This window comes from Ostrea edulis, chromosome 8 (genome assembly GCF_947568905.1).
Source record: "Ostrea edulis chromosome 8, xbOstEdul1.1, whole genome shotgun sequence".
NCBI lineage: Eukaryota > Metazoa > Mollusca > Bivalvia > Ostreida > Ostreidae > Ostrea > Ostrea edulis.
Genome location: NC_079171.1, coordinates 55,965,911 through 56,110,089, shown reverse-complemented (window position 1 = coordinate 56,110,089; position 144,179 = coordinate 55,965,911). Strand labels below are relative to the sequence as shown.

Here is a 144,179-nt window from a genome sequence, read left to right as displayed (position 1 = left end):
AGGTCACACAATAGGATAATCTGGGCTCTGCGGAACGGGTCCATTTCTGATGTCATAAGGAGTTCACTGTTAATTAAAGTAGGGAATTTAGATTAAAGATTTAGATATGTTGAAACACATGACCAGCTAGAATTACAGTATGTTATATGAACTACGACCATTTATATACCAGACATGAATGTATTGAATCCCCCCCCCCCCCTCTTTTCAGAAATGTATAAGATTATTATGAAAATGAGGGGATTTATCTAATTGATCACAAAAATATGGATAGATATTTTGTCTTACCTGAAAATCCAACATGGCCTCCCTGTTATTCGACCTTCCGTCTAGTCCTGTGATTAAATACCTGTGCGGTGCGTCAGCCTGTATACACTATCTGTTTAAATAGAGTTTTAAAGTTTATTTTGAACTAGTTCATACTGGGTAGCGATGTCAACATTTACGTCAGAAGATAGAATTGTTTCAATGTATGTATAAATACCTTCATTATAGTCTGTACAAAAATACTTCGCAATATCAATTGTGCTTGTGTGTGTGTGGGGGGGGGGGGGGGTGTTCATATAGTACATGTAATAACTACTACTGTCTCAGTTTGGACAAAGTTTTATATAGAGACAACACTTGATTTAGGTGAAGCACTTACGGACGTAGCATTGAGGGGTTTCTATCGTGCCAAAGACTAGTTTGCATTGAGGGTTGTTTATCGTGCCAAAGACTATGCTGGCGCGACGTTGTAAATTTCTTCTCGCTATTATCCCGTGTAAAATTCCAAACAAACTTACATGTATGTGAGTGACGTGTGACTTTCACAGAAATAAACAAAGTCCCATTGAGCGCTTAGTGAAGGAACAATCACTACCTATATATTAAGCAGAATTTTACAGAGTTTCCTTTATACTGACAATAAACTGAACACGCTAAGCAGAATTTTACAGACTTTAAGGAGATTCTCACATGTGCAGAGATATAATACATTGGGTTAAATGCTGTCTGACTTGTTTTATACCGGTTGTTAGGCCGTTCTTGGCACACTAATTTTGACTACGGATAAATCAGGGATATGGGGCTCACGGCGGGTGTGACCTGTCGACAGGGGATGCTCACTCCTCCTAGGTACTTGATTCCATCTCTGCCATATCCAGGGGTCCGTGTTTGCACGCCTCTCTATTTTCAATTTTGTGTTGCTTGTATAGTAGTTATGAGATTGATCACCGTTTGTTGTCTTCGCCTTTCACCTAATTTTGTTTTTCTGGGGGGGGGGGGGGGGGGGGGTATATTGTGTAGGCGTCCCTCTCGAGAATTTTTCACTCGTATAGTATAGAGAATTACTATTGCCGACGAAGGGCACCGAAATTTGGGCCTAAGCTCGGAGCTTATGACCTTTGAAAAGGGAGGGATCTTTGCTGTTTATTGTCAGTTTTTGCGTTCTTATCCGAATTACCGCTCCATTTAGTCACCTCTTACGACAAGCAAGGGGTACTAGAGATCTATTCTCTCTAGAATCCCCACGGACTGTGTGTTGAAATGATATGCGACTTTGATTTCGGAAATGTAAACATAGAGCTTATTAAAAATTATCGGAAACCATATATCCGGGATTGAAGTGTTCCTGTCGTTTTAATGGCACTCAAAGTTTGTTTTAAATTTCAACAATTTGAATCCACACGCCAGCTATTTCTTTTTTATCAGTGAGAGGGCTCGTCACTCAAGCTTTCATTTACATATTATTCATTCCCTGTTAATACAAAGCTTACCTGTGTACAGGTAAACAATAGCTAAATTACCTGTGTAGTTTTGAAGTGTGAGTGAAGCTTGCATCATGCGCCCTCTAGTGAGGAAATGACATGAAATACGTTACATGTTTTTGTATTATATACTCTTTTTTTCTGTTGTAGATTGAGTTGAGTGGAACAATGAACCTCCGGATATCTATGTACATTTACACGTGTATGATTAAACTTCTGTTGCACTCACGCATGAGAGCTTATGATCCTGTATTGCGTGTGTGAGTTTTATTTCATAAATAGTTTAGGAATATACTGTCCGCTCAATATCTTGAAAACCCTTTGCTTGACAGATATCAAACCTATTACACTGGTATATCTTCAGGAGAAGATGACCTCTATTGACTTTGAGGTCATGTGGTCAAGGGTCAAACTGGACATAGAAATATACTGTCCGCTCAATATCTTGAGAATGACCCGTATTGATTTTGAGGTCACATGGTCCAAGGTCAAGGGTCAAACTGGACACAGTCATATACTGACCACTTAATATCTTGAGAACCCTTTGCTTGACGGACATCAAACTTAGTACACTGGTACATTTTCAGGAGAAGATGACCCCGATTGATTTTGAGGTCACATGGTCCAAGGTCAGTGATTGAACTGGACATGGTAATATATTGTCTCCTATATTTTAAGAATGATTTGCTTGATTGACACCAAAGTTGGTACAGCGGTACAACATAAGAGGTAGAGGACCCCTATTGAGTTTTAGGTCACATGGTCAATCCACTCTTGACATCTAGGAAGATATTGTCTGCTCAGTATTTTGAATTGATGATACTACTACATGCATCAATTAAATGATGTGTATGTATCACTCTTTTCAATTTTGCACCATGGGGGACATATGTGGTTTACAAACATCTCTTTGTTTAGAATTTTCTTTTCAAATGTAGACGAAAACCATGGTTAATCCCTAGGTAGTGCAGATTTGTTTCTCCAGATTGCCCCCCCCCCCCCCCCTCCATGAAATAGGCTGGGGCCACCATAGGGAATACATGTTTTACTGAGAATTATAAAGATGCAACGTTAAAAACAACAGATGGTCCATGACTAATCGTAGTGTTGTGTGAGTATCTACAGGTAGTTAAAAGTCAGGACCCGGGGTAGTTAAAAGTCAGTACCCGTGGTAGTTAAAAGTCAGGACCCGGGGTAGTTAAAAGTCAGGACCCGCGGTAGTTAAAAGTCAGGACCCGGGGTTGTTAAAAGTCAGGACCCGGGGTAGTTTAACGTCAGGACCCGGGGTAGTTAAAAGTCGGGATACGGGGTAGTTAAAATTCAGGACCCGCGGTAGTTAAAAGTCAGGACGGGGTATTTAAAAGTCAGGACCCGGGGTAGTTAAAAATCAGGACCCGGGGTAGTTAAAAATCAGGACCCGGGGAAGTTAAAAGTCAGGACCCAGGGTAGTTAAAAGTCAGGACCCGGGGAAGTTAAAAGTCAGGATCCGGGGTGTAAGTTGAGGCCCCTCTAGGAAATGAGAGTTTATTTAGGAAAATGCTTCTAACAAATCGCCTATGACGTTATTGTAGCATTACTTTCGCAGCTGAATGGTGAAACTACAGCGGTTTTTGTTGAAAATTTGGAATTTTTAACGCATCGAATCGGGAGTAGAAGCAAGAAAAACATTACCGTGAATATGGGGTAAAATATTTCCAAAATGTTTCTGATCCTAACATTTTTTATTTTCATTTTAAATCTTTATTTAGATTTTGTTTGGAATTGAAATAAATGGTGGGATGTCCTTCAGAAATAGTAGAGGGGAGTTACCTAATGATAGATCTTCATTCAAGAAAAAAAACAGCAAACGATCGTTGTCATAAATTGGGGCATTGTCCCTGATTCTACGTGCCTGCTCCTAAGCAGAGCTGTTCTGATACGACACGAATGGCGACGCTATCTAATTCTATTGCATTCATATTTTTGTTGCATGACGTCGCCATTTGTGCAACACTTTGTAGCAAATTGTGAGATACCGAACGGAGATTGCACCGTCTTATGTATTTGTCTCTTTCGTAAAAATTTATCAGACCCCCTTCTCTCTCTCTCTCTCTCTCTCTCTCTCTCTCTCTCTGTGATCGATAGACTCAACCAGCGATTTTAAATTGGTGAGTGCGGGCAATACGCTGTACTGCTGAGGGTGTATAATAAGCGCATTAGACTTCCTCGCATCAGAAAATGTAAACGGGAGAGAAACTGTTCTCATTGCAAACATACTCCCCCATATACTCTCATGTTGTTGACCTACTAAACACGACACGAGTTTTATACTTCCCACAGTGCACAATCCACGGAGATTCTCCGTGTCCCACGGTGTGTGTTATTTGCCTTTAGACACAGCTTCTAGGAGCTTTGATCTCGTGGGAATCCGAGTTTAGAATAGGTCTAGTACCCCTTTGCCTGTCGTAAGAGACGACTAAGTGGGACGATCCTTCGGATGAGACCGCAAAAACCAAGGTCCCGTGTCACAGCAGGTGTGGCACGATAAAGACCCCTCTCCCTGCTCAATGGCCATAAGCGTCGAACAAAGGCCTAAATTTTGCAGCCCTTCACCGGCAGTGGTGACGTCTCCATCTGAGTGTAATATTTTCGAGAGCGACGTTAAACAATATACAATCAATCAATCTAGGAGTTTTGCTGTGGGCATGGTCACCTTGCAGGGTGTGTGAAAATGTGCTACAGGCTAAATAAGCATGATAAATGTGGAGTTTTTGAAAAAAAGACAAACTATCAATACCCTCTCCCCCTCCCTGATATGTTTTTTTTTTTTTAGCATTTTGAGACAAAAATTCCAACGATTACAAAAACTATATATATTGTGTTTTTGAGAATACCTGGTTTTGAAAATTTTCCTTTTAATTTTCCAACCATCCTTTCGTCATTAAAATATCCCTAAATGTACTGTTTGATAATAATGTGTACTACAGGCAACTCCTGATTTGAATGTGAATTAGTATATTCAGACCCACCCACCCCCCCCCCCCCCTAAAATTTTCAAATTTACAGTAAATCCTGGTGTCTTGTTTAGAAAAATATACTAAACGATAAAAGAAGCAATAATTTCCTCCACTCCCGGAGAAATAAATGACAAAATCTTTTGATTACTTGAATTACTTTATTGGGAGAACTTAATGCTTTCCTAAAACCTTAAACTTTGCATTATTTTACTAATTTCACTTTATTAAAAATGATAGAAAATATTACAAATGACTTAGATGGGAGACATATTTCAAGTCCTATAAAATCTGTAAAATCCAGGAGCCTCTGAGGGCTTCGCCCCTGGCCCCCACTAGGGCTTTGCCTGGACCCACTGGGGGTCTCAGAACAGCCCCCAGACTCCCTGCCTTATAAAGTGGCGTCCCCGTAAGCGCAAGTCCTGGATCCGCCCATTCACACTACATGTAATAGGGGTAATGGTGAAAATACACGGGCATATTCTTAAAAATAACATTTTACAAGAGTTATAATCTGATCACGTTTGAAGAATGGACAATTCACTTCTGTTTTATTTAAACATAAAAATCTAAAAGTATCGGGACAACGTTAGCACCTTGAATTAAACAAACACGAAATCAGAATTCGATGTAGGAATTTTTAACCTTGAATTGAACAAACACTTAAAGTAATGCCACCCTCCTCTGATGTCATCAGATTTTGCAAAATCAATGATTTATTTAGATTTATGCCTGATAGGAACATAAATTTTGTTAGAGTCTTTTCCTATAGTTATTGTAAAAAATCTTGTTAGAAATAAAATATTTCAAAAGTCAAATTTATAGATGAATAATCAATGATACGTTTCAAAATATTGAATCCAAGGGCAATGACACTGTTTCTATTGATTTATTTATCAAGTCTATTATGTGATGATTTCCTTTATTTTTTACAGACATTTTGTATATTTTTGTGAAGATACAGTCTCATGAAATTGTGATGAATGCTACTATATCGTCATAAATAGTTTGTATGGAATTTTAATAACGCTGTTTAAGGAAAATTTGCAATTTTCTGATGGTGATATATGATTCTGTTTATGTACGTCTCTCATCTTAAAAAGTGTGATGACCTATGTATTTCATTTGATAATTTGTTAGTTGTAACTCTAATGAATGGAAATAAATACACATTTTAAACTTGTATCAGATAAAACTGCAAGTACGGAGTTACCTTAATCTGAACCCGATGCAGGAATTCTTAAACATGGTGTTTCAGTATTACAAGAGCCAATTATCCAAAAAACATAAATCTGATGCAAAGCTTCCGTAATAAGAAGAGATTCAGAATTGTTCAAACCACGCCCTCGGAGGGAGTGGGTAAGAGCTGGATCACGCGAATGGATCACATCGATATATCCCTGTGGGCTCGAAATAAAAGACACCACAGAGTTGCCCACTTCTGCTTCATACTTTGATATTTTATTGAAAGATATTAACGGTACATTAACGCTACTCAACTTTATTACAAACGGGATGATATCAGCTTTTCCATCGTCAACATCCCATAATTAATTATACCCCCCGAACGAAGTTCAGGGGGGTATATAGGAATCACTCTGTCTGTCTGTCTGCAAATTCGTGTCCGGGCCATAACTTCTTTGTTTTTTTACTTAGGCATACCATATTAGGCACACAGGTGAATCACCATGAGACGATGTGTCGAGTACCTTCATGACCTCTATATGACCTTGAACCTTGACCTCAAGGTCAAAATTAAAGGTTTTTTTTTTTTACAATGGATTCGTGTCCAGGCCATAACTTCTTTGTTCTTTGACATAGGCATACCATACTTGACACATGCGTGTATCACCATGAGACAATGTATCATGTACCTTCATGACCTCCATATGACCTTGACCTCAAGGTCAAAATTAAAGGTTTTTACAATGGATTCGTGTCAGGGCCATGACTTCTTTGTTCTTTGACATAGGCATACCATATTTCACACACCATGAGACAATGTGTCGGGTACCTTCATGACCTCTATATGACCTTGAACTTTGACCTCAAGGTCAAAATTGATTATAGGGTTTTGTCATACCATAAGACATGGGTGTATCACCATGAGACTATGTGTCATGTACATGCATGACCTCTTTATGACCTTGACCTTTAATCTGAAGGTCAAAATTATAGGTTTATGCCATAGATTTGTGTTCCGACTATATCTTCCATTTTCTTCTACAAGGGCATACCATATTTTTACACTCAGAAAAGAGGTAATTTATACCTATTAACAACACCCTTTGGGATATTGGGGTAAGCGGGGGGTGACCATTGCCCACAGTACCTCTTGTTTTATGTAGAAATTATTCATTGTCACTTGCATATGGTCAGGTGACATATGGTGTTTATATCTCTCATCCGATTTGATACGCAAGAGCTTGTTCTTCTTATGGTCAGTTTTTAAATCGAAGCAGGCTACTAACAAACAATTTGATGCTGCAGGGGTTCCAACAATCTCAATATTAAAGCATCTAGATGTACTGCAGATCGAAGTTTGTTCAAATCATGGCCCCCAAGGAGTAAGGATGGACCACAATAGGCGAAACAAGTATCTTACGGGACAGAAAAGGACCCACTATAAAGAATTTCTCAATAGGAACAGTACTACCGAATTGCAGTTGATATTAGAACATGGACAGAAAGCGCGGATTTAAGTTTGATCAAATTATGACCCGTAGGATATAGTTTACAATTTAATAGGGGCGGATGCAGAATTTTTTTTTTTGTTGTTGTTCAACACATTTATTCAATTCTTTTAGTCAGGATTTTTACAACTGCCCCTACATCCCAACCTGACCAGCGGGTATGGGGACTCGATGCTATTTACACAAACACTCACTTTCATACTAATGATAGGCTTTCATACCAAAGATAGAAGTAAAGAGTAAGAAGATAGAGGGAAAAGTTACTCTGGCTGCTGAACAAATACATAAAATAATGGGAAATAATTGCCAACATAGGTGATGTTGTTTTGTTTACCCTGTGCACAATCTAAAAGTCTGAACATTTTGGTATCAAAATCAGTAGAAATATATATTCATGCACAAATTATGCTGATGTAATGTAGCATCTATGCCTATAATATTCTTATACACAATGTAATATAAAATCATTCATTCAGTTTTTTAAACAATTTCCATTTTCCCTCAAATAGTTCTATACAGCTCTTCTTAAGAGCTATGTGTCTTTCAATATGATATACATTTATCCAGATATTCTTAAATTTTACTAAAAGCAGTGGACTTTTTTTTTTACATCGATAAGAATATATATAATGTTTCAAATGAAAATTTATGATATTAATCAATTCATTCTCTGAACAGCCAAGTAAAAATGCTTTCTTATCTGTGACAATATCAAATGTAAAAGATTCAAAAAACCAATTATAAACAATGCATAAAAAATTTTGCACTTTTTCACACTCATATAGAAAATGTTCTAGTGTTTCTTTTTCTCTAACACAAAAACTGCACATGTCATGATTGATTATTTTGATTTTTTTCAAAAAAGTATTTGTAGTTAATATTCTTTGGTTTATTCTATATTGTAACCACTGTATTTTTCTATCATTTGTAAATTTAAAAACATTTAGATTAATTTTTTTCCATTCCTGGTCTGTAATTGTAAATTTTTTGTTCCATTTCTTTTGACCTGTTGGTGTTTCACCACTGTAATTGAAAATCTTGTATATTTTCTTATTTCCAGCATTAACAAAGGCAAATGGTAAAATATGTAATGGCATAATAGGTTCATCTTCTTTGCTCAAATGATTAAGAGCAACATTTTTACAATGTTTCTTAACTGTTTGTAATACACTAAAAAATTCTAAAAGGTTTGTATGCACCCCAACATAAATATTTGTAAATTGATCATATGATAAAAATGTTCCATTCTCATTTATCAATGAGTTTACCAAAAAAAATTCATTTTCATTTAAAAAAAATAGGTTTATTATCTACTTGTATATTGTCATTATACCATATTACACTTTTACACATTTCTTTAGTAGCATTGTTTTTATCAAAACATATGCAGAGTTTTTTTCCAAGATTTAAAAACATCCATCCAGAAATGATTGTTAAAGGTTTTAATGTTTTTTAATGCAAAGTTTGGTTCTAATTTAATTATTTTGTAGATATCTATGCTTGCTCCTAAAATCGTCTGCCACTTTGGTGTACTTGTAGTTTGTAACAGTTTTTTGATCCATGAAATTTTCATACTTGCATCAAAGTTTTCAATATCTACCATTTTTAAACCCCCATCTATGTATTCTTGAGTAACTACTTTTTTTTTAATCTTAGCCACAGGGCTTTTCCATACAAAATCAAAAAATAATTTATTTAACTTTTCTATGATGTCTTTCGTAGGAGTTGGTAAAGAAATGAATAAATGTACTATTTTGGAAATTGCTAAGGACTTAACAACCGTTATTCGTCCTATTGGTGTTAAATTTCTTCTTTTCCATTGATTTAATAAAAGTTGGATAGACAAGACCTTTTTATTATAATTTGTTTTAACCATTTGTTCCAAATTAATATCATATTCAATTCCCAGGACTTGAAATGTCTTACTTCCCCAAACCAACTCCGTGTTGTTCACTATCTTTTCCCCACAAAACCTTTTGCTACTGATCCATATAACTTGACTCTTTGAATAATTAACTGCAAGACCCGACAGAAGTTTGAAATCCTGAAGCTCTTGTAGTGTTATTTCCAATGACATTTTTGAACCGTCAAGGAAAATAGAAGTGCCATCTGCAAATTGTGTTATAAGAAACATTTCATTATTAATGTGTATACCCTGAATTTGTTTGTTACTTCGTATTTTGATCGCTAGAATTTCTGCACATAGTAAAAATAAATAAGGGGATATTGGGTCTCCTTGTCTACAGCCTCTCCTATTAAAAAACCATCTTGATAAATTCCCACCTTGGTTTATTGTTGTCATAATATTTGTGTAAAATAACTTTACCCATTTTTGTATGCCCTCTCCAAAATTAAAAAAAGCGTAATACTCTAAAAAAAATAATCCCAAGACACTGTGTCAAATGCTGTTTCAAAATCAATAAGCAGGATCATACCTGGAATAGTTTTGACTTGAGTGTAATGCATAATATCATATATCATCCTGGTATTTTCTGATATATGTATCCCTGGTATGAAACCACTTTGATCCCCATTTATCAACTTAGGTAAAACTCTTTTTATTCTATTGGCTATACATCCTGACCCAAGTTTATAGACTGTATTTAATAATGTAATAGGCCTCCAGTTCTTCAAATATTGTTTAGGCTTGTTTGGCTTTGGAAGGCAGACGATAACACCCTGTCTTTGATAATTCACCATTTACAAATGCATAATTCAAAGATCGTAAGACAAATTGACCTAAATCTTTCCAAAAAACTTGAGAAATTCAGTTGTAAAACCATCACTACCAGGGCTAGTGTCATTATTCATTCTTTTCAAAGTGTCAGTGGCTTCACTATACGTGATTTCCCCCTCTAATATTTGGCTTTCTTCAAAAGACAGTTTTCGGACTTCCTTAAACATATTATCATTCTCCCATGCCCTTTTATTCCCCTCAGTATTTTTATTCTTGTATAATTCTTCATAATAATCACATACCACTTCTAATATTTCTTCTTGACTGGTAATAGTATGACCATCATTATTCTCGATTCTATGAATTATTTTATTAACATAATTTCTTTTCTCCAAATTACAGAAATAGGTACTAAGTTTTTCACCTTCTTCAATCCATTTGGCCTTTGATCTAATCATAGCCCCTTTTAATTTCTCTAATCGAATAGTTTCTAGTTCTTTCTTTGCATTTTCAAGATCCTGTGTATCTATAACACCTTCTTGCTCTTCTAACTGTTTTATAGTTTCTGATAATTCCACCTCTCTTTGGGTTTTACTTTTTTTAAGATATGAGGAAAAGGATCTCTTATTTCCATTAAAAGAATTTCCAAGAATAATTGATCATTAATCTTGAAGCAAATTTCTTTGTCAGGTATATTATCAATATTATCAAATGTATACACTGGAATCGCGTACTGCTGTTTCGTGTTACTAATTGTCTTTTTCACTTGTTCAACAAATTCTTTATTATATAAAAGAGAGTTATTAAACTTCCATAAGCCCTTTCCTTTTTTGAATTCTTGTAGTTTAATAGAAAAAGTTACCATAGAATGATCTGACCGGTAACTTGCTTCAACATAACAATCATGAACACTATTACAAGGAAATTGACACTAAAAAATAACCTAACCTCGCTAACTTTGTAGGATTCTTATGTCTCCATGTGTATCGCTGCCTTTCTGGATGCAATTCTCTAAAAATGTCAAAAATATCTAACTCCTCCATGGCTTCTATCATAGTTCTCCTCGCATTAGGATTGTTTATAGTATTTTCTTTGTAATGCTTACAGTCTAACTTTGGATTCATAACAAAATTAAAGTCACCACAAAAAATATAATCGTCATTTTCAAAATCCTTTGCTTTTTCTACAACATTTTTAAAAAAATCCGGTGAATCTCTATTTGGCCCATATAAATTCACCAATGTTAATCTTTTATCTTCAGTTGTCACATCTAATATAATAAAATTACCATTGATATCTTTTTTTCTTTATGTAAAGTAAAATTAAATGAATTATTAAAAAGAATTGCAGTACCTCTTGCATTTGTTGCAAATGAACTGAAAAAACATTTGTCATAACCCCATTCTTGTTTTACAACAAAGTGGGTATCTTGTAAACAATATATATCATACTTTTTTGTTTTTAATAATTTCAAGACATCTCTCCTTTTTTCTTGACTACATAAATTTACTGACACAACTGATGAAAATGACACAAAATTAAGTTGTTGGGTTTTTTTTTGTGTGTTTTTTTTTAATAGAATCTAATTTCTCCCAATAAAAGTAACAATATATAAAAAAAAATTCTCATATATTTCTATAAGTGAATTTTCTTATTGTTTATTTTTTATTTTTATCTAAGAGACTATGATCTACCTTAAATTTCAAAATGTTTTGGAGAGGCTCCTTAAATCCGCCACTGAAAATAGGGGATCGAAGGTTGTTTTTTTGTGATGGCACTGAATGAAAACGCTAATTTCCGGAAAACTAAAAGCCAGGAAACCTGACGTCAATGTTTCATGTATAGTTTCGGTGGTGCGGAAACAATTAAATAATCTCCGTCAAATTTCAATCTGTGAAAACTGTAAACTTAAGGAGACATCAGATCAGAGGAAATAGCTCTACAGAATGCGAAAACTAAACAGAACAGTGGATATATCGCTCACCTGGATTTTCAATGTGTGAAGACTAAACAAAACAGTGGATATATCGTACCCCACCTGGATTTCCAATGTGTGAAGACTAAACAGAGCAGTGGATATATCGCTCACCTGGATTTTCAATGTGTGAAGACTAAACAGAACAGTGGATATATCGTACCCCACCTGGATTTTCAATGTGTGAAGACTAAACAGAACAGTGGATATATCGTACCCCTGCTGGATTTTCAATGTGTGAAGACTAAACAGAACAGTGGATATATCGTACCTCACCTGGATTTTCAATGTGTGATAAAAGATCAAACAGAGCGATCGTGGATATATCGTACCTCACCCGGATTTTCAATGTGTGAAGACTAAACAGAGCGACCGTGGATATATCGTACCTCACCTGGATTTTCAATGTGTGAAGACTAAACAGAACAGTAGATATATCTTACCTCACCTGGATTTTCAATGTGGGAAGACTAAACAGAACAGTGGATATATCGTACCCCACCTGGATTTTCAATGTGAAGACTAAACAGAGCCATCGTGGATATACCGTACCTCACCTGGATTTTCAATGTGTGAAGACTAAACGGAACAGTGGATATATTGTACCTCACCTAGATTGTCAATGTGTGATAAAAAAGATCAAACAGAGCGACCGTGGGTGTATTTTGAACCAGCAAACCGACGTAACCCACCTAGATAAAGAAGACCTTTAAAAGAAGACAAAGACTTGCATGCAGTGATTTAAACTTTAAATCTAACGTTCGTACTATGAATAAAAAGCCCGTATGTATATCAATGCGAGAAATAACCATAAGGTATCAAAAGAGTTATCTTGTATCTCTCGCTTAAAATTATCGACTTGGTATTGTTCATGTTAAACACTATTATAAACTCCAACAGGCAATTTGTATCGAGTGACTTTAGATTTAAAGATTTGTGTCACTGATTTGTTCTAGTCGGTTGCAACAATATCTAACATGGACTGGAAGTTTAAATTTGAGAATTTGTAAGAAAAAAATGTTAGAATGGCAGCTCACTTCTCGCGAAGATCAAGATTTGGGTCACCAGGTGTTGAAACTTTATGAAGGTTATATACGTTACACATTTAGATAATCTGATAACTCGTTTGAACCGCCGGTGTTGCAGCATAGACTTCCCCCGCATAGACTTTACCCCGGAAAAACATGTCCGGGGTAGATTCCCCCATTAGAGGAGGGGGGGGGGGTGCCCCAGCATATAATTTCCCCTTATGTACAAAGTCAGTATAGAATTTTTCCCATGGAGGAAAAACCGCCCTCGTATATAGAATCCCCCTCCCTTCCTGTTTTCGGATTTCATCGATCGGAATCTGTTTCGTCTCATGTAGAAGCTTTTGAATAGATATAGAATGAAGCAAACCCATGCAATTGAAGATAATAATAAATGAAATTTGTTATAATTGCTATAAAGAGGTACATGTTACAGTGTATGAAAAAGGTACCAAAAAATCAAATATGTGCTGTTAAATTGTTATAGTTAAATGAAGTAGAGATGCGCTCATCAATATTACGATATTCATAAAATAAACGAATTGTTTTGAGATGTTGAAGTTGGGTTTACACGCTGAAAACTTTGAATTGCATATTGTAAATACAAGTTGCTTCCAGAAAGACTTTAAAGGTCATATGAAACGATATCCTAAAGAAATTGAGTCATGTATGGAAATTCATTAATCAAGGCTTATTAAACAATAATAAACGGATCCAGAGGCGAGATATTTTGAATTGTATCAGGGGATGCTTACTCCTCCTGGTGTGTACAGGGATCCGTGTTTGCCCAACTATCTATCTTGTATTGCTTGTAGGAGTTATGATATTGATCACTGTTCGTTATCTTCACCTAGCATCAGTACAAAAGACAGAATTCAATATATGTGTATGAAATATTTAGGAATTATGCTAACCACATCTTAAACATTCTGAGAAGCACCCTGCTACGGGGTAACGAACGGTGGTCAATCTCATAACTCCTATAAGCAATACAAAATAGATAGTTGGGCAAACACGGACCCCTGGATATACCAGAGGTGGGGTCAGGTGCCTAGGAGGAGTAAGCATCTCCTGTCGACCGGTCACACCCGCTGTGAGCCCTATATATTGATAAGGTTAACGGAGTTATCCATAGTCTAAATCAGTGTACCAAGAACAGCCTTAACAATTGAAACACGTCAGACAACATTTGAGCAAATGATAGGTTAAATTGGTTGCATTGGCAAGCTAGTTCGTTATAACGACCATCGAATTTGCGACATGCTGATTTTAAACGAGATTGTTGGAACCCCTGCACCATCAAATTGTTTGTCAGTAGCCTGCTTCGATTGAAAAACTGACCCTATGCAGAACAAGCTCTTGTGTATCGAATCAGTTGAAAGATGTAAACACCATATACAGGTGATAATCGAATATTGCTTCTTAAATATGGGAAGTTGACGATGGGGAAGCTGACATAATTCGATTTGTCATAAAGTTGAGTTGTTAGTTTGCCGTTAATATATACATTTAATAAAATATCTAAGTATGAAGAAGAAAAAGACAACTATGTGGCGTCTTTTATTGCGAGTTCACTGGGACATATCGAACCGACATATGATTGGAAATTATTATCGTTGATAGATAATACATCGTCGATATACCTAAATGTCGAATTGAAGATCACAGCAAGGGATGTTTTTCTTTCTCAGTTTTTTGAATAAATCCTGCCTCATAGGAATATAAAAACAGGTCAGCTAGCAAAGAAACACAATTCGTGCACATGGGGTATTTCAACAAATTGTTGGAAGGCCCGATCATCAGAGGCCACGGAGATATAGTCAATGAGGAACTCTAGCAAATTTCCTATTTCAACTTCAGAGTATGTGTGCCTGGAATCAGAGTGGCGTTTAACAAAGTATGTTTTGGATGACTGATCACTAGATCACTAGATAGGAATATTGCCTTTTCAATTTTTGTTAAGGAAACAACAGTTTATGTTGTCAAAAGTCTAGTCTTTAATCTATAGTGAGGAATAGTCGTGTAAAGAGTTGCAAAGTAATGTGTTTTGATGTTATCGATTTGAGAAAAGTTTTGTCCCACTAGGACAGGACTAGTTTAGATTTTGGTGAAGTGATGAAGTCGGTGAAGTGAGACCTGAATTACTGTGGGGGTAACAAGAACGCAGGGTATCAAAATCACTCGTTTAGAATAAACGTTATGGTATTGTTCATGTTAAAAACTATCATAAACTTTATCAGACAATTTGTATCAAGTGATCTTTAAAAGATTTGTGTCAATGTTTTGTTCCGATTGGTTGTAAAAAATATCTAGCATGGAAGTTTAAATTATGAGAATTTGTATGATGTAAAAATAAAAACCCACGAATGCGACAGATTTAATTTCCTTTCATAGGTAGTTTTTATATCCACCCTAAATGCACCTTACGATATGATAATCAGCTTAGATTTCATTTGATCGGCAGTGGACCTATAAATAATTTCCAAAGTCAGGTTTATCGCCCTGTCCACTATTAACACTGGCCCAGCGGGTCTTTAATGTCGTACATTATTCAAATTTACCCTGAAGGGAATGTATGGGTAATTCAGCAATGGATATTATAACGGGCATTTTATCAATCCCATCGTATTGAGGTTGGGTGTGTTAATACCCTGTAATTTGTCTTCTTTCGACTCTATTCTCCCGATTCTCCTTTAAGTTTAAGACCCCCCTCGCGAAGATCAACGCTTGGGTCCCCTGTGATGAGACGTTATGAACGTGGTATACTTTAAACATTTTGATAATCTGAAAAACATGTGTTCCCCGTTATACAGCGCTGCTCGTCCGAGCAAGTACAACATATTTGTCTCCCGTTCTCCTCGTAACTCTGACATAACGCAAACACTAGTATACCGTTCATTTTATGTGGTAACTTAGGGGGTAGTTGTTCTTGGAGGACCTTTGACCTTGGCTATTCCAAAGTAAAGTGTAATGCTGTTGCAAATTCGAGTTATGACTTGTGAGTGTTTGCAGAGATATTTACGATATTTATTGAAGGAAGCGTAGAAAGAACACAAATCTGAATAATAGATTTTCGCACTTTCTTTCAATTTGAAGGGTTTAGTCACCACCCCCTAAAAAAGGCTTCTCCGCAATTAAGTTGGTTTTGAACGTCAAATAAGGCATTGGCAACATCGCAATTTTGACGCAGCAACTGTTCAAATTCATGTTTCCATATTGTTACGAACGTTACCCCAAGATATCTTATAGTTTTATGCGAAGGCATATAATTCATCTAAGGTCTGGTTTGTGCGGGGAACTGTGATGCGGATTTTATCAGACTGGGTTTAACACGTAGAAAATCCGTACCACAGGCATCTGCTGAACCCATAGGCAGTGTTTGTTTTTCTACAATTTCCATCTAATTTGTATTTTCAATTGTGAAAGTTGTTGTTTTCCCTCAAGTAATGCAGGTTTGATATGAATCGGATGTATCACATTTGTTTTCCCATTAACTACCCTAACCATGTAATAAATATCTTACTCAGTTGATATCTATGACATCCGGCAGACAGGACTAGTGATATCGGAATAATTGATCTCTATGATATCCGGTAGACAGGACCAGTGATATCGAAATAGTTGATATATATGATATCCGACAGACAGAACCAGTGTTATCGGATTGATTAATATATATGATATTCGTCAGACAGTACCTGTGATATCGGATTAATTTATCTCTATGATATCCGGTAGACAGGATCTCTGTTATCGGATTAATTGATTCTATGATATCAAGCAGACAAGACCAGTGATATCGGATTAATTTATCTCTATGATATCCGGCAAACAGGACCTGTGCTGTCGGATTAATTGATTTATATGATATCCGGTAGACAGGATCTGTTATCGGATTAATCGATCTCTATGATATCCGGTAGATGGGATCTGTGTTATCGGACTACATTTGTATTGATATGTATGATATACAGCAGAGAGAATATCTGTTATCGGATTATCTTGTATTCTTCCTCCTCATCTTACTACATGTATATACCCACCTCTTCCCGGGGATGTTCAATTCGATCACTTCATGAGTCTTCATCGCGACGCCTAGCTACCATCAGCTCTACCGGTTCGTGGTTATGTGTATGGAATACGTGATGATTGAACTTGGGTAATTGATAGAGCTCCGAATTAAAACACAACATTACAAATTTCACAATTTATTATAATCCAAACGTTGTATAAAATGTGGAGATAACGAACAGTGATCAATGCGATCAATTTGATAAGCAATACAAAATAGAGAATTGGACCTTGTATAGATTTCAAATGTGCATACCGATAAATAAAATCTTCAGATTTTAGAACTATTCTTGCAAACCCACTCACTATTCAACGTTGACAGATCCGTCTACTTGCATTTTAAATCAAGCAATAAAATACGCTACACAAAATTGGAAAATGAGGAGAAAACTCTATGACATTAATTTACAATGGGTAAATCAGTGAGAGACCAGTATAACCAAATTAAATAAGCGCAATTCCAAGATCTGACCATAAATTTTATACCTGGTGGAAACCAACTTCCACTGCCATAGCGAAACAAGAAAGATGTGTTTAAGCTGAAAATTGCTATCGCGTGTGTAAGGGTTTCATAAAGAGGTCAAACAAAACTAAAATAGTTAGATTTCACTTATAAATTTGAAAATACGTACACCAAACGTAAAAGGGAAAAATAAGAATTCTAAACTAATGATTTTTATAAACCCTACATTTACATAAACAGAATAGAAACTTCAACAGCTTTAGTGTCACCATTACGTACCGAGGTGAAGCGTTCTGTGGTGTAGCAGAAAACACTGTTCATTTTAATGTCAAATCTGAAGAAAAAAAACTATACCACTAAATTCCGAGTGCTTAACAAAGGAGCAATAACTACCTATTTCTACATCAGTGTTTGTTTTATTTCACCTCGTCATCGTGAAAGACGGGTGACGGTAGCAAACAAAAAATACAAGGAAGTATCATGTAATAAAACAAGCCATGGATTTGCAGCTTGAACATCGAGCTAGTATCTCGAGCTCGCTGTTTGTGCTCTGTCCTGTTTTTTCCTATTGTTGTCACATTGTTTCTAAGCTATGTATTATCTCTAGTTTCTGTTGGCATCACGGAATATCAATATAGATATATAAGAAATTCTTGTTTTAAGCATTTAGATAAAATATATAACTGAGAAAAATCCCACATTTTAATGATTTATTGAGGAATGTCGCTATGTCTCAATCACGTGGAAGGTGAAGATAACAATCGGTGATCAATCTCACATAGTCTTTAAGTAATACAGAATAGAGTTTGGCAAACACCGATCCCTGAATGTACCAGAGGTGGAGATCAGGTGCCTAAGAGGAGTAAGCACCCCCTGTCGACCGGTCACACCCGCCGTGAGCCCTTTACTTTGATCAAGCAAACGGAGTTATCCAAGAACGGCCTAACAATCGGTGTGAAACATGTCAGACATCATTTGACCCAATGCTACTTTGTATTGACGAGCTTCGTCGTTATAACGACCAGAGCATTTGCGAAATGCTGACTTACGACCTTCATTGTGATATGCCCCATGATACCTTTTGGACAAGTTTTTTATATTGCACTTAATGACCCCGAAGCACCCCCATGCCGAGCTCTACTCATTGAGACCCTCATTTTGATATGCTATACGACATATTTTGGACAACTGTTGTTTTTTTTATTCTTGAAATTAAAAAGCCCGGATTACAAGGCGGAAATTAATAATGATAATAAAACAAATACATCACAACATTTTTCCTTTAATGTTTGGTTGTTGAGTTGGTGTAGTATTATATATGTTTGGGATCTTCAATTCACATCTGATAAAATGTACACGTGAATTCTACCATTGATGCGTGAAGGAGACCACTACTGTTTGAAGGTTATTCCATTGTCAACTTTTGTGTATTACGGCTAATACACAGAGATTCATGAACAGACTAGTGCATTATTATATCTACTACAGTGTTGTATCCTCTCTTTCTATGCCAATGTGTACATCTCTTTGTGTATTACAGATGATATTCAAATCTATATGTCGTTCCACATATTCCACATAATCCCACTCATTAAATGTTTACACATAATCCCACTCATTGAAATTTTTTTACGCATAATCCCACTCATTGAATTTTGACACATAATCCCACTCATGGAATTTTTACACATAAACCCAACTCATTAAAATCTTACACATAATCCCACTCATGGAATTTTTACACATAACCCAACTCATTAAAATCTTACACATAATCCCACTCATGGAATTTTTACACATAACCCAACTCATTAAAATCTTACACATAATCCCACTCATGGAATTTTTACACATAATCCCACTCAATGACTTTTTACACAAAATCGCACTCATTAAATTTACAAGGATCCATAAAAAGATTATTGTATTATTAAAAATATTACAAACTTGTATCTGCTCTCTGTATGTCGATGTGAACATCTCTCTGTCTGTTACAGTATACTACTACAGACTTGTATCCGCTCTCTGTAAGTCGATGTTTACATCGCTCTGTCTCTTACAGTATACTACTACAGACTTGTACCCGCTCTCTGGATGTCGATGTGTACATATCGCTGTCTGTTACAGTATACTACTACAGACTTGTACCCACTCTCTGTATGTCGATGTGTACATCTCTCTGTCTGTTACAGTATTCTACTACAGACTTGTATCCACTCGCTGTATGTCGATGTGTACATCTCTCTGTTACAGTATACTACTACAGATTTGTATCCACTCTCTGTATGTCGATGTGTACATCTCTCTGTCTGTTACAGTATTCTACTACAGACTTGTATCCACTCGCTGTATGTCGATGTGTACATCTCTCTGTTACAGTATACTACTACAGATTTGTATCCACTCTCTGTATGTCGATGTGTACATCTCTCTCTCTCATCTCTCTCTCTCTCTCTCTATCTCTCTCTCTCTCTCTCCCTCTCTCCCTCTCTCTCTCTCTCTCTCTGTTACAGTATACAACTACAGACTTGTACCCACTCTATCTATGTCGATGTGTACGTCTCTCTGTTTGTTTCAGGTGATATTTAAATTTATACCTCGTTTCCCCTAATCGCACTCATTAAATGTTTACACACGACTAAAGAACTTTACTACGATAGGTATGATCCGACGATGATCACTGCTGTGTACAGGTTTTATGAATGCGCCGTTTTAAAAGTCCCAGATCGGGACCTACTTAGATACTGGTGTAATTAGTGAAATATTTATAAATATAGAACACTTTTCACTGAATTCAATCTTCTGTGATAAAATGACAGCTAATGGATGTCCCTTTTAGGAGGAATAACACACCAGAAAAGTTTATGGATGAATAACACACCAGAGAAATTTAAGGAGGAATAATACACCAGAGATATTTAAGGAGGAATAACACACCAGAGAAATTTAAGGATGAATAACACACCAGAGAAGTTTAAAGAGGAATAACACACTAGAGAAATTTAAGGAGGAATACCACACCAGAAATTTACGGAGGAATAACACACCAGCGAAGTTTAAGGAGGAATACCACACTAGAGAAATTTAAGGAGGAATAACATACCAGAGAAATTTACGGAGGAGTAACACACCAGCGAAGTTTAAGGAGGAACAACACACCAGAGAAATTTAAGGAGGAATAACACAGCAGAGAAATTTAAGGAGAAATAAGACATCAGAGAAATGTAAGAAGAAATAACAAACCAGAGAAGTTTAAAGAAAAATAACACCCTAGGGCAATTCTATACGAATGAAAAGTTAAACATATGTACAGCTGAAAACTTTCAAATTTACTTTATTTAGGCAAAATATGCAATTTTAACAGAAAGTAATCTTTACAAAATTAAAAGCCTGCTGGACAACACATAAGCAGTTGACCCGTTAACTGCCAGAGCTACTCATCCAGGCAATGAAGATTAAAAGGAATTTGCAAGTTTTGCTGTTACAAGTGCAACGTGTAGCGGTCAATCTGCCAAGTGCTGATCTCACCTGACATTGTTTAACTTCCGTGATCAAGAGAAAGACTCTACCATATCACTAGAGAAGCTAATTCACTAGCGAGGCAGTTACACAAATACATGTATTCATATTTCCATTCATGTTTTAAAGGGAAGTCAGTTATTATGATGATGTTGTATATTTCATGTGTACTATTTAATTGGCTGGTTTTCTCAACCCAAATCGTCCCGTGGGGATCCGTGTTAGAATGTGTCCTGAGTAACCCCTTGCTTGTCGTAAGAACGACTAAATGGGCGCGGTTCTTCGGATGAGGCCGCACAAACCGAGGTCCCGTTACACAGCAGGTGTGGCACGATAAAGATCCCTCCCTGCTCAATGGCTTTAAGCGGCGGGCATAGGCCTAAATTTTGCAGCCCTTCACCGGCAGTGGTGACGTCTCCATATGAGTGAAATATTTTCGAGGGAGACGTTAAACAATAATCAATCAATCAATAAATCAATCTAAAATCACACTGTTCGTTTTAAATAACGTTAAAATGTAGAAAATACATACGTGAGTGTAATTACAGGTGTCGGTTCTGCTCTTGCCAGACAGGGGCTTCTGAAGGATTGACTTCATAACTGACAATTTGATCAATTCTGTTTATCAATTAAAACAACAACAAAAAAATGCCAAGTAGGGATGTCAACGATTATTCATCGTTAAAATGAAAATAATAATAAGGCTAATTGAAGTGGAAAATTTTTATTCAGAGTTATCTCTCTTTAGTTGTGATAATTAGATCCACTCGCATATTCGTATAAATGACGACGCCTTGGTGGGTTCTCAGAAAGAAGTGTAGCTCAATGATTCTTGAATATCGCCGAAATATCACATTATCCGCCCCCTGGTTTACTCAAAAATAGCGAAAAGTTTTAATAGGACGCAGTTTTGAGAACATTTCTCTGTAGTGTGTAAAAAATGCAACATGATAAAATTGATCTTTGGGTTTAGTAATACCATATTGTATTGATTCTCTAAACGTTCAAACTCAGGAAGGCGGGAAAGTGAAAACAAATGTATGAAAACAAAAATGAATTACATTTAAGTAAATTATGGGAAAAAAGTTCATTTCACTTTTAGTTGCGTACATCATTCCATTATTATTGATGAGATTGATTAATTCACTAAATTACCTCGATGCAAATACCAACACCCGTCTCAATTTTAAGTAAGGAAATTCGGATTTAAGAAACTTTCTCGATCGGGGTTTGGGTTTGATTTGAAAAAATATATTTGATATTGCTTTAATTGGCATGACCTTATGAAGACATTAAAATTCTAAAAACAAGAAAGAAAAACAAACAATGAAAATTCTGTGTTTGCGTTGTTTTAAAGGTCATTATGTCACATACAAACACTGAATACATCACACTCTTGATAGCGTATTGCTGCTCATCAGTGGCGGATGTAGAGGGACGGGAAATAATGGAGCAGGGGTTTACCTCCCCCCCCCCCCTCATGAATCATTACCCTCAGAGGAGGGCAGGGTGACAATAGGGAATCGACATTCAGTAAAATTAATTATCTGGTTTTCGGGCCAATTTTCTCAAAACCAGATGAGGGAGGCATTTTGTTATAATTTCTGATAGGAATAAAATTGGTGATGGAGGCTTTTTCAAATCCGGAACTTGTTGGAAAAAAACCCTTTAAATATGAAAGTTCTCTAACTGAAACATAAACAATAAATAAATAAATAAATAAGTAGTTAACATGAAGATTTACTGAAACTCCCTGTGATACTATCTTAGTTATCAATAGACGTATTTGTTACTTTGTGGTGCGGTGATACTATCTTAGTATGTCAATAGACACATTTGTTACTTTGTGGCGCGGTGATACTGTCTTAGTATATCAATAGACACATTTGTTACTTTGTGGCGCGGTGATACTATCTTAGTATATCAATAGACACATTTGTTACTTTGTGACGCGGTGATACTATCTTAGTATGTCAATAGACGTATTTGTTACTTTGTGGCGCGGTGATACTATCTTAGTATGTCAATAGACACATTTGTTACTTTGTGGCGCGGTGATACTATCTTAGTATATCAATAGACACATTTGTTACTTTGTGGCGCGGTGATACTATCTTAGTATATCAATAGACACATTTGTTACTTTGTGGCGCGGTGATACTGTCTTAGTATATCAATAGACACATTTGTTACTTTGTGGCGCGGTGATACTGTCTTAGTATATCAATAGACACATTTGTTACTTTGTGGCGCGGTGATACTGTCTTAGTATATCAATAGACACATTTGTTACTTTGTAGCTGGGTGATACTGTCTTAGTATATCAATAGACACATTTGTTACTTTGTAGCTGGGTGATACCATCTTAGTGTATCAATAGACGTATTTGTTACTTTTTAGCTCGTTGATACTATCTTAGTGTATCAATGGACGTCTTTGTTACTTTGTAGGTCGGTGATACTATCTTAGTATAAGAATAGACACATTTGTTACTCTGTAGCCCGGTGATTGAAGCACTATATAGACTTCAGACACACATATCCAGCAAATATTTGTGTATAGTTAAATACGGGTGTTTACATGAATATTACATTAAATGCTCATCCAATGCAATTATTTTGTGAAATAAATTAAATTTCAAACTTTAAAAAACCCGTGAAAAGATCGCACGAGCCCTGTTTACATGACTAAGAATTGAGAGTGCTTTATCTCATTTGAAATTCAAGAATTGACCTCTAAAGTTTTACTGACTATTAGAAATAACCCAGTTAAACATAATAAATATTGCAAATGGGAAAATAAGATTAGAAATTTTTAGTCCAAATCGTCTTTATGCCCCTTTAAGCATAATATAGTGGTGTTATTAAGCCAATTTGTGATTAATGTGCGAATAAATTTTACAGAGTATCGGTCACTGGAAGAGTCCGGCTGATTGACGAGGAATTGTCCTGAGACTGTGACATATTGCAGAGTAGCGGTCACCAGAGATGTAAGGCTGATTGATGAGGGTGATTTTCCTGAGACTCTGTAAAAATGTAATGTTTGTTAATATACTATGTTAATATAGGTAATTAAATTTTTACATGGAAATCTATAGAAAAAAATCTTTTAAGAAAACTTTTTCTCAATAGCCACTGGGCCATAAAAGTGGAAATTCATATGACAGTTTCCCGACATTGTGTAGATTCAAGTTTATTAAATCTTTAGATATGGGCCAAGGCGACTCAGGTGAGCAATGTATCCCATGGACCTCTTATTTTCAAAGGTGTCTGATATTATCCAAGATAGAAGTTTAAGTGTGAACAGCAAAATGACTAGATTTAATACAAAATCATGAGTACTGAAGATGAAACTGTGGTCAATGTCAGGGATTGATTGACCATTCTGGATAATTCCGAATACGTTATCTTGATCAATAGATCAATGAATCCTGTTTGTCAATGCAATGTATCTAGTTAACCAAGCTATCAATGATTCAGCATAGTCATTTGATTAATTTTCTGCATTAGGTGTAAACTTTTTGACATATCATTGGTCTGTTTGTAGAATTTAGCTTGAAGTGATTGGTTGTACAGAAATTTCAAGTTCTCCCAGATCCAGGGAAACATGAGGTTAGTCAGCTGGACATTAGCATACAGTTAAAGTATATTCTGACTATCTGACCAAGCCCCAACATAGTGGAGGCAGTATGAGTCAATTCTGTTACTTTGATAAGTGAGAGATGTGTCTTACTGTGCCCCACAAGCGGGGGCATTTGTCTCGTATAGACTGTAGGACAGCTCAATGTTCCATGCATATTTGTAGACACGCTAATATGCAAGGTGAAGACAACGGACAGCGAACAACGAACATATCCTACGTTCAGAAAATAAGTCCCGAGGCATTATTCCCTGACGCCATCTCGAGGAGAAAATTTGTCACAACCCAGGAGAGTAGATCTGTCAATAATGTGTCTATCCGATGCAGAACCTACGTAAACATTTGAAACCAATGAGCTTTGCCATCCAATGGCTTTTGAATTGGCTGCTTTGTGGCATCTAATATGACTCTTGTATTTCCATTTTGTGAAAAGTATATTGGCATATGTTATTTAATTGTTTTCATAGATGACCAAAATTCATCTTCAAGTTCTTAAATTGAAAGCAAAGAAAATTAATCCATGTAGTTATGATTATTGAAAAAGTTGTTTCTGAGACAGGAAAGTGCATGGGGAGTTCAATGTAAGGTGAAGATAACGAACAGTGATCAATCTCATAACTCCTACAAGCAATACAAAATAGATAGTTGGCAAACACGGACCCCTGGACACACCAGAGGTGGGATCAGGTGCCTAGGAGGAGTAAACATCCCCTGTCCTCTTTTGCTTGTTGTACTTTAATTAAGGTAAGAAAAAGTTGGTCCTGTGGACTTTATAAACTACATCTAAAATTCAAGTCAAATGATGCTGGTCCTAAAATGTTAAACAACAGCATAAAATGGTCATAGTTATTGAAACATGTACAATATGGTATCATTTTACTATTTTTTTTTTATTCCCTCAATTGCAAATTTACCAACAACTAGTATTTCACACTGAACTTCTTTGTCAATATGCTCCATCTCAGGTTCCTGTTGCTGGATAGAGGTAGTGATTCGAATGCAAATTCTTGTATGAAAGGCGAATATAACGACCAGTGACCAATCTCATAACTCCTATAAACAATACAAAACAGAGAGTTGGGCAAACACGGACACTTGGATACACCAGAGGTGGGATCAGGTGCCTAGGGGAAGTAAGCATCCCCTGTCGACCGGTCACACCCGCCGTGAGCCCTATAGCTCTTGATCAGGTAAACGGAGTTATCCGTAGTTAAAATCAGTGTGCTACGAACGGTCTAACAATCGGTATGAAACACTTACGACAGCATTTGACCCAATGATAGGTTGTATGTGCACACTAGATCGTTATAACGACCATAGAATTTGAAAGTATATGATACAGATGCACCGTGTCAGTCACGTCACTACTTTCTCTTTCACACCTCAACCTTGTCCGTTTGGATCTAGCTGACTCCTGTTGTGGTTTCTTGATTTCAAATACAGACGGAAGTACCCCTGGCTTCAATTTGCAGTGTTCTCCTATTTCATTAGTAGTAAAACACATCATATAAACACCAGTCATTATTTTGATATTTTAAACACGTACGACTTCAGTTTCATAGTATTGTTTTGCATATGATGACCGTGCTAGTCTTAATCTTAAATGAAATATTTTGTTCTAAGAAGGCTGTGTATTATATCATGTATTGTAAATGTATAACCATGGATTTAATATCTATACACGGCGATCAAAGGGTCTGACTTAAGAATATATACGAATTTCTCTTCAAATGCAGCTGCGCGATTTTTCATTCTTCTGAAACTGAAAAGTTAATACTAGTAACAACAAACAAATTTCGATTGGAAAAGCTCACTTTGGCTCAGGTGAGCTAAACGAAATGTGCCTGTATAACTTAGTGGTTAGAGCACCTGACTAGTAATGCAGGGGTCTCGGGTTTAATTCATGTTCCATTCAAACCATGGATATTGGCCCGAATAGCTCAGTGTTTAGAGGAAACTAACTAGTAATACAGGGGTGTTGGATTCAGTTCTCAGTCGAGCCATACATGTCCTTCCCCAATTACATCTATATGTATAAACAAGTAAATTTTCCACAGACAAATCTACACAATGTAGTTTGATCTGATTACTCTTTGTTTATTTTGTAGGACTGTGGGGTGTTGCGACGTTATTGATGATAACAGAAGACTGTGACCTTGAATCTGAAGATCTTTGATGAAGACCGGACGTTTGGGGTCATTCTCTGTTACAGTACTACAAATCTAAGTAAGTACTCAGTAATAATGTAAAGATAAAATACATATTGAAATGTACAATTTAAAAATAGAAAAAAGTTCAAGTTTATAACACACACACACACACACACACACACACACACACACACACACACACACACACAAAACCAACCAAAACAATTTTATGCATACATCTCAGTACTCAGTAATGACTGTACTATAATTCAAGGCTACACACAAAATATTGACAAAGTGACATTTCACAATACTTCACAATAACTGATTTATAGTCATTAAATTGTGTTTGAAAGGATTACATATGAGAGAGATAAATAACTTGTAACACCGACATATTAGCAATTAGTATTCTAAAATTAATGATGTTCCACTAAATGTAAAACTTATACGGTACCAATTTTGATGCACCAGATGCGCATTTCGACAAATAATGTCTCTTCAGTGATGCTCAACCGAAATGTTTGAAATCCGAAATAACTATGAAGTTTTAGATCTAAATGTAGCCAAAAACAGCGTGCCAAAAAAGTGGAGCCAAATTCGTCCAAGGATAAGAGCTATGTATGAGGGAGATAATCCTTAATTTTGAAATGAATTTCTAAATTTTATAACAGCAATTAAATATACATCCGTATTTTCAAACTAGTAACGAAGTACTTAGCTACTGGGCTGTAGAGACCCTCGGGGACTAACAGTCCACCAGCAGAGGCCTCGACCCAGGGGTCATAATGTAAAACTTATACGGTACCAATTTTGATGCACCAGATGCGTATTTCGACAAATAATGTCTCTTCAGTGATGCTCAACCGAAATGTTTGAAATCCAAAATAACTATGAAGTTTTAGATATAAATATAGCCAAAAACAGCGTGCCAAACAAGTATCTGTTTTATTATACTGAATGTTATGTAAACTGGAAAGCAGAAAAACTTACGTCTGTTGACATTTAATCAATCACTGTCATGCGATATTTCGTATTTCGATGCGGGTACTCGCGTTTATTACAAACGCTCAAACGACGTCGTCTAGCAATCTACGGCGAACCGTACGCGCATAAATATGACGCATGTGATAAATCTTTTGATAATATCACCCGTTGTTAAGTACTGGTACCCGTTGCTAGATACTATCACCCTGGGGCGCGTGTTTTCTGTTCTCAGAGGGTAACAATATGTTTTTTCAAATGCTTCTCGACCAATCAGGTTCGAGTATTTTACATGAAAGTATAATAAATTGTATTGTAATATCATATTATGTTGTTATATCATATTAGGTTGTTATATCATATTATGTTGTTATATCATATAATAATAATAATAAATGGTTTATATAGCGCCTTTTCCAGCGTATGCTGCTCAAAGCGGTTTACAATAATCAATGTACATTATTACCCCGGCAGACCTTATATCAATCTAGAACTTTCTCAGCCTCCTAGGAAGCATACAGTGCAAGCTGCCATTACAATCGCTAGAGCACTAACATTCTAACAATATCTTTCACTGTCTATAGCCAGGTACCCCTTTTACACTTGGGTGGAGTGAGGAAATTCATGTAAAGTGCCTTTCCCAAGGACACAACGTCAGCCCTGCCGCGGCCAGGACTCGAACCCACGACCTTTCGGTTGCGAGTCTGACGGCCTAACCACTCGGACACCGACGCCATTATGTTGTTCAGGGGTCTCAAAATCACACGGCCTCTCCCCTCTGGTCGGCAGGGGTTCGCACTCGCACCGGTAAGTTAGAAAGTTTTCATTGTATCTGGGTTCTCTCTTCCAGCAATAAAAAAAAAACGGGCGCCACCAGATAACTGAAAAATTTTTGAGTGTGGCGGAAAACATCAATCAATCCATATTATGTTGTTCTGTTTTTGATGAGTCGTTTGATGATGAAGAAATTGAACATCACGCATACTGGGTCGAAATAAACACAGACTATATTTAACACACTGCTGTAATTAACACGTAATTGTAATTAACTAGCAACTGTAATTAACGCACCGCTGTAAGTGACAAACAGATGTAGATATCACATTGTTCAGATATGTAATTACCTCTGTTTATGTGTTTAATATACACTGTGTTGAGAAGTGTAATTAACACTGTGTTCAGATGTGTACTTAACACTGTGTTAAGATATGTATTTTACACTGTGTTTATGTGCGTAAATTACACTCTCTTGAGATATGTAATTAACACCATGTTTAGATATGTAATTACCACTGTTGAGAAGTGTAATTAACACTTTGTTCAGAAATATTGAATTTTCTTCACTTTAGCAGTGTGACACTCAGCCACAAAGAGGTTGTCTCTAATGTCCACACATAAACCTAATGGAGTGACTAAGTTCTGAATATAACGGAGGAAATGTCCGTCCTGATCCAGGATGTGGATACGGTGATTGTGACAGTCTGCTGTCAGGATGTGACTCTGACTGTCTGTAGTGATGCCGACTGGATCAAATGAGTCTTTGTTATTAGAGGGATGACCATTGTATCTAAATCGGAGTTTTCCTGACTGATTGACCACCACTACTGCACTAGCGTCACGGTCAGCCACACAGATATCCAGGTTCGTGTTCTCACTTATGTATTTATCGACGCAAACTCCATACGAATAGAGAGGACGACCCTGATCATCAAACTGAACGGTTTGTGTCTCTGTGGAGCCGGAGTAACGCACGACTTTGGATTGTTTTTCATAATGACTAACCATGGTAACCAGGAGATCATCAGAGGCGGTACTGCAGACATAGAGAGGTGTCCAACTCTGTAATCTGACCACGGTCTGTATCTGTTTATTTTTCACAAGGTTTACAATCTCATTACTAGGGTCAGTATAAACAAGATCTCCGTTCCGTGTTACTGCTAAGCCCATAGGGTTGTTCCCTGACTTAGTTTTTAATGATGTCAGTAGTTTGCCATGGAGGTTTAGGCGCTTCATGATTTCGTTATACCCACGTGCCCAAACTTGTTCTTCACTGAGACAGCTAATGCTGTACAATCTGTCATACCCAGTGTTTATGGTGGCGATGAGCCTTGGTTCATCAAGCAGTGGTCTGACTGGAGGAGACGATACAGCTTCTGCTGACTTCATTGTGTCGCCATGTTCCGAGTTAATGGATAATGATGATAGAGAATTAAACATTTCATTGAGTCGATATTTGTTTATTTTCGGGGGAGTAAAACTTGGTAATGTAACTCGGACTTTGTAGGTGGATGGTGTCACAGAGGTCACACAGGAGGTTCTTGAGCACTGCGCCGGGGATATATTACTGATGCCAGGATCACACGAACAGTTTACTGTCAATAAAAAGATTTGACAAGTCAAAACAATTAATATGCTAAAATTACAGCATGATTTAAAAACTGTGATCTTTTGTTTTAATATTTCAAATGAAGTAACATATTATGAGGTATCGATATCCCGTCCCCCGCCAAAATATAGATCATCTGGTCAAAGTGGCCAGATCTTTCACATTAATGACAATTTGGTATACAAGTGATTAGACATACATCTATCCCATTAATCACTAAAACATCAATACTACTAATATTACAATGCCAGAAAGTGTATATTTAATAATTGAACGGCATATTTGAGCTGTTCATATTCAATATGAACGGATTTGGATTTGAGGCAAATTCTGCGAATCGTGCTAGAGAATCTTCCCCCAATCCAAATCCATGCTGCCTCATTTCTTATATTTATATCCATTTACTGAATCATGGTTTGTTTACATTGTTTCTATCAGTCATGAATCATTCATCCAGGGGGAGGGGGTTGTTGCTTTTTGGAACAGCGTCCTGGAATGTGAACTTGCACGCCAAAATATAGTGCACATAAAATGAACAAAGATGTTTCTGTTGCATAAAACAAACCCCTTAGACCCGCCTCTGCACAGTCGCATTATGACGTTCTTCAAACGTAGACATGATGTCACACATCGTCGTACTCTACCTTGTATCAACAACGCACTTGCTTAACATTAGGCCTAATGGTGCACCGTAGTTCGGAGCTAGGAGCTAGGAGACCACAACTAAGACTAATATTTTAAATCACGTAAGTTCTCAACATTAAAGCTGACATGAATTAATAAATATAGTATAATTCTATATGTCCGCCATATTTCTCTGCTAATCCGCCATATTAGTTGGAATTTCTATTGTTATATGTATCGGGGTTCACATGGTATATAAGGGGACGAGCTTTGCTACGCTTCACTTCATATCAGTGTCTTCGATTTACCTGTGCGGGTAGCTTCGACAGGTAACACGTACATCTCCGATACTAATTTATAGGACATCAAGAAGAAATGAAATCACGTTTTGGAACACCACGCAGTGCTCAAAATTATAATAAACATATCGTACAGTAGTAAATCATTCTAAATATATATATTTGGATAAATATATATAGAATGCCTTTTCTTTACGTGAACGTGCGTACATTTGCAGTAAATATGTCAAAACTATACAAAAATGCGGAGAAATATTTCATCTATTATCTATTGATAAAATGGAATAAGCAAAGAGTATACAATCTATACCATTCACAATTACTTCAAGTAAATGGCAAAGACATAAATACTACTGTACTTATAAAAATGGCATGTATGCTCGCCATGAAAACGCATCGAATGCGGACGACTATTTACCTGGGCCTACTCGTAATATCTGTAAAGGACCGCAGATGTACGTGTACACTTGTCGAAAATACTCTAAGTAGTAGTAAAACTCCCTTTATTTGCATAATCCATGAAACAAAACGATAAACTCCATTTGCATTCCAACAGTAAACAACAGTGTCCATTGTACAGACTGCGACACACTTAGCCCGTGCCGATCAGCTATCTTCAATCAGGGGAAGTATCAGAGTATAATATTTACCCTGTATTGTGCATGAATCCTTATACCATATGATTTACTGGTCAGAGTATTGCACATTTATAAATCAGGAAAACGTTTAGGTACATAAATTTGCATATACAACACTGTACGAGTGTATGGGATGAGAGAGAGAGAGAGAGAGAGAGAGAGAGAGAGAGAGAGAGAGAGAGAGAGAGAGAGAGAGAGAGAGAGAGAGAGAACAACGAGAGAGATAACGACGAGAGAGAGAGAGAGAGAGAGAGAGAGAGAGAGAGAGAGAGAGAGAGAGAGAGAGAGAGAGAGAGAGAGAGAGAGAGAGAGAACCGATGATCTTGTAATAATCGTGCTCTTATTAAGACAAATGATATCGTTAATTCAATAAAAAGAGAACAGTACTAGTAACGCAATATTGCTCTCATCAATTGATAATACAGATTTATTTGATTCATTTAAAGCACGCATTAATTAAAAATTAAACATATTTTTAAATAATGTTATTTTCAATTACTTCATTTTATGCTAATTTGGCGCTCAATAGATCTTATATATCTATGCCATTTTGCGTTATTACATTCTGCGTCTAACTCGACGCAAATTGTACTAATGCAAAATGTAATAATCAAGTTTATCATATTATGCGTCGTTATCAAACATCAAGGGGAGAGGACAAGAGTGTCTGTCACCCACCTTTAATAACAATATCCATTTTTTTTGTTAGTTTGTAAAGCAAATAAAAGATACATTGAGTGACAACCCCTCCCCCACTTACCCCAGCTTGAAAGTTCTGATATAATAGTAGAAGACACACACCACCACCAATTAAAAATATGAAGATATGAGGCACTCATAGTAGAGGACTCTAACCACCCCATCCGACCCCCAACGATTGAAGAAAAGGGGGAAATTATTGAGGTAGTCAAAGTAAAAGACTCTTTAACCCTTCACCCCACATTAGGACTTTGAACATCGGACAAAACATCTTGGTTTGTTTGGGTGTTTTGTTTTATTTTGTTGCTGTTTTCGTTCATCCTTTTTAATTATTATTTTGAATGGCAAGAAATTTTGAAGAATCCAATTTTCCATTTTTCTCCCTGTTGTACCCCCCCCCCCCCCCATGAAAAATGACAATACATGTCTGGTTATTACATGTACATTTTGTTTTGCAACACATGCATGTATACTAATTGTATGGTGCATGTAGAATTGCACCCTTTACCAAGTTTTCCTTCATTTACACAGTGTAAGGAATGGTAAACCAAAATCACAAAACAAAATGCATAAAGACCAAGATATTTTCAAGCGTAGGAACTTCATTCATGAATACATAAATACATGTATTCAAAAAAATTGCATGCATGCATTGCAGGACTATAGCATTTGTGTGTTTTAACGTTTCTGTAACATGCCTTAATGATTACTTTGAGGCTTGAGTGTAATTTATTCATAAATATTTTCATTTCGTAGATCTGGCGCAATGGCCATACCGCTGTACGTAGAAATTTCAAATTCAAATGTATTCGATAAGATGTTAGTATGCATAAATCAGTAAAATTCGTGTTGAGCTTTTATTTGATATGATACAATGTCAATATACTGTAATGCATTAGTAGGATATGCAGAAGGCAAGAGTATAAACATTTTCTTTTTTCATTATCAGTATCAATATCTATATGATCACGAAAAAACAGTATATAATTTATATCCGGATTCATTTATACCGATTTAGATATCAATAAAAACAAAGCTGCATAGTTTGGGAGAGGGGTTTCTAATGAGTCTGATGAAATTAAAAGAAGAAACCCAACATTTGCATTCAAACAAGATGTACTTCAAAATGAATTCATTTCTGCTCTGACTGAAAGCATGATTCTAAATTCGGGAACGAATCTTGCATACAAGATAATTAATAGGGGAACACATAAATTCGAGCTCCTTTGGAATTTAATGAAATGTAGATATGCACCTTTCTTTCGACACGAATTGATATGTTGTTTCAGGCACAAAAACAGGGGGTTGGGGTGGGCAGGAAGGCTGGTCTGCTTTCCCCACTTTTTTTGACAATTTCCTTTTTTCCCGTTATTCTAACATACAAAGTCAGTATTTTCTACATGCACAGTTCAAACTAATATTTTTTTTAAAAATTTGTAATGAATTCAATTATAAGCATCAACTCCTGTAAGTTTCCAATATATTGTCAATCGCAAATTTTTAAATAGCTGGAAATTATTAATGCTTGAAAGCTTACATTTATATAAGTGATCAATTTTCTTTCCTTCTGTGAAATGATATATTAAAAATCGAAGTAGGACGCTCTCTCTCTCTCTCTCTCTCTCTCTCTCTCTCTCTCTCTCTCTCTCTCTCTCTCTCTCTCTCTCAATGAATATGGACATACAGAGACCGTAAATAAGTATGTGGTTCCAAAAGAGACAAAAAACTATATTTTCGTTTATAAATTTCCTTTCATATGTGTCTTTGTGTAATGAACTGTTTATTATGGATTGCAAATGTAATACACGCATTTGCACACAGATGTATATTTTCGATCATTATTCCCTTATTTGTATATCCAAGTTTGTATATGATCATCGAGAAATTTTGAATTGTGCACGCAATATATCCAACCAAATATTAGATTCCCCATTTCTATAAACTGCAAAACCTCGACCAGACAAGCATTCAATACAGGAAAAAATTTCGACTCTGACATCTCCCCTGATTGAAGACACACTGTTTGGCACGGGTGAAGTATGTCGCAGTCTGTATAATGGAATGAGAACGTGTTGTAAAGTTCTAACGAGATACAAATGGAGTTTATCATTTTGTTTCGTGGATCTATCAGAATAAAGAGAATCTAATATTTTCGGTAAGTGCACATCTCCGATACCTGTTGAATAGACGCCCGTATTTGATACTTTTTTTGGCGATTATACCTTGTGCATTGCATATTATGCATATGGCATGCACCTTTATTTTGCAAGAATTGATATAAATAATATATTTTATGCTCTTTGCCTATTCCATTCTATCAGTATGTAATTGGCAAATGATTTATCCGCATTTATTTTATTAGAAAATGCAAATACTTGCATGCACTTACAAGTGTGCAAGAAATATTTTGTTTGTTTTTTTGTTTTGTTTTTTTTTTTGCATTTTTGTCTAACTTATCTAAACTTCCAGAATGTTGCATTAGTATACAATCAATATTTTGTAATTTTGAGCAAAGCATAATGTTTTAAAATGTGATTTTATTTGTTTCTCATTCCCTATATATTACTATCGGAGATGTGCACTGGTCGAGTCCACCTAGAAAAATCACTCAGGTGTGACAATCACATTTGGGGTATATACGGGTAGAGTAAAGTAGGCTACCTGAAAGAAATATGGCGGATAAGATGAGAAAGGTGTACGTATTTATTAATTCATGTCAGCTTTAATCCAAGGTGTAACTCCGTATTACATGTTGCATTTTTAAAATTATGCTCTCAAATTTTCAGTCGCGTGCTTTAAACCATGGCCCGTTCATGGTTAACATGAAAGGATTGTGTGGCGTACTGAAATTGGTTGATTCATGGAGGAAAATGCGATTTGTAATACAACTATATAAATTTGTCTCACCTTACTACTCAAAATGGCTTCCCTGTTATTTCGACCTTCCGTCTAGTCCTGAGATTTAAATACTTGTACGGCGCGTCAGCCTGTATACACTATATATGTGGTATCGATTGTTGAAACCGTTTAAATATTTGCTTTAACCCTTTCTCTACCGGCACATTTTAGAGGTTTTTAAAGACTAAATGACAATATTTTCAAATCGAGTTACATCTGCATGTATCACGATTTTAGGTAGGCATGTGATATATAATTTTGTTACGAATTGGACAGGGAAATTTTTTTAATAAAGATTGTCATGTTATCCCATGACCCCAAAGAGTTCTACGGGGTCAAAGGTCATTTAAGGGCACATTTTTGCAATCTTTTTTCTCTGGAATATATATATTACAACCCTTCTCACTGGATTCGAGTCAAAAATAGGAAATTCTAAATGTATGAGGTGATATGTCTTTTAAAATACTACAAAAACATCACAATCAAATTAATCAATTTTATTGACAAACAAATATTTTTGGTTGCTAAGTAACAACACTCATGGTGTAATTTTGACCATAATTTGCCTTTCTACATCCATTCGACACAATTCAAACATAATTACATTGCATGATGATTAGTAAATGTCACATTATTTTAAAAATATAATCTTTGACTAGATCTTAATCATTTTAAAAGGTTTTTAACAAAAAATATAATAAAGAGAATTAAGGTCAAAGGTCATAAAATGAAAATTTCGTACTTCATATACATATTCATTATTTTCTAATAATATGACGTTTTGCCATTGTATCCCACTAAATAGTATAAATATTGCAACATTAAAACAAAGAATCTAAAAAAAATCAAATTTTTTATATTCAAATATATTTGGTTGCTAAGCAACAACACCATTAGGATATAAAATGCTATGCGAAAATAATGCCCGTTTTTCCTCCCCAAGTTCATTATACATGTATACGAATGTTCAAGTACTTACTTTCAATCACTAAATTTAAATGTACTTGCATTATATTTAATAAAAATTGTTCTTCTTATATTCAACCTCTTAAAACATATTTCTAGACATAATTCTTGATACTAGGTTGTTCCGATAGGGGCATGCGTTGACCAATATCTGTATATCGACTGTAACTTCTCAGCAGACATGTATAAGATAATGCCCAAAAATCTGAAGAAAAAAAGAAAGATTGTTTATACTTAGCCCCAATATACTGAAGTATTCTCAGAGCTTTTGAATACTCATTTGGCTCTGTAAATGTTTTCTATAATCAAGGCCCTCTGAAAATTATGCGTTTAATTACTTGTAAAATTTTATCTGGGGTAATTGTAATACACATTTAATAAATGTGTTAGATGCACAGCCAGATTAATTTTGGTAAAGGTAATCTTATAAAATGCATTTTATTATTCGTTTTAAACTGGAAATCACTGTCACAATATCGGTACTTTAAAACTAGTAATACCTGTACAGTTCCTCTTCAGTGAGAGGCTTCGAACTTCCTTGGGAAGCATATGACAATCCTTCCCCCTAGATATGACCATCACAGCATAATGGTTGGTGGCAACACAGATGGAGAAAACCAAATCTTCTGTCAAAAACAGCTTCATAAAATCTGCAATTCTCTGAATAATCAGGTCCCATATCTGAAAATAAAAATGCAAATAAAATCAGTATTGGCCATCATACCTTATTTGTCAGCATTTAAAACACTTAGCATACCTTATAATTAGAAACAGAATAATGATTTTCCGTGTTTTTGTCTCTTTTTGTATGCATGTTATATCTAGTAATGCAACGATAAACAGTAAAATGGTACACGCATATCAGTGTACCATAATGCCATGATTCCATTTGTGAATGTATTATCTGGATTCATTTGAATGTTAACTAAATGTATAGGGATTTAACCCTATATTCAACCTCAAAGAGTCATACCAACTGCATGCCAGGTTGTCACTCCGAATGAAATGCCACAGTTCTTGGATCAGGTGTCCCTGTGTCCTCCACATCAACATACTTCCATCGCATGTATGGATTTGCCAGTAGACTGTCACTAGTGGAAGATACCTGGAAGCTTCCCATTAAATATTGGGATGTCAATAACCTTTTTAAAGATGAAAAAATACAATTAAGAATTATTGGTTTGTGTTTTAAAGCAGAATATAAGCTTCATGATAGTAAGGGACAGTTTCGCACGAAAGTACTGATCATATTTATTTAAAGATAGAGATGTCCTATATTTGAAGTGCTATTTGGTAAGGGATTACATACATAGTTATTTTGGATTTCAAAGATTTCGGTTGAGCATCACTGAAGAGACATTATTTGTCGAAATGGGCATCTGGTGCATCTAAATTGGTACCGTATAAGTTTTACATACATATGTTAGAAATCAAATTAATGGAATATTTCATTATAGTTTGCGAGTGTAGCAGAGTGCGTATTGACAAAAAACAATATACATCATGGAGGTGTTAGCATTATGCCCAACATATACATGGGAGCAAATACTGAAGAAATTCAGGTTAAAATATACAGTGTCCAGCGAAAATATTGTGCCTCTGAGGGAAATTGAATGGCCCCAGATTTAAAGTAGAAATGAATTCGTTCTTCATTGTACACAGTGTCTAAATTCCCTGGCATGGTACTCTGATGGGGTGTGGATTTAGTCGAAACTAGAGAAAATCTAAGCAAGAAGTGGGCACATGCCCATCAGCTTATAGCACACCAGCATGTATGGATCATATAATTAAATGCTTTTTCAATAGCCTGTCATAACCAGATTTTGATTGATGTTACCCCCCCCCCCCCCATACCTTTTGTCCCAAACACACATTTTGTTTTTATTTCTGTTACAATATGAAGAAAAACCTCAAATTACGGTAATAAATTCTATTATTACGATAATACAATAATGCAATATATGCTTTCCTAACAGATTGTGTTTTCTTTTCATAGAAAGATTTTTTTTATAAACACACACCAATGGTCATGAATGCCCAGTCTGATTAAAACCATCCCACCCTTTTCTCATCCACACTAAATCCACCCTCTTCTTACACTCGCGCGTCAGGTGAGGAGATACCAAAAGGGGGGGGGGCTCAGACTGATTAATGCCGGGCCAGGACAGATTAATTGATGTCAGATATGTTCAGCTCTTAATAAACAATTGGGTGTTATACACTTGGTTTAGATATCATAAAATATAAATATTTTCTTTCATGAAACGACAAATTATGGCATCAAATCGCAGTTAATATATTAATCGTGCATTTTTCATAACATGACATAACCGCGAACGTTTTTTTCTTCTAGTCGGCCTATGTGGCTACATCAACTTACATGTTTATACTGAATGCATGATCGTTTGGGTCATCCTGCAACAGGATATCCAAGGTATCTTCAGACTTCATCATCTGACATGAGGTCGTTTTCAAGATGTAAAATACAATACAAGCGTTTGTTGTGTTGTTGTTTTCGTTGAAACGGAAACACGTGTGTTGCCCGTGGACACTTTCAGAAAACCCCGCGGCCGCGATCCGGATCACGGGGGAAAAAGTATTATATACATTGTATACAATATGCAGACTGGTCTTTTTGTTTTCTTTGTTGGGCAGAAAAAATTATTTCTATACCGAATAAATATTACATAACGTTTATATCTGAATTTGAAGTATTTTTTTTTATTCACTCTACCGAAGTAACATTCTCGTCAGGTGTTTTATAAAGTTACAATACAAGTAGGTGGTGTAACTGTTATTTACCAATAATGATTTTTATACTTCTTTTTTTTTTAAAGCAGAGAATACCTTGCTGATTATTTCATACATATATGTATATTGTTTTAGTGTATCAAAAAGTATTATTCATATTACCAACAGAGGACAATACAAATAGTTTTCACTACTTTATTGTGCGATGCGCGTTGATCGCTTTCAGCACCGACGTTTTATCGCTAATTTAAAGAAAACCGCGCAGCATGTCCCAATTTCATTTTATCGTAATATAAAAACTAACAAGAATTACAACACGAATAAGGGCCCATCAAAAAGAAATTTTCCTGTACTTTTACAGGCTGTATATACTTTTCCCTATTTCCATATATGAATATTGGTAAAACGCCGATCTTTTTAAACATTGAGAAATAAAATTGTAAGAAAGCGTACATGTGCAAAAAATAGCTATTTTCTTATAACTTTGCCAGGCATTAGAAATAATTTTTATATGTTCTGAAAGCAGGGAATATATGCTTTTCAAAAATATAAAAAATAGTGCATTCATACGGGAGATCAAAAAAATCGTATCGAGGAGGAAAATGGCCTTGTGACAAAGCGTTACGTCATATTTAGACGAAGCCACCTTTCGCTTTAAATGCTTTTATTAATTTAATAGCTTTATTTACTTAACTGATTTTTACATAGTTCAAAAATAGAGAAAATTTCCAAAAATATGATATATAGATCATATATCTTATGACCGTAGTTTGGAAGATTTAGAGGCACTCCTTTTGCGCTGTTCCGTTTTTACGCGCCACCGGTCAAATTGACCGGTACGGTAGAGAAGGGGTTAACCTTGTTCATGTTGTGTAGCTATGTGAACATTAACGTCAGAAGATGCATTTTCCTTTCATTAAAATATGATTCAAATTGATATATACAATGAATAAATGAATTCTTTGATTATGCATCCTCTATGTTGAAATTCAACGCCGTGTACACAAAAACTCTTCCTTTGCAGGTACTAAATTGAATATTTATTTGAAATGAGAGTGGGGGTCAGTCAGTGGGGCCTCATTTTGGCTTTGAGGGGAAAAAAACCCCGATCGAATCACATTTATTGGATCTTCATTTATTTCGTTTATTTTTCTTAATAGAGACTTCACCAGTTCTAGGTGTATTGCCACTAATTCAGCACTACAGGGTCATAGCAGGTTTCATTATCGTACCAACGCTTACCTTAATACGGGGCCTCTGTTTTAAGGTCATGTGTGAAATAACTCCTATTATAAGCGCTTGGTGAATGAACGTTAAACATCTAAGATTCTTATCTTATTTTGTCACGGTAAATCTTAATATTAACTTATAGTTTTAGCTTATTACGAAGCAGTAAAGTCAAACCTACACATACTTGTAAACATCTGTGGTTCAGTGTCTGACAACTTGGTATGGTTATATTGAATTTGTCAGGCCTGTTGTCCTTTTCACACAAAATCTTGCGATTAAGATAAATATTTCAAAACACTGTTATTTAGTTACAATTCTTCACTCATCTATTTTGAAGTAGTAAAGGTAGCTCTATACATTGTTGAAAATCTGGCATTCTTACTCAGGGCATGATTGTACTCGGTTAAGTATAATGCAGAAAGAAAATTTTGATCTTATTATTTCTTGTGAAAATGGTCACTGAACTCCCCTGCATGTTTTAAGCTTATGCCTAAATTTTACAGCCCTTCAACGGTAATGATAACGTATTTATATAAGTGAAATATTTTCAAGAGGGACATTAAACATTATACAATCAAGGGAATTGTGGATTTTGTTTTTATTTTTAGGGAGTGTTGTCTGTTTCCAGAGAATATGATGTATATAATGAAAATATGCTCCTGTTGTTTATATCGAGATTCACCAACAAGCAGGGTAATACGGTACTTTCATTTTACGAGTGTTTTTAACAACTTCATTGACTCTTCCTTTCAAGAGGAACAGGTTATAATTAATCATCTCAATATATGGCATCATCGGGTAAGTTTAAAATTGTAGTGCAGGTTGGTTCAAATCAGGGTTCTAAGGTGTAGGGCGGGACCACAATAGGGGAACAGAATAATATGGAACTGTGTTGATAGTAAGATAAGATTTCTTATTGGTTTTTTTTTTTTATTTTTTTTATTTTTACGAATTGGAAATTGTAACATAAGGAGTATATGGCCCTTATCAAAGTTGAGTTCAAATAGTTAAAAGTTACAGGTCTGTTTAAATATAGCAAAATATTGTTTCCTCTCTGTTAAGAATAGTGAAGATATATTTCTTTTTCTCTGATGACGCAGTTCTTTCATTGTTTCCTCTCTGTAAAGAATATTGATGATATATTTCTTTTTCTCTGATGACGCAGTTCTCACACATGAATTCCAGAAACAAACATTAGATATCGTCATTACTTTCGTTATGTAAGAAACTCAGCTACATACATCAACCGGGCTCTCAATTCGGCTAATAATATAAAACATAAATGCAATCTTCATCCATGACTTCATCAAGTTGAAATCCCCCCTTTTTTTCCCCTCCGATATTATTGTATTCCCTCTATCATTTTGTTCTTCACTCTGTCTTTAGTTTGACATGATCTAATATTTTGTGTTGTATATTTCAATATATCATCAATAATTGTATGCATTTCTTGTACACTTCAATATAATTGCATTCAAATGAGGAAATAAAGTAAACAGGTGCATCCTTAGGAGTATATGAAGTTTATCAAAGGAAAATATGACGAAATCAAAATACCTTTATAAACAAGAACGCGAATACTAAACAGAGGGGCCGTGAGTATATTGTGAAACAGCAAACAGATAGACGGTCAATGCATGATAAAAAGACCTTTACAAAGAAGACAAAGACTCGGATTCAGTGGTTTAAACTTTAAATCTAACGTTCATACTATAAAGAACCTGTATGTTTATCAATGCGTGAAGCTAATGACTCCAATAGCCATAAAGCGAGGTGTCAAAACACTCGCTTAGAATACACGAGATGGTTCAACACTATTATGAACTTTAAAAACAATTTGTATCGAGGGATTGTTATAAAACTTTTGTCAGTTTTGCTTTGGTCGGTTATAACAATATTTAACATGGGTTGGAAATTTTAAAATTTGAGAATTTGTATAATGTAAAGAAAACCCACGATAGCAACAAACCTTATTTCCTTTAATGCTTTGTTTTTAGGTCCACACGAAATGATTCCCACGATGGGATCATCAGATGACAGTTCGTTCGATCAGCAGCTGACTTAATGAAGACCAAATATCAGGTGTATCGCCCTGTCCACTATGAAGTCTAGCCCAATCGGATCGTAAATGCCGTAATGAAAATATTACTCTGATAATCCTCTTTAAGGAGGTCTCAGTTATTTCCCAAGGTCGTGTGTAGCATATCGTCGTTGATGATATAGAAATATGTAACTTCTTTGGACGGATCAAATATATTTTTAGAATCTTTTTCAGCCTCAGTGTAAGAACGAAGTATGATACATGTTAAACTGTTACCCAAATCTACCCCAGAAGGAATTTAGGAGTAATTCACAAATGAATTTCCTAGCGGGAATTTTATCATTTAAATTGTATTGAAGTTGCATTTGTCCAAACACAGCATAGTCATTAATATCTTTAATTTTGTCTTCTTTCAACTTTATTCCATGATTCCCGTGTAAGACCCCCTCCCTCAAATTAAAGGTTGGGTCACCAGATGATGAGACGTTATGGAAGTGACATACAGTATACATTTTGATAAGCTGATAATATTTTTCAACCGTCGGCACGAGTTCCTGTGTACACCAGGTCCACGTTATGCAGCAAGTAAAACAAAGATGTCTCCCGTTCTCCGTGGAACTCTGACGCAGCACATACATCGAAGCCTCTGCTGGTGGACTGTTAGTCCCTGAGGGTCCCTACAGCTAAGTACTTCGTTACTAGCTTGAAAATACGGATGTATATTTAATTGCTATTATAAAATTTAGAAATTCATTTCAAAATTAAGGATTATCTCCCCCACGCATAGCTCTTATCCTTAGACGAATTTGATTCCACTTTTTTGGCAAACTGTTTTCCCCTAAATAGCTCTAAAACTTCATTGTTATTTCGTATTTCAAACATTTCGGTTGAGTATCACTGAAGAGACATTATTTGTCGAAATGCGCATCTGGTGCATCAAAATGGGTACCGTGTAGGTTTTACATACACTGGTTTAGCGTTTATTATCTGTGGTAAAACAAGGTAGTAGAGGTTCCTGGATAAATTTTGACCATGACAATTTCAAAGCAGTGTACAGTGCTATCTAACTTCGGAAATGATGTGTGGGTTTTGTCAGGGATATTTACGCAATTTATTGACTGAAGGATAGAGAGTAAAATACATAAACAATTTTTTTTCTCTTTCTTCAATTTTGTGGCATTAGCCTTTTTAAAAAGGTGTCTCCAAGATTAAGTTGGTTTTGAACGTCTAAAGATGCAATCTCGCGGTTTTTGCGCAGCAACTACTTGAATTAATTTTCCAATATCGTTGCAATCGTTACCCTAAGATATTTTATATTTTTTATGTGATGGCATATGATTCATCTAAGGACTGGTTTGTGTGGAAGACTGTATTGTGGCTTTTATCAGACTAAGAGTCTCTGCCACAGGCATCTGTTGAATGCATAGGCAGTGTTTGTTTCTCTACAAAAAAACCCATCTAATTTATATTTCGAATTGGGAAAGTTAATGTTCTCCTTCAATTCAAGCATGCTTTATATCAATCAGAAGTATCACGTTTTTTTCATTACCCATTCTAACCGAAAATTGATCTCAATGCTATCCAGTAGATGGGACCTGTGACATTGGATTGCTTTGAATTTCCCTGTTTTACTATGTACCATCCCTTCATCCTGACGCACGGCAGCCAACAGTTATACCGATTTGTGGTTACGTGTAATATCTATATATCACATGAAGGTTTCATTTGGGCAATTGATAGAATTCTGAATTAAAACACCATGTTACAAATTTCACAATTTATTATAATACAAACGTTGTATAAATTTACCATGTATAGATCGACAAGTAAAGGCTTCTTAACAGTTTGGATAAAATTGTAAAACTATCCTTGCAAACTCACACATGTGTCAACTTTGACAGATAAGCCTACTTGAATATTAAATCAACCAATGGGATCAACTTAGCAAAGTTGCAAATTCAGTAGAAAACTCTATGACAGTAATTTACAACGGTACAATGAATGAGACAAGCATAATGTAAAACTTATATGGCTCCACTTTTTTGGCACGCTGTTTTTGGCTATATTTAGCTCTAAAACTTCATAGTTATTTCGGATTTCAAACATTTCGGTTGAGCATCACTGAAGAGACATTATTTGTCGAAATGCGCATCTGGTGCATCAAAATTGGTACCGTATAAGTTTTACATTATGACCCCTGGGTCGAGACCTCTGCTGGTGGACTGTTAGTCCCCGAGGGTCTCTACAGCCCAGTAGCTAAGTACTTCGTTACTAGCTTGAAAATACGGATGTATATTTAATTGCTGTTATAAAGTTTAGAAATTCATTTCAAAATTAAGGATTATCTCCCTCGTGCATAGCTCTTATCCTTGGACGAATTTGGCTCCACTTGTTTGGCACGCTGTGTTTGGCTATATTTAGCTCTAAAACTTCATAGTTATTTCGGATTTCAAACATTTCGGTTGAGCATCACTGAAGAGACATTATTTGTCGAAATGCGCATCTGGTGCATCAAAATTGGTACCGTCTAAGTTTTACATGGTACCAATTTTGATGCACCACATGCGCATTTCGACAAATAATATCTCCCCAGAGATGCTCAACCGAAATGTTTGAAATCCAAAAACTTGCTAGACCTATTTTAGGGGAAAACAGAGTAAACACATAAGTAAATCAAAGAAACGCAATCCCAAGATATGACCATAAATACAACGGCTGGTAGAAACCACTTTCCAACTGCCACCGCGAAACAGGAAAGATGTATCAAAGTTGAGAAATGCTATCATGTGTGTCGATGTTTTCCCAAAAGACGTAGCAAAACAATCAAATTTGAATGATAAATTCGGAAATACACACATCAAATTTAAAGGGGAAATCATAATTATAGAATGACACAGATCTTTAGAAACCCTACATTTTCAGACATACAACAATTGAAACTTCAACAGCTTCAGTACAACAAATACATACCCAGGTAAAGCGTTCTGTGTTGTAGCAGAGGATTGTGTTTGTTTTATAATACCCTAACTCTGTCTTACGTACAATCGTGAAAGTGTCAGCTTTGGTACAGAAGCGAAAATTTTTACAACCCACATTAAAGACTGTTACGTTCCTTTAAAAGATATTTTTGATGATTCCTTTTTCAGATCCCATGTGCTCGATCTCAAAATGTTCCATAAAACATGTAAAACTTGTGATATACTGATAATTAGAAATTCCTTTGGTAGCAATATCAGCAGACGCAGTTTCAGTACCAAAATGTTTGATAATTTGACTTGTAAATCTTCTAACGTTGTTTATGCTATTGAGTGTAACCGATGTGACTTAATTTATGTGGGAGAAACTAAGGGTTCATTTAATAAAAGAATATTGGAGCAGATATTTCAAATAAATAACGGTGGTAACCAACTTCTTTACAAGCATTTCAATTCACCGGACCACTCCATCTTGTCCATGAAGGCCAGGATTTTGGAGAGAAAAAAATTGCCATCACACAAACAATCCAACTTTAAGCACCTATTTTCGTAGACAACGAGGATATTACTGGATCACGACCCTAGGAACTGAGGAACTGTATTTCGATACGGATGCAATGATAATGCATATGATGTGGAAAATTTGACTAGTCCACATGGAAATAACATGAATGTGATGGGAATATTTTCCAATGCTCAAAGACGGAAATGCAGTAATGGACATTGTTCATATGAAATACCAAGTATAAATGATGTCCCATTGATTCAGTTTCACCTTTGGTCAACAGAAAATTAGGTTCAGATCATATCTGTACAACACTTTACTGTGTTCCACTGAGAGTTTTACACACGTTATTTGAAGAAGCATCTGCTAGTCTATACTTGGATTTTCCAACACCTCAATATAGACTAGTAGATGGAACTATGAATAACTTTTGTTTTGCAAACACATCAGTGGATGCTTATTCCTCCTAGGCTTATTTTAGCAGTTAGATAGCTTTCCGCGAAAATTTCACTCGCCATATATGCATCCAATTACGACTTCAGTATTTGAAATATTCATTTTTAGGCCGTTCTTGGCACACTGAGTTTGACTACGGATAATTCCGTGTACCCGAAGAGGATATAGAACTCATGGTGGGTGTGACCGGTCGACAGGGGATATATACTTACTCCTCCTAGGCACCTGATTCCACCTCTGGTGTGTACAGGGGTCAATGTTTGCCCAAATATCTACTTTGTATTGCTTATAAGAGTTATGAGATTGATACTGTTCGTTATCTTCACCTTTCATTCCTAGCATCTCTCTTATCGAACTTTTTGTTGTATTCCTTGTGCAATGCATCACTTAGATTCTTTCTGGTATATGTTGTTATTTACCGTGAATTAAACATGTCTTAAAAGAAATCAAGTATGAAAATTACATATATTTCGGATTTTCAAGTTGTTAATTTTAGTTGCAATGTATGATAACGACCTTGAGTTCTTCAGCCGGGCAAATAATCTAGCTATATCTTCATTACGACGGTCATTTAAAGGTTTTTCAACATGTTTGTTGTTATATTACAAATTTTCACTAAAATGAAATTCTATTTTGTACAGTTAATTATGCATACAAATATGTATATATGTTTTTGAATAAACGTATCAAAGAACATATCATTATTAACATAGATAATGTATCTAAAACAATAATGTACATGTATGCCCATGATTTTGTAAGTTACGTTACCTTAAAAGAAATATTTACACAAAAATTACGATTCACGGTTGAGACTTGCTACTTTAAAGACTGATAGTCAAATGCACATAATACAACATTATATGAGAAACCTCTTCTTCGAACCGCCATTGGTTCTTTTTCATTATATTTTACATAACAGCATTATCACAGTCTTGTAGTCCAACGGAATTACGAAGAATTATGTGTTCTATAGAAAAATGTACTCGAAAGACAACATCACAAAACGCTTTAAGCATACATCGTTGGGGCAAAAAGAATATTAAAAAGTACCACACAAATGATACCAGTATTAAAATTCACTTCACAATGAAACCACCCCTTGTGGAAAAGGAAACATATTGCTTACCACCGTCCTCCAGACTCCTTTTAAAATACCACTGTAAAATGAAGACGGCTAGGGCCTGAGTCACGAAACTTTAAACAAATGTCGATAAAATGTTCTTTTATGAAAAGGAACAAAATGTCTTGCTATATATTGAATATTATTATTTTTCACATTTTAGCTGCGAACTTGACGGCTTAATGGAGAATAGGTGAAATACATTGAGACAATATTACCACTTTTAGCGTCATAGAAGTTGATTATTCATTTTGAAATAAAAGAGATATTGGTACTAAGTATTCTTATATTCTTATTTACATGGAGAGGACTGTAAATGGCCCTAACGTACGTGTGTGGGCAGACCGATCAGACGTCAATAAAAAGATCGTTTGATTAATTACAGAGACATACAGGCCATGTCTTAAGGTGTACGATGGCTGCATAAAACGGTTTGTGGATAAAGCCTACTTAAAACCACCTTCCAACGCCGGTGGTAGTTTGCATTTCCCGGACGACTTCTTTAACAGAGTATGCGGGTAGGTTTGGTCTCATATTCTAAAAATCATACCAAACTGTACGGAAAACAGCACATTGATTCATTCCTCAGAATCCAGAATGAATTTTTAAACACACATCCTTTGTCTATCTCTATAACAAAATCAAACTTTGAACGCTAACGTTTTATTCCCAGTTTCGTTCCAGTTCGATAATGAATAAATCAAACAACCTGAACTTTAAATTTCAGATATGCAACTTTCACATTATCATAGATTTTGATAAATTGCAACTGAACTAAAAATTTTATCCAATGATTCAGATATTTTACCAACGCCAGTGTTTATTATGAATTAGCGACGTCAGATGACTGCGAGCCAAGTTTTCCACCCAACAACATCATCAAGAATTTTGATAATATATCCATCAAATTGTGTCGAAATACAGACGGTAAATACTCAAACGTTCATCAACACCCAATATTATACCATGTGCATGTTTACAATGTAGTTCAACGATTAGAAAAATATACATAAAAACGAATTTAACATGACGTTTTAAGTATAAAAAAGCGAGAGCAAACAAGATAATGTCTCAACAATGACGTCATATAAAATCATGACATGACAAGACGAGGACCACGTGATATTTTGAAAGAACTGTCGTGTATTGAATCCCTGGGGGATTTATGAGATTGATGACTGTTCGTTATCTTCACTTCTTAATATCTTATGTTTCACAATATCAACCTCAGCCCTGAACACCCTTATTCCCTGTTTGAATGATAAAGAATTCTTTGAAGCAAACATGCGTGCAGTCGAATATGTGGGCCGTGAAGAGGAGAGCCGTTGCAAGTAAGTAATGAAATGTAAGATACATTACACCTCCATTTCAATATATTGTAAACTAAGTATTAAATTCGCCTACTTTTCCTTAGATGACATGAACGAATCTCATTCGTGTCTTGGGAATACATTGTATATGAATAATCAGGAATTCGTTTTGTTTGAAGTATGGCAAAAGAACAAGTACGCCGGGTTTTGCGACTCTACAAAGATAAATGTTGTGAAGCTGAGTATACCAGTCTGATAACAGTCCTGGAGGACTTTGGGGAGGATCTGAATCCCTTAATTCTTCCTAATACTGATGACCCAAGCTGTAGTATTGACGTCAGCACCCTTACTCTCGACAGAAGCAGGAGGGGCGTGTCCAGTTAGACTATAAAGATACTGGTTGAGTTATGAATGTCCTAATAAAAAGATGATATCAAACAGCATACAATTTAAATCCAAATTGTTATCTATATAGCATTGTAGCCATTGTAAATATATGCATCCAAAAATTAACACAATGTTATTCTATTTGCGCCATAGAAGGTAATGCATGCAACACAGAATGTGTATGGTAGTTACGTTAACTACACCTAGTATTGTAAGGGAGCGATCAATATTTATTGGGAGGTTGGGACCGCATATAACCATTTTTAAAAATCCATCTGTCCTATCTTTTGAAAATACAAAAAAAAGTTGCTGTCCTATATCAGGTGTGTAATTAAAACGTGTGTGTCCTTTCTAATAAATGAATATATACATATATGTATAATTAAACAACATTTTTACTTCATTTAAAAAATCTCTGGAGTTCTTTAAAATCATCACCTAAATTTGTCTCTCCAGTTATATCCGCTGAGGAATTGAAGCTCCTTTTTCGTGTTTCTTTGGTAATTTGTTTATGAAATTACAAATCTCACTATTTTCATCTTATTTGTTTTCTCTTTCTTCAATTGCTGTTTAAAGTGCTACATTTTGCATATTTTTTAACTACTGTTTTACTGAATTGTTGTTTCGTGTAATTACAAGTATTTTTCACACATCAGTATTCTCTATGAGATGTGAAGATAACGAAATGTGGTCAACCTCATAACTCCTATAAGCAATACAAAATAGAGAGTTGGACAAACACGGACCCCTGGATATACTAGATGTGGGATCAGGTGCCTAGGAGTAGTAAACATCCCCTTTCGACCGGTCACACCCCCCGTGAGACCTATAATTTGATCAGGTAAACGGATTTATCCGTAATCAAAATCAGTGTGCCAAGAACGACCTAACACATATCTGAAAATTATTAGTTAGGCTCCTTATATCTGACAGTTGAATGTCGTTGTTATTACCGTTGATATCGGGTTTGACATACAGAAAAGAAAATCTGAACAAAATTGAAATGACTTCCGGGTTTTTATTTTGGTCAACGATGTCAGCGACTTTTATTTTGAAATCATTTAGTAGCATCATGGAACTTTCGATCATTGGCGACAATCGTTTCATCACTACATATACATGTATATAAATATACTTTAGATATAGGCCAAGGTGACTCATGTGAGCGATGTGGTCAATAGGCCTCTTGTTTGGTCTACTTTCATTTTCTGATGGATGGACTCAAAATACCTGAGTTGCGCCGTTCAGATATTTTTGGAAAATCCTATGCCGGATAGCATCATTTGATAGACATGTGTGCTGATCCATATATCGCCAAGATGAGTATAACGATACATTGATGGATTGTCCCACCTCTAACGAATATACCCAGAAAATATTTTAAAATATTCTTCTCAAGAACCATTGGTCCAAAAACGTTCAAATTTACATGGCAGCTTCCTGACATAGTGCAGATTCAATTTTATCAAAATCATGGCCACCGAGAGTAGGTTTGGGACACAATAAGGATGAAAAGTTTTGTGAAAATAGATATAGAGAAAATCATTAAATATGGGGCAAGGTGACTCAGTTGACGAATGTGTCCCATGGGCTTCTTTTTTTTTCACAGCTGTCTGATATTATCCAAGATCAAAGTTTAAGTGTGAACAGGTGGAAGTACCAACGCAGTGGTAGATCTACAGCGAGTTAACAGGTGAAAGTACCTACACAGTGGCGGATCTAGAGGGAGTTAACAAGAATATTTAACACACAATCATGACTATATTTAATGAAAAATCATGAATACTGAAGACAAACCGTGGTCAATGTTGTGTCAGTGATTGATTGACAATTCTGGATAATTCCGAATACGTGATCTTAATCAATGAATCCTGTGTGTCAAGGCAATGTATCTAGTTGAATTTATTACCAAGCTACCAATGATTCAGCATAGTCATTTGATTAAATTTCTGGATTATGTGTAAACTTTTTGACACATCCTAGGTCTGTTTGTAGAATTTGGCGTGAAGTGATTGGTTGTACAGAAATTTCAAGTTCTCCCAGATCGAGGGAAACATGAGGTCAGTCAGCTGGACATTAGCATACAATTTTTGAAAGTATGTTCTGCCTATCTGACCAAACACCAACTTTGTGGAAGGCAGTGTGAATCAATTCTGTTACTTTGATAATTGACAGATGTGTCTTAGTGGTCCCCACAAGCGGGACATTTGTCTTGTATATACTATAGGACAGCTCAATATTCCATGCATATTTGTAAACACACGTATATCCTACGTTCAGAAAAAGCAATGGAGCAGATTGAAATTTGACCCCAGCGTCCTAGAATCTCTAGTCAGGTGTTCTAACAACAGAGTGATCTGGAACACAGGACTTCCGTTTTTAAGATCATATCCAAAAGAACCTGTGATTCTCACTTCTAAGTGCTGAGTGTTTGGCTACCAATGTTTACATTTTAGGTTTCGCATCTTAGGTTTGACGTGGCATGAAGACATCTCAAATTTACACCCTATCTATTATGAAGTGAACATCTACCCATACGCTACCATGACCAGTCCATCCAAGACCCCTCTAACCATTAACTGATCTATCTGAGAACCCTGTATTACTAGTCAGGTGCTGTAACCTCTGAGTTACCTGAGTTACGCGCTCCTCCGGGATGAAAGAAAGAAAACTAAACTGATCTACACAAAAGATTTTCCGTTTGTGTTACTCAAAAAGGTAAATCCGCGATAAAACTCGAGATCCAATAACTTACAACTTACAACATGGTCACATGACCAATGCATTGACGTATGTAAATAAACATTGTCATGCTTGACTTTAGAAACTCTTGTATATGTGCGAGTTACATGCACATCAGTATTTGAATTTATACGTTGTTTTTGTACATAAGTTACATGTAGCGATGTATAGAATAGGCACTTTTACTCTTTATTTGAATTGATTAAACACCGCCGGAGATTGGCGGTCGGAGCAATTTTTCTTTATCATAAACTAATCGGAAGGTACGGGGAAGGAATGTCAATTATAGTATATAAATCATCAATCTATGCATCTCTGAGAATAAAAATATATATATAAAAAAAAAAAGAGTTACCGTGACCGGTCTATCGATACACTTGTTTTACCACTGAGCTATCCAGAGTTAGAGCTCAATGTTTAGAGCACCTGACTAGAAATACAGGGGTCTCAGATAGATCGGTCACGATAGCTCAATGGTTAGAGCACCTGACTAGTAATACAGGGGTCTCAGATAGACCGGTCATGGTAGCTCAATGGTTAGAGCACCTGACTATCAGGGTTCTCAGATAGATCGGTCACGATAGCTCAATGGTTAGAGCACCTGACTAGTAATACAGGGGTCTAAGATGGACCGGTCACGGTAGTTCAATGGTTAGAGCACCTAACTAGTAATGCAGGGGTCTCAGATAGACCGGTCAGGGTAACTCAATGGTTAGAGCACCTGACTAGTAATACAGGGTCTTAATTAGATCGGTCATGGTAGCTCAATGGTTAGAACACCTGACTAGTAATACACGGGTCTAAGATAGACCGGTCATGGTAGCTCAATGGTTAGAGAACCTGACTAGTAATACAGGGGTCTCAGATAGACCGTTCATGGGAATTCAATGGTTAGGGCACCTGCCTAGTAAAACAGGGGTCTCGGTGACGTGATAACTAGTATAAAAGTCAAATTAATCCACAAAAGATTCTATATAGATAAATAATAACAAAGTCAAATTAGTCGACAAAAGATTGTATAGAGATAGATAAATAGCAATACAGTCAAAATACTCCACAACAGATTGTATAGAGATAACAAGTAACACAATCAAATTGATTCACAAAAGATTATTTATAGACAACTAGTAACAGTCAGATTAGTACACAAAATATTGTATTTAGATAGACAACTAGTAACACTGTCAAATTGGTATACTAAGTTTATTGATTTTCAACTAAATATAATAATACAGATATTGTAAGATATAATTACTAAACAGCAGTGATAGAGTAATGTTCTATCAGTTAAACTCAGAAACACACGTACCTGTTACACATCACAAACACAATACTGTAATTAACACAAGGTTGTAATTAGCACGGAAATGTAATGTTCACAGGGTTGAAATTGATAAACAGGTGCAATTAACAAGCTGCTGTAAATATCACTCTGTTGAGATGTGTAATTAACATATTTCAGATATGTAATTAGCACTGTGTTGAGCTGTGTAATTAACACAATTTAGAGATGTGTAATTAACACTGTGTTTGTAGATATTGGATTTTCTTCACTTTAGCGGTGTCACTCTCAGCCAAAAACAGGTTGTCTCTGATGTCCACACATAAACCGTGAGGAGTGACTAAATCACAGTGAATGTAACGGAGGAACTGTCCGTCCTGATCTAGAATGTGGATACGGTTATTTTGACAGTCCGCAGCCAGGATGTGACTCTGGCTGTCTGTAGCGATGCCGTGTAGAGTAAATGCTTGCTTGGTATTAGAGGGATGACCAGTGTATCTAAATCGGAGTTTTCCTGACTGATTGACCACCACTTCTGCTCTAGCTCCATTATCAGCCACACAGATATCCAGGTTCCTGTTCTCAATGATGTATTTAATGGGATCACATGAATAGAGAGCACGTCCCTGATCATCAAACTGAATGGTTTGTTTCTCTGTGGAGTCGGAGTAACGCACGATTTTGGATTGTTCTCTATCATCACTGATCATGGTAACCAGGAGATCATCAGATGCGGTACTGCAGAGATTGCGAGGTTCCCACCCCTGTAGTGTGATCACGGTGTGTATCTGTTTATTCTTTACTAAATTCACAGTGTCATTATGATTGTCAGTATAAACAAGATCTCCGTCCCGTGTCACTGCTATGTCCCACGGTCTGTTCCCTGACTTGGTTTTTATTGATATCAGTAGTTTACTCTGGAGGTTGAGGAGCTTCATGATTTCGTTATCCCCGCGTGTCCAGACTTGATCTTCATTCAGACAGCTAACACTGGTTAGATATATATACCCAGTTTTTATGGTGACAGCGAGGCGCGGTTCATCAAGCAATGGTTTGACTGGAGGAGACGATACAGCTTCTGCTGACTTCATTGTGTCGCCATGTTCGGTGTTAATTGATAATGGCGATAGAGAACCAAACATTTCATTGAGCTGATCTTTGTTTATTTTCTCAGGAGTAAAACTCGGTAATGTAATTGGAACTTTTGACGGTAATGTTCTAAATTCGGAATTCCTACATTTGTAAGTAGTGGTTAAGGAGACGTCATTTGATTTTAGGATTGATTTCAAGTTGGAAATGATCTGTTTGAGTTCAGTAATTTTCTGTGTGATTTCATCTGTATTTTTATTCAGGGTAGATAGGTGTTTGTTTTCCATCTCCTGAATGTCGGATTTTCGCTGGTTGACAATGGCGGTGACCTCCCGGTGTAGGATTTTTCCTTGTTGATCGGCAATTGTTGTCAGTTTTCCGTATTCTTTTTCTAACTTGGCTTTCTCAGTTTGGACATCGGACGCCATTTCTTCATATCGCGGGTAAATTCTTGTCTCGAGTTCTTCAAGATCTTTTTGTACACTTTCTGTTTGAGAGCTGTGTTTTTCCAGAATATTTGATATATCGTGACCTCCATGTTTACCTGAGGAGATGCAGTCAGAACAGACAGGAATGTCGCATTTCTCACAGTAATGTTTGCAGAGTTCATCGGCGTGGTCTGGACATTTTGAGTAGTTAAGATACTTTCTGTATTTATAGGGCACGACTGTGTGTCTTATAGACGAATCCGAGAGGTGCTTCCCAACACAGGTCTGGCATAGATTTATATGACAACGTTCACAGTGACTCTGTAGGTGGGCAGTTTTACAGAGGTCACACAATATGATAATATCGGTTCTGCGGAACGGGTCCATTTCTGATGTCGGGTCACATGAGGAGTTCACTGTTAATTAAAATAGGGGATTTAGATTACAGATTTAGATCTGTTGAAACTATGACCAGCTAGAATTGCAGTATGTTATATAAACTATAATCGTTTACTCCAGAAACGTCAAAGTATTGAGTGCCCCCCCCCCCCTTTATTCCCCTACTCTTCAGAGTTATCTGATATTGTTTTTAAAATGGGTCTATTTATCTTATTGATCACACAAATATAGATATCAAGTTGGTCTCACCTGAAAATTCAACATGGCCTCCCTGTTATTCGACCTTCCATCTAGTCCTGTGATTAAATACCAGTGCGGTGCGTCAGCCTGTATACACTATCTATTTAAAGACCAAAAAAAAAAACACCGTACGGTTGCTCCACGGATCACTGAATGTGGGCGGAGCTTATCCTTGGTCAATGTTATTTACCTGGAATTTACCTGGCCAAGAGATCAGTTGTTGTGTATATTTTTATGATATACACAGGAAATTTCTCAGGTTATTACAAATTATGCTTAGTGTCTTGATTTGTGCAACAAAAAAAACATAATTAAAATTTCTACCTACATGCATACCGCATTTCTATTTCCCGTAAACCTTCAAACTTGGTCATATTTATGTATTGCAAATGACAGGTTTAGCCCATTTCTAAACCTTTGCTTTTTAAAATTTCTAATTAAATTGTTATATATATATCGTATATAAATAATTTCCTAAATATAATATTACCCGGCATTTCCGGGCACTTCCTGGTGTCCTGGGAGTTCGCGATGTCGTGGGTGTAGTAGGTAAAATATCCATGTTTCGAGAGAATGAATAAATCCAAGTTGATCTGTGTACATGTACAACCAAATGAAGAATGATCAAGATACCCCTCAATATGGGCCGTCTGTAGGGTTTCTGTAGTGTTTGTGTAACGATGGCACCCCAAACAGAAACTGACACGAAGTCTACACCCCCTCCCCCCTCTCTCTCTTTAGGGTTTCTGTGGACGTAGTGTCTGTGTAACGATGGTATCCCAAACAGAAGCTGACACATAGCTAGTCTACCCCCCCCCCCTTTTTCTCTCTCTCCCTTACTCTCAATCATTGACTAAATGAGTAATTATTGTCATACGTATGCAACACTATTGCCATGTCATATTATTGCTACAGTTTTACACATTTCTCTCTCTCTTTATAAATATAAAACTGATAAATTATAAATAGCTCAATAACTCTCTCTCTCTCTCTCTCTCTCTCTCTCTCTCTCTCTCTCTCTCTCTCTCTCATCTTTATAAATAGAAAAACGGGATAAATTATAAATAGAAATATCTCAATAACTCTCTCTCTCTCTATAAATATAAAGCCGTGATAAATTATGAATAGAAATATCTCTCTCTCTCTCTCTCTCTCTCTCTCTCTCTCTCTCTCTCTCTCTCTCTCTCAATATAAAGCCCTGATAAATTATAAATAGAAATATCTCAATAACTTATTTATGCTTTTTTACTATTGTTTGATTTCTGATTGTGTAATTTATAATACATGTATAAAGATGGAGAGAGAAAATACGATGATAAATTGCATTGTATAGGGGACGTTAGAAATTAATATATTCTAGGTGCGAGTCAATGCTATCAAAACTCAGGTATACTGGGCTGGGGCTTTCCTCGAGATCTGAAGACTGCCGGTCATCATTAGCCATGATTGTTATCAAAACATCTTTCTCAGGTAGCTGTAGACCACGGTCTCTGCAAACGTCAATCAACCTAAGCTCTATTGTTAAAAGTTTGATTGACCAGCGGCTTATCATTGATGGCAACACAGGTAAAATTTGGGGGCGTTAACTTAAAGTTGGGTCTTTAAATAGAGTTTTAAAGTTTGTTTTGACCTAGTTCATGTTGGGTAGCGATGTCAACATTGAAGTTAGAAGATATAATTGTTTCAAAGTATGTAAAATAAAATCCCTTCATTATAGTTTGTGTAAAAAAAAATTGCAATATCAATTGTGCCTGTGTGTGTGTGTGTGTGTGTGTGTGTGTGTTTAAGGGGGGAGGTCATATAGTTAGATGAAACACTTACTTCCGTAGCATTGACAACACTGGATTTAGGTGAAGCGCTTACGGACATAGCATTGGGTTTTTTTATCGTGCCAAAGAGTAGTTTGCATTGAGGGTTGTTTATCGTGCCAAAGACTATGCTGGCGCGACGTTGTAAATTTCTTCTCGCTATTATCCAGTGTAAAATTCCAAACAAACTTGCATATGAGTGACGTGTGACTTTCACAGAAATAAACAAAGTTCCATTGAGCGCTTAGTGAAGGAACAATCACTACCTATATATTAAACAGTTTAGATTTGATTCGCTACTGAGATTAAAATGATTTAGTAAATGTAGCCAGTAAACATTTTATCTATACTTAGGAAATTATGGTATTGTTAATTAAAACAAATATTGTAAACATTTAGAGACAAAATCAAACGTGTGACAGCCTCGTCATAGTTATATCAAATTTATTATTTACTGTCTCATAAATAAATAAAATCAATCACACTGTCCTAATTCAACCCAATCGATAGAAAGATAGATAGATGCAATGTAAAGATTACGAACAGTCATCAATCTCATAACTCTTATAAGCAATACAAATTAGATAGTTGGGCAAACACGGACCCCTGGACACACCAGAAGTGGAATCAGGTGCCTAGGAGGAGTAAGCATCCCCTGTTGACTGGTCACGCCCGCCGTGAGGCCTATATCCTGATCAGGCAAACGGAGTTATCCGCAGTCGAAATCAGTGTGCCAAGAACGGCTTAACAATCGGTATGAAACACGTCGGACAGCATTTGACCCCATGCGAGGTTGTACTGAGGAAGTAGATCGTTATAACGACCATAGAATTTGCGAAATGCTGACTTCAATCGAGACTGCTGAAATCCCTGTACCATCAACTTGTTTGTCAGTAGCTTACCTTGATTTAAAAACTGACTATACGCAGAACAAGCTCTTGCATATCGAATCAGTTGAGAGATGTAAACACCATATGCAGGTGATAATGGAATATTGCTACATAAATATGGGAAATTGACGATGGAGAAGCTAGATAGATATATATCAATTGACGGTTACACATTCCCAGATTAATATTGTGTACAACATCGTACTATACAGGTAAATTATTCCCCGCGTATCGGATAGATAATTGAATTTTTATTTTGACAAAATCCACATACAAGTGTTTCTTTAATTTAGAGAATTGACCTGGACTGTACCTCTCCCGTTAAACAGGTACACTACCTGTATCCCGCTAATCACCTGTAGTACCACAGTGGCGGATCCAGAGGGAGTTAACAGGTGGAAGTACCTACACAGTGGCGGATCTAGAGGGAGTTAACAGGTGGAAGTACCTACACAGTGGCGGATCTAGAGGGAGTTAACAGGTGGAAGTTGGATTTTTAGAGCTGAATAAATGTTTTAAGAAATCCCAAGCCATTGTTTTTCAAATTTATAACATGATATCGCAGGTAGATAAGGATGAAATAGTCCGTATCATTGCGATAATCATAAAACTACATACTATTACTGTAAATTGTGTACAGCAATCAGAACGGTCTTTTCTGTATACTGACAATAAACTTAACATGGTAAGCAGAATTTTATATAGACGTTTCTGGATACTGACAATAAAATTAACACGCTAAGCAGAATTTTACAGATTTTTCTGTTTACTGCCAATAAACTTGACATGCTAAACAGATTGATTGATTGACTATTGTTTTACGTTCCTCTCAAGAATATTGTACTCATACGGAGACGTCACCACTGCCGGTGAAGGGCTGCAACATTTGGGCCTATGCTCGGCGCTTATGGTCATTGAGCAGAGGGGGATCTTTATCGTGCCACACCTGCTGCAACACGGGACCTCGGTTTTTTGCGGTCTCATCCGAAGGACCTTAGCGGAATTTTACAAACTTTTCTGTATACTGACAATAAATTTAACACGCTCGACAGATTTTACAGACGTTTGTGTATACTGACAATAAAATTAATACGCTTAGCATAATTTTACAGATTTTGTGTATACTGACAATAAACTTAACACGCTAAGCAGAATTTTACAGACTTTAGGAGATTCTTACATGTGTAGAGCTATAATACATTGGGTTAAATGCTGTCTGACTTGTTTTATACCGATTGTTAGGCCGTTCTTGGCCCACTAATTTTGACTAAGGATAACTACGGGATATGGGGCTGACGGCGGGTGTGACCTGTCAACAGGGGATGCTCACTCCTCCTAGGTACCTGATTCCATATCTGGTGTATACAGGGGTACGTGTTTGCACATCTCTCTATTTTCAATTTTGTATTGCTTGTATTGTAGTTATGAGATTGATCACTGTTCGTTGTCTTCACCTTTCACCTAGTTTTGGTTTTCTAGGAGGGGGTATATGGTGTAGGCGTCCCTCTCGAGAATTCTTTACTCGTATAATATAGAGATATTACCATTGCCAACGAAGGGCTGCAAAATAAATGCCTATGCTCGGAGCTTATGGCATTTGAAAAGGGATGGATCTTTGCTGTGACACGGGGTCTCAGTTTTTGCGTTCTTATCCGAATGACCGCTCCATTTCGTCACCTTTTACGACAAGCAAGGGCTACTAGGGATCTATTCTATTTAGGATCCTCACGGACTGGGGGGCGGGGGGTGAAATGATATGCGACTTCGATTTCGGAAATGTAAACATAGAGCTTATAAAAAATTATTGGAAACCATACATCCGGGATTGAAGTGTTCCTGTCGTTTTAATAGCACTCAAAGTTTGTTTTAAAATTAAAGAATTTGAATCCACACACCAGCTATTTTTTTTAATCAGTGAATAAGATTGCCTTGCTTATTGAAACCATTGTCTTACCAGAGGGCTCGTCACTCAAGCTTTCACTTACATGTTATTCATTCTCTGTAAATGCAAATCTTACCTGTGTACAGGTAAACAATAGGTAAATTACCTGTGTATTTTTGAAGTGTGAGTGAAGCTTGCATCACGCGCCCTCTAGTGAGGAAATGACATGAAATACGTTATATGTTTTTGTAGTATATACTATTTTTTTCTGTTATAGATTGAGTTGAGTGGAACAATGAACCTCCGAATATCTATGTACATTTACATGTACACCTGTATGATTAAACTTCTGTTGCACTCGCGCATGCGAGCTTATGATCCTGTATTGCGTGTTTGAGTTTTACTGCATAAATAGTTTAGGAATATACTCTCCGCTCATTATCTTGAAAACCCTTTGCTTGACAGATATGAAACCTATTACACTGGTATATCTTTAGGAGAAGATGACACATCGAATGGGGAGTAGAAGCAAGAAAAACATTACGGTGAATATGGGGTAAAATATTTCCAAAACGTTTCTAATCCTAACATTTTTTATTTTAATTTTAAATCTATATAGATTTTGTTTTGAATTGAAGTAAATGGTTGGATGTCCTTCAGGAAGAGTAGAGGGGAGTGACCTAATGATATATCTTCATTCAAGAAAAAAAAACTCAGGAAACGATCGTTGTCATAAATTAGGGCATTGCTCCTGATTCTACGTGCCTGCTCCTAGGCAGATCTGTTCTGATACGACACGATGTGTAACGAATGGCGACGCTATGTAACTCTATTTCATTCATATTTTTGTTGCATAGCGTCGCCATTTGTGCAACACTTTGTAGCAAATTGTGATATACCGAACGGGGATTGCACCTTTTTATGTATGTGTCTCTTTCGTGTAAAAATTTCTCAGACCCCCTTTTCTCTCTCTCTCTCTCTCTCTCTCTCTCTCTGATCGATAGACTCAACTAGCGATTTTAAATTGGTGCGTGCGGGCAGTACGCTGTACTGCTGAGGGTGTATAAAAAGCGCATTAGGCTTCCTCGCATCAGAAAATGTAAACGGGAGAGAAACTGCTCTCATTGCAAACATACTCTCCCATATACTCACATGTTGTTGACCTACAAAACACGACACGAGTTTTATACTTCCCACAGTGGACAAACCAGGGAGATTCTCCGTATCCCACGGTGTGTGCTATTTGCCTTTAGACACAGCTTCTAGGAGCTTTGATCTCGTGGGGATCCGAGTTTAGAATAGGTGTAGTACCCCATTGCCTGTCGTAAGAGACGACTAAGTGGGACGATCCTTCGGATGAGACCGCAAAAACCAAGGTCCCGTGTCACAGCAGGTGTGGCACGATAAAGACCCCCCTCCCTACTCAAAGGCCAAAAGCGCCGAACATAGGCCTAAAGGGCAAAGACCCATGTTTAGCGAAATTCGGCCTAACGTCTAAAGTGAATAATTTCTTGTTAAAAATGTTCTTTAACATTTTCTTTTCCTATAATGTATTGGTTTTTATATGTTGAGTTGGTGAAATAACACTATGTTAAGGTTTATATTACTAGTATAAATCCTATAATTTGCGCTACTTTTTAAGATTGCGTCATACAACGTCGCTATATATCATAAGAAGTGGTAAAGTATTGTTAAACATAATTATGCAATGACTTATATATAATAAGATCTTAAAAAAGAAATTCTCCTTCCCAATACGCGATAAGGTTATATTACTTATAGCCCGAATGGCACATCATATTTTTTCAATCTACACGCTGTTTGCGCTGTTCGTGGAAGTGGCAGAGGACGTGATCATCGCATTTCAACGTAAGTTTTAGAAATATGAATGTATTTCTCCTTTACTCGTTAAACTGTATAACCAAATACGTGTACTAATTAATAAACAAGTCGCATGGAAGTAATAGTATGGTGCGCCTGTGGTGTGTTGACATAAACTCATAATATTCACGCATTACGCTGTTGGAAATCCCACAACAAATATATTAACGTAACTGTTGTCAACATATATTTATTGTATACTAACGTATATAAGTCCCTAGCCTAGTTAACGTTATACAATCGATGTAGCGGCAATATTTTTAGTTAATATATACTTTCAATTCAATCTTCTCTTTTTTCTTTAAAAGCTTGCGTGTGATATATGCCCGCAAGCTTTTAAAGAAAAAATATATCAAACGATATATGCCCGGAAACATCCAGGCCCGCAAACATTACGTCACAATCAATACACAAGAAAATTACAACGTCGTTAATTTTCAAATTTTTCGTGTTTTTCATCTTTTAATCAGTTAAACCAATAAAAAAAATTAATAAAAATAAATTACTGTTAGTTTCTAAATGAAATTGAAAGTATATAATATAAAGGTTATAGGCTTTGTATGGGAAAATATGACGACCTCGTTTTTTGTCGCGTACGGACCTCGCAAGCTCGGTCCGTGTACGCGCCAAAAAAAACTCGGTCGTCGTATTTTCCCATATAAAGTCTATAACCTATAATTATATCAATGCATGTTCTATGAATTCTTTTCATTTTGATCTTAGTAATTCTGTAGGCGTCGTGTAAATAATAAAAAAAACTTTCTATAGCATTGAAGGTCCGATTTGTCGGACAGCAGATGCAGATTCGTTTGTTTACCCATTAAAATTATATAGCTTTTAAAATTCCTGCACAAACTTGTGATAAGAACACCACATAGGGATGCATTCTGCATGAAAATGATATTGTTGCAGGGGTGGTGGTTTGTAATGTAGAAATAACCAACTCCTGGCTTAGGGTTCACAATGCAGTCATTTATTGTATGGTAAAACGAATAAGGATGATGACGATGATTACATGTTGATTACAAAAATATGGCCCTAAAAGACAAAATAGTAACAATGAATATCACAGCGATTTACAATCAATAGAGAGTACATTTCAACCTTAAGAGTTATCTCCCTTAATTCAAATATAGTAAAATATACTTTACTCAAATATTTACAGTTGCATTACAAATAATGTAACACTATGAAATTACATGTTTTAAATATAATAAAAGGTAATATCTTTTAATTACCTATCTATGGGACAAGGCCCAATGCATGCAAACATCAAAATGCTGCCTGGATGCTTCTAATCTATTTATAACAAATATATCATTACAGTACTATATACACTGTAATAACTATAGATATAATATAAGCATATACTGAGATGAAATAACTTTAAATTGATATTTACTGTTCTTCATAATATTTAAACTTTCACTCTTCTCTCAAACAGCGATATTAGTTATATATACATATTATGATTACAGCGATTTTTTTCTACCCACTGGTATTGGTACGGTACCCATTCAATTGGGAAAAATAGCGTCAAAATCGAACAAATTGGGAATTCTCTACCAATGTATCGGCAAATAATTTCAACCAAAAGAAAAGAAAAACAGAACAAAACCAGAAGTAGTCATCTCTTTACAAACTTTTTTATGTTAATATTTGCTGTTGTGAGACATAAGGAATCGTCTTAGGCTCGTTTTAGAATCGTCGTAGTTCTACAAAACACGCACCCTGCCATGCTCTGTACTTTCGATTTAATACCGGAAATGGACATATGAGTTAACTTGTACAACGTTTCAGACTAAGTAAATTACGATGTCAGCGGTCTACTTTTCAGAAAGTAAATTGGGATTTTTTCGTCTCAAAATTGGGAAAAATCAATGGTTTTTCGCATTGGGAATGGTACCGTTTATCGGTACCAGTTATATAAGGAAAAAAATCGCTGATGAAGATAAATGTTAATAGAATTAGTACTTACTGTCAGGTCTGGATTTGAAGGTCTAATAATGTCTTTGTCAAAACCAAAATGTCAAATCAGCACAAAGATACAAAACTGCTTAAAAGCAAGCCACGACCAACCTGACCAAAAAACTCTCTAGATTCTAACTGAATAAAACTCAGCTCTATAGCCAATGAAATACCGTAGCAAGATCTGTGAACCTTTTCACTCACCTATTACACTAAGTAAATAAAGGGGTGGATCTGGGAATTTGACTTAAATCATAAAATGTGCTTTTAATTCCATATGCACTATTCATGCATGCAGGCGCGTAGCCAGACAGAAAATGAAGTGTACGCAAAGTAAGGCAGGGGGTCTGGGGACCCAGGGGGCGAAGCTCCTGGGTTTTATTGATTACAATCACCAATTTTTTTGAGTACACAATGGGTTTTTTGGCTGTCAATTTTCGAAACAAAGGAATTCAAACAAGACAGAAAAAGAATCACAGATTTGTTTTAGGAAGCTTGATATTACCAAATCACCAAATGTTAAATTGACACTTGCTTTACGAACTGCGTTGGTTTATTTTTTAGTTGTTGCCGATAGGTGTATGAGTAGAGTATAGACACACATGGTATATATTGCTAATAACAAAGGGTATTCCTAATCCGTCTACTTAATGTACATAAATGGTGTACATTAAAATCGATTCGACATTTGCTGGACCAGGTATTAATAAGGGAATTATGGATACGTACGTGTTCAACCTGCAATAATTCTGGTATAATAAAATACACTCAAAGTGCTAGTCCGAAATATCTGACGTTTTCCTGGCTTTTTTATGATTTTGATATTTACCGTGCCAGGAAAACGTCAGAACAGGCGCCATTACGTAAACTGGAAATTCGCCGTCTGCACCTGGAGGCGGCATTCTCGGGCCGATTTTAAATACTTGCGAGCCGAATTTAATGTTAAAGTAATAATTAATCAATAAAACGATGCTTTTTGTACTAACTAATATTGATTAAAAGAAAATATCACTCCGAAATTCGATAACATAAGCACACAATTGTAGTCAACCGAATTTTCGCTGTCATTTGAGCGAACGAGTCACGTGACTCAAAACAGCTCGACTGTTTGTTAAAATGTTTTAATGAGGCTGTTTATGTTATTAAAGAACCCATAAAATCGATATTAGTAAGTACAAGAAGCATCGTTTTATTGATTAATTATGACTTTAACATTAAATTCGGCTTTTTAGGGATTTGAAATTCAAGAAGCTTTTTAAATTGGATTGAATAGACATGATGATTGGAGTTAATCATAAATCGGAAATACATAGCGCAAAGTTACACCTTTTTTTTTTTTTTTTAGCAAATAATGTGTACGCAGTTGCGTACTTGCGTATAGGCAGCTACGCGCCTGGCATGTTTATTAAAATACGGTATCATATAATATATGCAAGTTAAAACACACTGCTACAATATAGACTCCGCATAAGTACATTTTTTTTTAATTTTTCAAAGCAACATATTGATAGAATACCCACAACTCTCACAAAAACAAATAATTCCGGATTGCTCTCGATTTAGTTCAAAGTTGATATTCATCAACAGCACACCTTTCGATCCGAAAAATCTCTCATGCAAAATGTATTTGTAATTATAGATTTTGATAGGCTACAGTCACTTTTTGGATCGAAGGTCGTGTTTGATATGAATTATATGACTAAATTTGAAAAAAAGTGGAGATTTCTGCAGAAAACCAGACCGATACCGGTTTTGTCTTACAAGTATAGAATTCCACCAGCTGACGTTTTGGCGGGGAAATCTTGGCACGTCGCGATGGTATAACGATTATATTATCAAATGATAACAATTTTATTTCAGTTAATTCTACTTTATTTTTAACACACCACAGGGCCGATATATAGTTAAACATGGTCTTAGTCCTTTTGCAGCCCTTTACCGGCAGTGGTGATATCTCCATGTGAGTGTAAGATTCTCGAGAGCGACGTTAAACAATATACAATCAATCAATCTAGGAGTTTTGCTGTGGACATGGTCGCCTTGCAGGGGATGTGAAAATGTACTACAGACTAAATAAGCATGATAAAGATGGAGTTTTAGAAAAAGACAAAATATCAATACCCCCCCCCTCCCTGATATATATATATTTTTTTTTTAGCATTTTGAGACAAAAATTCCAACGATTACAAAAACTATATAGGTATTGTGTTTTTGAGAATGCCTGGTTTTGAAAAATTTTCCTTTTAATCTTCTAACCATCCTTTCGTCATTGAAATATCCCTAAATGTACTGTTTAATAATAATGTGTACTGCAGGCAATTCCTGATTTGAATGTGAATTAGTATATTCAGACCCCCCACCTAACATTTTCAAATTTACAGTAATCGTGGTGTCTTGTTTAGAAAAATGTACTAAACGATAAAAGAAGCAATAATTTCCTCCACTCCCGGAAAAATAAATGACAAAATCTTTTGATTACTTGAATTACTTTATTGGGAGAACTTAATTTTTTTTCCCAAAACCCTCAACTATGCATTATTTTACTAATTTCACTTTATTAAAAATGATAGAAAATATTACAAATGACTTAAATAGGAGACATATTTCAAGTCCTATAAAATCTGTAAAATCCAGCAGCCTCTAAGGGCTGAGGAGAAGTTAGTTTTGGGGCGGGGCGAGTCGGCAAAAATGTAGGGACGAGTTACCAATGGGAAGAGATGCTTGTAAGTGGCGACTTTAAACAGGACCGAAATATATAGTGTTCGATTTGCCCCGAAACCTCAGAGAACCAAGACCGATAATCGGGGAGAGCGCCGTCAACATCAGCCGACACAACAGGTGAGAAATACTTGCTAGACAGGTAAATCTAGCAGGAATATGGCTCTAAATTAACAGTGAAATGTAGTGTTAACGTCATTGTATGAAAATACTGGAATAATTTTGAATGTCATTTTGAAAGACGCACTAATCTACCAGTCTATGTACAGTGCAGATGCACGTGTTGATTACATCATTCAGAGACTGAGAGAGATGGCAGTTTGCGTGCTTTTAAGACTTTTTACATTTTTTCTTTATATAATTTTTAAAATTTTGACTACAGAAATACTTTTATTTCATATTCTCCCAACAATCACAGGTGCTTGGGTCATAGTATATATGAATACACATCTATTTACATATATATGATATAAGGTTAGATGTGTATTCATTTCATGTATTATGACCCAAGCACCTGTGCCAACAATCACAACTGAATCAAACAGTTAGCGCAGATCGATTACTAGCTTAGTAACTAGACCCTACTTGAATGCAGCAAATTAACTTTGGGGAAAAAAACCCAATAATCTTTAGAACTTGAGGGCGAATTTGTTGCGCTTAAACTAGTTTTAGTTTCGAATCAGTTTAGTAAACTATTCATTTGTTTTTCGAACTGGTTTTGAACTAGTTTAAAACCAGAACTGGTTTTTTATTTGTTTTTACCAAAACTTAAACCAGTTCGTTAAACCAATTAAACCGCCTCTGGGGGCAGTTTATTCGGTTTACGAGAGAGGTGGAAAATCAATCCAGCATGGCGATGTTGGAAACTTTTTCACCAACTGGCCATTTTATGTATTGCTTTAGAAATTATCAACAAACAATATTAGCAAGACGTTTCACGATACCAAATACTGTATATTCACACACTACAAATTGGTCAGCAATGGCTTGTATTGTCATTTGAGTTGTTAGGTAGCGTATGAAAATTAATATTCTTTTTCCATTGATCGTATTGCTTTGTCTTTAAATTCTTCAAACATTGACAATTGAGGGATGCAAAAGTGTCTTGACTCATTCTAAATCTTTGTCTTAAATGATGCTTGGTGTACTGGGGAATTACCTCCTCAACATAAAAAGGAAATCTAGGGACTCTGATCTGATGTTGGGGGACAAGGCTCATCAGAACAGAGCACCTTGATGTTTGGATTTGAGATAGCCCAACTTCAGGATCTTCCGTATCATCGCTTTCTAATAATGTATTATGAAGGATTAGAGATACACATACTAGTTTTTGTCTTCTAGACGCCATATTTGTTATTTAAACTGTTCATTTGTTTCTTAACTGTAAACCAAAGTGAAACCAAAACTGGTTTGAAAACTAGTTTCAAACTCATAAACCAAAACCTTAACCAGTTTATGGGCATCAAATTCGCCCCAAGTTTTTAAACCGAAAACAAGCACCTGCAATGTATACTTTGATTTCTGACATTCTGGGAATCCCTCTGATTTCTAACATTCCGGGAACAAGCACCTGCAATGTACATCCCTCTCAGATTTTTTTATTTTTTTAATGACATTTCAGAGTGAAAGATTGGGGTGGAAGTTAAGTAAATAAATTTTATAAAATATCGGCACTATGCACATTTAAACAAATCATTACACTTCTTCACTGACTATCAAAAACAAAAGACACATAGTATACATATATTTATGTGTGTACAAACATATAACAGATTTGATACCAAAAATATTTTAAATTCTTACACCCCTCCCCCTTGCTTAATTCTGTGGAAATGGTAAGCTTGCTTGGATTACTCTTTATCTGTGATTTTTCAACATTTTTCAAAAGGGTCCTATAGCTTTCGGATTGGGAAAAATTGTCAACATTTTGATGAAATTGGGAAAACCAAGACATTATTGTAAACATGCTAAATATATCATATCAAACAAGAAATCAAACAGAAATTGATGTCATTATTCTTTTATCTTGCATATTTAACTTTCTTTTCTTTAAACTCTTAAAATTTTTAACTGTTCTTTCTAAATCATCTAGAATTGATGCACATCTTTGTCATACCGTACATAAACTATTCACATGGAACTTATTTTTTTAACAAATACTTTTTTGCCAGTTTTTAATTATTGGGAAAAGTGCAAGTTAAATTGGGGGAAAAATTGTTAACTTTTGGGAGCAGAAAGGGCCAATATTCAGACCTAAAGTGGATCTTAAAAAAATCCCTGCTTTATGATTTCATGCTGTGTCCTTCAGTGAATAACATTATGTCTGACGCCAGGCTGATCAGATCCTGAACAAAAATCCTCAGTATGCACCATTAAATAGTTATAATAACGTCTGGTGTACTGCATACATTTGACAGTTCAAGGCTGTGTTTCAGAGGAATGTTATGTCCTCACTGATGCGTCATGTGCCAGGGTAAATTGTTGTCTATTCAGGTCTAAATCTGTCAGGCATTGTACTAACAGTACAGATCTGGCTGTCCGGGAAAATATTGAGGCAGATCAACATTTTCCGAAAGTTATGTATCTGCAGCTACATGTCAAACTGTGTATGCATGATTTACATCAAATCTATAAGCATCGAGATGCTCTTGAACTTCTAAATATTCTTCCTTTATTTTTCATTGTACAGGGTTTGAAATTTACTTTTATGAGCACTAGACCAGTCGGGCTACTTCAAATGATTTTTACTAGACCTGATCTTACATCCACTAGCCCTGACCAACTTTCCAGAAAAAAAAGATAGTTTCTCTATATTTAAGTACTTAATTCAAATGACAAATGTTAAGTTTGAACTAAAATGTATTTAACTGTCTCAAAAAATCTTTAAGTCTCATCAGGGAATTTAATGCTTTTATTTTCAAACACATTTTCTGTTTCTTTAAATTCTACCCGGCACTGAAATTCTTTAGTCCATTTACAATGTTTTTTTTGTTTTTGTTTTTTTCATAAATTTCTATTTCGATTTCTTCTCCAAAACCAGTGAACCACTGGGTCAATTTCAACCAAACTTGGCCAAGAGCATGCTTTGGTGAAGGGCTTTCAAGTTTGTTCAAACGAAGGGCCATGTCCCTTTCAAAGGGGAGATAATCACAAAAATGCAAAATTAGGGTGGGGTCATTTAAAAATCTTCTTCTTAAGAACCACTGGGCCAGAAAAACTGAAATTTACATGAAAGCTTCCTGACATAGTGCAGATTCAAGTTTGTTAAAATCATGGCCCCGGGGGTTGGATGGGGCCACAATAGGGGATCAAAGTGTTACATACAAATATATAGGAAAAAGTTAAATATGAGCCAAGGTGACTCAGGTGAGTGATGTGGTCCATGGGCCTCTTGTTTTTCTCTTGGGATATCTTTTCATGAGGACGAGAAGTCGTATTTGAATATAGAGACATTCCTCACATATGTCAACACCAAAAATTGTCTGTTTACAAAATTACAACACAATTTTTTAAAATGTTAAACACTTTCTTATAATTTGATTCAAATCAATTTTTTTTTAATGATTGAGAAAATGATTTCAGTTTATACCTATTTATGCGAAACATAACTTTACACACATTATATCGAGTAAATGTTGTAGAACATCACTTTCGGTCGTGACTTTTTATTAGAACTAAAAATAAAGATCATATCATCCCGTGGTTCAAAATTGCTCACAGGCTCTTTACAGTTCTTTTTTTAATTAAGAATAAAATATCTTATGGCTTAATTAAAGGTAAAGTTTCTTGTTAATTTTTCAACACAACCAGTTGGAATAGTAATTAATCAACATTTTACTCGACCGGATCTATCATTAAGTAGAATTTAGGTTGGTCAGACATGCCTTAGTGTCAAACCCTGTTGTAATTTACCAATAAAAATTATATTGGTTGAGACCATGCATGTTCTAAAGCCCTGGATCCAATGCAGGAAATAGATCACTGAAATGCTGGACGATTGAGGGGTCATTTCTGGGAGAGATTTTTTATCAGCATGTTGTTGATATGTGCACATAACACCTTTTTGACCGTTTTAATTGCTAATTTCAACATGTTCAACCCAATTTCTCCAGATATCAAATGTTAAAATGACAAAATATATATGAATAATTCACTTTGTTAACATCAATGATAATAGAGTCACTAAAACTTAACATCTTAGTGTCGTGATGTAAACGCAACTGTTAAATTACAGTGTCACTTAAAGGGACTGGTTCACGATTATTGATAAAAATATTATTCATTTTTTATGGTAAACATTAAAAATATAACTCATTTGATGTTGACAGCCAAAATTTTGACCTGATGAATGCAAGAATAAAAGCAATATTTTAGCCTTAAATCTGTGTTATGTAAACAAACGAAGACTCGAGTCTTTTTATGTATACAAACAAACAAGTGAAATATTGATTTTGTAATATAAAGCATCTTTAATTTTGCATAGTCACAAATTTTTACTTTTAGATGACAAATTTACCCAAAAATGCTTGAAATGTGAAAGATATAATATACTTAGATCGATATCCATTTCTTTTGAAAATTTCGTAAACAATAACATATCGCAATCTTTGTTTACAAAACAAATAATAAACTCTCTAAAAGGAGCTTCTGTGATAACCTTAATTTTTATGTGAACTCTTTTAAACACATTAGACGGTAGATTTTGATCATTAAAAGTGAAACAGAAAATTTGAGGGGGAATCGTGAATCAGTCCCTTTAAAACCATCATATTAAACTCTTATCGTGCTTTAAATCATTCGTGTTTCAGGTTTACCTCCGTAGTGCTTTGTTTTTATTGGCTACAAGCAATATATATTTGCATTTTTTAACATTTTTTTCTGATTTGGAACAAAAACAGATTCCATGAAACCGAAAATTGTGTTGAAATGTTTAAAATTAGCTATTTAATTGATCGAAAGAAGTGTTGTGTGCACATATCCAATCACAATGCTGACATTATCACGTCTAGCAAATTCAATGCGATTTTCCCATGTTATATTCTCACTCAAGGAAATCTCTACTTTTGCTGAAAATGGAATTTGGAGTTATCTCTCTTTGCATCCAGAAGATGTTTTTCAACATGAAATTTAGAAATAGTCAGCCATGAGAAAAGGCAGGTAGTGATTTCTGTCCTTGTTACAAGCAAGAACGGAGAAAATACAGCGGACTAGACCCGCATTTGAACCCAGGTCCCCGAATCTCTACCAACCGAACTCTCTGGCCTGACTGGCAATTGAACCCATCTGACCGCTACATTCCTCCCTACACAAATTGTCTTTGGCCTTGAAAACAAAACCCAGACTTTCTTTTCCCCACAGTCCTGTTAGTCCAGGGGTGGTCAACGGCACCAAACTTAACAGGAAGGCAGAAAATGCAACAAACCCCACTGTATACATACAATATACCACATTCGAGAGATCAAGAATTTTGAGAGATCAAACGTTCGAGAGATCAATAGACAATAGTAAATTTGCCTACTTATATAGAGAGAAAATTCGGGGCCGTGATTTCACTTTGAGAGATCGAGAACTTCGAGAGATCAAAGTTTGAGCCATCAAGAGTCACCTGTATTTGAACCCTGATAGAGATGAATTTAGCACCAACACTAATTATTTACTTATTTTACAATTAACACTAATTATTTACTTATTTTACAATTAACACTAATTATTTACTTATTTTACAATTTATTTGAATATTTCTCTAGCAATAATTGGATGTATGTTGAACTGTGATATTGCATGCATTCATGTCAATACTACTATGCTAGCTACCATAGAGATTTATTCAACTTTATTTCATGGGAAAAGGTGAAATGTCAGTGATCTTTGGGTCAATTTGGGGTCGAAATCTGGCTCTTAGATGTTAAGAGGAGTTGTTGTTTGAATTTAGGCATTTAATTAACTCTTTTGTCATTGAAGGTGTAAATAGCCTGGAGGATGGTACAGATTTTAGAACTCTTTTTTCATTGAAGGTGTAAATAGCCTGGAGGATGGTACAGACTTTAGAGCTATGTTAACAGAAAAATAAATGGTATGGCAGTCCATCCAGAAAACAACTTCACCGTAGTCGACTGGGCGATCTTCTCGGGGCTTCTCATCTTTTCAGCATGCATCGGTGTTTACTATGCACTGGCAGGAGGCAAGCAGAAGACCACCAAGGAGTTCCTCATGGCAAATCACAACCTGAAAATAGTTCCTGTAGCCACATCTATTCTCGTATCCTTCCTGTCGGCCATTTTGATCCTGGGGGCACCTGCTGAGATGTATTTTAAGGGGACACAGTACTATCTGTACATGTTCGGTCAAATGACGGCGGTTGTCCTGGCAACAGTTTTGTTTGTGCCTTTATTTTACCCATTGAAATTGACCAGCATGTATCAGGTGAGACATTTTGAATTATCGTTTATTATGCGACACATGTAATGATTTACAATACTAGAAACAGTGCTGTATTCTAATTTATAAAAAGGAAATTTATGTCTGCATTGAATCGTGGCTGATGCACTTACTGAAAACGATTTGTATGGAAGATTTTGTCCACCATATATTCTTTTTGACCGCTACAATTTAATCATACATTTCAACATGCGGACAGTTTGAATTTTTCAAATGTCCAGTATGCAAGAAGTATGTTTCAAAATTTTGTTTTGAATTAGCACTAACATGACCAAAGGGCAGATTGATTGTCAATTTAAGCATTTTTAAATTTTAAAACAAAACGTGGACTACTTATTTATACTTCATTGCCTCTAGTGAAATTCAAGACCCACTAACATAAAACACTGTCATACATTGTTCATACATAAGCTGTGAATGAAGTGATGTGTATATTATAATTCCAATGTTATTTATTACAATTGTTTTGATTGGACAAAAATAAAGCTGAACAAGAGTTTTTAAAACCTAAGTGCTAATTTGTAAAAAAAAAAAAAAAAAAAAAAAAGAAAAGAAAAAAAAAGGTTGTCAAGACTTTTACGTGTGTAAATAGACATGATAGATAACCAAAAACTACATCTAGGTGTCCATGTTTTTTTTTTAGTTTAAAATTTATGTTTTGAACCGTTTTATATCTCGACTGTATTGTACTACGATCTTTGTAGTATATTGAACTGAGATTCAAATCCAGGGCTGCAAGACTCACAGCAACCGTCATCAACATTTTCTCCACAGTGAGTACGAGACTGTCATGTGAAATTATTGAAGGGCACCTGCTACAAACAGAGGGTTAGGTGCCTGGGTTGATGTGTATATTTTGGCTTATTCTTGCTGTAATTCATATGTCAAGTATTAAAGTCGTAAAACATTAGGAAATTGTATATTTTCTATGATGTTCAAAAGTTGTAACGTATTCCCCCTCCCTATGACACTCCGTACAGAGATTCTCTACATTGACACGTATATATATTATATAGGATACAGAGATTCTCTACATTGACACGTATATATGTTATATAGGATACAGAGATTCTCTACACTGACACGTATATATGTTATATAGGATACAGAGATTCTCTACACTGACACGTATATATGTTATATAGGATACAGAGATTCTCTACACTGACACGTATATATGTTATATAGGATACAGAGATTCTCTACACTGACACGTATATATGTTATATAGGATACAGAGATTCTCTACACTGACACGTATATATGTTATATAGGATACAGAGATTCTCTACACTGACACGTATATATATTATATAGGATACAGAGATTCTCTACACTGACACGTATATATATTATATAGGATACAGAGATTCTCTACACTGACACGTATATATATTATATAGGATACAGAGATTCTCTACACTGACACGTATATATATTATATAGGATACAGAGATTCTCTACACTGACACGTATATATATTATATAGGATACAGAGATTCTCTACATTGACACGTATATATATTATATAGGATACAGAGATTCTCTACATTGACACGTATATATATTATATAGGATACAAATTTTGTATTTGACATTTGTGTGATAGGGGTACCCTCCAAATTGACGTAAACTAATGATTCCACAGTTGTGAGGTGATACTTCACCCATGTGACCATGTCAAGTCTGCATGCACTGGTCACACACTACCGGTCACTTTACTGATAACACACACTACTGGTCATTCACACAACCCATCACTCACACTACCAGTCACTCATACAACCGGTCACACACACTACCGGTCACTCATACAACCGGTCACACACACTACCGGTCACTCATACAACCGGTCACACACACTAAAACTCACACTACCGGTCACTCACACAACCGGTCACACTACCGGTCACTCACACAACCGGTCACACACACTAACAATCACACTACTGGTCACTCACACTAACACTCACACTACCGGTCACTCACACTAACGGTCACTCACAGTAACACTCACACTACCGGTCACTCACACTACCGGTCACTCACACAACCGGTCACACTACTGGTCACTCACACTAACAGTCACACTACTGGTCACTCACACTACCGGTCACTCACACTACTGGTCACACACAACCGGTCACACTACTGGTCACTCACACTAACACTCACACTACCGGTCACTCACACTACCGGTCACTCACACAACCAGTCACACTACTGGTCACTCACACTAACAGTCACACTACTGGTCACTCACACTAACACTCACACTACCGGTCACTCACACTACCGGTCACACACACTACCGGTCACACACACTAACACTACCGGTCACTCACACTACCGGTCACACACACTAACATTCACACTACTGGTCACTCACACAACCGGTCACACTACTGGTCACTCACACTACCGGTCACACACACTAACACTCACACTACTGGTCACTCACACAACCGGTCACACTACTGGTCACTCACACTACCAGTCACTCACACTAACAGTCACACTACTGGTCACACACTACCGGTCACTCACACTAACACTCACACTACCGGTCACTCACACTAACACTCACACTACCGGTCACTCACACTACCGGTCACTCACACTAACAGTCACACTACCGGTCACTCACACTACCGGTCACTCACACTACTGGTCACTCACACTAACAGTCACACTACCGGTCACTCACACTACCGGTCACACACACTACCGGTCACACACACTAACACTCACACTACTGGTCACTCACACAACCGGTCACACTACTGGTCACTCACACTACCGGTCACTCACACTAACAGTCACACTACTGGTCACACACACTAACAGTCACACTACCGGTCACTCACACTAACACTCACACTGCCGGTCACTCACACTAACACTCACACTACTGGTCACTCACACTACCGGTCACTCACACTAACAGTCACACTACTGGTCACTCACACTACCGGTCACTCACACTACCGGTCACACTTCTGGTCACTCACATGTTTCTTGTATCTTTCAGCTGATATACACAGGTGTCGCATCATTTGCTCCAGCCACAGCCTTACATGCAGGTACGTGTCATTTGAATTACTGTGTCACACAGATTACAGGTGTCATTATGTGAATTACTGTGTCACAGAGATTACAGGTGTCATTATGTGAATTACTGTGTCACAGAGATTACAGGTGTCATGTGAATTACTGTGTCACAGAGATTACAGGTGTCATTATGTGAATTACTGTGTCACAGAGATTACAGGTGTCATTATGTGAATTACTGTGTCACACAGATTACAGGTGTCATTATGTGAATTACTGTGTCACAGAGATTACAGGTGTCATTATGTGAATTACTGTGTCACAGAGATTACAGGTGTCATTATGTGAATTACTGTGTCACAGAGATTACAGGTGTCATTATGTGAATTACTGTGTCACAGAGATTACAGGTGTCATTATGTGAATTACTGTGTCACAGAGATTACAGGTGTCATTATGTGAATTACTGTGTCACAGAGATTACAGGTGTCATTATGTGAATTACTGTGTCACAGAGATTACAGGTGTCATTATGTGAATTACTGTGTCACAGAGATTACAGGTGTCATTATGTGAATTACTGTGTCACAGAGATTACAGGTATGTGTCATTTGAATTACTGTGTCACACAGATTACAGTTACATATCATTTTGTGAATTACTGTGTCACACAGATTTCAGGTATGTGTCATTTGAATTACTGTGTCACAGAGATTCTTCAAATCAAATCTAAGACAAGCATGTTAAATACTAGTATTCAATCTATATTGTTATGTAGATTCCATTTTAATAATATAAGTTTGTGTCATGGATGATGTTCACGTGTAACAGTGAAAATAATCAAACATGTTATAATGCTACCTTGATTCAAAGGTCAGAAATTTTTTTAATTTCATTTGAAAGATAAGCTATTATGAATGATAAACGTAAGTAAATAAAAGATTTATTAGGATATGATGGTGCATGCCTTAGGCCAAAAATATATATGTTGGTCTCCTCTTTCCCTACCTACCCTGAAAAATTCTGCTGACCCTAACACATTTTTTTCGATTCTCACAGATTTTGCAAATGTCATCACTACAACAAGAATATGTTTATCGACTTATTTATTAAGTTATTTATTATGCACTAATACTAGACAGATTCCAAAACACAGAAACAATTTTTGTTTACAGTAAAGTGAAGATATGTATTGATTCATCATATAAATTGTATTTGATTACTAAATGATCACTTTATTTTATGCATAGTAGAATACTAACTCATTAGATTTTTCAACTTATAAAATAAAAAAAAAAACAAAAAAAAACTTACCTACCTACCGACCCTTAAAAATTTTGAGGTGAAAGTGGAAACCAACATATATATATATATATATATATATATATATATATATATTTTTTTTTTGCCTATAAGGTAAACTGTGTATGCTGTGGTATGATAATGACCTTCTTTCCTCAAAAGATACAATTCATGTATTCTTTGTTCCTCTACTTTTTATTATTTTTTTATTATTGAGTTAACTGTGATCAAGCGACAAGTCTTGTTAAACTGCAGATCACATGGGTTGAAGTCCCACATGCATGTTCATTTTTTTTCTGATTGACTTTCAACTAAAATTGCAAATTTTGAGATTTATTGATTGATTGTATCTTGTTTAACATCTCTCTTGAAAAATTTTCACTCAATTGGAGACATCACCAAGACCAAGTGAAGAGCCTCAAATTTAGGCCTTTCCTCAGCGCTAATGGCCATTAAACTTTAAGCTGAAAGAATCCAAATTCAAAATATCATTCATCATTTGCCGTTCATTCATAAAATTTTTGGATGTATATTGCAAATCCCTAATAATCTTTTTTTTAATACAGTGACAGGATTTCCTGAATGGGCCTCCTTTCTTCTGATAGGATTTGTGTGCACATTTTACACATTTATGGTGAGTTTGATCTACACTACATTTTACACATTTATGGTGAGTTTGATCTACACTACATTTTACACATTTATGGTGAGTTTGATCTACACTACATTTTACTCATTTATGGTGAGTTTGATATACACTACATTTTACACATTTATGGTGAGTTTGATCTACACTACATTTTACTCATTTATGGTGAGTTTGAGCTACACTACATTTTACACATTTATGGTGAGTTTGATCTACACTATACTGCATTTCAGCACCAATCCTTGTTCTGTTATTGCATATCTGTATGGGAAGGTTGACAGCTCATACGAGAGGATGGTTCATCCTGAATCATTACAATCTAAGGTTGGGAATTGCCAAAGATACATTGTTTATTCTGATTGGCTGAAAATATGTATTTGATATTGTGATGCCATCCAATGTAGCAGTGTAACCAAGGAAAGAAGAAAATGTTAAATACATGTAATATACCCTACTGTTTAATACAAATCCACACAGGTACAAGGAACCTTGATAGTATGGGATAAAAAAATACAATGTAGCTAGGTGTCCACAGGGATTCCTTATATCTAGGTTTACTGTATATCTGTCTGGAATTCCTTATATCTCCTCCTAGGCACCTGATCCCACCTCTGGTGTGTCCAGGGGTCCCGTGTTTGCCCCACTATCTATTTTGTATTGCTTATAGGAGTTATGAGATTGATCACTGTTCGTTATCTTCGCCTATCATCTAGGTATTATTGTATTTCTATCCACAGAAATTCCTCGTATCTAGGTTTTACTGTGTTTGTGTCTACATGAAGTCCTTATATATAGGTTTTACTGTAATTCTGTCTACAGGAATTTTTCATATCTAGGTATTTCTGTCTACAGGAATTCCTTATATCTAGGTTTTACTGTAATTCTGTCCACAGGAATTCTTTATACCTAGGTTTTACTGTAATTCTGTCCACAGGAATTCCTTATATCTAGATTTTACTGTAATTCTGTCCACAGGAATTCCTTATCTCTAGGTTTTACTGTAATTCTGTCCACATGAATTCCTTATACCTAGGTTTTACTGTAATTCTGTCCACATGAATTCCTTATACCTAGGTTTTACTGTAATTCTGTCCACAGGAATTCCTTATACTTAGGTTTTACTGTAATTCTGTCCACAGGAATTCCTTATACTTAGGTTTTACTGTCCACAGGAATTCCTTATACCTAGGTTTTCCTGTAATTGTCCACAGGAATTCCTCATACCTAGGTTTTATTGTCTATATCTGTCTACAGTAGGTCCTTATATCCAGATTATTTTATCTCTCTCTTCCAGTGACAAAAAATCCGAAAAACCTCAAAGTATCAAAGTATAAACAAATTGTCATACCAACCATTGTCTAATCTACCATTAGTTTGCAAATCTAATGAAGAGCATGGACATTTTACTGACAGACGTACAGCATTGTAGGGGTTACAGAATAGTACAAAAGTTGTAGTATGGGATATATGTTATACATAATTATGTAAAAGATGCACCGTAATAATATATTTTAAGTGGTTTATGCAGGGTAATTATGCAAATATATGTAAATGTGCAATAAGTATGCAAATAAATAATATGTAAAGTTGTGTAAAAGGCGAATATTGATTCTTACATTTACAGGGTGTTATAAAAGTTGAGTATAATACAATTATGCTGTCTCTTACATTTACAGGGTGGTATAAAAGCTGTGGTATGGGTTGATGCATTTCAGGCCATCATCATGTTTGGCACTTTGTTGACCATAGTGATTAAGGTAAAGTTCAAAAGATGACACATCAGACAGTTTGACATAGCAAGTACAAATACGGTAGATAATGCATTATATGCAAATGATGACACCTCAGACAGTTTTACATAGCACGTACAAATGCGGTAGATAATGTATATACAATATTTTTATTGGGTCACTTGAGTAAACTCAGGTGACCTATTGCAATTGGTTTGTCGTCAGTTAGATAAAAAAAAAAGGAGTCTCTTGGGAGATGAACTTAGCAGCATTAATTTCAGAAGATCCTTGACACTGGAAAGCCTGTAACAGTCTCCAGGGTGTGTGACTCTTTTGCTATCTGCAGCTGATATTAAATTTTGTGAACTGGGATAAATGTTAATAATTATATAAACTCTACTTTCAAGGGGAGGAAGAGTATATTTCACCAGAAAATGATCAAATTTGGCTAATGTTGTCCCATAAGATGGGTCGACATGCCAGATATGGAAATGTTGAAATTTCTTTAGCCAACAAGCATAGCAGTGGAATGACTGTCTCAGTAAATCTGTTACATGTACATATTTAGCTGTATATTTATAGATATTTTTATTAGGCTACTGTCTCAGTAAATCTGTTACATATATGTAAGTGTATGTTTATATAGGTGTATATACTGTAGGTGTATACTTATAAATATGTTTGTCAGGCTACTGCCTCACTAAATCTGTTATATAAGTGTGTGTGTGTATATATATATATATATATATATATATATATATATATATATATATATTTATATCTCTATAGTTGTGTAGCGGTCAGCCGGGTTCAATCACCGGTTGCCAGATAGCTCAGTTGGTAGAGCACCTGACTAGAGATTATGGGGACCCGGGTTCGAATCTCGGTCTGGTCCATTGTATTTTTTCCCTTCCTGTTACATTTGGTGCCGTAGACCAGTCCCTGGAACTGACAGGTGAAAATGCCTGCCAGGGGATAAAGATCCTGGGTTGATGTCTTCAAGTGTGGAGACATTTAAGGAGGGAGGAATGTAGCGGTCAGCCGGGTTCGATCGCCAGTTGCCAGATAGCTCAGTTGGTAGAGCACCTGTCTAGAGATTCAGGGGGCCCGGGTTTGAATCCCGATCTGGTCCATTGAATTTTCTCCCTTCCTGTTACAGTTGTATATATATATAGATTTTTTAGTCAGGCTACTGTCTCAGTATATCTGTTCTATAGGTATATATTTATAGAATTTTTATTGTCAGGCTACAGTAGAAGTAGGTGGATTTTCCAGAGTGTGGGAGCTGAATGAAGAATGGGGTCGTATAAACTTCTGGAAGTAAGTACTTGCCCTACAATGTCAAACGCATGTGTTGATTGGTGAATCATTTCTAGTCCGGCAGACTCCATTGTGGTACTAAACTATTTTTGTTTCCATTATCAGTTTTGATGTTGACCCCACGGTCCGACACACTTTCTGGGCCCTGACATTTGGAGGGATGATAAATTGGGTCGGGACGTTCGGAGCAAGTCAACAAAGCATTCAGAGGTTCAGCGCCCTGCCTTCCCTGAGGGAGGCAAAGATGTAAGTAGTTACCTGTAGACATCAGAGGTTCAGCGCCCTGCCTTCCCTGAGGGAGGCAAAGATGTAAGTAGTTACCTGTAGACATCAGAGGTTCAGCGCCCTGCCTTCCCTGAGGGAGGCAAAGATGTAAGTAGTTACCTGTAGACATCAGAGGTTCAGCGCCCTGCCTTCCCTGAGGGAGGCAAAGATGTAAGTAGTTACCTGTAGACATCAGAGGTTCAGCGCCCTGCCTTCCCTGAGGGAGGCAAAGATGTAAGTAGTTACCTGTAGACATCAGAGGTTCAGCGCCCTGCCTTCCCTGAGGGAGGCAAAGATGTAAGTAGTTACCTGTAGACATCAGAGGTTCAGCGCCCTGCCTTCCCTGAGGGAGGCAAAGATGTAAGTAGTTACCTGTAGACATCAGAGGTTCAGTGCCCTGCCTTCCCTGAGGGAGGCAAAGATGTAAGTAGTTACCTGTAGACATCAGAGGTTCAGTGCCCTGCCTTCCCTGAGGGAGGCAAAGATGTAAGTAGTTACCTGTAGACATCAGAGGTTCAGTGCCCTGCCTTCCCTGAGGGAGGCAAAGATGTAAGTAGTTACCTGTAGACATCAGAGGTTCAGTGCCCTGCCTTCCCTGAGGGAGGCAAAGATGTAAGTAGTTACCTGTAGACATCAGAGGTTCAGTGCCCTGCCTTCCCTGAGGGAGGCAAAGATGTAAGTAGTTACCTGTAGACATCAGAGGTTCAGTGCCCTGCCTTCCCTGAGGGAGGCAAAGATGTAAGTAGTTACCTGTAGACATCAGAGGTTCAGTGCCCTGCCTTCCCTGAGGGAGGCAAAGATGTAAGTAGTTACCTGTAGACATCAGAGGTTCAGTGCCCTGCCCATCAGTGGAATAGTTAGCTTCTTCTGATTCAGTATTTTAAGTTTAAAAACCTTTATATTAAGTTGTTCATAGCTTAGATATGTAGATAAGCTGTTCATAGATTGGATGTGTAGATAAGTTGTTCGTAGATTAGATATGTAGATAAGTTGTCCGTATATTGAATATGTAGATAAGCTGGATGAAATATATTAGGGGCAAGATCAAAAGTTCATTGTCTGACAAATAAGTAAATTTACATAATTCTCATCAGGACACTTCCCCCCCCCCCTTCCCTTTTCCCACTTGAAACTAAATATTATGAGTTTCGATCCAAATTGATTATCAAGGACACATACTAATATCACATCTATGCTCTACTTTCAGTTGTCATTTGTTTGCTCTGCTGAACATTAGAATTTAACTTAGATATTCAGAACAGAATTTTTAGCCGAGTTGCAACGAAGTTGAACTCGGATATTGGTTTGGTGATGCAGGCGGTTGGGCGTCAACAATTGTTTCCGGATGATAACTCGAAAAGTTTACAATCTAATCAAATAAATCTTTGATATATTGTTGGGTACCTTTGGAGAAAAATGATCAAAGGTCAAGGTCACAGTGACCGAAAATAGAAAGAAAATTTCAGGAAAATTTGGTTTCCGGATGATAACTCCGAAAGTTTAAATCCAAATCAAATGATACTTAAAGATATTGTTATGTACCAGGTAAGGAAGACCCCTATTGATTTTGGAGAAAATGGGTCAAAGGTCAAGGTCACAGTGACCGAAAATAGGTTTAAAATTCCAAAAGGATTTTGGTTTCCGGAGGATAACTCGAAAAATTTTAATTTGAATCAAATGAAACTTGGATATATTGTTGGATACCAGCAAAACAAGGCCTCTATTGATTTTGGAGAACAAAGGTCAAGGTCACAGTGACCAAATATAGATTGAAAACTTCAGACAAATATGGTTTCTGGACAGTAACTCGAAGAGTTTAAGACTGAAATTAGTTCTTCACAATTATAAATATACCATGTCATTCCTGGCTTTACAATGTATCCCATGCAACTTGGCTCATGCACCCCTGGGTGCATATACTGATTTTTTTTCTAGATTTCATAGCCCATTGAAGTAGTGATACCTTTTCACTAGTATTCAGGTGACTGATAAGGCCTGTGGGCCTCTTGTATTATATATACTCAGTAACTTGGTTTTATATTGTACATACTCAGTAACTAGGTTTTATAATATACATACTCAGTAACTAGGTTTTATAATGGCCCAGGTGTCATACATATGTGTTATTCTTGTGTGGCCAGTGGATCTGATTTCTCTAGCTCCCTCTTAAACTGCATTTATTTGTCATCAGGAGTTTTATTATTTCTCTTCAAGTTTTGACAAGTATTTATGACGATAATTAATTGCTAGGTGTCCTTGAAAAGATTTTTCTCATGTGGAGAAAATGACATTTTTACTACGCTGAAAAGATATTTTAGTTTGTTGACATAAATTCTATTGTTAGTTTTACCCGTATACATACATGTAGGTCCCACGCTGTCCTATATTATTCCAAGGTCTAAAGAGAAATCTATTCTCATAATGATATTGGAACTGCATTCACCTGAAGTTTTTTGTTTGTTGTATTTTTAAGTTAATTATTAATTACCTTCCATCAGGGATTTGTCATGCTTATTAAAAGATAAATAGCATGTGCACATTTACCTGGGAGACAGAAAAATAACTCCAAAATATTTTGACATTAAGAATTTGGATTTTTGGAACTGGAACACTATATCATCAGATAATGCCGAGGGGGGAGGGGGGGGGGGGGGGTAGTCCAAAACTACCTTAGATGATATGAGGTATACATGGAACAGGTTCTGATTGGGTATAATTGGAATGAATGCATTTATTGAATTTTAAAGCCATGTTGCTGAACTGTGTGTGTGTGGGGGGGGGGGGGGGGGGGGGGGGGGAGCTGTTACTAATGGTAATTTAATTGAATTTCAGAGTCGTGTTGCTGAACTGTGGGGGGGCTGTTACTAATGGTAATTTAATTGAATTTCAGAGCAGTGTTGCTGAACTGTGTGGGGCTGTTTCTAATGGTGTCGACAGCCTGTCTAGCGGGGATTGCTGTGTTACTAATGGTAATTTAATTGAATTTCAGAGCAGTGTTGCTGAACTGTGTGGGGCTGTTTCTAATGGTGTCGACAGCCTGTCTAGCGGGGATTGCTGTTACTAATGGTAATTTAATTGAATTTCAGAGCAGTGTTGCTGAACTGTGTGGGGCTGTTTCTAATGGTGTCGACAGCCTGTCTAGCGGGGATTGCTGTGTTACTAATGGTAATTTAATTGAATTTCAGAGCAGTGTTGCTGAACTGTGTGGGGCTGTTTCTAATGGTGTCGACAGCCTGTCTAGCGGGGATTGCTGTGTTTGCATTTTACGCAATGAAGGGATGTGATCCATCCAGCAATGGGGAAATCAAAAATCCAAACCAGGTATCCATAATCTAAAATCCAAATAGGTATCCATAGTCAAAAATCCAATCCAGGTATCCATAATCAAAAAATCCAAACCAGGTATCCATAATCAAACTATCCAATCGAGGTATTCATAATAAAAAATCCAATCCATGTATCCATAGTCAAAAATCCTATCCAGGTATCCATAATTCAAAAATCCAATCCAGGTATCCGTAATTCAAAAATCCAATCCAGGTATCCATAATCAAAATATCCAATCCAGGTATTCATAATCAAATATCCAATTCAGGTATCCATAATTACAAATCCAAACCAGGTATCCATAATCAAAAAATCCAAACCAGGTATCCATAATCAAACTATCCAATCCAGGTATTTATAATCAAAAATCCAATCCATGTATCCATAGTTAAAAATCCTATCCAGTTTTTCATAATTCAAAAATCCAATCCAGATATCCATAATTTAAAAATCAAAACAGGTATCCTGGTGTTAAATGATCAATTAATCAAAAATTAAAACCAGGTTTCCATAATTATAAAATCCAAACCGGGTATCCTTAATAAAAAAAAATCCAAACCAGATATTCGTAATTAAAAAATCCAAACCAGGTATCCATAATACAAAACTCTAATCCAGGTATCCATAATCAAAAATCCAAACTAGGTATCTATAATCTAAAATCCAAAGAGGTATCCATAGTCAAAAATTCAATCCAGGTATCCATAATCAAAAATCCAATCCAGGTATCCATAATCCAAAAATCCAAACCAGTTATCCATAATAAAAAATCCAAACCTGGTATCCTTAATCCAAAAATCCAAACCATGTATCCATAATCAAACAATACAAACCAGGTATCCATTATTAACAAAATCCAAACCAGGTATTCATAATTCAAAAATCCAATCCAGGTATCCTGGTGTTAAATGATCAAATGATCAAAAATTCAAACCAGGTATCCATGATTATAACATTCTAACCAGGTATCCATAATTAAAAAATCCAATCCAGGTATCCATAATTAAAAAATCTAAACCAAGTATCCATATAATCAAAAAATCCAAACCAGGTATCCATTATCAAAAAATCCAATCCAGGTAACCATAATCGAAAAATCCAATCCAAGTATCCAGGAGTTAAATGATCAATTATTAAAAAATACAATCCAGGTATCCATCTGTTGAATATTCAAAATTACGTGAACCAGATATCAAAATGATAAAATGATCTGAAAATCCTGACCTGAGCTATCAAGATGTTAAAAGTAAAATAATGTGGTGTGACACAGAGCTTGTCTGTCGTTGGACGTCACGATAGATTATAAATAGATCACACTTAATGCGGTGTGACACAGCTTTTCTGTCATTGTGTCGTTGGACGTCATGATAGATTATAAATATATTTAATGTGGTGTGACAGAGAGCTTGTCTGTCGTTGGATTAGGTTATATCTATAATGGATTATAGGTTTCACAAACTGCTTTAGATGGCTGGATTCCATTGCACACTATGTAAAAGCTTTTTTCGTTTAAGCCATGGTACATGTGTACAGATACAAATGTATGTAGGAGAACTTTAAAGCAATCTCATGAATTTAGGAGAAATTGATATTCCCCCAAATAAAAAGTGAGTTGCAGCACTAATCATGCAAGAAGTGAGTCGCAACACTAATCATGCAAGAAGTGAGTCACAGCACTAATCACGCAAGAACAGGTAACTGTCATATAATGATACTGTGTGGATTTAACATTTTACATGTGATTTAACATTTTACATTTTGATTTAACATTTTACATGTGATATAACATTTTTTATTATATACTTTCAATTTCATCTCTTCTTTTTTCTTTAAAAGTTTGCGGGCAAATATCACACGATATATCCCCGGAAACATTCGGCCCGCAAACATTACATCACAATCAAATTTCTACGCCGTTAATTTTCAAATTTTTCGTGTTTTTCATCTTTTACTCAGTTAAACTGATAAAGTTATTGTTAAAAATAAAATTATTGTTAGTTTCTAAATGAAATTGAAAGTATTTAATAAAAAGGTTATAGACTTTGTATGGGAAATATGACGACCTCGTTTTTTGTCGCGGACGGACCTCGCAAGCTCGATCCGTCGACACGCCAAAAAACTCGGTCGTCATATTTTCCCATACAAAGACTATAACCTATAAACATGTGATTTAATATTTTACATGTGATTATAATATTTTACATGTGATTTAATATTTTACATGTGCTGTAACATTTTACATTTGATCTAACATTTTACATGTGATTTAATATTTTATGTGTGATTTAATATTTTATATTTTACATGTGATTTAATATTTTACATGTGATTTAATATTTTACATGTGATTTAACATTTTACATATGATTTTAACACTTTACATGTGATTTAACATTTTACATATGATTTTAACATTTTACATATGATTTAACATTTTACATATGATTTTAACACTTTACATGTGATTTCTCGTTTTACATATGATTTAATATTTTACATGTGATGTAACATTTTACTTGTGATTTCTCGTTTAACGTGTGGTTTATCGTGTTACATGTGATTATAATATTTTACATGTGATTTAATATTTTACATGTGATATAACATTTTACATGTGATTTAATATTTTACATGTGATATAACATTTTACATGTGATTTAATATTTTACATGTGATTTAATATTTTACATGTGATGTAACATTTTACATGTGATTTAATATTTTACATGTGATATAACATTTTACATGTGATTTAATATTTTACATGTGATTTAATATTTTACATGTGATTTAATATTTTACATGTGATTTAACATTTTACATGTGATTTAATATTTTACATGTGATTTAACATTTTACATGTGATTTAATATTTTACATGTGATATAATATTTTACATGTGATTTAATATTTTACATGTGATATAACATTTGACGTGTGATTTATCGTTTTTCGTGATTTATCGTTTTGCAGATCATCCCCTTGTTTGTGATAGAGATGCTTCATTACCCCGGAGTGCCTGGTCTATTTATAGCGGGGCTTTTCAGTGGAGCATTAAGGTCAGCGTTAGTTCTATCTCCACAGAGATAAAGATCGCGGGTAAAAATACCACATTTTTTTCGAAGGGACAGAAACCCATTTTGTGACTTGTTAGAGACAATGTACTTAAAGAACCACTGGACTTGGTCTCAGGACCAGTGTCTAAATTAGAAGGCTGTACTTGAGCCAGTTATCCGAGCACAGATTTGTTTACCCACATGAATGTACACTGTAGATGCCTATTAATCAGATGCATATTTTACGTGGTGGTGTGTACCAGATGTGTGATTCGAAAGATGATTTTGAAATTTAAAGTTTTGATGGAATTTTATTCAGTCTCTGATCTCTCTTACCTTTGATTTTCGCTCTGATCTTTGCTTCCTCTCTGATCTTTGATTTTCGCTCTGATCTTTAATTTTCTCTCTGATCTTTGCTTCCTCTCTTACCTTTAATTATACCCCCCGCAACAAGTTGTGGGGGGGTATACTGGAATCGGGTTGTCCGTCTGTCTGTCCGTCCGTCCGTCCGTCTGTAGACGCAATGGTTTCCGGGCTCTAAAGCATTATCCTTTCCACCTACCGTCACCATATCATATATATGGACTACCCATGGGATGAAGATGTTCCCTATCGATTTTGGGGACAAAAGGTCAAAGGTCAAGCGCACTGGACATCGAAGTAGCAATATGGTTTCCGGGCTCTAAAGCGTTATCCTTTCCACCTACCGTCACCATATCATACATATGGACTACCCATGAGATGAAGATGTTCCCTATCGATTTTGGGGTCAAAAGGTCAAAGGTCAAGTGCACTGGACATCGAAGTAGCAATATGGTTTCTGGGCTCTAAAGCGTTATCCTTTCCACCTACAGTCACCATATCATACATATGGACTACCCATGGGATGAAGATGTTCCCTATTGATTTTGGGGTCAAAGGTCAAGTACACTGGACATCGAAGTAGCAATATGGTTTCCGGGCTCTAAAGCGTTATCCTTTCCACCTACAGTCACCATATCATACATATGGACTACCCATGGGATGAAGATATTCCCTATCAATTATGGGGTCAAAAGGTCAAAAGTCACGCGCACTGGACATCGAAGTAGCATTATGGTTCGGTTTGTCATGCCATTTGTTTTTTACACTCAGAAAAGAGGTAGTTTATACCTATTACGAACACCCTTTGGGAGATTGGGGTAAGCGGGGGGTATTCTTAGTGAGCATTGCTCACAGTACCTCTTGTTTTTGCTCTAATCTTTGCTTCCTCTCTGATCTTTAATTTTTGCTCTGATCTTTAATTTTCTCTCTGATCTTTAATTTTCGCTCTGATCTGCAGTTCGGTGTCGTCCAACCTGAGCTCTCTAGTGGCCACGTCCTGGGAAGACATCATTAAACCTCACGTGAAGAACAAGTCGGAGATCACTCACGCCTGGATAACCAGAATGTTAGGTAAGGGCTGATAATGGCGTTGTTGGCCGAGTGGTTAGGCCGTCAGACTCTCGACCGAAAGGTCGTGGGTTCGAGTCCTGGCCGCGGCAGGGCTGACGTTGTGTCCTTGGGAAAGGCACTTTTTATGAATTTCCTCACTCCACCCAAGTGTAAAAGGGGTACCTGGCTATAGACAGTGAAAGATATTGTTAGAATGTTAGTGCTCTAGCGCTTGTAATGGCAGCTTGCACTGTATGCTTCCTAGGAGGCTGAGAAAGTTCTAGATTGATATAAGGTCTGCCGGGGTAATAATGTACATTACATTTGTAAAGCACCTTTGAGCGTACATAGTGTATGAAAAGGGTGCTATATAAATATGTTATTATTATTATTATCATAATATCAGTGATTTATTGACCTTTGACATTTATTATTAAATCATTATTACTATCATTATTATCAAACTACAAAGACTTGATTGTCTGTGATCCATGATGTTTCGATGTATAGACAGTGCTTGTTCCTGTCTTTTTTCAATTTTAATTGATGAACTAGTACAGAAATCGTGCATTGTATGAAATACGATATGATGTAGCTAATTTTAAAATGTATGTCTTGAGACAAAACTGCATTGCATTGATTAAGGTGCTGAAATAAACGTGTTTAACAATATATTGCATTCAATTACTGCATACTATTTCCCCCATGCGTAACATTGGATGTGAAAAAACGCATACTTATCCCCCAGCATAAGTAAGCACTTCTACAGTAGATTCACGATTATCGCGTCATTCTGAAACAAAGCGATTGTGTAATATTCATCACTGGTATTACAGATTGAGTTTTCAGTGATACTGTTTGTTATTGATATAAGGAATTGATTTTTTAGTGATATTGTTTGTTATTGATATAAGGGATTGATTTTTCAGTGATATTGTTTGTTATTGATATAAGGGATTGATTTTTTATTGATGCTGTTTGTTATTGATATAAGGGATTGATTTTTCAGTGATATTGATTTTTTAGTGATACTGTTTGTAATTGATATAAGGGATTGATTTTTCAGTGATACTGTTTGTTATTGATATAAGGGATTGATTTTTCAGTGATACTGTTTGTTATTGATATAAGGAATTGATTTTTTAGTGATACTGATTGTTATTGATATAAGGGATTGATTTTTTAGTGATGCTGTTTGTTATTGATATAAGGGATTGATTTTTCAGTGATATTGATTTTTTAGTGATGCTGTTTGTAATTGATATAAGGGATTGATTTTTCAGTGATACTGTTTGTTATTGATATAAGGGATTAATTTTTCAGTGATATTGTTGTTATTGATATAAGGGATGGAATTTTTAGTGATGCTGTTTGTTATTGATATAAGGGATTGATTTTTCAGTGATATTGATTTTTCAGTGATACTGTTTGTTATTGATATAAGGGATTGATTTTTTAGTGATATTGTTTGTTATTGATATAAGGGATGGAATTTTTAGTGATACTGTTTGTTATTCATATAAGGAATTGATTTTTTAGTGATACTGTTTGTTATTGATATAAGGGATTCATTTTTCAGTGATGCTGTTTGTTATTGATATAAGGGATTGATTTTTTAGTGATACTGTTTGTTATTGATATAAGGGATTCATTTTTCAGTGATGCTGTTTGTTATTGATATAAGGGATTGATTTTTTAGTGATACTGATTGTTATTGATATAAGGGATTGATTTTTTAGTGATGCTGTTTGTTATTGATATAAGGGATTGATTTTTTAGTGATACTGATTGTTATTGATATAAGGGATTGATTTTTTAGTGATATTGATTTTTTAGTGATACTGTTTGTTATTGATATAAGGGATTGATTTTTTTAGTGATACTGTTTGTTATTGATATGATGATTGATTTTTCAGTGATATTGATTTTTTAGTGATATTGTTTGTTATTGATATAAGGGATTGATTTTTCAGTGATATTGTTTGTTATTGATATAAGGGATTGATTTTTCAGTGATACTGTTTGTTATTAATATAAGGGATTCATTTTTTAGTGATACTGTTTGTTATTGATATAAGGGATTGATTTTTTAGTGATACTGTTTGTTATTGATATAAGGGATTGATTTTTTAGTGATACTGTTTGTTATTGATATGATGATTGATTTTTCAGTGATATTGATTTTTTAGTGATACTGTTTGTTATTGATATGATGATTGATTTTTCAGTGATATTGATTTTTTAGTGATATTGTTTGTTATTGATATAAGGGATTCATTTTTCAGTGATACTGTTTGTTATTGATATAAGGGATTGGTTTTTCAGTGATACTGTTTCTTATTGGTATAAGGGATTCAATTTTCAGTGATACTGTTTGTTATTGGTACAAGGGATTCATTTTTCAGTGATATTGTTTTTTCAGTGATATTGTTTGTTATTGGTATAAGGGATTCATTTTTTAGTGATACTGTTTGTTATTGATATAAGGGATTGGTTTTTCAGTGATACTGTTTGTTATTGATATAAGGGATTGATTTTTTAGTGATACTGTTTGTTATTGATATAAGGGATTGATTTTTCAGTGATACTGTTTGTTATTGATATAAGGGATTGATTTTTTAGTGATACTGTTTGTTATTGATATGATGATTGATTTTTCAGTGATATTGATTTTTCAGTGATACTGTTTGTTATTGATATAAGGGATTGATTTTTTAGTGATGCTGTTTGTTATTGATATAAGGGATTGATTTTTTAGTGATATTGTTTGTTATTGATACAAGGGATTAATTTTTCAGTGATATTGTTGTTATTGATATAAGGGATGGAATTTTTAGTGATACTGTTTGTTATTGATATAAGGGATTGATTTTTCAGTGATATTGATTTTTTAGTGATGCTGTATGGTATTGATATAAGGGATTGATTTTTCAGTGATACTGTTTGTTATTGATATAAGGGATTGATTTTTTAGTGATATTGTTTGTTATTGATATAAGGGATTGATTTTTCAGTGATATTGATTTTTTAGTGATACTGTTTGTTATTGATATGATGATTGATTTTTCAGTGATATTGATTTTTCAGTGATACTGTTTATTATTGATATGATGATTGATTTTTCAGTGATATTGATTTTTCAGTGATACTGTTTGTTATTGATATGATGATTGATTTTTCAGTGATATTGATTTTTCAGTGATACTGTTTGTTATTGATATGATGATTGATTTTTCAGTGATATTGATTTTTCAGTGATACTGTTTGTTATTGATATGATGATTGATTTTTCAGTGATATTGATTTTTTAGTGATACTGTTTGTTATTGATATGATGATTATTGGTACAAGGGATTAATTTTTCAGTGATATTGTTGTTATTGATATAAGGGATGGAATTTTTAGTGATACTGTTTGTTATTGATATAAGGGATTGATTTTTCAGTGATATTGATTTTTTAGTGATGTTGTTTGTTATTGATATAAGGGATTGATATTTTAGTGATACTGTTTGTTATTGATACTGTTTGTTATTGATATAAGGAATTGATTTTTTAGTGATGCTGTTTGTTATTGATATAAGGGATTGATTTTTCAGTGATATTGATTTTTTAATGATGCTGTTTGGTATTGATATAAGGGATTGATTTTTTAGTGATACTGTTTGTTATTGATACTGTTTGTTATTGATATAAGGAATTGATTTTTTAGTGATACTGTTTGTTATTGATATAAGGGATTGATTTTTTAGTGATATTGATTTTTTAGTGATACTGTTTGTTATTGATGTAAGGGATTGATTTTTCAGTGATACTGTTTGTTATTGATATAAGGGATTGATTTTTTAGTGATACTGTTTGTTATTGATATAAGGGATTCATTTTTCAGTGATATTGTTTGTTATTGATATAAGGGATTGATTTTTCAGTGATACTGTTTGTTATTGATATAAGGGATTGATTTTTCAGTGATACTGTTTGTTATTGATATAAGGGATTGATTTTTTAGTGATACTGTTTGTTATTGATATAAGGGATTGATTTTTTAGTGATATTGATTTTTCAGTGATATTGTTTGTTATTGATATAAGGGATTGATTTTTCAGTGATACTGTTTGTTATTGATATAAGGGATTGATTTTTTAGTGATATTGATTTTTTAGTGATACTGTTTGTTATTGATATAAGGGATTGATTTTTTAGTGATATTGATTTTTTAGTGATACTGTTTGTTATTGATGTAAGGGATTGATTTTTCAGTGATACTGTTTGTTATTGATATAAGGGATTGATTTTTTAGTGATACTGTTTGTTATTGATATAAGGGATTCATTTTTTAGTGATACTGTTTGTTATTGATATAAGGGATTCATTTTTTAGTGATACTGTTTGTTATTGATATAAGGGATTCATTTTTTAGTGATACTGTTTGTTATTGATATAAGGGATTGATTTTTCAGTGATATTGATTTTTCAGTGATACTGTTTGTTATTGATATAAGGGATTGATTTTTTAGTGATATTGTTTGTTATTGATATAAGGGATGGAATTTTTAGTGATACTGTTTGTTATTCATATAAGGAATTGATTTTTTAGTGATACTGTTTGTTATTGATATAAGGGATTCATTTTTCAGTGATGCTGTTTGTTATTGATATAAGGGATTGATTTTTTAGTGATACTGTTTGTTATTGATATAAGGGATTCATTTTTCAGTGATGCTGTTTGTTATTGATATAAGGGATTGATTTTTTAGTGATACTGATTGTTATTGATATAAGGGATTGATTTTTTAGTGATGCTGTTTGTTATTGATATAAGGGATTGATTTTTTAGTGATACTGATTGTTATTGATATAAGGGATTGATTTTTTAGTGATATTGATTTTTTAGTGATACTGTTTGTTATTGATATAAGGGATTGATTTTTTTAGTGATACTGTTTGTTATTGATATGATGATTGATTTTTCAGTGATATTGATTTTTTAGTGATATTGTTTGTTATTGATATAAGGGATTGATTTTTCAGTGATATTGTTTGTTATTGATATAAGGGATTGATTTTTCAGTGATACTGTTTGTTATTAATATAAGGGATTCATTTTTTAGTGATACTGTTTGTTATTGATATAAGGGATTGATTTTTTAGTGATACTGTTTGTTATTGATATAAGGGATTGATTTTTTAGTGATACTGTTTGTTATTGATATGATGATTGATTTTTCAGTGATATTGATTTTTTAGTGATACTGTTTGTTATTGATATGATGATTGATTTTTCAGTGATATTGATTTTTTAGTGATATTGTTTGTTATTGATATAAGGGATTCATTTTTCAGTGATACTGTTTGTTATTGATATAAGGGATTGGTTTTTCAGTGATACTGTTTCTTATTGGTATAAGGGATTCAATTTTCAGTGATACTGTTTGTTATTGGTACAAGGGATTCATTTTTCAGTGATATTGTTTTTTCAGTGATATTGTTTGTTATTGGTATAAGGGATTCATTTTTTAGTGATACTGTTTGTTATTGATATAAGGGATTGGTTTTTCAGTGATACTGTTTGTTATTGATATAAGGGATTGATTTTTTAGTGATACTGTTTGTTATTGATATAAGGGATTGATTTTTCAGTGATACTGTTTGTTATTGATATAAGGGATTGATTTTTTAGTGATACTGTTTGTTATTGATATGATGATTGATTTTTCAGTGATATTGATTTTTCAGTGATACTGTTTGTTATTGATATAAGGGATTGATTTTTTAGTGATGCTGTTTGTTATTGATATAAGGGATTGATTTTTTAGTGATATTGTTTGTTATTGATACAAGGGATTAATTTTTCAGTGATATTGTTGTTATTGATATAAGGGATGGAATTTTTAGTGATACTGTTTGTTATTGATATAAGGGATTGATTTTTCAGTGATATTGATTTTTTAGTGATGCTGTATGGTATTGATATAAGGGATTGATTTTTCAGTGATACTGTTTGTTATTGATATAAGGGATTGATTTTTTAGTGATATTGTTTGTTATTGATATAAGGGATTGATTTTTCAGTGATATTGATTTTTTAGTGATACTGTTTGTTATTGATATGATGATTGATTTTTCAGTGATATTGATTTTTCAGTGATACTGTTTATTATTGATATGATGATTGATTTTTCAGTGATATTGATTTTTCAGTGATACTGTTTGTTATTGATATGATGATTGATTTTTCAGTGATATTGATTTTTCAGTGATACTGTTTGTTATTGATATGATGATTGATTTTTCAGTGATATTGATTTTTCAGTGATACTGTTTGTTATTGATATGATGATTGATTTTTCAGTGATATTGATTTTTTAGTGATACTGTTTGTTATTGATATGATGATTATTGGTACAAGGGATTAATTTTTCAGTGATATTGTTGTTATTGATATAAGGGATGGAATTTTTAGTGATACTGTTTGTTATTGATATAAGGGATTGATTTTTCAGTGATATTGATTTTTTAGTGATGTTGTTTGTTATTGATATAAGGGATTGATATTTTAGTGATACTGTTTGTTATTGATACTGTTTGTTATTGATATAAGGAATTGATTTTTTAGTGATGCTGTTTGTTATTGATATAAGGGATTGATTTTTCAGTGATATTGATTTTTTAATGATGCTGTTTGGTATTGATATAAGGGATTGATTTTTTAGTGATACTGTTTGTTATTGATACTGTTTGTTATTGATATAAGGAATTGATTTTTTAGTGATACTGTTTGTTATTGATATAAGGGATTGATTTTTTAGTGATATTGATTTTTTAGTGATACTGTTTGTTATTGATGTAAGGGATTGATTTTTCAGTGATACTGTTTGTTATTGATATAAGGGATTGATTTTTTAGTGATACTGTTTGTTATTGATATAAGGGATTCATTTTTCAGTGATATTGTTTGTTATTGATATAAGGGATTGATTTTTCAGTGATACTGTTTGTTATTGATATAAGGGATTGATTTTTCAGTGATACTGTTTGTTATTGATATAAGGGATTGATTTTTTAGTGATACTGTTTGTTATTGATATAAGGGATTGATTTTTTAGTGATATTGATTTTTCAGTGATATTGTTTGTTATTGATATAAGGGATTGATTTTTCAGTGATACTGTTTGTTATTGATATAAGGGATTGATTTTTTAGTGATATTGATTTTTTAGTGATACTGTTTGTTATTGATATAAGGGATTGATTTTTTAGTGATATTGATTTTTTAGTGATACTGTTTGTTATTGATGTAAGGGATTGATTTTTCAGTGATACTGTTTGTTATTGATATAAGGGATTGATTTTTTAGTGATACTGTTTGTTATTGATATAAGGGATTCATTTTTTAGTGATACTGTTTGTTATTGATATAAGGGATTCATTTTTTAGTGATACTGTTTGTTATTGATATAAGGGATTCATTTTTTAGTGATACTGTTTGTTATTGATATAAGGGATTAATTTTTCAGTGATATTGATTTTTCAGTGATATTGTTTGTTATTGATATAAGGGATTCAGTTTTCAGTGATATTGTTTGTTATTGATATAAGGGATTGATTTTTTAGTGATATTGTTTGTTATTGATATAAGGGATTCATTTTTCAGTGATACTGTTTGTTATTGATATAAGGGATTGATATTTTAGTGATATTGTTTGTTATTGATATAAGGGATTGATTTTTCAGTGATATTGATTTTTCAGTGATATTGTTTGTTATTGATATAAGGGATTCATTTTTCAGTGATATTGTTTGTTATTGATATAAGGGATTGATTTTTCAGTGATACTGTTTGTTATTGATATGATGATTGATTTTTCAGTGATATTGATTTTTCAGTGATACTGTTTGGAATTGTGGGAGTTGGGGTCTCATTTGCAGTCAGGAAGCTCGGGGGAACCGTGCTGCAGGTATATACCCACTGTGTGTTAGGGGTGAATCAATATATCGAAATGTACTGGTATACGCATGTCCAGCGATATATGATACAGTGTGTCTACGATACGATCTAATGTCGGGGATAAAAAAAACCTTTTGATAGTCGGGATCGAAGTTCATAATTTAAAAATGGCTTCTAACAGGAACACGATTCCTCAGACTTTAATCCCCACTTTTTCATTGTGACATTGGAGTTTCCTCAGACTTCAATCCCCATTTTTACATTGTGACACATCGGAGATTTCTCAAACTTTAATCCCCTCTTTTACATTGTGACATTGGAGTTTCCTCAGACTTTAATTGTCATTGTTTGTTTTGTTATGAAATAAAAGATATTAAACCACTTCATTGTTTTTAAAATTTTGATATTTACTTCAGAAAATGCTTAACTACCTTGTATATCCAATATATCGGATATCGCATCAGAAAATGTATCGTATATCGTATCGGAAAATCTTGAGCAATACACACCCCTACTGTGTGTGCATGTATATATAATTACACATATATCTGCAATACTCCCTGTATAATTACATGCATACTCATTGTTCTGTCATGTTTTCTTTGCATCTAAATTTTTGCCAATGCATGTTCACTGTAAGCCAGATCTATGGAACTGAATTATAAGAAGCAGTGAATGTAGCCTAGCGTTAACATTCAAGTTACTATGAAATCTGTAAATTTCACTCTGCATCCTAGCGTTAATATTCAAGTTACTATCAAATCTGTAAAGAACAAGGCACAATACACCTATCAACACTTCGCCGCGAGTTACGTCCCTTTGCGGGGTCAGCCAAAGGTCAATCGGTGAAAAACCTAGTTTTCCTTCTTTACCTTACCAAATGTAAGATGTTATTACTTTGAATTTTAGCCAATTACCAAGTTTTCATACAAGTTAATGGGTTGCCCCAATCTGGGGCATATTGTAGTTGACTGCAATTGATGGAAAAATAACAGATGTCAAAGCAATAGATAGGAAAATTACAAAGGCCAACGTAGGGAAATACGATTTTTATCCGGGAGATGGCGGACAAGGGACGTAACTTTCGCGAAGTGTTGATACGTGTATTGTGTACATAAAAAGGCCCAAAAAATTTCTCTGATTTAAATGTGTCTTGAATCAAGCTTGATCTGTGTTTTGAATAAGTTAAATGCATGCTAAGTATACTCTCTCAACTTAAATCAAAGTTATTTCTAATTTTACAGCATTATTACGTCCATACATGAAGAAAAGTTTTTTCCGCCTTTTTTTCAAAAAGAGCTTGATAACTGTTAAATTTGATCCAGATTATTGCTTAGGAAAAGATGTGCCCATCCGTCGAGCAAAATGCAATTAATATATATTGTGTATTAAGGGAAGACAAAAAATGTATTTGAATATGAATTTGCTCAACACATGGGCTGTATGTTTTCTGAAAGGAAAACACTTTGAATTTATGAAAATTTTCATTGATTTTGAATTTGCATACAGTACGTATGTTGTATTATCTATAGACCTAAAGCTACACATGATTAAAAAGAAGAAGAGGGGGGTGGGGGGCTATGGTGATTGGCCCATGACTACATTCTTGATTTTTTAGGTTTCCCTGAGTTTTATGGGGGCAGCCAGCGGAGCATTGAATGGGTTCGTGGTGCTTGGGGCCTTCTTTCCTTGCTGCAATTGGATTGTAAGTTTTCACTGCTACTGAACTTTTACAGCGGTAATGTGTTTTTACATGATAAGGTGTGTGCATGCGAGGACAGATCATGTGTTAAGGTTTCCAAGGAGATGAGGTAATTTAAATAACTTACCGTATTCATTTTAAATAGAGTTAATTCATAAGGCTGTCTAAAGTTAATTCTACGTTTAACGTCACCTGCGCGCGTAGGTTTCGGCGAAATTGCCGTTTTGAAAAAACAAACAAATCCGGATTTGAAGTAGTTGTCCAGGTTTGGTTTTTCATTTAGCGACTTAATTCTACATCCTGTGTAAGAGGAAAACGCACTGAAAAATTTAATCAGAGGCCCTTAAATGAAGAAAATGGAAGTATATGCCACTATTAAAGTAAAGAAAACGTACAAAGATGGTTTGAACCGAACTAATCTCAGCAAGATTCGTCGAGGCTGGATATTTGGACTGACGCCTCTTCCGAATGTCAGACCAGTGTCACACAAAGTGATTCGGGAAATCTTGCCTGAAATTCAGCCGCTTTTTGCGATTAAAATGGGTTAAGCAATTCCTTGATCGCTTCAACTTTTCGTCTTAGACATCCTATTAACTCCCTATCACATTTAATATTTACCTTCTCAACAGTGAAGAGTTCTGATGTACTATTTCATGACAGTTTGTACTAGGATTGGAAATACAGAACTTGCTGATTGATAATTGCTTTGTACAAAGCATTTAATCATTAAAATTAAAAGCACTAAAAAGAAAACTGTAATTATTTAATCAATTTATTTGAGGGCGTCCTAAACTATCGGAATCCTACCTTGTATTTGTAGATGTGAAGGTACAATCCTGATCTTTTAGTTGTGGTACACCAGATTAGCATCTTCCTTTCAAAATTGTATTTTAAAAAATCAACAGAAAACAAAGTAAAGCATATTTTAAACTTTAAGATGTGTCATTATAAAAATGTATGAAATATTGTCATCATAATTTTAATTGTAACCGAGTCACATGTGTCTAGCAACTATTTCCACAAAAGGAAGTTTTCCTTTAGTTTGCTATGTTTGTGGTGATGAAAATCCATTGGATGTACCACCTGATATTATCGCAAGCCACTACTCTGCTCACCCAATCTGCATGGTGTGTTCGCAGAAGGGATACAAACCCAGATTAAGGAAAAAGTCTTTGCTGGGAAAATGCAAAAATTGACTTGGACTTGAAAATCAAATCCCACAATGTGTTTAATTTGACATATTACGTTATTGGTCACTAAATTGGGTGATGTCTATTTGAAATTGTTGATTTTTGGGTCACTGAATGGGTGATTTTCAATAAATACACATTTGTTTAAAATTTTTGTTTGTTTATTTTTTTCCTCCCTCGTAGGTTTTGAAGTTTTGAGGTGACGTTAAACGTAGAATTAATTTTGAACAGCCTAATTCACATTCCAAACTGATCAACCCTATAGGAAATGAATTGTATCAGATTTTATACAAAATGAAATGTGTTGGATATATCACACAAACAATGGACACTAAACAAATTACAATAAATCGTTTTTGCCCAAAGGCGTTTTAACATCAGAGTTCATTCTGTCGGGTTCGGTGTTGTTTTAACAGCAGAGTTCATTCTGTCGGGTTCGGTGTTGTTTTAACAACAGAGTTCATTCTATTGGGTTCGATGTTGTTTTAACAGCAGAGTTCATTCTGTCGGGTTCGGTGTTGTTTTAACAACAGAGTTCATTCTATTGGGTTCGATGTTGTTTTAACAGCAGAGTTAATTTTCACAAGGAGTCATGTTGTCTTAACAGCAGAGTTCATTCTATCGGGTTCGATGTTATTTTAACATCAGAGGTCACTTTCACAGGGAGCTATGGCGGGGCCGCTGGTGTCGTACGCTGTTATGATGTGGATCGGGATCGGGAAGTACACCGTGATCGGAGTGAAAGAAGAACTGCAGTTTCCTACACAGAATTGTTCTAGTGACCTTAACCTTACGACCCCTGTGACCTTAGTGAATCTGGGCATCCACAATTACTCAGTCCCACATACCTACCCGTCTGTGATATTAACCAATTTTTCTACTGTCATGACAACACACATTCCCAATGAAGGAGAAGAAGAGTAAGTTTTTATATTTGCATTGCAAAGAAATACAATTTTGTAATCATGTTGGTTCCTATAAATTTAAAGTAGAACCTGCAAAATGTACAGAGTGTAAAGTGTAAAGAAATTATGTTATTTAGACTGTTGGTTGAGACTGAATGTGTATAGTATATATATATTACAAGGAGCAAAGTTTTTTTTAGCTAGATGTTGTGTACATATGATAGATATTGACCGATAACTTTGCGGTACGCAACTTTCCAAGATATCAGCTCTTCTGTGATAGAGGTGCGTCTAGTGTTCTGTTGAACGCTTGGGTGGGTACAAGATGTATACATATACTATAGATTAGCTATGTAAATACGGATAAAAGTAATGAAAGTGTAAATTTTGTTTTATCAGCCGTTGATATATATTAAACTGACAACATGAAGAGTAATATTTGATTGAACTAGGCTATTAAATTAAATATGAAATTGTTTTTTTATTTTCTCTTTTGCATGAGTGATATTGTAATCAAAGAAAAAAGGTGATTATTGTTTTAGTTTGAGCTGTTTTAGTATTAAATACTAATAAGCTTACTAATATTGTGTGTCCTGCAGTTCGGGTGGTTGCATGATGTCTGATAATCAGCCTGTAGGCAATATATGAAGGCAGCGATAAGCATTGGTACTCACCGCGTGTGGACGATAGTATGTTTTGTATCTCACTCTGTGTAAGAGTTCCACAAAGGGAAAGAACTATTGGGCAACTCGGAAATTGCGTGTTTGGGGCGCTTACTATGCAATACAGGAGCCTTGGTTCAGCTCCATGTCAGTCGTAAGATATTTTAAATGATATTGAATTTGCCTATTACCCATCATTCGTAGTGAAAGTCACTGGTATTTTGGATATTGACTTGAGGACAGAGAGAGGTCCGATAGCAAGATAGTCATTGGCTTGATAAAGAAGCCTTCACTCCTAAGACTGCATGTAAATGCCATTAATAGATCAAAATTTGTGGCACTTCAATTAAGCTGGTGATGTCTCATAGGACATTAAATATTGTGTGGTCAGTTCTCTACATGAGTGAGTGGATGTAAAACAACGTTTTCTGTTTGATTGGTACCGTATAAGTTTTACATAGAAAACTCCCTTTTCAATAAAAGTATATTATTTGTGACATTAGCATTAGAATGTAGGAGTTAGGTCATTCTTTTACATGAAAAACATAAAACAAGCAGTAATGGCCAGATCGTTAGGGAAATGACAGACAGACAGATAGACACTGTGCTACGTTATGGGGTTATCTTATGTTCTACAGCCTCCATAAGGAACTGTATGTTGTTTCCAGCTCAGCTGAGAGATGTGTGATTTGTTCTAATAATTGTACTTTTGGAACTGTAAGCTGAGAGATGTGTGATTTGTTCTAATAATTGTACTTTTGCAACTGTAAGCTGAGATGTGTGTGATTTGTTCTAATAATTGTACTTTTGGAACTGTAAGCTGAGAGATGTGTGATTTGTTCTAATAATTGTACTTTTGGAACTGTAAGCTGAGATGTGTGTGATTTGTTCTAATAATTGTATGTTTGGAACTGTAAGCTGAGAGGTGTGTGATTTGTTCTAATAATTGTACTTTTGGAACTGTAAGTTGAGATGTGTGTGATTTGTTCTAATAATTGTATGTTTGGAACTGTAAGCTGAGAGGTGTGTGATTTGTTCTAATAATTGTACTTTTGGAACTGTAAGCTGAGATGTGTGTGATTTGTTCTAATAATTGTATGTTTGGAACTGTAAGCTGAGATGTGTGTGATTTGTTCTAATAATTGTACTTTTGGAACTGTAAGCTGAGAGGTGTGTGATTTGTTCGAATAATTGTACTTTTGGAACTGTAAGCTGAGATGTGTGTGATTTGTTCTAATAATTGTACTTTTGGAACTGTAAGCTGAGATGTGTGTGATTTGTTCTAATAATTGTACTTTTGGAACTGTAAGCTGAGATATGTGTGATTTGTTCTAATAATTGTACTTTTGGAACTGTAAGCTGAGAGGTGTGTGATTTGTTCTAATAATTGTACTTTTGGAACTGTAAGCTGAGAGGTGTGTGATTTGTTCTAATAATTGTACTTTTGGAACTGTAAGCTGAGATGTGTGATTTGTTCTAATAATTGTACTTTTGGAACTGTAAGCTGAGATGTGTGATTTGTTCTAATAATTGTACTTTTGGAACTGTAAACTGAGATGTGTGTGATTTGTTCTAATAATTGTACTTTTGGAACTGTAAGCTGAGATATGTGTGATTTGTTCTAATAATTGTACTTTTGGAACTGTAAGCTGAGAGGTGTGTGATTTGTTCTAATAATCGTACTTTTGGAACTGTAAGCTGAGAGGTGTGTGATTTGTTCTAATAATCGTACTTTTCAGGTCGACTGAGACTTGATTATTTGTATACATATACCTGTAGTTTCCAGCTCAGCGGAGATGCGTGTTTATCATAGATTGTACCTATACTTTTTTTCTGGTCGGGTGAAACATGCGTTTTATATATACCTGCAGTTTTCAGGTCGGCTGAGATATGCATTTTTGTATAATTTAACCTATACTTATTAGGTCAGCTGAGACATATATTTTTGTATGTGCCAGTACTTTTCAGCTCACCTGAGACATTCGTTTTTGTGTATACCTGTACTTTTTAGTTCAGCTGAGATATGTATTTTTGTATACCTGTACTTTTCAGCTCGGCTGAGATATGTATTTTTGTGTATACCTGTATTTATTAGGTCAACTGAGATATGCGTTTTATATATACTTGTACTTTTCAGCTGAGCTGAGACATGCGTTTTATATATACCTGTACTTTTCAGCTTGGCTGAGATCTGTATTTTTGTATATTCCTGTTTTTAATAGGTCACCTGAGATATGTATTTTTGTATATACTTTTCAGGTCGGCCCTGCGTGGTCTATACTCCTTGTCCTACCTGTGGTACTCCACACTGGGGCTGATTATAGCAGTGTCCGTGGGTCTCGTGGTCAGTGCTATTACAGGTAAAAATGCTTATTCCAACATGTACCCCCCCCCCCACTCCACCCCCAGGGAGATTACTGAATAAACCTCCTATCTCACATGATCAATGAGGACTTTAATACATGTATATTTATAGACTATCATTTATATTACACAGGTCCATTGAAACGATTCAATATTGACTGACTTTATCACAGATTCAATAAGATTCAATATTGACTGACTTTATCACAGATTCAATATTGACTGACTTTATCACAGATTCGATAAGAGCATTGCCAGTTGATATTGACGGACATTATAAGGACGCAAATCTAACGAGACCATTATCCAATGAGACCATTCAATATAAATGGACTCATAATACACAGTTCCAATGAGGCAATGCAGAATATGATGGATTCTATGTTACAGGTCCAATGAGACTGTTTGTGTTCGATGTCGACAGACTTTATGTTACACGACAGGTCCGATGAGACTGTTCGATATCGACAGAGTTTATATTACAGAGGTCCGATGAGACTCTTTGTGTACGATGTCAACAGAATTTATATTACACGACAGTTCCAATGAGACTGTTCGATATCGACAGACTTTATATTACAGGTCCAATGAGACCGTTCAATATCGACAGACTTTATATTACTTGTCCGATGAGACTGTTTGATATCAACAGACTTTATATTACTGATCTGATGAGACTGTTTGATATTAACGGACTTATATTACAGAGGTCCGGTGAGACTGTTTGATATTGACAGACTTTATATTAGGCCAATTCAACTTAATTAGTAGATTATCATTCCAGGGTCACCAAAAAGTATGGGGCGGGTGGGAGGATTTTATTTTTTATGTCCCACTTTGAAAAAGAGGGGGCATATTGTTTTGCAACTGTCGGTCTGTTGGTCGATCTGTAGACCATGTGTTGTCCGCTCAATATCTTTCGACCCCTTTGCTTGATAACAACCAAACTTAGTACAGGGGTTGCCCCTGGAGAGTAGATGATCCTTATTGATTTTCAGGTCACATGGTCAAAGGTCAAGGTCAAACTGCTGGTCTTTACCCCATTTGGTAGACCATGTGTTGTCCACTCAATAACTTTTGACCCCTATGCATGATAACTACCAAACTTGGTACAAGGGTTGCCCTTGGAGAGTAGATGATCCCTATTGACCTTCAGGTCACATGGTCAAGGTCAAACCTCTGGTCTTCAGCCCATGTGTTGTCCGCTCAATATCTTTTGACCCCTTTGCTTGATAATAGCCAAAATTGATACAGAGGCTCTCCTTAGAGAGTAGATGATCCCTATGGATTTTCAGGTCACGTGGTCAAAGGTCAAGGTCAAACTGCTGGTCTTAACCCCATGTGGTAGACCATGAGTTGTCCGCTCAATATCTTGAGAACGATTCACTTGATTGTAATGATATTTCATATGTGGGTTGGTTATAAAAAGAAGAGGACCCCTATTGTTTTTCAGGTCAAAAGGTTATAGGTCAAGGGTCAATCTACTCTGGACATAGGAATATACTGTCTGCTCAATATCTTGAGAACCCTTTGCTTGACAGACATCAGACTTGGTACACTGGTACATCATCAGGAGAAGATGACACCTATTGATTTTGAGGTCACATGGTCAAAGGTCAAGGGTCAAACTGGACATAGGAATATATTGACCACTGAATGTCTCAAGAATCCTTTGCTTGACAGATATCAAACTTGGTACACTGGTATATCTTTAGAAGAAGATGAGCCATATTGATTTTGAGGTCACATGGTCAAAGGTCAAGGGTCAAACTGGACATATATACTGTCTGTTCAATATCTTGAGAACTCTTTGCTTGACAGACTTCAAACTTGGTACACTGGTACATCATCAGGAGAAGATGACTACTAATGAATTTGAGGTCACATGGTCAAGGGTCAAACTGGACATAGGAATATACTGTCCCTTCAATATCTTGAGAACCCTTTGCTTGACAGACATCAAACTTGGTACACTGGTACATCTTCAGGAGTTGATGACCCCGATTGATTTTTAGGTCACATGGTCAATCCACTCTTGACATAGGAAGATATTGTCTGCTCAATATTTTGAATTGATGATACTACTCTCAATTAAATGATGTGTGTGTGTGTATAACCCTTTTCAATTTTGCACCATGCGGGGCATATGTGTTTTACAAACATCTCTTGTTTAATTTTTATTTTCTGAGAAAAATATTAATGACAAACGAGTTTTTGTCAACAGAAGTGCTTCATTTAATGCCATATGGATATCAGTTTATGCTTATTTCACAGACGAATTCCAGGTTAAGCTTAATTTCTAACACAAAGAGATACCAAACTTCTTCAAGATTTTAAGCTTAATTTCTAACACAAAGAGATACCAAACTTCTTCAAGATTTACGTGTACGCCCATAAGAATGCAAGAAGCCATATTCTTCATGTGGCTTTTTACGTTGCTATACCAAAAATGTAAACAAGAAGTGTAAATACCCGACTTGGACATGAAAATTTTCTGGAAATCGCAAGTTTCGCAAAATTAAAAAAAATTGGGTCGGGCCAATTTTTGAGGGGCGGGCGGGCGGGGATGATAATCTATCAATTAAGTTGAATTGGCCTTACAGAGGTCCGATGAGACTATTTGATATCGACGGACTTCATATTACAGAGGTCCGGTGATACTATTTTTGATATTGACGGACTTATATTACAGAGGTCTGATGAGACTGTTTGATATTGACGGACTTATATTATAGGTCCGGTGAGACTGTTTGATATGGACAGACTTTATATTACAGAGGTCCGATGAGACTGTATTTGATATTGACAGACTTTATATTACAGAGGTCCGGTGAGACTGTATTTGATATTGACAGACTTTATATTACAAAGGTCCGGTGAGACTGTTTGATATTGATAGACTTTATATATTACAGAGGTCCGGTGAGACTGTTTGATATTGACAAACTTTATATTACAGAGGTCTGATGAGACGGTAATTGACATTGACAGACTTTATATTACAGGTCTGGTGAGACTGTTTGATATTGACAGACTTTATATTACATACGTCCGGTGAGACTGTTTGTATTTGATATTGACGGACTTTATATTACAGAGTTCCGATGAGACTGTATTTGATATTGATGGACTTATATTACAGGTCCGATGAAGGTGGAGGAGGTGGATACCCGGTACCTGATACCTGTGTGTGACATACTCTGTTGTTATCTCCCCAAATCCTGTAGGGAGTATTTCTACTGTGGAGCAAAATATGACGAGGTAAGTACAAGTATAGTTCCTAGACTAGATAGTTACTTATAAACTTCATAACTGGGAGGTCGTGAGTTCAAGCCCTGCTTGTGCCAAGGTCAAACCTAAGACGTTAAAATAGTTAGTGATTGCTCCTTCGCCAAATGCTCGGCAATTAGAAGTGAGAATCACAGGTCTTTTGTATGTGACCTTAAAAACCGAGATCCCATGTCGCGGCAGGCATTGGCATGCTAATGAACCCTCACTGCTACGGCCCTGAGCACTATGCATAGGTCTAAATTTGTGGTACTTCACCTACAACTGGTATACACTAGATAGTTATTTATAAACTGGATTAGTTATTTATAAAGTGGATAGGCATTTATATACTAGATATTTATTTAGAGACTAGATATTCATTTATAAACGGAATGGTTATTTATAGTCTAGATACTACTTATTTATAAACTGGATAGTTATATATAGATTGCATAGTTAATGGAAATAATGTGAATGTATAAATATCTAGTTCACATCAGGTATCGGTCTTCTCTTACAAAATATCTCCTGATTTGATATTGTGGTTTTTGATTATGCAGAAATAATATTATATTGCAGGAAACAACAGTGAGCAGACATGACAGGGACCTGAATTCTAGAAGTAAACTGGTGTCGGGGGAGAAGATAGACATTGGTGATGGGAACCAGTTAAGTGCCAGATCCGATATCCATCTGATGTCTATGAAGCCGTTATCAGATTCTTGAAGTCGACTAGAAAATGGCCGTATTATCCGCCTTGCCATGAAGTTGTGCTCATAGCTTTGACCATTCCATCTTCTGTTTGACACTAATACTTTTAAAACTTGCGACTTTTTTTTCATTTTCTCGTTCAAAGATTTTTATAGTTGTAAGCATTCTACACAAAGTGCTACATTTACGACAATCATTTTTTCCATAATTTACTGACTATTTATCATGGTGTGTACTTCATTACAGCATTGCGTGAGTTTCTGTGTATTTTACATGACAAGTGTCGTTTTATGTGAAAAAGTTAACCTTTTTTTGGTTTCTGTCAGAATTTTAAGCTTTAATGGTTAATTCGCCTTGCCAGGCCTGTGGTCAGGGGAGAGTTTAGGAGTAGATTTTTGGATATACTAGATATCGTATTTTATCATCCACTGTTTTTTATTATCCATTGTATTTTATTATCCACTGTTTTGTATTATCCATTGTTTTATTATCTTGACCAGTGGATTTGGATCTGAATGATGGAATGCTGGATATTTTATTATCCAATAGATTTGGAAATACTGGGTATTGCATTTTATTATCCACTAGATTTGGATATTGTATTTTATTATCCAGTCAGTTTGGATATGGATGGTTGGATTCTGGATATTGGATTATCTAGTTGTCTATTAGTAGAGTAATTATTTCATGATTTTCTCGTTCCTTTTTAATTTCTATTAGCATGTAATCGTTAAGCTATTGACCAGTCAATCGTTTTCACTGTCTCATTGCACTGCATCTTAATTTTGCTACAAATGCACTGTATCGAAGTAACTGCATGTATACCCTTATAAACTACTTTAATATATAACATTGTGGTCCTTTTAATTGCGGATACATGCAAGTAGATAAATTAATCAGATCATGTGTCTTTGGGAAACAGTCAAAACTATTGTCTCTTGGTGGTGTGGAAGACCTTTTGAACTATTGGCCTCGGCCATAGGCCTCAGGCAATAGTACACATAGGTCCTCCACACCACCACTGGGACAATAGTTTCGACTGTTTCCCAAAGATACATGTAATAGTCGTATGATTGATTTTAGTTGCTTGGCATCAGAGTTTGGGAATGGGAATATTATGTTAATTTGAAGAGACATACATGTATCTCAGAAAAAGATTGTAAGATTACAACACAATTTCAGAGGTGTGATTTTTCCTCTTTTCAGAGGAAATCCTCTTGATTTGCTCAATTTTCGAAAAAGCGAAACACATTGGATTTGATGTAAAGTGGCAGAAAGTGATATTTTTCCAGGTAGGGTGGGGTGTTTTCCTCCCTTATTGACCAGATTTCCTCTGATTTCTGAGGAATTCAGTCACATCCCTGCAGATTACAAGAGTTAGATGTGATGCTGTTCATTGAGTGTGTTATAATCATAGACTGTACTATGATAACAAGATATACATGTAAGGGTGTTTCATACCGAGTGTTAAGTCGTTCTTGGCACACTGATTTTGACTGCAGATAACTCCGTTTACCTGATCATGATATAGAACTTGCGGCTGATGTGACCGGTCGACGGGATGCTTACTCCTCCTAGGCACCTGATCCCACCTCTGGTGTGTCCAGGGGTCCGTGTTTGCCCAACTCTCTATTTTGTATTGCTTGTAGGAGTTATGAGATTGATCACTGTTCGTTATCTTCACCTTTCATGTAAGGTTTATATAGATGTTTTGGAGTAAAATAGTGATAAAATTATACTCGGCTTGTGAAATATGAAGTACCAGTATTATATTGGAGCAGAAACATACAAGTTAGACTGTTAAGATTTTTTTATATTAAGTGATTTGATGTCAAACAAATATAGACAGAATGGAAATCTTTTGTTTTGAAATATTATGTTTCTCGGCTGTTCACTGTCCTGCACTGTGTAATTTTAGAATGATATTAGGCATTCAGCGTCCACAGACCACTACCTAGGTTCTTTGATCTCATTTGGTTTGCAGCTGAGAAGATCTCGTCCACATATTTGTCAATCATTTTTATGTTGAAATTCTTGACTGTAAAAGTGGGGATTTTTAGAATGACCTTTTTTTCTCTCGAAAAATATGACCAAACTTTTATTTTCAGCTCACCTGAGTTGAAACTTCAAGCGAGCTATTCTGATCACTGGTTGTCCATCATTGTCTGTCTGTCTCTCCGTCTGTAAACTTTTCCCATTTTCATTTTCTTCTCCAGAACCAATGAGCCAATTTCAATCAAACTTGGTACACATTACCCATGGGTGAAGGGGATTCAAGTTTGTACAATGGAAATCTTTAAAAATCTTCTCAAGAACCACTGGGCCAGAAAGGTTGAAACTTACATGGAAGCTTCCTGATATATAGCAGATTCAGGTTTGTTAAAATCATGACCCCCGGGGGTAGAATGGGACCACAATAAAGGATCAAAGTTTTACATGCGAACATATTAAAAATCATCCTCTCAAGAACCACTAGGCCAGAAAAGTTTAAATTTATATGAACATTTTCTGACATTTTGCAGATTCAAGTTTGTTCAAATTATATCCCCTGGGGGTAGGATGGGGCCACAATAGGAGATGAATATGAAGGAAAAATTTATGGTCAAAATTTTTCATGGCAATAAAGATTGATATAAAAAAAATCTGTTAAAAATCACAACAGCTGGACAAGGGCAGAGCCAGAGTGACTCAGGTGAGCGATGTGGCCCATGGGCCTCTCATTTTATCAAGTGCTTATAAAGCAATACTTGTTTTGTGTCAATTAAATAGATAGTATAGCTCATTTTGGTGATTTTTGTTCTCCACCCCAAATTCCTTTCTGATATAATAAAGACAACCGAATGATATTTATCACGTTTGAAATGATATCATGTTCATCAAAAGTTCCACAACATGAATAGCAGATTGATATTAGTCCAGGAAGCGAACATCCGGGGGGGGGGGGGGGGGGGGGGGGGGCATAATTTGAGGATTGTTTTAAAATTGATAACAAATGCAGATGTTATTATTAACAGATGTTGACTTGTATGAGACATTTTGGACTCATTTTAATTCTTTCTTCTTTTTTTTTTTGGAGACAATGAACAAAACAAAAACAAAAAACAAAAAAAAAAGACCATCACATCACTATCCAGTTAAATTTGTATTTTTGAGTGATGTACAATGTAATTTTCATTTTGTGAAGTAATAAAGTCTGTCTTGAATTGAGGTGATGGTTTTGTGCCTCGAGTTTGTTTTAAAAAGTAAATACACTGCACGGGTTCAAATTTCATGATCAAATATTTGTGTCGAGCATTAGATTGAAGCGCTAGCTAGTTTAAAATGGAGTGGTGGTCATAAAGTATGTTTGCTTTTTTTTTTCGAAAAGATGCAATATAAAAATACCTTAGGTAAAGATGCAACGTCAATATATGTTACTTTAGCGTGTGATGTCAATATATGTTACTTTAGCGTGTGATATCAATATATGTTACTTTAGCGTGTGATGTCAATATATGTTACTTTAGCGTGTAATATCAATATATGTTACTTTAGCCTGTGATGTCAATATATGTGACTTTAGCGTGTGATATCAATATATGTTACTGTAGCGTGTGATATCAATATATGTTACGTAAGGATGGGTGGACGGGCGATATAACTGTGCAATGTGTTACATGTATTTGTACTATAACATCGCTTTGGGAGAAGAGAGGAATAAAAATTCTGTTTTAGATGTTTGTTTTAGTTAAACGAGTGTGCTGTGTCTTACTGACACCAATACTATGATGATAGTAAATCAGTATCACAGGGGAATGTAGAATTAATTTTTTTTAGGGGGTGGGGGTGCTTTCTAACTGTCACCGACGTGGGGTTCGTACGAACCCCCCCCCCCCCCTTGAAAACTACTAAGCACTATTAAAGTCGGCATTTTGTTTGAATTGTGACTATTAAAGTCGGGATTTTTTAATGAAAATTCATAGTAAAAAAGGCATGATTCCAAAATTCAAATTAAGTGCCAGTAGTGCCGTAGTGGCACCTCGCGGTGCGAGGTGATAGACTCGCGTTGCGAGTCTATGTAACCCCCCTTGAAAAATCCTGATACGGGCATTATTGATTAAAGTGTGCAGCACTCATGCAGGCGATCTCATCCTGTATAAAGGTGTTTGTGTTTTACTTTATAAATACTATTTGTTCGTTTGAACATAACACACTACCCCCTCCCACAAACGAAACGTAAAGTGTATGTGTGTAATAATGTGACTTAAATACTAGTATTTAGTCCAAAACATAAATGTTGGATATTAGAAACTTTAACAAGATTTCTGTAAAAAAGAAAGCAAAGAAAAACGTTGACAGAGGTACCCGGTAGTCGTGTAGTTGTCAATCGTAAATACTCGGCTATTTCCGTCGTTAAATACTCGGCTATTTCCGTCGTTACATGTACCTGCTATGGAAAATGACGAGCACGTGATCTGATCGATGTAGTGCAAGTAGCGCATGGAACTCTGGATAGGGGGTTATTGTATTCCCACTTAGATCACCTCTGTCGATTCCATCTAGATGTAGGGTAACGGACTCTGCCGAAGTTTGCCGAATGTGTTTTTTCGTCATTCTACATTGACGTCACACAGTATACGCGGCTGCATGGTTTTGTAGTTCCTCATTCGCCAAACTTCGACAGATTCCGGTATTCTCCGGTACCCTACATCTAGCCTCGTTAGATGGAACCGGCCAAGGTGATTCGAGTGGTAGTTCCTAAGAAATCGCTATCCCATAATGCCCAATTGAAGAGTTTGGTCAATCGGATCACGCGCTCGTCCATTTTCGTAACCGGTCATTTGCGGTTATATACGGAAATAGCCGAGTAGTTACGATTGGAGTTAAGTTTGTGATCAAACGAATTCTTGCTGAATTTTGTCCTTTCTCTATGCAGTATTTTTCCCGCGCTTGCCCGGGGTTTCACTCCATAGGAATTCTTTTTTTCTGTATACAGCTTCTCACTTGATAACGGTGGTTGATTGATTGATGTTTTCCTCCACACTCAACAATTTTTCCGTTATCTGGGGGCGCCCAGTTTTTATTGGTGGAAGAGAGAACCCAGATACAATGTACCTGGGAAGAGACCACCGACCTTCCGAAAGTAAACTGGGAAACTTCCTCACTTACCGGCGCGAGCGGGATTCGAACCCGCGCCAACAGAGGTGAGAGGCCGTGTGATTTTGAGCGCGATGCCCTAACCACTCGGCCACGGAGGCCCCTGATAACGGTGGTAAATAACTACAAAATATATACGACACTTTCCTCAAGATACAACTATAAGAAACTGTTCATTGTGACGTACTTTTTCATTGTGACGTCATAGTGTGTAGTGTAGAGATGCATTTATAACAACACTGTTATTTTCATATTATACCGCACTACTTTTTCCCTATCTTTAACTGAGAACTTAGTGTATACCGTGACGAAACAGACCAGTGTGTTTATTGATGCAATTAAATTACCCCGTGCAATGCTCCGTCACGAATTTTAGTAGAATCACAAGGTAAGTGATTACCCATAGTTAAACATCGCATGAATTTTAAAACGAGAGCTGAATGTACACATTCGTCAGAGATGTAGATTTCGTGAATAATTATTGGACTACTGTTTAATGAAAATGAATTGTTCAGCCCAGCTGGAACTCTGCGTACATGCAATGTACATATAGGGGGAAAATAACACGGGGCTGTCATCTGTATTTATGCCATCTTGATTAAAGTGAAAAGACGAATGTGAAAAGAAATCAATTCCTCCCTACACAGTAACAGAACTGTTTATGTAGTGTGCTCTTTGTAAAGATATAAAGGAAAATGACATCTGCATCTTTTACCGTTGTGGATTGGGTGATTTTCGGAATTCTGATTCTGTTTTCGGGTGTCGTTGGGATTTATTATGCCTGCTGCGGAGGAAAACAGAAGACGACGGACGAGTTCCTTATGGCGGACAGGAATATGTCGGTGCTTCCTGTTGCGGCGTCAATTCTTGTTTCGTTCCAAACTGCCATTCTGATTTTAGGCCAACCTGCGGAAATGTACACCAAAGGAACCCAGTTTTTCTTGTCACTGATTGGACAGCTAGGCGCCGTGTTTTTAGCCACCACTCTGTTCGTCCCTCTGTTTTATCCGTTGAAATTGACAAGCTTCTTCGAGGTATTTAGATTTATACTTATCAGCATCATTATAAATTTTAAGGTTGATCGATCCTCATGTGATGTCATAGGTTTTTGCAAAAATCTTAATAATACAAACTTTGCGCAGAAAGAAATATATCTTTCTGAGGAATTTTATTCACTGGATATAATAAGAAATCTGGTAAACTATTAATACTGAAAAAAGTTTATATTTTCCATAGATAATCAATTATTTATGACTTTAAAAATGTTGTCAAGGGCAATAACTTCTATGCTGGAATTTCCTCTACTGGATGTCTATTATACATTGGTTTCCCTAATATCCACAATTAATAATCTATACATATTTATGAAATAGCAGGGTTTTTTTAAACAGTATGTTATTTCAACAAGTTTTTTTTTTAAAAATCTATTTTTGTTATTCTGTTTAACGAAAATGTGTGATTTTCTGATATATACTTCTGTTTCTGTAGGTCTGACATTTTTAAAAAGTTGGCAACATATACATTTTTTTTTCTTTGGTTATTAATTAAATTAGACTATATTGAGTGGAAATCAAAAAAATGTTTTCCCACTTTTAACCACTAATATTAATAAGTCACATGAGGATGGAGCTACCTTAAAACGAGAGATACATGTAGGACTAAATCGAGAAGAAAAAAACAACAACGCACCAACGTTCGAAACAGTTACCCATTATTTCAGACAGGGGATAATTCCCTAATGTTTGTAATATTCATTGTTTTAGAAGTAAATCTTTGATATACCTCATAATTTATTACTAAATGTTTCGATATCAGACAATAGTTACTTGATCATTTATTAGGCCGCGCAGCTTTTAGCTCATTAACTTTTTAATGGCTGCGTTTTCCTCTTGTACTTATTGATAGCCATGTATAATTTCAGTACCTAGAACACAGATTTGTTATGGATAGCCATGTATAATTTCAGTACCTAGAACAGATTTGGTATGGATAGCCATGTTTAATATCAGTACCTAGAACACAGATTTGTTATGGATAGCCATGTTTAATTTCAGTACCTAGAACACAGATTTGTTATGGATAGCCATGTATAATTTCAGTACCTAGAACACAGATTTATTATGGATAGCCATGTATAATTTCAGTACCTAGAACACAGATTTGTTATGGATAGCCATGTATAATTTCAGTACCTAGAACACAGATTTGTTATGGATAGCCATGTTTAATATCAGTACCTAGAACACAGATTTGTTATGGATAGCCATGTATAATTTCAGTACCTAGAACACAGATTTATTATGGATAGCCATGTATAATTTCAGTACCTAGAACACAGATTTGTTATGGATAGCCATGTATAATTTCAGTACCTAGAACACAGATTTGTTATGGATAGCCATGTATAATTTCAGTACCTAGAACACAGATTTGTTATGGATAGTCATGTATAATTTCAGTACCTAGAACACAGATTTGTTATGGATAGCCATGTTTAATTTCAGTACCTAGAACACAGATTTGATTGTAAGGCGGCACGGGTGACAGCTACTTCTATAGGGATAATATCAACGGTATGTGTGAAGCTCTATCGATACATTCACGTGATTTCCGTACCTCTATTGTAATACCTGCGCAATCGCATTCCATGATTACCAGAAAATACTGCTTCTCTATTGTGGCGTCACGAAGGGTGTTTTCTGAGACGTCCGACAATATTTACACGTAGCAAATAACATCACATTCCATTGGACACAAAATATAGTGTGTACTATTATTTATGCTGACGTCAGCAATAAATTGAGGATACCGTATTAAGTCTTATATGGCACGTGTAAGAGTGGAATATTATGAAATAAATCATATATAAGTAGGGATCCTAAAAAGTTTTGTTCCTCAATTTCAATCGCCTTATTTCAACCTGACGCCCGCATCTGATGCTGGTATCAAAACACTTAGTACTCACTACATTGACGATACTGAATACCCACCAGAGGTCAGCACTATAAGGTTTAAACATAAACACCACCACGACAATTAATACCCACCGCAAAAGCATGAAAATAGATACCCACCACTGCAGTATACCCACCACCACAGTATACCCACCACCACAGTATTTACAATAGTTAATACCCACCACCACAGTAATTACAATAATTAATACCCATTACCACAGTAGTTACAATAATTAATACCTACCACCACAGTAATTACAATAGTTTATACCCACCACCACAGTGATTACAATGATTAATACCCACCACCACAGTAATTACAATAATTAATACCCACCACCACAGTAATTACAATAGTTAATACCCACCACCACAGTAATTACAATAATTAATACCCACCACCACAGTAATTACAATAATTAATTAACACCACCACAGTAATTACAATAATTAATTAACACCACCACAGTAATTACAATACTTAATACCAACCACCACAGCAATTACAATAATTAATTAACACCACCACAGTAATTACAATAATTAATACCCACCACTAAAGTAATTACAATAATTAATACCCACCACCATAGCAATTACAATAATTAATACCCACCACCACAGTAATTACAATAATTAATACCCACCACCACAGTAATTACAATAATTAATACCCACCACCACAGTATTTACAATAGTTAATATCCACCACCACAGTAATTACAATAATTAATACCCACCACCACAGTAATTACAATAATTAATACCCACCACCACAGTAATTACAATAATTAATACCCACCACCACAGTAATTACAATAATCAATACCCACCACCACAGTAATTACAATAATTAATACCCACCACCACAGTAATTACAATAATCAATACCCACCACCACAGTAATTACAATAATTAATACCCACCACCACAGTAATTACAATAATCAATACCCACCACCACAGTAATTACAATAATCAATACCCACCACCACAGTAATTACAATAATCAATACCCACCACCACAGTAATTACAATAATTAATACCCACCACCACAGTAATTATAATAATTAATACCCACCACCACAGTAATTACAATAATCAATACCCACCACCACAGTAATTACAATAATTAATACCCACCACCACAGTAATTACAATAATCAATACCCACCACCATAACAATTACAATAATTAATACCCACCACCACAGTAATTACAATAATTGATACCCACCACCACAGTAATTACAATAATTAATACCCACCACCACAGTAATTACAATAATTAATACCCACCACCACAGTAATTACAATAATTAATACCCACCACCACAGTAATTACAATAATTAATACCCACCACCACAGTAATTACAATAATTAATTAACACCACCACAGCAATTACAATAATTAATACCCACCACCACAGTAATTACAATAATTGATACCCACCACCACAGTAATTACAATAATTAATACCCACCACCACAACAATTACAATAATTAATACCCACCACCACAGTAATTACAATAATTAATACCCACCACCACAGTAATTACAATAATTAATACCCACCACCACAACAATTACAATAATTAATACCCACCACCATAACAATTACAATAATTAATACCCACCACCACAGTAATTACAATAATTAATACCCACCACCACAGTAATTACAATAATTAATCAACACCACCACAGTAATTACAATAGTTTATACCCACCACCACAGTAATTACAATGATTAATACCCACCACCACAGTATTTACAATAATTAATACCCACCACCACAGTAATTACAATAATTAATACCCACCACCACAACAATTACAATAATTAATACCCACCACCACAACAATTACAATAATTAATACCCACGACCACAGTAATTACAATAGTTAATACTTATTACTCACCACTTCAACATTTACAACACTTATTATTCATAACGTCAACATTTATGACACTTATTACACACCACCTCAACATTTACGGCACTTATTACACACCACATCAACATTTACGGCACTTATTGAGTTATTACACACCATCCCAATATTTACGACATTTATTACACATCACATCAACATTTACGACACTTATTACACACCATATCAACATTTACGGCAATCATTACACTCCACATCAACATTTACGGCAATCATTACACTCCACATCAACATTTACGACACTTATTACACACCACATCAACATGTACAACACTTATTACACATCACATCAACATTTACGACACTTATTACACTTCACATGAATATTTACGACACTTAATACCAATTTCTCTGAATATTTTAATAGGTTTTATACTCCGGAATCGCTTCCTTCGCTCCCTCAACAGCGCTCAGTGCAGGTAGGTCACCGCTTCAAGTCGATACACGTCAGCTCACGCAGCTTTAAATGTCAACCGCAGTGATATGATCTTATTACGTACCACATCAACATTTACTACACGTATTATACACTTATTACACACCAACTCAACAGTTACAACACTTACTGCACACCACCTCAACATTTACTACACTTACTGCACACCACCTCAAAATTGAGCAACCTGAGCTCAGGTTTGCTTTTCTGATCGCCTGTTGTCCGTTGTCTGTCCGTCTGTACGTCCTTTTCACATTTTCGACTTCTTCTCCAGAACCAATGGGCCAATTTAAACCAAACGTGGCTAAAAGCATTCTTGGTAAAGGGCTTTTAAGTTTGTTCAAATGAAGGACCGTGCCCCTTTCAAACGGGAGATAATCACAAAAATGCAGAAATAAGGTGGGGTCATTCAAAATCTTCTTCTCAAGAACCACTGAGCCAGAAGAGTTGAAATTTACATGAAAGCTTCTTGACATAGTGCAAATGCAAGTTTAATAAAATAATGACATTCGGGGGTAGGATGGGGCTACAATAGGGGATCAAATTTTTACATACAAATATATAGGGAAAAACTTCTTCCCAAGAACCACCAGGCTAGGAAAGTACAAATTCACTTGAAAACTTCCTGTCGTAATACAGATAATGATTACAGTTTCTTAAAATCGTGGTCCCGGGGGTAGGATGGGCCCACCGTAGGGGATCAAAGTTTTACATGCGAATATATAGGTAAAATCTTTGACAATCTTCCTCTCAAGAACCACTGGGCCAGGAAAGTACATTTACATAACAGCTTTTTGACATAGTGCAGATTCAAATTTGTTCAAATCATTACCTCGGAGGTAGTATGAGGCCGTAATAGGGTATCAAAGTTTTACATACAAATACATAGAGAAAATCTTAAAAAGTCTTCTTCTCAAGAACCACTGGGTCAGGAAAAAATATATTTACAAAGTTTTTGGAGTGACTAATTTCTTAATTGTTATAATTTTTACAGTAACGGGGTTCCCTGATTTACGCAGTTTTTAACTGATTTTGATTGTTGCTATCTTTTTTTCTACAGTGATGAAGTTCCATGGTCGGCTTCCATATTTAGTGTTTGATTGATACTGTTTTTAGCGTGACAAAATTCTCGGAGTGACTAATTTTTAATTGTTACAATTTTTACAGCGACGGGGTTTCCCGAGTGACTTTGACTGTTACTGTTTTTTATTTGTTACTATTTTTACAGTGACAGGGTTCCCTGAGTGACTTTGACTGTTACTATTTTTTATTGTTACTATTTTTACAGTGACAGGGTTCCCTGAGTGACTTTGACTGTTACTATTTTTTATTGTTACTATTTTTACAGTGACAGGGTTCCCTGAGTGACTTTGATTGTTACTATTTTTGATTGTTACTATTTTTACAGTGACAGGGTTCCCTGAGTGACTTTGATTGTTACTATTTTTGATTGTTACTATTTTTACAGTGACAGGGTTCCCTGGTGACTTTGACCGTTACTATTTTTGATTGCTACTATTTTTACAGTGACGGGGTTCCTGAGTGACTTTGACTGCTACTACTTTTGATTGCTACTATTTTTACAGTGACAGGGTTCCCGGAGTGACTTTGACTGTTACTATTTTTGATTGTTACTATTTTTACAGTGACAGGGTTCCCTGAGTGACTTTGACTGTTACTGTTTTTTATTTGTTACTATTTTTACAGTGACGGGGTTCCTGAGTGACTTTGATTGTTACTATTTTTGATTGTTACTAGTTTTACAGTGACAGGGTTCCCTGGGTGACTTTGACTGTTACTATTTTTGATTGTTACTATTTTTACAGTGACAGGGTTCCCTGGTGACTTTGACCGTTACTATTTTTGATTGCTACTATTTTTACAGTGACAAGGTTCCCATGAGTGACTTTGACTGTTACTATTTTTGATTGTTTCTATTTTTACAGTGACGGGATTCCCTGAATGGCTCTCCTTCACACTGATTGGCGTGATATGTGCTTTCTACACCTTTCTGGTGAGTGGACGATTGATTGTACAAAAACTGTGTACTATTATTACGTATTGTCATCAACATCACACATAACATAACACCATATAAACATACAAATATTTTCATGAATGCTTAAATTCAATACCAATATAGAATTAGAAAGAAAATCAATCACAACTACTTTCAATGATATGAAACATATATTGATAATTCAAACGCAAAAATATCAAACAAATATATGAACTAAAATGAATACAAATCAGAAACAAAGAAATGTTCAGATTCTCACTGAAATAAGAAACAGTGAAATCGCTCATAAAGAAAAAAAAAACCATAGCCTTCTTTGCAGAAAATATTCTTACACACACACAACGCACAGCACGATGTTAATGCCATTTTTTAAAGAATCAATGGAAAGGAAAATGAATATTTTTAATAAACCATTTCAATCAACATCGCTCCATGTTGAAAATGTAATAGGATTTCAGGGAGGATTAAAGGCTGTGATTTGGGTTGATGCATTCCAAGGAATCATCATGCTGGCAGGGATCCTGACTATACTAATTAAGGTAAGACTGAAAATACGTCTGGTTATACTAATTAACGTAATATTGAAAAAGAAGTCTGGTTATACTAATTAACGTAGTATTGAAAAAGAATTCTGGTTATACTAATATTCACAGTCAAAATGAAAAGAATTCTAGTTATACTAATATTTACAGTCATGATGAAAATAATTCTGGTTATACTAATATCTAGGGTGATATTGATAAGAATTCTGGTTATACTAATATCTAGGGTGATATTGATAAGAATTCTGGTTATTCTATTATATAGTCCGTGTTTGCCCAACTATCTATTTTGCATTGTTTATAGGAGTTATTAAATTGATCACTGTTCGTTTTTTCGTCTTTATAAGGAAATACTGATAATAATTTTGGTTTATACTAGTTAAGATAATATCAACGAGAATTTTGGATATAATGTGCTAATATTTAAGGTTATGTTACACGAATTTTGGCTTTAGTGTGATAGTGACACGGGTTTTGGTTATACTGATAGTTTCGGTCATACTGACAAGAATTCTGTATATACTACATCTTAAAGGAGTTATGAGATTGATCACTGTTCGTTATCTTCACCTTGCATCTACTATTATTAGAGTTTATACTCTTATTACGACATGTTACAGGTATTACTTTAGACAAACAGATTTAATAAAGCTTGTGTTATGTGTACAGAGACGATATATTTTCAAAATCAATTACACTGTTATAAGCGGGAAGAAATTCTTATTAAAGGTGAAGATAGCGAACAGTGACCAATCTCATAACTTCTATAAGCAATGCAAAATAGAGAGTTGGGCAAACACGGACCCCTGGACACACCAGCGGTGGGATCAGGTTGCTAGGAGGAATAAGCATCCCCTGTGGACCGGTCACCCTCACAGTGAGCCCTATATCTTTCAGTATGTCTGAAATGAAAATTCACTGAAATTAATTAGACCAAGAGTTCGGAAAAGGGCATTTGGATTTGACTCTTTGGACCTCTCTATCTGATAACCTCCGTCTTTGTCAGAGTTTTAAAGTTAAAAGCAAATCGCTTTTAGACTCGATTATTATTGATATACCAGGAGTTAAATTTTGATGATTTCACGCACAATTTCTATAGGACTTTTTATGCATAAAATATTTTGTTTACCTATTGAATTTTAAATCGTTTATCGGCATGGTGTGGAACTTTTGCATGATTTAAAATTATACACATTTGATGGTTTTGAGTGAAATGTAATGTAAAATGGAATTCGATTATTAATAAAAGACAATTTCAAGGCTACTCTACTGGTTGGTGACTGGGGAACAGTGTGGCGGATCAATGACGATTGGGGAAGAATCAACTTCTGGAAGTATGTCATACATTCCTCACACCATCAATGTTTCCTAACTGCATCACTGTATTAATACATATACAGTATTCTAAAACGCATCGATCACCTTGATTCAGGTCCTGAAAGATTTACATTATATAATGTTGTTACTTTACAGTTTTGATCCGGATCCTACAATACGTCACAGTTTCTGGTCTTTAGTCATCGGAACTATGATCAACTGGACGGGACCGTACGGCGCCAGTCAACAGAGCACTCAGCGCTTCGGGTCGTTGCCAACGTTACGGAAAGCCAAAATGTATGGTGTGGTGAAATCTCTTGAAACAAACCCCCGTGTGTTTCATTGAATACAACATAAGTCTTTCTCAAGAGTTACAATTTTTTCTCTGAAGATTTCATATATCCATATTCTCTGAATATTTCATATTTTCCAGAGCTCTAATGCTGCAAAGCGTCGGACTGATCGTGATTGTGACAACTTCGTGTATGGCAGGTGTCGCTGTTTTCGCTTATTACGTCATGAAGGGCTGTGATCCATTGACCAATGGCGACATTCAAAGTTCGAATCAAGTATAAAATATATTTCGTTGTAATCTATTTTGAAGCTTTACCATATGAAATGATTAGTTCCACTGGCCGAGTTGTACTTAAGTGTACAGTACCATACTTTTAACCTTGTATTTATTTGATTTGTTAGAATTTGAGGTCTACTTTTGATCCACTATGGAAGTTTGTCACATGATGATACAGGCTACTTTAGGGGAAAAGTGCAATGTTATATGCATATATTTACAGAAATACTGTAGAATCATTTAAATTCGTAGGGGCCAATTTTCGTGGATTGCTGAATTTTTACGGGTTCGTGGGGGCGTAACTTCACGGATTTATATATTTGTAAGAAAAATAACTCTGGAATGTCTTTATTCGTTGAGGATGAAAATTCGTGGGTGAGGGATACCTAAGAATTCCTCGAAAATTGAGCCACCACGAATTGTAATGATTCCACAGTACTTGAATCGTTATTGGTATATCCACGTATTGCAGTAACAGATCAAATACTGTACACGTTTTATTGGTATATCCAGGTATTGCAGTAACAGATCAAATACTGTACACGTTTCAGATCATCCCCACATTTGTGATGGAGGTTTTGAATTACCCGGGAGTCCCTGGTCTGTTTATGGCTAGTCTGTATAGTGGTTCTCTGAGGTAAGAGTAGCAATATAGGGCTATGTTGAACACTGGGTTATTTTGTAAACGGTTAATCTATTTAATTCGCTGGGACAGATGTATGGAGAACGTTCCACAAAAGCGTACTACTGAAATAAGCTTATGTTTTCTGTTTGTTTGTTTTATGTCCTTTAGAAAAAACATTTACTTATAATGAAACGTCACAGACTGTATGTAAAGTGCGATAGATTTACTTTTGCCTGGTACCCATGGCCGTGTGTCATTGAGTACCCTATATCTTCCCATTACCTGCCGCGCCACTAGACCTCTGTTTTCTAAGGTCTAAGTGATGCACACTTTTCCATGACCATGCACTGTTACGAGTATTGGGATTACTTATACGTTGTTGTCTTACACTTCAGTACCATCTCCTCCAACCTCAGCACGCTGGTGGCCACATCGTTTGAGGATCTCATTAAACCTTTTGTGAGGAAGAAATCAGACCGAGTTCACTTGTGGATAACAAGAATTTTGGGTAATAACTTCACCGCTTAACGTCAGTGACTTTACGTTCGTGTAAACGTTTGTACATAAAATGTCGCAGCGCTGTAGAGTTTCAGTGATTTATTTTCTATGCCCTCTGACGTCTGTTCTAAATGATGTCAACATTTCTGTACCTTTCCCCACGAATTTATTTCCCACAATGCCTCTTTACATATGGTTGTTATCTAAAACAGATTGTTCACTCCTGTTTGTTACAGTTTTATTCTTCAGTGCGGCAGGGATCGGTATGTCATTTCTAGTTCGGAATCTCACAGGAACAGTGTTACAGGTATATTTTACAGCACAGTATAGCTACTATAGTTTACAGTTTACGGATTTACAGGCACATATATACACACTGTCACGTGTATGATGTAAGGGACATGCACTCTAAAGTACAATTTACAGGCCATCTGTATCATGAAAGGTGAAGATAACGAACAGTGATCAATCTCATACCTCCTATAAACAATACAATATAGATAGTTGGGCAAACACGGACCCCTGGACACACCAGAGGTGGGATCAGGTGCCTAAGAGGAGGAAGCATCCCCTGTCGACTGGTCACACCCACCGTGAGCCCTATGTCCTGATCAGGTAAACGGAGTTATCCGTTGTCAAAATCAGTGTGCCAAGAACGGCCTAAAAATCGGCATGAAACACGTCAGACAGCATTTGACCCAATGATAGGTTGTATTGACGAACTAAATCATTATAACGACCATAGAATTTGTGAAATGCTGACTTCAATCGAGACTGTTGAAACCCCTGTATCATCACCTTTTTTTGTCAGTAGTTTGCCTCGATTTAAAAACTGACTATACGCAGAACAAACTCTTGCGTATTGAATCAGTTGAGAGATATAAACACCATATGCAGGTGATAATGTAATATTGCTACATAAATATGGGAAGTTGACGATGGAGAAGCTGAAATCATCCCGTTTGTCATATAGTTGAGTTGGCAGTTTGCCGTTAATGGTTACTTTCAATAAAATATCTAAGTATGAAGCAGAAGTGGACGAATGAAAATTATTGTTCTTAAAGACCCAATTTTAAGTTGACACCCCCAAATTGTAAGCTACCTGTCAATCAAACATTTAACAATAGATCTCAGGTGGAGTGACATCTGCAGACACTGTGGACTGGGGCTACCCCAGAGAGATGTTTTGATATCAATAACAACCAGTATCTACAAGCATTCTTTAGATCTTGAGGAAGCCCAGTATACCTGAGTTTTGATAACAATGACCTGTCCGCAACTGCTATTTTCTTGTACTTCAATTCTTTTTAAGAAGGCCCCTGAACAATGCAATTTCAATATAATTGTAAAATTTCCCCCCTTTATATACCTGTACATGTATTATGAATTACACAATCAGAAATCAAACAATAATTGGCACAATAATTTCTAAAACTTGTAACCTATTGAAATAATTTATGTCATCAATTTATGATACCTCTATATTTATAACAGAAATTATTTATTGAGTCAATGCCAGAGAGAGAGAAAGAGGGGTGGGTGTAGAATGTGTGTCAGCTACCCTTAGGAATACAACCATTATTCAAACACTATGACCACAGAAACTCTGCAGAGGTCCCTGAGACAGGGCCTGTATATATCAAAACTATAAAAAAGCATGGACAGGTAGATTTCTACCATGTTCTGTATCTGTGTATTTCTTTGAGTGCCATGGGATGTAGCAATTAACACCTTGGTAGACCCTGGTCACTCCAGGTAAATAACATCTGTTTAGATTAGGCGCCGCCTACATTTTCACTGACCGTACGGTCATGAGATGGGTCTTTAATAGACAAAACGTCGTCGATATATCTAAATGTCGAATTGAAGGCTACAGCAAGTATTATGTATGACTTGCAAGACAAACTATTGGCGGGTTCATAGGCTAACAATTGTAGTGGAATGAATTTTGGCGGAAATGGAAGAATTATCTCTCTTGCAAATACTGAAATCACAATTGGATGCATATTTGGTGAGTGAAATTTTGGTGGAAAGCTCTCTAATCACTAAGCCAAATGTATCACCCACATTGCAGATTTCAGAAAAAAGTTTTGAAAACATTAATTAACGTTGTTATTGCATTTCATTGTGAGTTTCAAAACAGAAGAACGATGGTTCATTGATAACCATATGTTTTCGTTCCTGTAAAGGCGTCTATAAGTATCCTGGGTTCCTCTGGTGGAGCGCTGAATGGATTTGTTGTGCTGGGCGCTTTTTTCCCTTCCTGTAACAGAATCGTAAGTACATGTAATTTCTTCTTTATATATGAGCCTATGAAATTTTCATGTCAGGATATCTAGCACTACAGTTCTGGAATGTTAATGGATTTTGAATACATTCCTTTATTACAAGTAGAATATACTGGATGTATTTTCTATTCTTCAATTGCATACTTCATAAGTAAAAGTCAAGGTGAAATCCTTGTCAGCCCCATGTTTACTCATTAATTCAGCGAAATATTACTCTAGGATCACACCGTAGTAAACGAAAGCCACAAGATTGTCCCAAATTTTAGGAAGTGCAGCGCTTCAGAAGAAAATCACATTTTTGTTTTAGATTTTGCATACTTTTTCTTAGAAGAACATAGAGCACACGTTTTCCGATGTGCCATTTTTTTTTTTTTAAAAAGTTGCAAAAGCGTAAACAACATTTAAATCAGCACGTGCTCTGTTTTTGCTATATCTGTGCCAAATCTAAGACGTAACATAGGCAGTGATTCCTCCCTCGCTAAAGGCTCGGCATCTAGAGGAGAGGATCACAGGTCTTTAGAGGAGCGGATCACAGTTCTTTAGAGGAGAGGATCACAGGTCTTTCGGATTTAACCTTTAAAAAGGAGGTCCCATGTCGCGACAGGCGTTGAACCATTAAAGAATCCTCACTATTACGACCTTCAGCACTAAGCGTAGTTCTACATTTCTGGTACTTAACCTAAAACTGGTAACATCTCAAAATGAGTGAAAAATTCTCGCTGGGACGTAAAACAAACAACCAACTAACCTATGCAAGGTGAAGATAACGAACAGTGATCAATCTCACAATTCCTACAAGCAATACAAAATAGATAGTTGGGCAAACACGGACCCCTGGACACACCAGAGGTGGGATCAGGTTCCTAGGAGGAGTAAGCATCCCCTGTTGACCGGTCACACCCGCCGTGAGCTCCATATCCTGATCAGGTAAACGGAGTTATCCGCAGTCAAAATCAGTTTGCCAAGAACGGCTTAACAATCGGTATATATCCCACCTCTGGTGTGTCCAGGGGTCCGTATTTGTCCAACTCTCTATTTTGTATTGCTTATGGGAGTTATGAGATTGATCACTGTTCGTTATCTTCACCTTTATAGAAGTTATGAAATTGATTGCTGTTCATTATCCTCACCTTTATAGGAGTTATGAGATTGATCGCTGTTCATTATCTTCACCTTTACGGGAGTTATGAGATTAATCACTGTTTGTTATCTTCACCTTTATAGAAGTTATGAGATTGATCACTGTTCGTTATCTTCATTCATATGGCCGTTTCCTGATTTCTCCTGTGCTCCTGATTTTGTATTCCAATGCAGTTATTAATGTGCTTGATACAGAATTGGGAAGAAAACAACCAACTTTGGATATGCGATTGTAAAGTTATCCTTTCCTTTATAGGGAGCCATTACAGGTCCGATCGTTTCATATGCCATTATGTTGTGGATTGGGATAGGACAGTACAGCGTTATTGGAGTACCTGAGGATTTCCGGTTCCCTACAGAAAACTGTCAAACCGGAAACTTGTCCTCAATGGTTTCTAACTTTACAATGTCTACCGTGGATTCCGGTCTGATGAGTACTACTCCAGTTCCAATGGTACCGGAGGATAACTTGTAAGTACATTTCTTATATGTCAACTGAAGTTACATATAGAATAGAAGCGTTTTGTTTGAACTATAGTATTTTGTGAGATTAATAGTATATCTACGGTCAATCTAATTGAAATTAGATCTTAGATCCGCTCACTTACTCACTACACAAACATCTAACAACATCCCATTGAGGGTCACGTCAGAATTCAAATTTCCATGAACATTGATCAATCGCTACAAAGGTGGATGTGTCATCGGCATCCAATGAAAATCCTCATTATATACTGTATTTGGTTAAAGATGGCGACTGATAAAGAAATAGAAGCGATTAAAACCGCTATGAAAATATTTGATCTCGAGGTTTTGAAAAATGAACATATTCTTAATGTCATTTTTGTTGAAGTAGACATGATAAGATCCCCCGATGTTGCCATAGTTTAAAATCTAAACAAACCACGCGATAAACAAGTCACGATTGCGGCTGGCGCCATTTTTTCTCTTCCGTAAATAATGCATCGAATTCTGGGATAATACCCTATCGATATGAAGCGGGAAATTTCATTGCCTGTTGCAAATTTGACCTATGACATGACCCTCTATGGGATGTTGTTAAATGTTTGTGTTGCGAGTATGTGAGCGGATCTAACATCTGATTTTAATTAGATTGGTTTACGGTGTGACCATTGAGACGAGCCAAGACCCATAACATCTTACAACACTACTATTTGCAATTCATTTAACGCGGAAAATATAACGTGGTTGATGTAAAGAGTGCACTTTGGCGTCATCATTAGCTGCGATAGTTTTTCTTTCAAACCAAGCAAATTTCATCCACAACAAAACGTACGAAGGTATGGTAAATGTTGTCTGGAATTTAAAATCATTTGTGGTACTTTCAAAACTCTTTGTTATATTTATCGGGTTGACAATGAAGTACAGTGTATACCGCAGTGACGGCGACATTTTTCCGGAAGTAATATGGGTAGTCCCCATAATTTTTCAGCTGAAGAAGAGAAAACCATGTGACTTATGTAATCATTGGAGCGAGCTCATTGTGTCGCTTTGCTCGATATAAGATAAACCATATAGCTTTGTACATGCATATAAAAGCATTATCTGAATGAAAAAGTGAAGATAATATTAACTGTAATGGATATCACAAATCCTTTAGAGAAAACTGAATTAAGAGTAAGGCAATAACCGATCCCTGAACACAATAAAAACAATGATCAGTATTTAAGTATAGTGATATATTCATATTCACAGAGTTAGACAGAATACTTTGTATTCCTTGTGTTTTTTAATTTACCTAAATGTACTTTTAGTACTTTGATTATCATTTATCTTTAGAGAACTGGACAGATTGTAATCCTTGTGTTTTGTTTATTTACCTAACTGTACTTTCGGTACTGTGATTATTATCTACCTTTAGAGAACTATACTGAGCGGATTGTAATCTCTGTGTTTTGTTTATTTACCCACCTGTACTTTCAGTACTTTGGTTATTATTTACCGTTACCAAACTGGACTGAACAAATTCTAATCTCTGAGTTTTGTTTTTTGACCTACCTGTACTTTCAGTACTTTGATTATCATTTACCTTTACAGAACTAGACAGAACATATTGTAATCTCTATGTTTTGTTTATTTACCTACCTGTAATTTCGGTACTTTGATTATTATCTACCTATAGAGAACTATACTGAGCAGATTGTAATATCTGTGTTTTGTTGATTTACCCACCTGTACTTTCAGTACTTTGATTATTATTTACCGTTACCAAACTGGACTGAACAAATTCTAATCTCTGAGTTTTGTTTTTTGACCTACCTGTACTTTCAGTACTTTGATTATCATTTACCTTTACAGAACTAGACAGAACATATTGTAATCTCTATGTTTTGTTTATTTACCTATCTGTACTTTCGGTACTTTGATTATTATTTACCGTTACAGAACTGGACTGAACAGGCTGTATTCCCTCTCTTATCTATGGTACTCCACTCTAGGCACAATCATCGCTGTCGTCATCGCCCTTATCATCACTTATATAACAGGTTAATTGATTCATTATTTCCTACATGTATGATGGTATTGATTAATGTTGAACGTGTTACTTTAAATTTATTAAACTTAAAGAGATTGTATATTACATGTATATCATTTTTAAAAGTGCGAGAAAAATTCTATTTTCACCAATTCGTCTTGACCACTTATTTCGTAAATCATAAGTACAAATTAATTTCATAATTGCTAATCGTTAAATTTCATAACTATGAACAACTGTTATTAATTTCAACATTTTCTGTTATGTCTGTGGTATTTCAAAATTACTGTTTTCTGTGAAATGATTTCTACCGTCCTCGGTATAACTAATTCTAAAAAGAAAAAGATGTTGTTATTCTAAGTTTTCTGTGTATTGAATTTAACGTTTTTTGTTTAGTTAATATGAACTTTTTTTGGGTGTAGGACCAAGAGACGCAGAGGAGGTGGACAAGAAGTATCTGTTATGTTTGTCCGAAAAATTGTCCTGGCTCGTCCCATCTTGTTGTGGGCGTAATTCTTATTCCACTGATCAGAAGGTAAAGAGTAGGAAATATGAATAAATATTTACTACCATGTAATAAATGAATAATATCCCCACGCAATATAAATGTTCAGAAGTATCATATTCATTGTTCATTTCTTTCAATCCACTCCTGGGTAACTTTATACGCACATGATCAGATCTTTCCTATTGGAAATTAAATATTGTTTAGAATTTTATACATAACACAGATATTGAAATCACTGTTACTAGGTACATATATATTCGTCATCATAAAGAAGTTTTAAAGTTGAGCAATGCAGACCAGGCCTGGAGATTATAAAACTTTTACCGTACACGTACTCAAACTCAGTCATGTTTGTTTTGAGTACAACTCTGAGCAAGCATCGAAGCATACTCGAAAAATTTGAGTATCTGAATGATTTTATAAAAGTTTATAACCTTCACGTTTGAGTATGAGTAGGATTTAGAGCACATACTTCGAGCTCAGAGAAGATTTATAACCTCCAGGCAAGGTTATTTAAATATTTGTTATTGGAAAAAGCTTCCGTATTGAACGATAATGACCAAGTTAGATACATTTTTATTATTAAGGGAATTTAATGCTGAAATATGTTCAAAATATGTTCAAAATCGTTACTGTGGGGAAGATGGTATGATTTTTTCCCTTTATTTCTGTAGATCAAAGGTCGTACAGGCCAGGACAACATAGTATTCTCAAATTTAGAAGAAAGAAAAACGGGCGGAATTATGGAGAAAGGTTCATCACACACCATGGAACTTCATAAAATGGACACGTGACAAAGCTATCACATAGCTGATTTATATTAAACTAGTGTTTACATAAAGAATGGAAAGTGATAGAATGTTATCATTTGTGCTTTGATTATGTCTACAATGGATTCCGTTAGTGATTTTTATTCATCTCTCTCTCTCTCTCTCTCTCTCTCTCTCTCTCTCTCTCTCTCTCTCTCTCGTACGGATGTAAGACTTTCCCTTGAATTTTTGCTAGAATTTTCTTTGAAACATTCGCAGCTCAGTTAAGGCTATCGGAGTAAAATCACAGTGCTATCATAAATGTACCTCTGTGCACTTAGCACCATATGACGTCACAATGAAAAAGTACGTCACAACGTACATGTTGTGATAGTTGTATAGCGGGGAAAGTGTCATAATATTTTGTCGTTATTTACTACTGTTATCAAATCATAAGCTGTATACGTGAAATCCTTTCTTGTCAAATGATTATAGATATTATTCCTTTAAGGAGGTATGCTACACTAGAGAAATTTGATTTAGATGAAAAGTGGAGGATATGTACAACAATATTTTGAAGTTGAAAATTTTCAAATTTACTTTATTTTGTCAAAAATGCAGTTTTAGTGGAAGGTAATCTGAAAAAAAAATTAAAACCCCTGCTGGACTTGAACCTGCGACCTACAGTTCAGCAGTCAGTATTCTAACCTACTGACCTACTCGGCTAGGTATTTAAATGGAAAAGGAAAAGTCAAATATTGCTGATATCGATTTCTTCATCCATGTTTTTAAAGGAAGTCAGCCATTATGACGATGTAGAGTACTACCTTAACATATCAAATCATTCTCCATTTTTAATATATATTACGCACAAAGGTGATATTCATAATAAATTATGACCTTGAAATCGCCCCTAATCTGAATGACTGATGCTTTTAAAAATTCCCTTATGTACTTGAAAGGTGAAGATAACGAACAGTGATCAATCTCATAACTCTTTTAAGCAATACAAAATAGATAGTTGGGCAAACACGGAGTCCTGGACACACCAGAGGTGGGATCAGGTGCCTAGGAAGAGTAAGGATTCCCTGTCGACCGGTCACACCCGCCGTGAGCCCTATGTCCTGATCAGGTAAATGGAGTTATCCGCAGTCAAAATCAGTTTGCCAAGAACGACCTAACAATCGGTATGAAACATGTCAGACAGCATTTGACCCAATGATAGGTTGTGTTTACGAACTAGATCGTTATAACGACCATAGAATTTGCGAAATGCTGACTTCAATCGAGACTGTTGAAACCCCTGTACCATCGACTTGTTTGTCAGTAACTTACCTCGATTTAAAAACTGACTATACGCAGAACAAGCTCTTGGGCATCGAATCATTTGAGAGATATAAACACCATATGCAGGTGATAATGGAATATTGCTACATAAATGTGGGAAGTTGATGGAGAAGCTGAAATCATCCCGTTTGTCATACAGTTGATTTGTCAGTTTGCCGTTAATGTCTACTTTCAATAAAATATCTAAACATGAAGCAGAAGTGGACGACTCTGTAGTGTCTTTTATTTCGAGCTCACACGGATATATCGAATCGACATATGAATGAAAGTTATTATTGTTATACATAAATAATATCATACTATAGAAACAGTGGCAAAGTTCAGGTTTATCTGCTATAAATAAAACAATATAAATTTTTCTGAAATATATTCTAGATATATCCATGCGTTTGAAAAGTGCAGGGAGCAATTTCTGTCTTGTATATTTATGGTATATGTATACGAATATGGACAACCCCGCTAACTCGTTGATGACTGTCGATATTTTGTTAGATTATAGCATGCAAGGTGAAGATAACGAACAGTGATCAATCTCATAACTCCTACAAGCAATACAAAATAGAGAGTTGGACAAACACGGACCCCTAGACACACCAGAGGTGGGATCAGGTGCTTAGGAGGAGTAAGCATCCTCTGTTGACCGGTCACACCCGCCGTGAGCCCCATATCCTGATCAGGTAAACGGAGTTATCCGCAGTCAAAATCAGTGTGCCAAGAACGGCTTAACAATCGGCATGAAACACGTCAGACAGCATTTGACCCAATGCGAGGTTGTATTGACGAACTAGATCATTATAACGACCATAGAATTTGCGAAATGCCGACTTCAATCGAGACTGTTGAAATCCCTGCACCATCAATTTGTTTGTCAGTAGCTTACCTCGATTTAAAAACTGACTATACCCAGAACAAGCTCTTACATATCGAATCAGTTGAGATATAATGGAATATTGCTACATAAATGTGGGAAGTTGACGATGGAGAAGCTGAAATCATCCCGTTTGTCATACAGTTGAGTTGTTAGTTTGCCGTTAATGTCTACTTTCAATAAAATATCTAAGTATGAAGCAGAAGTGGACGACTCTGTGGTGTTCTTTATTTCGAGCTCACACGGATATATCAAATCGACATATGAATGAAAACTATCATTGTTAATAGACAAAACGTCATCCATATATCTAAAAGTCGAATTGAAGGTCACAGCGAGAGATTTTTTCTTCTCACGTAGAAGTTTTTGAATAAATTCTGCTTCATATGAATATAAAAACAGGTCAGCTAACAAAAGAGCACAATTTGTGCCCATGGGAATTCCAACAGACTGTTGGAAGACCTGATCACCAAAGACCACGAAGATATTGTCAATGAGGAACTCTAGCATATTTTTCATTTCAACTTCAGAGTACTTGTGCGTGGAATCAGAGTGGTGTTTAACAAAGTAAGTTTTTGAATGACTGATCACTAGATATGAATATTTCCGTTTTCCGTTTTTGTTGAAGAAGCAACTGTCTATGATGTCAAAAAGTCTAGTCTTTAGATTATCGTGAGGAATGGTCGTGTATAGTGTTGAAAAGTCATAGGTTTTAATGCTATTGATTTGGGAAAAATTCTGTGATTTCAAGTTTACTAAAAGTTCTTTAGAATTTTTCAGAATCCACATTTGATTAACACCACTTTCTGGCATATGTAGTCGCACAGTAAGTTTGAAGTTTCTCCTTCACAGCTGTTCACATTTTCGTGAGGAGCAAAGATAGGGGCTTGGTAGAGCACTTACTGGATCCAGCAATGCATCTTTGTTTGTAAGGGTTTTTATGTAGTTTAAGAATCCAGTATAGGTACGGTAACTCATATTCATTCGACCCATTGACTGGAATATCAAATGTGTCTAAAACTGAAGCATGGTTTTGAAGAATTTCGTCTTTTGAAAGGGCAGTTGGAGTATAAGTATGATTACCAAAAGTGGAATTAATGCCAAGTTCGTTTAAAATACAGTTGTAATAATGAGCCTTACAAACAAAGACAATGTTGTTACTAGCTTTGTCAGCTGGAACCAAAACATATTCCTCATGTAACCTATCTAATTCTTTTATCACTTCTGGTTTACTAAACACAGAAGGATAGATGGTACGTATTTTTGTTTTCATGTGTCTAATGCGGGATTTTAATATCCCTCTTATGCTTTTAACCCATTCTGACAATGTATCAAGTTCCCGTTTTTCATATTTAGCCCATCGTCTGGCATAATCTTCGATAGAACTCATAATAGAGATGAAGTTATGTCGCTAATTAAAAGACCGAGGTTCTCTGTATTTAGGACCTTTAAGAATAAGTGATTTGAGGTCCTCATTTTCAACTATATTAACATCACCAGTAATGACATGTCCAGCTGGACTGTAGTTGAAAGGAGATGAAGAACAAGAACATGTTGGTGGATTACGTATAAGATGGTCTATATCTAAGCACTGCAAAGTTTGTTTATAATTAAAAAGTTTGGATGCAATAGTAGAAGTATAGCTGTAGGAAATACAGGGTGTAGACTTGAACTTGAAATAAGTTGGAATACACGACTGAACCCTTTTATGACGAAGAATGTTGCTTATGTTGACGGCATCTATTCCTTTGTTTGTAAATTTGAGCTTAAGGAACTGACGGCATGATTTGGAAGGAATATCATCCATGGTCCGTGCTGGTTTATAGAGCCTGTGGTAGGCAACATCCATAATTATAGTGTTAAGTCTATATTCAGGTGTTGAAAAATCCAAGTATAGACTAGCCATAGCTTCTTCAAATAACGTATGTAAAACCCTCAATGGAATAGAGTAATGATTTGTACGAATATGATGTGGACCCGATTGTCTGTTGACGTGAGGCAAAAGTGAATCAAACGTGACATCATTTATACTTGGTCTTTTATATGAACGATGTCCGTGACTGCGTTTTTGTCTTTGGGTATTGGGAAAGAGTCCCATCACATTAACGTTATTTCCTTGTGGACTAGTCAAATTTCCCACATGTTTAGTTTCAGTATGCATTTCCTTCCAACACTTTTCATGTTAAAGATTTTTAGTTCTTTCTGAATATTTCAATAGAATTTCAGCTGGTTACCCGCATAAATCTTAACTTTTGTTCACAAGTAGGGCCACTTGCTGATTTCCAAAAATAAAGTGTTACGTGATATTCAACTGACGTCACGGGAAATTACCATGAGATGAATTTACGCTAGCTCAGTCAGTCAACATATGGGTAGTGTCGTTTCGGTGTTTAACCGTAACAAGTGTAATGATACCTGTGAATTTGTGGTGCAATTTCACCCCATGATTATTGTGAATTCTACTATGGAAGCCCTTAACCTAGTTGCGTTCATGATTAAACATAGGTACTTTTGACATAAGATATGTTGTTTTCTTACAAGTAATAACTAATATTAAAAGCATTAAAAACCTTAAATGCATTTGTTTATCATGATTTATCAAACCGTTCTGTTAGGGTGAATCTGTGCCATGCATTTGACAGAAATTTCCTTAATAAGTCTGTAAATGCCCCGCCCTTCAGTCATTATATAGTAACAATTCAGTGCCGGATTTAGATACCCGACTTTTTACGCCACAAAAATACTGGCTTATAGTAGTATAAATGATAAGATAGAAAAAACTTTAAAACCTGCTTAGACCACACATAGAATGTATAACCAAGTACTAGTCTAACTATAGTAAAATAAAATAATAAAACAGACTCCAGATGATGATGAACCAAATATCAATGAAATTCTTGAAATTCAGCCCTTATCTTTGGACCCAAAGACAAGTCCAGCGATTGAAAACACAGCAACATCAACTTCAACAACCACGTCAGTTTCAAAGAACTGGAGCAAATCCGTAGAACAGAATGTGCTTAGTCTTTGCAAAGATGTTGAAAATTCTCAGAGACCACTGAAAGCAAAATAGGGATATATTTCTAAGGAACTACAAAACATTGATCAGTGTTATGATTTCAGTGTAAGCAGAAGGTGAAAAACCTCAAATAAAGACACAGGCAGAAGGTGAAAAACCTAAAATAAAGACACAGGCAGAAGGTGAAAAACCTAAAATAAAGACACAGGCAGAAGGTGAAAAACCTAAAATAAAGACACTGAAGAGAAAATTAAACCGATCAGGATCAGGAAATACTAATCCTCCTTTATAGGATGAGATGGAGGACACGTTTGGACGGCAGCCGGATGTGCAACACTCCTACACTCTTGAGTCTAGTAGCACAGACGATTGATACGAAATGTAACATTGATGATTTGAAAGATACTTTCCAAAACTTTAAAAAGTAACCAATAACTCGAATACATGTAACATGTACACCATTCTTGATAGCCAATATTTACAGTTATGATATCAGTTGATGTAACCATTAGCTCATTTCATCTGAAAGCTCAAGTGAACTTTTTTGATCGCCTGTTGTCCGTCGTCTGTCCGTCTGTACACTTTTTGTTTTTTACATTTTCGACTTCTTCTCCAGAGCCACTGGGCCAATATCACTAAAATTTGGCAAAAGGCATCCTTGGGTTAAGGGCTTTCAGGTTTTCTTCAAATGAAGGGTCCTTTGCCCCTCAAACACGGACCCCTGGACACACCAGAGGTGGGATCAGGTGCTTAGGAGGAGTAAGCATCCCCTGTTGACCGGTCACACCCGCCGTGAGTCCTATATCCTAATCAGGTAAACGGAGTTATCTGTAATCAAAATCAGTGTGCCAAGAACAGCTTAACAATCGGTATGAAACATGTCAAGACAGCATTTGACCCAATGCGAGGTTGTACAGACGAACTACATGTAGATCGTTATAACGATCATAGAATTTGCGAAATGCTGACTTCAATCGAGACTGTTGAAACCCCTGTACCATCAACTTGTTTGTCTGTAGCTTACCTGTCAATAGCAAGGGAAGATAATCACAAAAATGCAAAATGGGATGGGGTCATTAAAATTGTTTTGTTGTTCAAGAACCACTAGGTCAGAAATGTGTACATTAGGTCAGAAGAACTGTAATTTACATATTTCCGAGTTAACTAGGAGTCGCTTATAAGTCGGCTATAGAGATATAGACCAAAATTGAACTAAGAATTTGACTTATAGGTGATTACCTACGGTAGTCCTTTACCAAAGTTGTAGGGTTCTGGTTCTAGGGTGGGCCACAATAAATGATAGTGATTATTGTCTTGATAAAACTTTTTAAAGTTTGCTGATACCATATTAAATATAAATGCGTACTTAGGAGAAGCAGCAAGGGATAGGATAAACCAAATTGGTAATTTCGCAATCCCAATGTATTGACTCTAGGATGGGTCCAATATAGTCATATAATGTTTATATAACATGTTTTCTATTATCTAAAGTCTTCCATCAATGTGAACACCTTTTGAGGGCATTTGTGTTTTTGGAAAGAGCACATTTTCTTTTTTCCTGCTGCAGCGTTGCTGGATATCTTAGCTTAGATATACAGAAGATGAAAATTATAGATTTTGTAACCCTTGGAGCTAGAAATACTTCAACTATTAGTCTATTACTACTTGTTGGCCTCATCTTCTTTATTTATGTGTTATAAAATTTAGAAATTCATTTCAAAATTAAGGATTATCTCCCTCATGCATAGCTTTTATCCTTGGACGAATTTGGCTCCAGTTTTTTGGCACTCTAGAATTCCATTTAGCTCTTACAAGTTTATTGTTATTTCGAATTTCCAAAATTTTGTCTTGAGCATCACTGAAGAGACATTATTTGTTGAAAGACGCATCTATTGCATCAAAATTGGCACCGTATAAGTTTTACACAAATTGTAGTGCATGTGCCATTCAAGTTTTTGTCTTTCATTTTTTTCTATACTTTGTAAATTTTTAATTATGTTGAAATAAAACGAAGTTTATAAATTTCTGAATAATCTATTTGTTTATTGCAATTCAATTCGCAATTGCCGTGTTAACAATCTTCTCTTCTGAATATTATTTTGATGAGTGTTTTGAGGTTGTATCTGATTCTGAATATGACATTCTAAAAATCCTTACCTTTCTTCTCCATTCATTATATAAATGTTATGAAGAATACAAATAGCCATGTTAAGGTCACATATGGCTAGCACATTTCTCATGATTATGTCTTTAGTCATCGGAATCTTCCTTTAAGCAATCCAAAGGCTCGTTCTATTACTTTTTTAACATAGAATTTCGTTGTAATGTCTTTCCTCTAGACTAAGGTGCCCGTTGCCTCGGTACAGTGTTAACAATCGACGCTGTAATTGGTAAGCACCGTCCCCAAGTATGTGAAAGTTACCGAACTGACACTTTTCATCTCCTGTTTCCCATATGTTAATAATAATAATAGCAATGATTGGTTTTACATAGCGCCTTTTCCAGCGTATGCTGCTCAAAGCGCTTTACAATAATCAATGTACATTATTACCCCGGCAGACCTTGTATCAATCTAGAACTTTCTCAGCCTCCTAGGAAGCATACAGTACAAGCTGCCGTTACAAGCGCTAGAGCACTAACATTCTAACAATATCTTTCACTGTCTATAGCCAGGTACCCCTTTTACACTTGGGTGGAGTGAGGAAATTCATGTAAAGTGTCTTTCCCAAGGACACAACGTCAGCCCTGCCGCGGCCAGGACTCGAACCTACGACCTTTCAGTCGAGAGTCTGACGGCCTCACCACTACGCCACCGACGCCACGATGTTGGAATATCGTAGTAATTTTGCGTCATGATGCTAGTAAACATCAAATCGTGTTTACACACAGCCTGCAAAGTTATGGAGTGGAACATTTTCTTGTTATAGTAATCGTTTGGGTTTTCAGCAGGAGGATCAATATGAATATGTGTGCCATCCACTGCACCAATTATATTTGGGAATCCACGTCCAGCAAGAAAGTTGAATTATCATGCAATCTCATTATACTGGTTCACACCAGGCCACAAAAATTGGCTTGTAGATTCCTGTTTATTGCACTTATAACCGATGATCTGTAAATTAGGGATGTAAATTCAGTAACATCTGTCACATACTTCAAACTGTGATACCAAGTCTCATAAAAATCATCAAGACGGCCAGTTCACAAGTAACCTCCTGACATCCATTTTTATACTTAGTATACTTGATTCTGATAAAATCCACCCAACTATCTATTTGTATTGCTTATAGAAGTTATGAAATTGATCACTGTTCATTATCTTCGCCTTTCATTTACATATTTTCAAACATGAATAATAACATGAACCTGAACACAAATAAATATTAACAAACAAGCAGGAGAGGATTTGATTTGAGGATCACGTGTTAAATTTAACGTTTACAATCTTACGAATTGCTAGCTTTTCTTATACCAATGGCTCCGACATTTTCCAAGCAAGATATGGAAGATCAAAATACTTCATTCATATTGTCGGATTACAAATCGCTACTACACTATAGGGCCTCCTTACGTGTATTGTCATTCTATATTAGGCATGAATTAAATGTTGCTTTCAAAACAAGGAACTTGATAATGTACCAGTGATATGCCTAATGAAAGGTGAAGATAACGAACAGTGATCAATCTCATAACTCCTATAAGCAATACAAAATAGATAGTTGGGCAAACACGGACCCCTGGACACACCAGAGGTTGGATCGGGTGCCTAGGGGGAGTTAACATCCCCTGTCGACCGGTCACACCCACCGTGAGCCCTATATCCTTATCAAGTAAACTGAATTATCCGTAGTCAAAATCAATGTGCCAAGAACGTCCTAACAATCAGTATGAAACACGTCAGACAGCATTTGACCCAATGATAGGTTGTATTGACGAATTAGATCGTTATAATGACCATAGAGTTGTCGGAATAATGATAATCTATAGGAACCGGTAATTTTGTGTGTAATAATGACAGTATGGGTATATACCATACCAACCATCTAATAAAAAGGTGGTATGATATAGACCTCTACTATTATTCTTACATACACAGTCACTGGTTCCTGTAATAATCACAGACAACTCACCCTTTGCATTAACCCTCACGCTATGCTGCAACGCTGGACCCTGGGCCCTGTTTTAATTCATGCCCATATTTATATCATAATCAAGGAACAATGCAGAATAGCAGTATACACAAACCAAATAGGCACTAAAGGTACAATTCAATTCATCAGTTCAAGCTTACATTTTAACCTTTCCATTCTACCACCTAAGAAGGGTTGGGGTTATCAATATCTCTGACTTTGCATTAACAAAAGACAAAAGGGGGCATCCTTGATTGTACACATGCATTTTTTAAATTATGACCTGAAACACTGTTACGAAATCCACAACTGCTATTTACTATGGTATATTAAATGGTAGATAAGTCAACGCTAAATGATAAGCATGTAGAATTTGAGAGAAATTATTTTTTAGTCGTTTATTTCTAATTTCATATTTGTTACGTAGCCTCAGGATGGATCACATTCTCCGTCTGTCAGAATCTGTCTATGTGGGAATGTGTCGTGAAGTGGGAACTCCTTCTGAAGTGAGAATCAGGAGGGACGTGGTGGACACCGATGAGGAGGTGTGTAGACCAGTGAGAATAGTGAGGGGACTACAGAACATGAGGAGTGGCAGTTCTCGTGAGGGATTTAGACTGAAAACATCAGACATTGATCAAATGATCTGGCCACCAAATCATAAAGTGATCTGTGATCTCTCTCAGATCAGTCTATACCGTATCCCACAACACACCGTCATTCTGATGGAGTGCGAAGATCTTCCACCGGGATTTACCAGACTAAAACTGCTCACTGATTCCTATGATGCTAATGTGAGACCCTCGTGTGTTAATCAAAATGGCGAACAATATATTTCTAGTGAGTTGATTCGAGGGGCTTTTACGAATTGTCGTAGAAATGCAGTACAACACGGACCTTGTGCATCTTATGTGATCGCCGGATCATTAGAATGTGACGATGCTTTCTGTTTAGAGTCTCAGCACTGGCCAACACTAGCTGCACCATGGATAGAAAGATGCCGACAGAAACGCTGGCCATCTGACAATGTTCTACATGACATTGTGTGTTCCGGGTTCCATGTCGTACCCATAAGCAGTGGGCATATGAAATATGACGAGTGGAGAATTTCATTTTCTCAAGCGGAACAAAAACTAGTATACTCAATGAACCACGTCCAGTTTATGTGTTACGGACTGATGAAGATATTTCTCAAAGAGGTTATTAATTCTGAAGTTACAAATCCCATTCTATGTTCATATTTCATGAAAACAATTCTATTTTGGGTTATTCAGGAGAATGCCTCCTTAACATGGACACCCTAGAACTTACTGTCAAATTTTTGGCGGTGTTTTAAATTGCTTATTTGCTGGATACAAAGAGCTGAATGTCCAAACTTTTTTATTCCCCAAAACAACATGTTTAGAGTGAAAGTGACAGGGGCAGCCCAATCTTTATTGTTTGATCAGGTGTATAACTTGTATTGTAAGGGGATAGCATGTCTTTTATTAAGCCCCACAATAAGACCCTACCTCATTAGGGCCATATTAAACAAAACACTGGTAATCAAAACAGATGAAGACAGCATGATTTCATCTTTAAGACTAGACATGCATATCTTTAATGAACTATATACATTAAAGTTATCTATATCAAATGTAGAAGGATGTGCGGCTTACATGTTAAAAATCAAAATATAAATCCGGCAAAGGCAGGATCAATTTCAGCTAGTGAGTATTCAGAAGATGACGTCACATGTATTGATTGACACCGCGTGGTACATAACACAGTATGCAGGACCGTGTAACAAAGGTGTAGCACTTATATCTGATAAAGTATGTCACATGTTAAAGATAGCATCACAGATAGGTTATATGTCAGATATATTGTATCTAGCTATGTACTACTACAGAACGTGTAGGCATGAACAATCACTGAGATGTTTACAGAGAGCACACGAGAGGATGTCAGTACCCTATGTTATGTATTATGATAATGTCAATGTAGAGATGTACAGACGCGCCATGACGGGAGTGTCACTGAGTGATAAAATGAGAAAGGCTGTAGTGAGTGAAATTGAACTAATCAGTACGTACATTTACATTGATGATTTGTTGTTAGAACAGACAATCAGTAACATGAATGGTATACCTGCATTACACATCCCACCTCTAGTGATGTTACACATGTTGTCAGTACTGAATCACCACAGATTACGTCATACACTAGAGTCTCACCACGCTCTACAGAACCTCCAGACTCTGCTACTCTATGATGTCGGGGTCCATGTCCCTGTAACCCTCAGAGACATATCACATCAGATACTGGGGATCTGTCAACACGTGTGTGGGGACTATGTGGGGGCCTTAAACTCTTATCTGTATTCGCTAGAACAAAATGGTTCCAGCATGATTCAACAAGCGTCAATTTGCCGAATAAGAACATTGTTAAAAACTTCTTAATCATTATCCAATGTATCCTTATTTATTTCAGTATGGATAATAGATTCAGTGTACAGTTGGACTCTAATAGCAAAGTCACGTGTGATATTTTCTCTGGTAGCACTAATAAAAATCATGTCTCATCTGCAAAACTATCGGACATTTGTTAGAATTACCGGAAACTTTGTCATTGTATCCACGGTAACATATAATCTACGATTAAATATTTGGCTTTCGTAATTCTCTCACCTTTTGTCTAGATTGCACCACAAAAGACGAAATCTAGATTTGCATTTAAATGGAAATGTTGCAGTTGTTGACAACACTACAATGTATATTGACCATGCCTTGCGACAGTTTCTGTGGATACATGTATAAATGCGATTGAATATTTGCGTTCAATAATTGTCATGTTATTTTTTTCTGAATGACAACCCAAGAGAGAAAATATTCTAGTTTTGTTTTTAATCAGTGATGTTCCAACCGTTGACAACATGTATTATATTGTAGTGTATTGTATGTATACTATTGTTTTGATCATTCCTAGATTAACATTTTGTTTGTTTCCGAATACACATGGGTCTTCATGATTCAGAATATTGTCAATACTTTTTGCGTGTTGTAAGATGCGACTAAAAGGGGCGGTCCTTTGAATAAGACGGCAAAACCGAGTTTCCGTGTCGCAGCAGGTATGGCTCAATGATTTTATACCCTTCCCTGCTACAAGGCTGTAAACGCCAAGTTCGAATTTTGCAACCTTCAACGGCAATGGTGAAGTTTCCATATGAGTGAAAAAAATCTTGAGCGCGACACTAAAATATATTTAACCAACCAACCATAATTCAAAAAGGTGTAGTCACTGCTAATTAATTTTTTTCAAAAAAAAAATGCTTGTCGACATATTACATACAGTACAGGCCACGGGTGTTCTCCGTCGCACGGGGGAAAATACAGGGTGTAAAATGGGCTATGTTACACCGTTCACACGACGTGGCACGGTGTATGTGTATTTCGAATACACAAGAAGTACACCTAGTCTAAAACCGTATACCCTAATATCATCCGTGCCACACTATGTGTATACGAGATAGTATTATTTTTTTCAATTCAAAGTACAGGTGTTCTGAAACCTGAATATTAATTCAATGCAAATGGACCTCTGAAAAAAAATTAATGATGTTTGTTTCATAACTTGAAAATAAAAATTAAAAAAACAAAAACAAAATTAAAAACCGCAGTATTTGATCCTTTTGTAAATTAAGGTGATTCGAACTTTATGTGACTTATCAATATTAAT

General features: G+C 35.6%; 6 protein-coding genes and 2 long non-coding RNA genes across 8 annotated transcripts in view; 4 read left to right on the top strand and 4 right to left on the bottom strand.

The window, feature by feature from the left end:
• The window catches only part of LOC125660885 (uncharacterized), a 2,794-nt gene extending 2,434 nt beyond the window's left edge, over positions 1-360 (bottom strand). The window contains exons 1-2 of the mRNA XM_048892704.2: positions 289-360; positions 1-66 (exon numbers count right to left, since the gene is read on the bottom strand). The exon at positions 1-66 is cut by the window's left edge and continues 2,434 nt beyond it. Of these exons, the coding sequence (XP_048748661.2) occupies positions 1-56 (56 nt within the window). The 5' untranslated portion in view covers positions 57-66; positions 289-360. The remainder of the gene's footprint in view (positions 67-288) is intronic.
• Positions 361-26,967: 26,607 nt separating this feature from the next.
• LOC130049220 (tripartite motif-containing protein 2-like) lies at positions 26,968-35,560 on the bottom strand. The gene is made up of 2 exons (XM_056146531.1): positions 35,494-35,560; positions 26,968-30,312 (listed from the first exon to the last, which is right to left on the bottom strand). The coding sequence occupies exon 2, from the start codon at positions 30,155-30,157 to the stop codon at positions 29,261-29,263; it is 897 nt and encodes a 298-aa protein (XP_056002506.1). The 5' UTR covers positions 30,158-30,312; positions 35,494-35,560; the 3' UTR covers positions 26,968-29,260.
• A 1,176-nt stretch (positions 35,561-36,736) lies between these two features.
• LOC130049225 (uncharacterized) lies at positions 36,737-39,155 on the bottom strand. The gene is made up of 3 exons (XR_008797709.1): positions 38,831-39,155; positions 37,424-37,592; positions 36,737-37,131 (listed from the first exon to the last, which is right to left on the bottom strand). It is a non-coding gene; the product is annotated as an uncharacterized LOC130049225 (long non-coding RNA).
• A 14,001-nt stretch (positions 39,156-53,156) lies between these two features.
• Positions 53,157-55,708, bottom strand: LOC130049217 (uncharacterized). Its single transcript, XM_056146514.1, has 2 exons — positions 55,418-55,708; positions 53,157-55,185 (listed from the first exon to the last, which is right to left on the bottom strand). The coding sequence occupies exon 2, from the start codon at positions 55,154-55,156 to the stop codon at positions 53,489-53,491; it is 1,668 nt and encodes a 555-aa protein (XP_056002489.1). The 5' UTR covers positions 55,157-55,185; positions 55,418-55,708; the 3' UTR covers positions 53,157-53,488.
• LOC130049226 (uncharacterized) lies at positions 53,927-58,632 on the top strand. The gene is made up of 2 exons (XR_008797714.1): positions 53,927-54,032; positions 58,400-58,632. It is a non-coding gene; the product is annotated as an uncharacterized LOC130049226 (long non-coding RNA).
• Positions 58,633-66,597: 7,965 nt separating this feature from the next.
• Positions 66,598-111,569, top strand: LOC125660879 (sodium-coupled monocarboxylate transporter 1-like). Its single transcript, XM_056146503.1, has 17 exons — positions 66,598-66,675; positions 72,570-72,978; positions 73,698-73,766; positions 76,025-76,076; positions 77,913-77,980; positions 79,672-79,752; positions 80,972-81,045; positions 81,151-81,291; positions 84,495-84,630; positions 87,610-87,695; positions 89,014-89,126; positions 96,992-97,062; positions 98,671-98,757; positions 100,608-100,864; positions 103,771-103,871; positions 107,018-107,136; positions 107,725-111,569. The coding sequence occupies exons 2-17, from the start codon at positions 72,631-72,633 to the stop codon at positions 107,869-107,871; spliced, it is 1,950 nt and encodes a 649-aa protein (XP_056002478.1). The 5' UTR covers positions 66,598-66,675; positions 72,570-72,630; the 3' UTR covers positions 107,872-111,569.
• Positions 111,570-113,417: 1,848 nt separating this feature from the next.
• On the top strand, positions 113,418-131,208 carry LOC125660893 (sodium-coupled monocarboxylate transporter 1-like). The gene is made up of 16 exons (XM_048892713.2): positions 113,418-114,026; positions 115,497-115,565; positions 118,275-118,326; positions 120,290-120,357; positions 120,822-120,902; positions 122,166-122,239; positions 122,379-122,519; positions 122,656-122,791; positions 123,345-123,430; positions 123,814-123,926; positions 124,153-124,223; positions 126,106-126,192; positions 127,601-127,815; positions 129,751-129,851; positions 130,264-130,376; positions 131,024-131,208. The coding sequence occupies exons 1-16, from the start codon at positions 113,688-113,690 to the stop codon at positions 131,141-131,143; spliced, it is 1,866 nt and encodes a 621-aa protein (XP_048748670.2). The 5' UTR covers positions 113,418-113,687; the 3' UTR covers positions 131,144-131,208.
• A 9,688-nt stretch (positions 131,209-140,896) lies between these two features.
• LOC130049754 (uncharacterized) lies at positions 140,897-141,766 on the top strand. Its single transcript, XM_056147723.1, has one exon. The coding sequence runs from the start codon at positions 140,897-140,899 to the stop codon at positions 141,764-141,766; it is 870 nt and encodes a 289-aa protein (XP_056003698.1).
• Positions 141,767-144,179: the final 2,413 nt, after the last annotated feature.

Bases quoted from the DNA above. Each gene is read 5' to 3' on its own strand.
- LOC125660879 (XM_056146503.1), top strand. From the start codon at position 72,631: ATGGCAGTCCATCCAGAAAACAACTTCACCGTAGTCGACTGGGCGATC. The intron at 89,127-96,991 runs GTAAGGGCTGAT...TTGATTTTTCAG, and splicing joins CTGGATAACCAGAATGTTAG to TGATACTGTTTGGAATTGTG. The intron at 97,063-98,670 runs GTATATACCCAC...TTGATTTTTTAG, and splicing joins TCGGGGGAACCGTGCTGCAG to GTTTCCCTGAGTTTTATGGG.
- LOC125660893 (XM_048892713.2), top strand. From the start codon at position 113,688: ATGACATCTGCATCTTTTACCGTTGTGGATTGGGTGATTTTCGGAATT. The intron at 127,816-129,750 runs GTAAGTACATTT...TTACCGTTACAG, and splicing joins ATGGTACCGGAGGATAACTT to AACTGGACTGAACAGGCTGT. The intron at 130,377-131,023 runs GTAAAGAGTAGG...TTATTTCTGTAG, and splicing joins CTTATTCCACTGATCAGAAG to ATCAAAGGTCGTACAGGCCA.
- LOC130049217 (XM_056146514.1), bottom strand. From the start codon at position 55,156: ATGGACCCGTTCCGCAGAACCGATATTATCATATTGTGTGACCTCTGT.
- LOC130049754 (XM_056147723.1), top strand. From the start codon at position 140,897: ATGGATCACATTCTCCGTCTGTCAGAATCTGTCTATGTGGGAATGTGT.
- LOC130049220 (XM_056146531.1), bottom strand. From the start codon at position 30,157: ATGTTTAATTCTCTATCATCATTATCCATTAACTCGGAACATGGCGAC.